Here is a 139,872-nt window from a genome sequence, read left to right on the forward strand (position 1 = left end):
GCCTAGAAGTTAGTAAATATACAGAAATAGTTTTTTGTTAGTACCTCCCTTTTATTTTAATTTGCTTGGAATAAAAACCCGGTGTCTTCACCTATCACAGGTGTAAGTGTAGTATCTTGGGTGGTGCTTCTTCCTCGGCGTGTGCATTAGCAGGCTGTAAGGTGCACAGGTACACGTTAAGAACCCACAGCTCCTACAGGAGGTGTGGGTGAGAGGTAGACTGTGTGTATTACCATGGGTGGGTGGTGCACAACTTTGTGTGGATGGTTAAAACTTTGGGAGATTAGTGAAGAAAGGTTCTTTAGAAATTTGTTAGGTGCTTATTACCATTTTGTCTATTAACCGTGCCTTGTCTGATGTATTTCTGATATGGAAGCTGAATGTATATCCCACTGATTGCCAGTTAATTATGTTCTATTAATAAATATATAAACCAGTTTGACTTTGCTTTGGTTTAAACTAAGTAAACCAGTTTGACTTTGCTTTGGTTTAAACTAAGTAAACTGTGCAGTTTACTTCACACCTTTAGATTAGATTATTGTAGATACTATGTGGTGTGAAATGCCATTAGGAGTTATAAATTATGTGACACTGGAAGAAGAGGCAAATGTTGACAATGAAAAGATAATCTCACTATTAATACAGTGGGATAGCACATTTTCATGAAAATTTTTGGGCAAAGCAGTGACTGGTTCTAGAATTTTCTGTGGGCTCTGTGGGATATCATTAAACTCAAGTGTAACAGGAAGCATGCTGTTAGAACATGCTGAAATTATACTGGTCAGAGATGCTATTTTGGCAGTGGCTAATTAAGCTTCTATTACTAGTCATCATTAGTTCCCTATGGAATACACTGACTTCTTCAGATATGTCTTCCTAACACAAAATGACTTCCAAACACTGTTCTCAAAGTTACTCAGGTTTGAACAAACACTCTGAATTTTGATGTTAAGCCTCCAGATTGAGCAGGGAATGAACAAAGACTTGAATAACTCATTCTGACCTTGCACTGATTCTACTTGCGCAGGAGTATTGGACAAGATAACTTCCTGAGGTCCCTTCTGACTTGTACTTTCCTATGATGTAATAGCTTGACATGCAGTTTTTCTCATGGTGATATTTTCTCTGGTGGTGATATTTTGGCTGTCTGGCTGTGTCTGTGGCAATATTTGAGTGTGGTGATGCCAGTTCTCAAAGCAATAGCTCTGCTTCCTTAGATAAAATCCAGCTGTCTTTGGCTGCATAACTACTTAGACATTTCTGCTTTTTTTTTTTTTTTTTTTTTTTTTTTTTTTTTTTTTTTTTTTTTTTTTTTTTTTTTTTTTTTTTTTTTTTTTTTTTTTTTTTTTTTTTTTTTTTTTTTTTTTTTTTTTTTTTTTTTTTTTTTTTTTTTTTTTTTTTTTTTTTTTTTTTTTTTTTTGTGAGTAGGAAGTAAAGGTACTCTAGCCTGCCTTAGAGGTCCTGAGGCACAGTTTGCCTGTGCACTCTGTTTTGTTAGAGGCTGGAGATGACTAAACAAAGTCAGACACAACAAAAAACATTAGTTTTAATTTGATAGCCCGTGGAAGAGGTGAGGAACGAAAGCAAGTTTAGGTTCCTGATTTTATTTACATTTGGTTAGGGTAATTTTAGTCAATGGTTTAAAATCACAAACACAAGACTGGAAGAGACTGAGTCTGGTCCCTTGCTTTGTGACTGAAGATGGTTTGTTTGTATAGGCCTCCATTATGTCCATACAAATATTAGTTCACTGTGTTAGGTGAGTCTTCTAATTTTTAGCTGAAATTTATTCATAGGAGTTCTGTATCTGTCTAGTTTTGCGTGCTGATGCTCAAAGAGTTTTAACATTGCCTGTATTTGTAGGGAGCAGTCAGGAAAGTTAAGGTACCATTTCAATTCCAGTTTTGGTTCAGCTGTGATTGAAGTTATCTTTGACTGTGTTTCAAGCGCACACTTATTTGGCAAGTGGTTTAATGACCCAAAAGCAGTTTGATAAGACCCAAAGCAGTTAGAGCTTCATGACATTAGAAGATACAACGTTTAAAATTGCAGAAATTATAGAACCCATGCCTCCTGCATGGATTTTTACAGCTAATTGGTTTGAGCCACTGTATCTGGGTTGGAATCCAAGCCTTTTAAACTCTGTCTCAGTGTTTTTCCGGTTCTCTGAGCTTCCCACAGCAGTTAAGGAATTGGAAAGCAGCAGTGTCACTGTGCTGCTGTGACAGGGAAGGTTAAACCATCCTTAGTTCCTCACCACTACAGGATGCTGCAAGATTTTGCACAGGTACAGAAGCATATGAATACAGACACCTATGGTAATGTGGTAAGATTGGTGCAGAGGGACAAGTGGGGCTGTCCTGGTGCTCTTAGAGCACGTCTGTCTGCAGCAGCACAAGCTTCTGTACCACAGAACAAAAGGAACTATAGATTTGGGCAGTGAAGTTCTATGAGGAGCTGTTTTCTTGGAGCTCGACTATGACAGGTGCAAAAAATATCTTTTCAGTGGTCAGATATTCACGAGTAACTGCAAAATGGATGCAGATCGATCATCACAGAGTCATGGAGCAGGGTGAGAGTTCATTTTCCACATATGAGTCATTTGTCTAGGGTAGGGGGAGGGAAAGGAAGAGATATTATGCTCTCTGAAGAGTTCTTGTGGGTGAAACAGCCAAATGCCAGTTTTCACTAAACCATTTCTTAGAATTGGGGACTGAATACACAGCCCAAGTTAAAAAAAAAAAAAATTCAGCTACATTTTAAGAAGACAAGAAGTTTTAACTGCTTTAAATGCTTTGGGATTCAAATTTTATTTGAGATCTGTTCTGTAGACACATTACTTTTATTCTATAGCAGTACACTAACTAAGACAGTAATTTTAAGGATGTGTTATGTGTTTTTTGGGAGCATATACAAGACTAATCTGTGTATACTCCATGCCAGTCAGACATCACTACTGTGGGGTACCTGGTCTGCACCTGTTTGTGTCCATCTCATATGAGCACCTTGTAGTGTTACATATTTTTTCCCTAATTCTCAGTCTCAAATATTTCTCTTCAAACGATCTACATTTCCAGTGGTCTGCACTTATAAAGCCAAGGCATATCCTGAAACTATTAATTAAGACTGTTGTTTACGTGAATCCGTGACAGGTTCCTCTGTTAGCCCAGTTCTTTTTGCATATAGTTCTTTTTGCATAGTCTTTATATTTCTCTGTGGAAAGTTCATTATCTATCTTACAATTTATTCACATCTTCTCAATCTTATTTCTCATGTGATACTGAAACAAGTGTTTCAGCATCACCTAGGTTTATTGAACAAGAATTTGATCAAGTACATTTCCTTTGCTCTGGGCAGTTGGTTCTCTTATATAAGAAACAGTGAGTGACCAGTAAATCACTTTATATTTTTTACTGCCTTTTATTTTGGTTGTTTTCAACATAGGTCTTGAATTATATGTGTAGAGAAGTTCGTTTTTACACACATTTAATGTGTTTTCTAACTAAGCAAACAACACACCAAGTATCACAAAATAATTTATTTGTACAACTGCTTTTAGATACTAAAAAAAGAACCTTATATGAGTATGTAGGGAATAAATCTGAAGAGAAAAAAAAATAAAAAGAAAAAACTATGATGTAAAAACAAGCAGATCATAGGAAAGGAATGTGTCAACCTAAGTTGCCAGGCTTTTATTTATTTATTCATTTAGCAAGGTTTAGAGAGAACAAAAAAAAAAAAGAAATACTTGTGTGTTGCAAGAGGTTTAGGGGAAGTGACTGCTGAAACCAGAGTATAAATGGTTTGCAAGGTCAGTCTTTGGAACAGTTAATGAGTAAAATAGGAGTGGAAATAACACAAAGTAATAAAAAAAATAGGGTGCAATACTGAATGTGTTGGATGAGTTTGAATCTCTAGAATGTTGTTCCTGGGCTACACAGCTCTGCTCTTATGTTGGATGTACTGTTCTGCAGAAAGAGGTAAGATTTCATGTAGAAAGAAAATCTAAGTCCTTTCTTAAAGTGTATGTGAAGATGGTAATTAAAGCAATATGTAAAGGCATTGTAGCCTTTTTTATGAACTTCTGACAACAGTGACTGAGATTTCTTCTGGCAGTATTTAGCACCTTTAGTGTTTGCTATCATATCATAGGTATTACTTCACCTATTTATTTATTTGGATAACTACTGCTGTTATTAGTCTGATGCCCAAATTTTAAAGGTTACTGTCAGTATAAACTAGAACCAGGTAACTAATTTTTATTAATTATATTTGTTAATTATTCTAACATCTAAAACCAGTAAACAATTAGTAGAATAAACCAGAAAATATTCCATAAGTATCCATTTATTTCTGTCTGGAATAATCTGTGAGGTGATCTGAGAAAGATGAACAATTACTAAATTGACTGAAAAGCTTATAAAATATGTCTTGACTGACAGACTGTTTTTGGTCTATGAAATGAAATGAGATAAATGTATACTAGTATACTGTGTATCTTTTCATGAGCCTCTGACACTTTCTGCTTCTCTATTGAATTTATTTTTCTTTATTTGTATTTATATTGTTGAATCTATCCTCAGTTTTTTTTTTTTGGTTGGTTTTTTTTTTGTTGGGTTTTTTTGTTTTGTTTTGTTTTTTGCTTTGCATAGACTGTTGAGGAAAGGGTGCTGTGTGGGTTTGAGCTAGTGTGTCTTTGCTTGATTCAGGTTGGTTTTAATTTTGGGTGAAGATTATGAAGACCTTATTAATCAAAACAATGCAATAGATTTTACTTTGAAAAATTAAAAAAAAATCAGGAAATTAAAGGAATATCTTATCTTAATTAAACATCCTTATAATAAATACTGCCTCAAAGCAACTAATAAAGTCTAATTTGTTTGCCAAGAAGTCCAGAAAAGTTCTGGAACTTGAACTCAAAGTTTGCCTGAATTTGCACTATGTTTTCACAGTGCTTTATTTAGGTCAGGGAGATTGCAAAAGAATGTGAATGTAGAAAAATTTGATTTGTCCAGGACAACTATTACCATGGGTCATGCAGGATTCTTAGTTCAAGCTTCATACTGGAAGTTGAGTGTGAGTTGTTCCAAGAGCTGGGTTTTTGCTCAAGGACGCAAAAACACTTCTACTTGGATTTGTAGCTTGTGCTTGACTTTGTGGAAGTTGCTACCAGCATAATGATGGCAAGAAAGCAGCTTGAGCTATTTCTAACTGAGGTCAAGTCACATGTAAATCCTGAATGAATTATTCCAGATCTCCTTGTCTTTCACCGAAGGATTTGAAGGTATGCATTTAGTGTGTGCTTTCAAATATAAAACCCTTCCAGTATTGGTGAGTACATATGGCAAGTGCATGATGTAATTCATAGAGTTTTGAAGTACATCCTGTCAGTAAATCTCTTCATCTCTAGCTACTAAGAAACTGCATTTAAAAAAATATAATAATTAACTGTAGTCATAAATAAATAAATAAAATCTGACATTTGATGGTAATGCATAACATCAATATCAGAGCAGGAGAGGGAAAGAACAGAGGGAGTTGATATAAAAGCCAGAAGGAAACATTTTTTGGTAATGATGAAGAAATTAAGATTATCTTTCATGCTTTTTTTTTTTGTTTTTTTATGTAAAGACAGAGGAACTGAGGCCCAGTCTGCACAATAGACAATAAAAATATAATACAACTCAGAAGGAGGAACAGAGTAGAGAATCTCTCCCTGTACTCAGTAACCTGTTTTTTAAATCTTAGATTTCAGTGTGCTTTCTCAGCTTGCAAACTGAAAGTGCTAATTTAAGTGAGGTTAACAAAAAGTATGTGGAATTACAAAAATTCCTTTTCTCATCATTACAAAGAATTTTCTTGGGTAAACTAACCATTTTTAACTCATTTGAAGGAGTTAGCTAGATGATTCCTGTTCATTTTGCTTATTCCTACATTTTACAAAAAGGTTGTTAGAAGGCAAATGTATCTTAATCTTGCTAAGAAAAGTGTAAGTCCCTACTACTTTTTTTATAGTAGGGTAGTACCCTCTAGTGCATAGAAGCAATAATTTTTATTCAGATGTAATTGTTCATAGGATGGAGCATACTAATTAAAGTAATGGGAAAAACCATGAACATGGGGGCAACTCTTCCTTTAGCACCTCAGCAGTATTGCCAAAACTTGTCCAATTCCTCTGGCTACTTAAAACAGCCAAACTAAAGTTATTAGACCTCACCATTAACATTATTTTCTTTATGTTTTCAGAATGTCATACCGAACACTTAAAATTATTCATGTTTTTCTTGTAACAAATCTCCTTTTTTCCTGCTTTTTAGACAATTTTATTAAATTACTCCTCTAATTTGGTAGGTACTCCACTAACTGAAATAGTGAGTGCTCAAGAGTGCGTCTTTGCACAACTCAAGTATAATTCACTTTCCACATTTTGATGTGGAAGAATGAGTATTTTTCCTGCTCATTTTGTGTTAGAAATCCAGGCTAGCTGATCCATGGTTGGAATGTCCGCAGTGTAATTCAGTAAGCTGGAACTCTGCCTCCCTCGCATGGAAAAAAATCCCTTATTATTTTTCCTGAAGTCCTGTTTTCAAGCATCACCTGGACACCCTGTAGGAAAGCTTGAGTGCGAGTACTGCTGCTTTCTCAATCCTTTAGCCTTGCAGCTAACTGGTGAGAGGACTTCTGTACTCATCAAGGAATTTCCTTCCCTGGTGGATAATTCTTCTCCCGTTTATTTTCTGTGCAGAGATTTCATTTCTTTTCCAAGGCTTCATTTCTCAGGGGTTGTTTTATTTATTCTTGATGAATTCTCACCTTTCACATTCAGATGTAAAACAGACGTCATTGTCTAATTAGCTAGACTGTTCAGACTCTGTTACGCTGAGTAAAGTTTTAGCCTTCAAAATGAGTACATTTCAGTCACCCAGGCACTGAAAATTAGTCACTGAAATTAGTTCAATAATCATAAACAACTAAAAAAATTGTTTCTTAACAAAATCATTTAGTCTTTCATTAACAGCTTCCCAGCATTTGTTTCTTTCTGCTTTAGTCTGGCTTTTCTCATTCTCAAGCTGTTGAGGAACTCCTTAATAAAATTGATTCAGGCTCATTTGTTGTAATCCATAATCTCATTGACAAGAGAAAATAAGTTTTGGAATATCAGGTGATCTGAGCCTGGAGAGAAAGTTTAGGCAATGTAAAGGTGAGAGGAGATTTCGCAGGATTTGATCAAATGACACATGAAATTAATGTCAGTAAAGATGATGGTGGCTGGAGAAGAAAACAGTTTGCACGGAAACTCTACAGAGTGCACAGAGTTTTTCTGTGTGGCAATGGAAGGACAGGCATGGAGCAGCTCCTGCAGATGGAAGGGTAGGAGGTGTCTGTGGTTAGAACCAGGGTACTAATCTCATCTCACTCTTTGTAACTAAAATCTGTTTCATGAATCATCACTGTCCCGTGTGGTTTCTTGGCGCTTCCTTGGCTGTTTTCATGTCCTTCTAAAGGTCTCTTCCAGTTCCTACAAAATGTGGATTCTTGTCAGTTTCCTATTTTGTTGATTAAGTAGAAAACCTATGTTGGTTTGGTCACAAATGTCCCCAGGATTTCGTGCTACATTTTCTATTGTAAAATTGTTTTGGTGTTTGTAACGTGTGCTTCAGTCACCATTATTTTTATTTGAAATTTTTAGCTTGTGAACAACCTCCTCCTAGGAGGGTTAAGGAAGTGCCTACTAAAGTATGGGACAAACCTCCCTATCCACATGGTACTCAAGCAACATACAATTGTCGACCTGGATATATAAAACATGGACGAATTGTGTTTCAGTGCACTGATGGAATGTGGCAGCAGCAGGCCCCAAGGATAGAATGCAGAAGTAAGTATTTATACAAAATACAAGCAAACATTTGACCTGACAGATTGCATTCCTTGCCAGTGACCTTAATGTGAAATTGCCATTGTGTCTTTACCTGTAACTTACTTATTTCTATAGTCTTTAAAATCTCATCCTAAAAAGTATGTATGCATAAGGAAACATTTTTTGAACTTCCTTTTCTCCAGATCAAAGGATTTTTCTTTTTTCTTGACAGAAGATCTTACTCTAGGCCAGCCTTATTAACCCTTAGTAACTGTTATTAAGATCAGTTATTAAGTTGTTAGAAGCTTGCTTCCTATATTTTATTAAATGTCTAATGCAGATGAAATTTACTGTCTAAGCAGAAGAAAGCACTAACCTAGCTTCTACATGCAGTCAAGAGACAGTTTATTCAACTAATTCTGTGAATGGTATAATTTCTTGGAAGTGGGGTATTATTTTTTCCTGCCTTTTCTTTTAATCTGTAATTCACGATTAGGATGAGAGCTACTATTTATTATCTCTAGTGTACTGTGTTAAGAGTTTAGAAGTATCTCACAACCTCATAGAGAATTCATTAGCAAAGAAATAGAAGTTTATTATCGTTAGTCAGCAGATACTTCTTTTCTATAATAACTGAGTTTTATACACAAAGGAATTTTCGAAACATGACAGGTTTTTCTTGCGTATCTAACATGCAAAACTTTTACTAGTAGAATAAAAATTTTTGGTTTTATAATATAAATTTAAGTTCTAAGTGTCCTTCAACCAGAGATTGATACAAATCAAGAATTAATTAAGAAAGTTGCTACTGGATTTGTTTTACATTTTTTATTTAGTCACCATCTCAGCTTTTAGATTTACTTGTTTAACTACGCAGTGAACACGAACCTATACAAAACTTGATGTAGTTTTAAGTGCCATATTTTAGCAAATACTGCCACCCAGTGAGCAGCTATCGCCACCGGCAAGGAGTGAGTGGGAAGAGAGAAGGGATGCTCTGCCACAGGCTAAGGGAACACATTCCTTTTCCAGGATAGACCACAGTAGACAGGAAAACTGATCACAAGTTTTCCATTTTCTCTGAATCCCACTGTAGTGGGTGTAGGGCCTACTCAAGCACCTCTTGACTGGAAAAAAACCAAGGATGTTGATATGCCCTAAGAAATGAAATTGCCTTGATTAACAGGGACCAGGAAAGACTTCTGAGGAGGACTGATAGGCTTTAGCTGTGCAGTTTATTTAGCAGTCCATATTGTAGCATCAAAAGAGCATGAATGACAGGGATGGTGTGTTCATCTCTGCCATTCTTTTGGGAATCCAGGGTAAAGAGTTAAGAAAGTCCTACAGGGAACTTTGAGCAAAAAGCACTAAGGACCAAAATACTCCAGTGGCTTTAGATCACCCCTCTTTCCTCAGCACATTCCCCATCAGATTTCATTTCCAATCATGGATGAATTCTCTAGTTGAAGCTTTGAACAAGTTTATGTCACAAATTGCATGAAACATTGCCATAAATTTGTCATAAAACTTAAGATGAGCGCAGCCTTTTTAAAGGAATAAACCCAGCTAATTTGGAGTTTGGGTTTTGGTTTTTTTTAAGGAGCACATGCATACTCCAATATGTTCTCATTGAAAATACTGATAAAAAAGGAGGGTGTTAATCAAACTAACGCTGAGCATTTTTAAATTTTTTGAAAGGTATGTACTCACTACTAATTACTGAGAAAATGCTGTCTTTCACATTTTCACGTTCCTATGTATGGTGTAAGTATTTTTTTCTTCTTCATCATCATTTTTTTTTCTTTTTTTTTCTTTTTTTTTTTTTTTTTTTTTTTTTTTTTTTTTTTTTTTTTTTTTTTTTTTTACCAGATAAGCCCTGTGGGCATCCTGGAGATGCTCAGTTTGGTTCCTTTGAACTTACCGTGGGACATGAATTTGTATTTGGTGCCAGAGTTGAGTACAGATGTAATGATGGGTAATACTTGTTTAATTCAATGTATGAGAATTAACATAAGGTGTTAATGATAGTGTCAGTTATATATTTATTCTCTGTAATGCAACTGTAAAGCATCTTACTGGTATTTAATTCTTGCTTATGGATGAATTTGAATTTCTGCAATTACATTAATACTAAGGATAACTCTTTCTCTTGTCTGGTGCTACTGGAGTAACTGAACTCATGCACTTGATGCTTCATCCAAAGTGTCTAAAATATGTAAGGCTTTATCTAACTTGAAATCATGGCTGTTGAGTAGAAAACAAAAATAGTGACCTGTCTGTAAAGCTGCATCATGACTCTACCAGCCAGCCAGTTCAGATGGAAGTGCAGGTCAGTATGCTGGAATCTGTGCTGCCAGTAGGCAGCCAGGATGCAGTTGTGTTAGAGAAGTCATTAGGCCATACAACAATCTCCTCTTCAGAACCACAACTCGTCGGTCCTGCTTCAATCATTTTTTGCATTATGAAGTAAAATGTATGGTAAAAAATGTTTGAAGGAAGACATTTCTGGTAGACTCACTAGTGTTTCTTCACTGAATGCTTGAAAGAAATTCTTCTCCCTTCCTCCTCTATTCATCTTCTCCAATGAAAACCCCAGCAAGTCGAATACATGGTGTTGTGCTTAGTTAAGTGTGCCTGTAATTGGATCTCCCCTCTTGAAACACAAATCAGCTCTCGGCCTGCGCTGCAGTTTAGCCATGATTTGCCATTGTTACGTTACCGGAATCTAATCCGGGTTGCACAAAGAGAGCTCAAAAATCAATATTCTCCTTAATCCCTTAACTTCCATTCATCACTGTCATTTCAGACCAGCTGTACTTCCTCTGACTGCATTTCAAACCAAGCAGAAGCCATGGCATCGTGGCCATGTTGCCCTCAGACTTAAGATGTATACTTCCTCATAAAAGCATGACACATATGTTTTGGATTAAGTCCTATGTGGATGCTGTCACAAGGCTTTCAGTTATACCAGAAGAGAAGCATCAGGAGCTTTCTTCTCCTTGCTACTGACTGTGCAAATTGCCCCTAGGTTATTTATTATGTAGCCAAAACTTGCTATCTCTGTAATGAAGAAGCCTTCTTACTAATTCCTTCCTATCTTCTGATTTTATTTTATATTTTCACATATGCAATTAAGAGAAAACAAATAGGAGACATGCAGGTCAAAAAACTACTCTGTTTTGTCACGCTTTGATTGTTCTATGCTGAAACATCTGACACCTACTTCCCTTGCTTCAAGAACAACAGCACTGTTGTTTCTGTCACATAATGAAACTGTATTTTAGCATTGTTTGCTTTTTATTTGGTAAGATACCAGATGCTCAGCCAAAGAAATTACCGTGAGTGTCAAGCAGATGGATGGAGCAACGATATCCCTTACTGTGAAGGTAAATGGGGGTTTATTTTCTATTTAATTTATTTATTTAATTATCTGTCTGAAACTACCTAGAAACTAGTCTGTGATCATTTACAGGTGTTAATTCACATATGTTTAAATTCAAGTTAGGCAGCAGTGAAACCCTTACAATGACTGCTCAGCCAGTTTAGTCCAATAAGCTTCTGTTAAAAACCACTCATGAAATGGAGTCCTGTCACTTCCAAAATGGTTTAAAGCTCTGCCTTGCCTGAAGGCCCTGACAGAGTAGCTGCCAGCAAAACATGGTTTCAAAAGGTAATTGGGACTCTGCACTTCAAAGGAGTATGAAGGCATGTGTGTTTCTAGCTGGTTTCCTCCTCCACCCTTGTGAATATCCTAACCATTCAGATTTTGTTACAAGGTCTTCTCCCTATTATTAGAATATTGTGAAAGACGTTCAGTCAGCTAGCGTGAGAGCAAGAGAGACTCAGACATCAAGACTCAATAGACTGGATGGCTCAGATGATGCTTCCCTGATCTTTGATGTTATAATTTTTAACTAGTCTATTTTTAATACATGTAGACAGCAATGACCTTTTTCTTTAGGTTAAGCATCTGATATCAAGAAAAGGTCTGTAAGTGAGGAATCCCAAAAGAAAGTAGATACTTTTCTCTTGTCTAGAGTTTGTTGTCTGTGTTTTGACATTTCCTTGGATGTAGATAACGTCACATTTATTTTATTGGATTTTAACCTCCTCAAACTTAGGTGTACAGGTCTGTCTGGATGGTGTAGAGCAAGGGTTTCCAGCTTTTTCTGTTATATGTCACCAAGATACTGCAATTCCAAAGTCCTCCTAAGATGGATATTCCTTTCATGGTTGCCTTTTCATTGAAATAAGATTGCTTGTGAAAGAAAGTTTTTTGTTCAATGTCCTAAATGTGAGGAACCTAGAAGACAGAATATGAGCTCACAAAAAAGGCAGATGACTTTTAAGATGGTGAGTGCTGTCAGAGAGAAGTTGAAACTTTGGTAGACAAAACACAAGCCACTTTTGTACCTGCGCAGGGATGTCTATGTGTGAACATTTAAGAATGAGTTTTGATAGTAATTTTCCCCCTTAATAAGAAATATTTGATGACATATGTTAATTCTTGCTTCTTTCCGCAGGTCCAAAACTGTGAGATGCTAGAGGTCTAAATTAATGGCTGACACTGTGTTTGTTTACTTTAGTAACATAATTTTGCTGATAACCTCAACTAGGATTTTAGTTAATAGCTGAACTATTGTCAGCCTATAATGCAGCACTCTTCCAGGTATCTGTCCATAGCAGATTCAGTTTGGCACAACTATAAACTAAGTCAACCAATTTTGACAAATTTTAATGGCCCTGTATGACAGTCAAGGCCTCAGGAGGCCATCTAGTTCAGTGGGTGCTCTGTCTTTAGCTTTCAAGGGCAGACAAGAGGATGATGAGAGCTGGTCTACAAGCTTCTTCCTATGTCAGTTGATCTTTTTGCTTAGGGGTTTGTGTTATATCTGCTGGAAATGGTATCTGGATACATAACTAAAGAGTATATTTTTAAAATGTGTAAGGAAATTACAGTGAGTTTTCTGTATTTTCACTTTTTTTGTGTGGCAATTTATTTTGCAGACTAGACCTCAAAATTACTTCTTTTTTTCCTTTCTTTCTGTTTTATTTTTCCAGTGGTAAAGTGTTTACCTGTAGAGGCACCAGAAAATGGAAAAATAATTATGGCTGGTGTATTTGAGCTAGACCAAGAATATTCCTTTGGCCAAGTTGTACATTTTGAATGTAATGCAAAATACAAGCTTGTTGGAGCTAAAGAAATAATTTGCTCATCTGATGGAAGATGGAGTGATGATGTGCCTCAGTGCCAAGGTAAAAAGGACATTACTTACAATGTGTAATTAAGAAGCTTTATTTTCACAGTCTCCTAAGGACTGATTACCACATGGGAAGCTACAAAGCTTTTACTTTATTTCACGGCAATTAAACATAGTTTGTCTGTAAACAATCTCCATTGTGTATATGAAGAAGAAGTAGGATAAGAAAGAGAAATGTAATAATATTAGATGCTAATATAATCATAATAGACCATCTGTTTTTTCCACATTTTTGCTACAGGCTGACTGTTTTGCCAGACTGCAGTCCAATTCTTTGAAAATAACTTTGGTACGTCTACCAGAGATTCAATCACTTCAGTGTTAATTTAACCAAAGTAACTAGAAGTGATTCTGAATCTTCGTGAACTGAAAATAAACAAGTAGGGTTTTTAATCTTAGGGTATACAGAATACCAAAAAATCCTGATGGGTTTCTCTTTCTTCTTTTTACAAGTTAGAAGGTTCATGTTTACAGAACCGCAGAATCACAAAAGAGGTGAGGTTGGAAGGGACCTCTGAAGTTCCCTCAGAGCAATTAGGTAGGACAAGTTGCTCAAGAACATGTTCTTGTTTTTTAATATCTCCAGCTTTTAAATATCTCCAGCAATGGAGACTCCACAGCCTCCCTGGGTAACCTGTTACAGTGTTTGAACTGTAGTGTTTAGTAAAAATGTTTCAGTGGTATTTCCTATATTTCAATTCATGCCCATATTTCAATTCATTGCCCATTCTCCTCGTATGGCTGGCTGCCAGTGGGAAAGGTCTGGCTCCATTTTCTTTACTTCTGCCTGCCCCACAGAATTCAGGAATTTACACATATAAAAAAGACTCTCCCTCCCCCACCCCAAGCCTTCGTTTTTTCTAGACTCTCTTAAATCTCTTTTAATCTGTCAGTTTTTCCAATTCCTTAATTATCTTCACTGGATTTGCTCCAGTATGTCCATATCTTTCCTCCATTGGAGAGTTCAAACCTGGGGAGATGTAGAGGGAAAGTATCACCTCTTTTGATCTGTTGGCAACACTCTTCCCAGTGGAGCCCAAGATGCTGTTTATTTTGTTTGCTGCAAAGGCACATTTCTGGCCGCTTTTTAACTTGTCCATCAGGATCTTTTTTTCTGCAAAACTGCTTTTCAGCCAGTGGACCCCATGCTATCAGGCATTGGAACAGCCTACCCAGAGAGGTGGTGGATTCACCATCCCTGGAGGTTTTTAAGCAGAGATTGGATGTGGCCCTTAGTGCCATGATATAGTAATTGGAGTTGGATCAGGGGTTGGACTTGATGATCTTGGAGGTCTTTTCCAACCCAATCTATTCTATGATTCTATGATTCTACCTCCCCTGCCTGCAGCTTGTACAGGTGGATTCCTCCCAGTTTGAGAACAGAGATTGTCTGGGATTGGATTATCAGTATGTAAGAATGAATCCCAGGAAGATTATGGTAACAAACACTTAAATACTCAGACCATCAAGTTTCTTATGTTATTGATATGTTATCTGATCAGGAAGTATGTGCTTAGAAGAGCAGAGTATGTGTGTCAGGATGGCAGATAAATGTATGGTTTGTTTACAATTTCAGCGCTGCATTTTGCTGCTTTGAAATCCCCATTTATTATCATTTGTAGCATAATCCCACATTATAAAGTAGAATTAAACATATGTGCTTATAACATTTGCAGAATATGGTGAATTTCATTAAACAATGACAGTTCCAAGGAGCTATATTTCATCCTAAATACAAAGTAAATTCAGCAAAGGAATCCAAGAGAACTTGGATGTTCTACTCTGTGACCTAGGAAGCAAAGCCTTGAATATTTTCTTGGTTTATGAATTCTGTTTTAGGAAACTGCAAGATCTTGGTGGTTTTATTGGGTTTAGTAAGGAGCTAGGATTGCTGATGTTCTTTTATATAATGTTAAGCATTCTAGTGTCAGTTTTCAAGATACTTTAATTCTTTTTTCCTCTTGATGTAATGATTTAACTAATAATCTACTGGCTATGAGAGTGCATTAGGTTTCCTGGAAACTACAAACAAATTAAATTATCTGAAAAAAAGAAAAATCCTAGATTTCAGTTAACCTAATTTCTGATTTTGGAATATAATCTGCATTAAATATTGATTCTGAGTTCCATTAAAATCCAAAGCAAAGCCCTGAAATCTGTCTTGTGAATCACTTTGCAACTGATGCTGTGCTACTTACTACCTGGAATCCACAATTGGGTCACTGAAGAGTTCTCAAGTTTTAAACAGTTTCCAAATGCAAAAAGTTTTTGTGAATTCAAATTTAAAAAACCCAAAAAAACAAACCAAACAAACAAACACCCCCCCCCAACTTTATTACAAGAGGATTTTATGCTTAGCAAATAAAAGTAAACAAAAACACATGGATTTTTATCTTTCTCTATTTCAGGTATTATCTGTGATGTGCCAGAAATTCTGAATGGATATGTAACTTCTCAGAAGAAGTCTTACAAGGAATTGGAAATACTGCGGTTTTCCTGTGATAAGGGATACAGATCTGGCGAAAGAGAAGATGCCCTATGCACTGAAACAGGATGGAATCCACCTCCCTATTGCACTAGTCAGTCTGGCCTAAAGTGGTTTTACACATTTGTTGGGTTTGGAAGTAATTTGAGAGATTAATAAGTTTATTCATAACAAATCCATCCACATCTAACCAATATCCATGAAGATCAGGAAGGATTAAGTGCTCACAGGACCAAGCAACTGGATAAGAGTTTTCCATGGAGAGCAGTAGCAAAAGCAGTTAATTCCTTTTTCTTTTTCTACTTGAGTGTAGATTGAGAGGTCCACAAAGCAACAATTACTCTGGTATACTACATAAACAAGATTGATGCTAAAATACTTCATGCAGCATTGGTAGCTGTAGTTATTATATCATATTTTTATATAATTCTGAATTAGTGGGAAGAGCGTATGAAAAGGATTTCTTGAGTTAGAAAAAAATACTAATTTGGACAGGTAGGAAGGATAAAGCTGAGTACCTTCTACAAAACAGAGTGAAAATGTTTTATCAAAGGAATAGAAAAAATGAGACACTAAAAAGAATATTTAAGCATGCAGGAAAAAAAAGTATTAGTACCAAAGAAATTCAAACTGCAGAAGGAATCTGAAATTTTTAATGGCATGGAAAAATTAAATATTGAAACCAGCTTCTTGGAAAAGTAATGAAAAGTCCTAGTTCTTCACATAAAATCTTGATATCTTCTTAGGGGTGTTAAACATGGACATAACTAGCACATGTCAGAGAATGTGCTGTAAGTTGGAAGACTGAGTAAAGAAATATTTGTTTGATACCTTATGAATAGCAGCAGTTTGAATAAAATTGAGAAAAGCTAATGGTCTTAGCTTGATGGCCTACTAATGAATGACAAGCAGTTCTTTGAGGTAGAGATACAGGTTAATGCATCTCCAGGTCTTCCATGTTCGGGTATTTGAGATGCTGTGTCACCATAACTGAGACTGTTCCTTGTAATCCAAGGGCTAAACATTCAGTCAAGGGCCACTCAGCATCTCACTCTCTATGAACATTTGAGACAACAGAAGTTTACTTGACCTACTGAACTGACCTCTGCATTTTTTCTGAGTGTCCTGATGAGTCTAACTCATGAGCAGACTGAGCACCTTCTTGCCAGTCATTATATCCGTTCTTTAAAATCTCAGGCTACTAGTTCTGATCAATCAGTTCCAACCAAAGAGAAGCAATTAAAAAAAGATCCCTATTACACTAATAGACCTTCAGTAAGAAAGCGTTGGTGTCCTGTGCAACGTTTCAGAAGTGACTGGCAATTAAAACAGTAAATATCTTTCAAAGTATGTTTCAAGTTAAAATCCTGAATTTTGTAAGCTGGCTTTCAAGAGCTCTTCTGACATAGTAGGAAAGTATTGTAGGAGGGACAATCTGTAGCTGATATGGCCATTTCCAAAGGAGTTAAACAAAAGTGAAGTAGTCCAATTTCAGAAGAACAAGTAGTCTACTGATGGCCATAAGTGTGGAAGCTGAAAATTACAATGCAGTTTTAATGCTGGATTACATATAAAGCTGAAAACAATAGTACTTTTTGCACAGATATTTCGTCAAGAAATGGGATGTGTGAATCCTGTCCCTGTGCATGACCCTTAGTCTAGGATGAAGGCAGCAACATGTTTAATGTCATCAGAGCTGTAACTGAACAACCACATTATCCACAGCATTCAAGCTTCACGTCATAAATTATCTGAGAATCTCTACAAATTAATATATTTACAATGCTAAAGCACCTTATTGCTTTTTAACTCTCAAATGCTTTCTGGGCAGCTTATATGACAAATCCATAATTTTTGAGGCTAGTCCTGTTTGACATTAGCCCTCTGGGTCATGGATTTTACTTTCGTTTAATTCAATTACAGCACTTACAGACTATATTTAAATCTCTAAATCCAGCAGACAGAAATATGCATGCTATGTCCCAACTGAAGCAGCTTGATGTAAATTTTGGGGAAATCATTAGTGCCTTGAATTGTCTTCAAGAAATTGCCAAACTCTTGAAACTGGAAAAAAATGTTGGCAACAGGGCAACATCGTAGGATGTTATTTACCACCTACCTTCCTGGGACCTCTTCCAGAAAGACTCCTTTAGAAATAAAGACTTGTCAGTCTTGGGGCCCACTTAGTTCTTGACCTTTCTGCTTCAAGATTAGTAATGATACTAATTAATATGCACCGCCTACAGTTGAGCAACATACTGCTTTTGAGAAGTGCCAAACAAACGTTCTTCTAGACACCAATATACTGGGCTCTGATACTTGGGACATATTCAAATAGTGGTTCTGGATCCTGCTTGACTTATCACTGAACCTAGATGATTCAGCAGTACCTGCATACAACTGAGTCACCCACCTTCACAGCAGGACCAACATGTAGTCATTCCCTCCCAGCCCTGAGGGTGCTGATGGTTTTTTCTGAATTGGAAGTAGAATACAAAAAATCTAAAGGACAGGTTCTGTTTTATAAAGAATACATTTGCCTGGTTTCTTTGAGCATAAAGATATGGGTTTTTAGAATAAGATTCTTGACCTTTTTCAGCTGTTGAAATACTTCCAGTGTCAGTGCAAGACCCTAATCTTAATCACATAGCCTTTGAGCGATCAGTTCCTATTTAAGTGTAGCTATTTCTTCATTTAGGACCTGCCACTAACACTGCCCTACTTTGGGGCAGTGTCTATAAATGAGCCCAGCATAACCCAGCTGCAAAATGACCTCCTGGAAAAAATTAGTCACATTCAGTTTGATTTCCTCCAGTTCTTCCTCCAGCCATTCCCTTTGCAATTTAGTTTTAAGCTTCTAATTAACATGACATCAGTACAGCTGTCATTCTTCTCTTACAGAACTATAAGAGTGGGAGAGGAATGTAATCTTTTCTTTGCCCTAAGAAACATCTTTTTAACAATTTTATGCAGTTATGGTCAGTATACTATGAAAACAAGAAATTAAACAGTAAATTTAAACATATTCTTCATTTTTTTCTCTTTTTGTTTAGAAGTTGTATGCTCTCCTCCAGTAATTCGCTATGGGATCTTTGGACCTAAAAAACCCAGCTACGAAGAAGATGATACAATCAATGTACAGTGTGATAATGGATATCGTTTTAAAGCACCAACTGGCGGATCCACAGCTAAATGCACCAAGAATGGCTGGGTGCCACCTCCAGATTGCGTCTGTAAGTAGTGCTCATGGATGAAAATACAAAATGTAAAGTTGTAAGAAACATCTGATAAAAAAAAAGGTGAAGAGCAAAACTCAAGGAGCATTAGACATGGGAGTCATTCATTTTTTTCTTTGTGACGTAAAGCTTAATATGATGTTTTAGAAAAATCGCCTATAATACAGTGGTTTAATCTATATTTATATTATGTTTATTAACACAGGTGTTATCTATTACTGTATTGGTGAATATGTTAAAATGTGCTATAGTCAGCTCAGTTGTGCTCTGCCCAAGGAGCATCCCAGTCAAGATAAGAGGACATTATGAGTGTTAAAGTAGCCAAAGTATAGGTAATGGTTGGAAAATGTCTTTCCTCTTAGCTATCACAGCTTTAGATTTTCACTTGGAGTTTTAAGTTGGTGTTATGAATAGTTGCATCTATTTCTATCTGTTAGAGCCTGTCAGATAAGAAAACAAGGTATTCCTGATGGTTGATGAGCTCTTTATGGGCTTAAAGTTCCCATAACTACAACTATAGTTTTGACAAGTAGGCTCAGTATAAAAAAATAAATATATAAATTAGCAATTAGTTTCATAATCTAGCACTCTTTGATTTTTGGTCACTGAAAATAAAAGAAAAACTTAGAATAGATTGTGAGAAAAACCCTGATGGAATCAGCCTTGTAAGTGAACCTTTGGATAAGATGGTTCGATCTATTTCTGAAAAGTGCGCTGTTAATATCTGTATTAATGTTTCCTCTATATTAGTATGGGTTCCAAAATTCAGGTATCATTCTGAGACCACTCATTATTGAATGGTCTGTCTGGTGGGTGATTTGCCCTGCCCCTGCAGGCAGGCTCTGGGTCAGAGCATTTCGGGAGGAACATAGGTTAACTTGAAAGCTTCTGGAAATCTCCTTCTTCTGTCCTTGACTTCTCCCTGAAAAGGGTCAGGTCTTTTGAGGAACCAAGAGAACAAAATTACAATTTTAAAATAAAATTTTAAAATAAAAATGAGAAGAGTAAGGAAGAGTTTTTGGTGCAGGATCCCAAAAGTTACAAATGGAAGCAGTAACAGAAGTCACTCAATTTTAAGAGTGTGCAGGTCAGTTTCTATATCTGAGGCAGATGTCTGGGCTCCCATCATGGTCAGCATGGTAAATTTAGTCAAGACCCTCTACAAAGGCAGTGTCATCTCACTGTAGAATAAATATTTTTTTTTACATTTAGTCTCATGAATCAGCCTTTGGAGTCTGCTGAGAATGTTTCCTGGCTTTCTGTTGGTTGCAATGGAATTGGGGGAAATGACATAGCTATAAGCACTGACAAAGACACCAGAAGCAGAGTGTGGTTGTTCCCGCGCTCCTTAAGGGTGTGCCAGGGTGTGCGGTCCTGGTTCTGCCTGTTTTTGAAAACACCCAGGTGGTGAAGCTGCATCTGAATTAATTGTGTGCTGAGCTTTTTATCATGCATGTGTTGACATTGTTGCTCTTAAATTCTAGTTCAAGCGAAACCATGTAACTACCCAAATATAGCAAACGGCAGGTTGGAGCGGTTCTCAGGGCTTTACTTTCCATTGGAAATTGGGCAGATTGTTGAGTACACCTGTTACGATGGTTATTTAACCCTCAGTGGAAATACCTGGCAACAAATTTCGTGTTCTGTGAACGGCTTGGATCCAGAGCCAAAATGCCTGAGTAAGTGTATTTCCAATATATGCTCAATTCTGTTATAATTATCAAAGGTCTGTGCAGCAGAAATTGTTCTGATGGAACACAAGACAAAATAGTTTCTTAAAGTTGGACTGCTTTAGCTGACCCCTGGAACTGCATCCAGACTGTCATCTTCTGCAGAGCTCAAAGTGTCAGCTGGGGACACTCTGACATGAGTAAGGCTGAAGTGATACTTTTGTATTTTGGAGATTTTTTTAGTCCTGAAAATATTCATGAGATTAAGAAATATATGTCTTCTCTGGCTTCTGGGTAATATGCAAGCATATACTTTCCTCTGCACACACAGCTGCATGTACAAACAGAGAGTTTCTAGTCTTTTTGAATATATTCCCCCTTCCATGGTTTGGGCACTTTGTCTAGAGGTTCCTTTCTGAGAACCGTTGCCTGGTCCCTTTGGAAAGCTTTTGGAGCTGAAAAGATGTCACACTCTTGGAATAAGCTAAAAGTGATCATGGTATCAGCAAAAGAACCAGATACACTACTTAGATTTAAAATAAATTAGACTTAAGTTTAAAACAGCAAGGTGAGGTCTCCTCTCAGACATCTTCAGTCACAGCAAAGTTCCTGCCTACTGGTAGGACTTGAAAGTGAATTTCAGAAGGTCGATCTTTCCTTGATGCCCTCAGTGGAGTGGTGTTCAGTGCAGGAAATAAATGGAGCCCTGCCTGGAGGAAAGGACCAGTTACTCAGATAACACAGTATAACACTCCTTCAGCCATCTTCCTTATGTCTGGGCTCTTGGGGCACAGGAGGCCATAGAGCCAGTGTGCTAAGCTGTTGCTAAAATCTCTAGACCTGGTTTGAGAGGCTGATACACTTCAACAGAGATTATAAAATATCCAGGAAGCAAATGCTGAAATTCACTCTGTGCAGACATCAACAGTTTAGAGACATAGCAGCCCAAACTAGAGCTGGTGCACATGAACAATAGGTAAGAGATTTCAGTTACTAGATGACCACTTTTCACTTTATGTAGTGACTTTTGCTTTATGTAGGGACTTCCACTTCTGTTAATGTGATTCATTATTCTCAGGGCAGTGAAATAAGGCATGCTTTCATTCAGGTTTGCACACAAATGTCTTTTTGGGATAGAAGGCTACAGAAATGTGCTTGGAGGCCTGTTTCTTAGTAACTGTCTTCCTAAGAATTATTTTGCCTCAGTTCTTACTGTAGAAATTACTGTGGTTAAATGTTCTTACCTTTCCTCTTTAGAAATATGTAAAACCGGACAGATACAACATGGTCGTGTGCCAAAATTCCAGACTCAGAGATATTACAAAGAAGGTGATACAACTGCATACGCCTGCCGCAGTGGCTACCAGGCTGAGCATGAAGAAGTCACGTGCACAAGGAATGGCTGGTTACCTGTTCCAAGATGTGTCCTTGAAAGTGAGTGTGCTTGTATTTCGTTGAGGTTTCTATCTAAAACCAGTAAATACATCATCACGTGACCCATCACCACTGCTTAGTAATTCTAAGTCAAGTTGCTCTACAATGGAAAGGCAGTGCTGTGATTCTCTCACTTGTCCTACGCAGCTCTTGTGTCTCTGTGTGCTGCTTAGGTCAGTCACTATAAGACAGAGTGTAACCCTGTAAAACAGCCACATGTGGCTCCTCCAGATATAGGATGTGAGCTCTGGGGTGGGAGTCCTAATCCCTTTGTCTTCCATGGTGAAATCTTGTTGTAGCATAGCTGTGCAGTCATAAATAGCAATCATTTCCCTGGCACAGACTCCCTTCAGCCTCTTGCTATGCCGCCTGATCCTTGTTCCTCTTGCCTCCTTTCCCATTGGCATCATACTGGAAGGTGGGAGTAATAGGAAGGTTACCTCTCCAATTCATTTCCAGCTTTTGTTCCTGACTTGCACCAAGCCTGAAATTGCTATAATATCTCACAGGAATTTTAAATATTTAGATAATTATTTCCCACTGACAAAGAAATAATTCAATATTTCAATAATTCAAACTTTTCTTGGACTGTAAGAATATTCTTTTTTAGGAAACAATTCCACACTGCCATATAATGTTTTGGATTGCCCCCCACTGAGATTTTGACATAGCAATGAGCAAGAAAAATAAAATTTTATGATTCCTAGTATTAGGCAGTTATGAGCATCACTGTGAAATTTAAACTTTTGAAGGTGTTGCACTAAAGTATCATTAACTCTGCTCCCAACAATAAATACATCCTCTAGTGTTCTTTAACGTGCTTTGGGTTTGGGGGTTTTTTATATCTTTGTTTACTTGGCTCTCTAATATGAAAATATTTCTATTTATTGTAGTGTTAATTTCTTAAAATGAAGACACTCCTTCACAGAATGATTAAGTAGTAAAGAATTCAATATGCATGTTTTATCTTTCAGAATACAAGAGTGAGACAGCCAACCGAGACAACTGATTTCCATCCATTTAAAGAACATACTAAACATTATATCTAAACAATGTATTAAACATTATATCTAAACAACGTATTAACAGTGTATTAAACAATATATTAAACATGAATGTTTAGTTAATATTAAATGGCTTAAACAATGTATTCCAAGTGACATGAAATCAGTTGCAACATTGGGTCTGTTTACACTAGTGTTTTATTGTGGAAGAAGGGGGCCTTTGATACAGATTTGCTGCAGTCCTGCAGTATGTGCACTCTGACTGACTTCTCCTTGGCAGTATGGACGGGAGCTGCTCTCTGTGCATGCACAGTGCTGTGCAGGCCCAACAGGAATGTAATTTCTAGTGAAGACCAGACACAGAAATACAGTTTGGGAAGCTTGCAGGATTGCTGCAAATCAAACCTCTGCCTATCCCTGTTTATGCTTCATGAGTCGGTAGCTGTGAACTCTGAATTCTTGCTTGCCAGTTGTCCCCCAAGAAGAGAGCTCAGTGCAGAAGCAAAACTTCATGTGCTCTTAAAAATGTTCTAAGTCCTAGAATGCTGCTTCTTTTGTTGTCCTTCTGCAGTTTAGCAGTATTTTACTTGGAAGAAATTTTGTCTATCTCTTTCAGAAAAATGCGAGACTAGGGTTTTTGAGAATGGTTATTTCACCTTGTCACAGCCAACATTCCGTTTAAAAGAAGTGGCCTCGTATAGGTGTCGAGATGGCTTTGCAACTGCAGAAGGACAAGACGAAGGAGAGACACAGTGCCGAGAAAATGGCTGGACTCCACCTCCAAAATGCATCAGTGAGTACCTAAACATTTCAGAGCTCTCTACCATTGTCACCATCATAGAAATGGTGTCCTGCATACCCAGAGTTTTGCCATCTAGATTAGTGGAGTTTTCTTACTGGGCAGAGACTCAAATCTCTCAGAGATTAACCATTCTCAGACTCTAGGATATACAGAGAGAAAACATAAAGGTATTGAGTAAAGTGGGGAAAAAAATCTACTGTCTTCTAGGTGACCTATCTTTTTGGATCTCTTTAGCATGAAGTAAATGGCAATCGCTGACCTCTTCAGTGATTCTTACCTGACAAAAAGTACATTTGTCCAAATCTACTCCCAGTTTATGAGAAAATGCCTGTGAACCAAGGCATTCTGCCAAGAATTTTCTTTAAATGTGATCAAACTAGAGACAAAGAGGATTCTTTATTTGGAACTTCTTTCCTCTCCTGAACAGGGGTGTAGTATAATAAAAGACTTAATTTTCCATTGTTGTGATACTGAGGCTCATAATACTGACCAACTTTAGCTGCCATTTTATCTTGTCCTTTTATTTCAGACTGTCTTTACTTAGGGTTTTGTGGCTTCTTTTCTGACCTCTCACAAATGACCATGGAACAGGAGTACAAACCATCTGCTATGACACCAAAAATAATAATAATAATAACAATAACAACAATAATAATAATAATATGTAGCAGAAGAAAATAATTGAACCTAAGGAAGAAGTATTTATGCTAAATATTACTTCTAGACATATTTCTGAAGATTAATGCAATAGATAATATGGGAACATACTGCATATTCTACATAAACTGGCAATGCAGAATTAATAATGTTTCAAATACACCTACAGGGATGATGCTTCCAAAGGGCAATGTTTTTGGATAACAAAATGCACTTTGTTTTACTCTACAGGATCATGTAAAGCACCAAAGGACATTTTGATTAACCACACAAATAAAACTGTGTTCGTTCCTGGAGATAGAATTGAGTATTCATGTTTGGAAGGATATAAAATTGCAGATTCTAAACCAACCACAATGTGTGGCATAAATGGTGAATGGAGTCCAGCACCTGTGTGTACCGGTGAATATTTTTGTGTTTCCTAATTAGTGTAACTCTGTATGCACTCTATGAACCTTTTTTCTTTAAGACTTTCTTTGGTTTTGTTCTAATCAGTAGCATTTCATGTACTGTAGGGTGTACACTATATGTTAAAATATTTTGTCTTTGTAGTAATAGAATGTGGCCTGCTGGAATTGCCCAATGGATATTTTTCTCCCAAGAAGGATAAATACTTGAATGGAGATGTTGTGACATTTTCCTGTGCAAAGAATTTTGTAAGAGTGGGATTTGCCTCTGCTCAGTGCTACTCCTCTGGATGGTTTCCATTACCACCTGTGTGTAAAGGTAATTCTTCTGTTAACTTTATCGTAGTAGGAAATAGATGAGAATGCCTTGGTTCTAAACACTTCTGCAGACACCTTCTATAAGCTAGTCTTGCTCCAAAAAACAACCATCCCATCTTCATCTCTAAAAGGCTAAGAACTAGACCTCTTTGGATCATTTCATGGTGTTTTCCTATTTTGTGTGAAAGGTTCTCAACAGTTGAACTTTCAGTGTTGGACTTTTTGCTAGCTTTGGTTATGCAATATGAAGTTATGAAGTTTTGTAGTAACTGAAAGTGAGTTGGCAAATGGCTTGCACAAAATATTAATCAGGTTATTGATTGTAATGTTTGAAAAATTATTTATTATTCAAAAATGCATAAATAATGTGCAATAGGGCAGCCAGGAGTGATTAATTTGAGCAATGCCCTCTCTTGCTGTATCCTAGATGCCCTAAGTTTTGCCATTGCCTAATGTTGATACCCCTCAGATACTGTATCCTATGTTCTTTTTTCTAATCACATGATATTGAAGGGAAAAAAAAGCTGTTTTGGAGGTAACACAGAACTGGACCCAAGCCAAAGAAACCCAGTGAAGGATTTTCCTGTGAAATTCCTTAGCTTCATCTAGTAGGATGAATAAATTAATGCAGAAGGAAAAACATATACCTCTGTCCTTATCCTTTTTAAGACAGAGCACAACTTACTGGCATCTGAAAAGCGTTTTTTGTGTTGGTGCTACAGCCTTTCATGAGGCACATGGACTTTTCTGAAGCTTGAGAGGGTGAAGGACCTCATATTTCTACCTTCCCATTCTTCCCATTCAATCAATTCCCTTAATAGGAGTTCCATTCAGTCCATCAAAAGTGAATTCAATTTATTCCTCTTTTAAATGGGAGCATGTTCTTCATTGTGGAAAGGCTCCGCACCTACAACTTTGTAAGCACTATGAGCAGGTCTGGGGAAGGAAAAAGACACTTGCATAGTCATTGAAATCAACTATTAAAAGGAATTAATGTTAATAACCACAGGCTTACCCCATCCTCATCACTTTTATGTGCATTAGTCCTTTTCACAGAATCCCAGAATGGGTCAGGTTGGAGGGGACCACAGTGGGTCATCTGGTCCAACTACCCTGCTCAAGCACCCAGAAAGTAAGGTTTTCTATCATATTCATGTGGAAGTTCCCATGCATCTTCATTAGTACACATTATATGAACTAAATCTATTTTCTCAGCTCTTTTTGTTTATTTTTTTCAGATCCATCTCCTCAGTGTGAACTTCCAGTGGATGTTGACTTAGTGAGCCCTGATCAACATCCCATGTCAGAAAGCAGGACTGAGTTTCATGAAGTTATACATTACAGATGTGCATCAACTGACAAAAACATTAAACAAGCAACTTGTGTGTCTGGAAAATGGACATCAGAGACTGAGTGTCCAGGTGTGTTTTTAGATTTGCATACCATTTCTTCTTTTTATGTAGGAATGATAAATTATCATTATTAAAGCTTCTTACTGTTGCTGTATCGCTAGTCTGAAGTAGAAATTGTTTGCATGCTTATGTATACGCTAAAGGGTAGTCACCGCCATCATCTGAGCAGTTAACTAGGTTTAGAGATGCACTACTTCAGTGAGGCAGACAATTATCTCTACTCTGACAATTGGAACAGTTGTCACTGTCACTTCTGATGTGAGAAAAGATGCAATGATAAATTTAAGCTCAGTTCTTCAAAAGGACTTTACCCTGATGCAAATTAGAGAGCACAAAGCTCAAGCTGCAGTCAGAGTTCCTTTATTTCACGTGAACACTCAAAGCTTTTCAATTCCTGATTTTCCTTTTCTTCCATTTTTTTCCAATTGCTTCCTATTGAAACAATGAGAAAAATGCTGAGTTGGGCAATTCAAAAGTACAGACCTAGAGGAGATTGCCCTCCTGTAACACATACCAGAGGGTGAATGCCTGCAGGAATGCCTTTATGCATGGCAGAGCAGGATATTGCCCACAGAAAGCATGACTGTAAAACAGTCATTGCCTCTTCACCTGCTTTGACTATACCAGATTTATGGGAAAAGATGTGAGGAAATGGGAGAAGCACACAGTCACTCTAGGGAACATTCCCTTTCAAGACCACCTGTCTCTACCTTCTCACTTTTCTGGAGCTAAGAGAAGCAACAAACCATGCTCTGGAAGTCTCCTCAGATCTCCATCCTAGATCAACCTACTTCCCTCCTTTTTTCTTTCCTGTGGCAGGAAGAGCCTTTCATTCCTTGAGTGGCAAATTTGAAGCCGACTTCTTTGTTTCCTTTTGTGATTCTCATTTAGCTCTATCAACTAAGTCTGAAGAAAAACAAAACAGGAATTCCAGAAGTTGGTTCAATTTTCCTAAAATAGTTCGCCATAGAGAGAGGAACAGGGAAAACACATAAGAGTGTGCAGCTGTGTGAAAGGGAAAGAAGCTCCAGCTTAGCTTGGTGTGGGCGACTGTGACAGTCTTTTCTATGACTCTGAAAGCATATGAGCATCTGAAGCTCTGGTGTTTCTGAAGCAAAACAAAATGGTGATTTTATTCATTAAAGCTTGAGATATAGCTATTGGAGAGTTATCCAACATCAATGTTTTCTTGGTTATTTGTGTTGTAATCTGTGATGAACTACTATATCTTATTTTCTATTATAATATGAATATATGTCCTTAGATGAGGAGGGTATGTGCCCGCCTCCACCTCCGGTGTCTGATGTTCAACAGACAACAGTTGGAAGATATTACAGGAATGGGAGTAAAATAGCTTATTCATGTCCCAGCGGATTCCAGCTCATCGGTGCAAATGAAATAACCTGTACAGAAGGGAAATGGCAATCACCACCTCACTGTGTGGGTCAGTACTGGGCTATTTTTTTCTGTTTATTTTATTATGACTTACTGTGTTATGCATTTGCAGTCATCATAGCAGGAGGGTGCTGTTCTTAAAATTATCATGAACAGGTAACTGCAGAAAAGCAATAGAACAAAAGTTGCTAAAGTTGTAGTTAAGCAGCTGCAGTCTTTTTATTTACACTGACTGGTCTAAGATGGCATATAAAACTTTCAGGAAGTCTCTCAAGAGCTGTGTGCTTGTTTGTTTTTGTAGTATATTGCATAATGGAGTCTCAGTTTTGACTGGAAGCCTTAAATAGTATCCCAAATTCTGCAAATGAGCATTATTTATTACTTAGTTGCAATTGCAATATTAATTTTCTTGCATTATTGTTTATCTTTGTTTTCTGCATTTTTTAGAAAGACCATGTTTGCCACCACAGACTGTAGAATGTGCTGATCCTCGCAGGCTGGAAAATCCAAACTTAAAAACTGAAAAGGAAGAGAAATCAATTTATCTGGCCGGTACTAAATTTAAGTATGTTCCTCGTTCTGGATACATAATAAATGGATCAACAGAGATAACTTGTACTAAGGGAGAATGGACTGCAGGTCCTGAATGCTTGGGTAATATAAAAAAATACTATTTTATTTTATTCTATTTTATTTTATTTTATTTTATTTTATTTTATTTTATTTTATTTTGATGTGCATTTAGCAATGAAATGGAAAGAATTTTAAACTGAAGCTTTATTTTGCTGTGGAATCTTATCTTCCATCATAGATGTCTCCAGAGCAATCCTGACAGGGTGCAAAACTGACTTCCTGGATTTAGCTTGGTTTTAAATATTCCTTTGTATTCTTGCAATCTTTGTTCAGTTCATATCTCTGCCAGATGAGTACTAGGCATATCCTTATAATCCAAGGACCTGTTTTCTAGAGAGTCCAGTAGTGACTAAGAGTTGCTTTGGAGTCTCAGGGATGGAAATCACTTCAGTACAGTAAGGGACAGAAGCCTTTAGTAAAATTTTCTGGCATGTTTAGAAACAGGATCTAAATATTTTGGTCACTGAAATCTGTGCCTGTTTAGGGGAATAACTTATTTAATCTTCCATATGCTATCTTTTATGTAATTATTAGTTACCTATAATTATATAATCCACTGTCAGCAGATGACTATGCTGATGTTAGAAATAGCTCACTAAAGCATCTGTTTGGTGGAAAGAGTACACTTCTTTGATGTGTATCCCATTATCACAAGCATCAGATTTCTGTTATCTTTTCAGAAATGTCATGTGGAAGTATTCCAGAAGTTGCCCATGCTCAATTTGAAGGCAGAAACACGAAAACTTATTATCCTGGAGAAACAGTTCTCTACCGGTGTGATGCAGGGTTCCAGACTGTTGGTTCCCCTGAAATTATTTGCAGAAAAGGAAATTGGACAGCGCCACCCTCCTGTGAAGGTATAGGTTCTGCTTCTAAGTAGTCCTTCTTAATATTTCATGTGATGATTTCGACTCAGGCATGCATTTGAGTCAGGCCAATAAAGCCAACAGGTGACTTGCTTTGAATGGTCTGTTAAAACACCTATTTTTCTGGCTCCTGAGAAACAAAAAGCAGGGTAGGTCAGCAAAGCAGTCATTTCCTTGTGGGCTGGAGCTAATAGCTGAAACTTAGCTGTCTGCTGAAATCAAGAAGGCAAAGGATTATGGAGGAATGCATCTTGGCTGCAAAGGAGGAGGAAACTAGTAGGGTAATGTATGTTATTTTCACATCACTAAAAATGTCAATTGCTGACAGTTACCTTCAAATAGTAAACTCTCCAGCCCGTTGGTACACAATGCTGTACAGCACCAGTCTGCACAATTGGCTGATCTCTGTGACTTCTCTCTTTTTAGTCACTTTAGGCAAAAATATTACTGGGTGGTGAAACATTACAGAATAAAGACCAAAATATCTTCTTTTTCTACTTGTAGAAAGTGATCTGCATTACACAAACCCTTTTTTGCTCATCAGGAGCTCCGGAATGCAATGTTCTGTGGTTCTTATATGGCTGGACTGTGGTCCTTACATGCACCTCTCTTTTCAGCTATTCGCTGTGGACCTCCACGTAATATCCCAAATGGTAATATTGCAAGCACTTCACAGGAGACGTATCTGTCCGGTGCCAGGGTGCATTATCAATGTGAAAGCAGTTTTCAAATGATAGGTGAAAATTTCATCACTTGTATAGAAGGTGAATGGTCACAAGCACCAGAGTGCAGAGGTAGGAATATGAGCTTTCGCCTTGCCTGTTAGCATAGAGGGGACTGTTTCTCTACCTAAACACTCTAAAGACTTCACCTTTTCTACTTCTGTTTTCTTTGGGTACCCCAGCTTTGTACTTTCTATTGCTTGCTTGCACAGCACTTTAATTTAGCTTGATGCTTCTAGAAATACTGGGAAATTTTTCATCAACAGCAAAACCATCTTGAAGTAGCAGGGCCAAAAATGTGTTGTACTGTCATTCTCCTGCATGTTATTGGTATTGCTCCAGTGTCCACCATTTCAACAGCCTTCAGTGGAAAGACACGTAAGGGCTTCTGTCTTCTGTTCAAAGCTGTCAAGAAGCATCTGAATGGAGGCAGCAGTAGGGAAGAGAAACAAATGTTCTTCCCCAGGGCTCCCCTCTGACCAGTGCAGATCCCAGCAGAGACCCAGATCTAAACCACGTAAGGTCTTCTAGGGCCATGGAACAGGAAAGATTGTTCCTGTGACAAGGAACGGCGAGTAGCTGTGGTCCTGTCCCCTGCCCAGATCTGTGGCTGCAGGGTGAACAAGTGCTACTTGGCTTTCACACACCTCCTTGGAGCTGGCTGCACTCACCCATCCCTGAGCAGCACAGGCTGACAAGCTCCTCCAGCGCTGCCAGTCCTCCAGAGCTCTGCAGTTCAGCACAGTGTCAGTTTGGCTCTTAACTCAGTGGTTTCCCGGAAAGCCAGGGCTCCCTGGGGAGAGACATGGGCATGCAGGAAGGCTGGTGTGTCTTCTGTTACATTAAGTGTAGCTACAGAAATATTGGCTTTTTCTGGAAATTCTTATTGCCCCTGCCATCTCCTGAGAGTCCCAGATAATGTTCTGCTGCCACTGTCACACCTCATTGCTTTCTCCATGGTGAACTCCTGTGACCCACAGGAGACAGAAAATCTGTACAGAAATTGTAACCAGGTTGATTCCTTTAACTTTTGGTTGTGCAGATGAGCATCTCAACAACTGCGAAGGAGACTGTAGCCATGTCTCTTCAGATACGAGATGTAAACCTCCTCCAGAAATAGCTGGTGGTAGAATTGATATGAAAAAGTCAAGGTATCTCCCTGGAGAGACTGCTAACTATGAGTGCTGGCAAGGCTTTGAGATGACTGGGACTTCCACAGTAGTGTGCCAGAATGGGATCTGGACAGAGCTGCCCAAGTGCAAAGGTAATTTTTCTCTCCCTCTCTTTCTCTCTCTCTCTCTCTCCATGCAGTCGCCTGTCAGAGATTCTGTAATGAGGCTGACTCAGTGGCATTTACTTTTCCAAATTTCAGTACCCTTATCACCCACAATTGCAAAGTATATCGCACAATCAGGAAACAGTCATTTTCCCAGGAATCTATTCAGATGAGTTTTCCAGCAGAGTGACCCAGGTGGCTTCACTCAAGAGGGCCAAATGCCACACCGTTCTGCAGGACAAGATGAAGTCCTGCAGACAGCTGCAAGCACTTCAGCGGTGGTCAAACAGGGTGAACTGGCAGTTGTGAGCCTGAGAGCTGGAGAAATGAGAAACTCTTGCTCTGTTTCACCTGCCAGGTATTTGATTTTCTCTCTGCTTTCCTCTGGTTCTGTTAGAGTAGTACCAGCATACTGTAGGATACTATTTGTGACCAGACCTCCACTGCAGTTAAACTCTCGTGGTTTTTGTCTCTGATTGGTAAATTTCTTTCAGGAAGAGGTGGGAATTGTGGCAAACCTTCAGGTATTGAAAACGGAGAGATTCTTTCCTCCCTCATGTCAGAATATGAACAAAAAGCAGTTCTGGAATACAAATGCCCAAACTTCTATGTCTTGGAAGGATCTAAATATATCACTTGTACTGATGGCAAGTGGTCAGACCCTCCTGTTTGCCTAGGTAGGTTGAACCATGTGCTGGGTGGTCAAAGGCTGTGTGACTGCTAATCTCTTCTTCTTTTCAGACCCTGAGGGCAGCACTTGCGTGGCAACACTTGTGCTGGGGCTGCGATGCTGGCAGGGCAGAACAGCAGCGAGTCCATCTTTTATCCCAAAAGAGTTTCTCTGAAAGTTAGCTTGTGTCGTCCTTTCTGCTGCCAAGAGGTCTGCAAGGAGAGGAGTTTGGCTGAACCCTCTCTGTGAGGGGATCTCCATCTCTGTGCACAGCTCCTGAGTGCCCCCAAGCTGGGGACACTGCTACAGGCAGAGGACTGTTGAACAAGGAGGAGTGGTCTGAGTGTATGACAGTTATGGGGACATCCAGGGGTGCATCTGTGCCATGGTCATGAGAAAACAAATTTAGAGAGGTATAGAGCAGAAGGGAAGGAGGGATCTCAAAAAACACATGGGCAAGTTCATGGGTGCCTGGTGCCTTCCCCACCTGTGCCTCATTCTTGCTGTGTGACAGTCAGACTGAAAAGGCTTCTCCATAGCTCTCTGTGGCATCTCAGCCATGGTCTTTTTTCCCTTTTAGGCTCGTTGTGAATGTCTTTTTTGTGGCAAGTAACAGAGGATGAGAGCAAATATCTGGAAGGATTTTTTTATACAATGAACTTCTGCAGGCTCTAGGGGCTAAACAGTTACCTGTGGTGTGTCTGTATGAAATGCTGACACTCTTCTCTTCAATTTTTCAAGTGGCTTGTACAGCATCAAAAGAAGATATGGACAGAAACAATATTGAGCTGAGATGGTCCGAAAGTACCAAGCTGTATTCCACATCAGGTGACACTATTGAATTTCAGTGTAAACCAGGATATTTGGAGGAGCAAGAGAAATCCCGCTACAGAACCAAGTGTGTGGAGGGGGTGATAGATTACCCGCGATGCAGGCCGAGAAGTAAGTCAGCTCCTCTTCAGCCGCAGCTTAGCTGCTTTGTTGTTGCATTTTCAGTGCTGAAGGGGAGCAAAAAGCCTTTCCCTTTCCTGGGGGAATGCTTGGGGATGAGCCAGAGTGCAGAAACCTGTTGTAAGCTGCAGGCAGTGAGGGGCAGTGCTCCCAAGAAGCCATTGACCAGCATTCCTGAGCTGGAAAGACTGCTGGGGAAAGGGTACGGCGGTTTCACAGCATCAATTGTCCAGTGTGAGATCTACAGGCAAATAATGAAAGTCCTTTTTTTGCAGACAACTGTATAGTGGATACGAACCATATGGAAAGCAACAATATTCAACTACAGCCAGGCCAATCAATAACTTCCACCTATCGCTCTGGGAATGAGATTTTATTTAAATGCAAAACAGGGTACCAGCGAGTTTCAAGACCCGAGAAATTTAGAGTACGGTGCCGGGATGGAGTGATTACATATCCTACATGTAGACGTAAGTGCACAGTGCTGATGACACAGGTTGCAGGAGGCAGTTTCGATGAAATTGCTTGTCCACTGCTCTGAGGAGCCTCTGTGGTGCATCAGGATTGGTATTCATGACTTTTCCCCTTTTTTGTCTTTACACTGCAGGGTCTTCTCCATAAATGAAAATGGCATGAAGGAGGCCAGCTGTGGAAATGAAAGAGCCCTCAGCCAACCCAGTGATTTGAGCTCAAGTTTTCCTGGTGTTTCCCGTTTTGCTGTGCTTTTTTTGCAGCTTAGCCAGTGTTCTGCCTTGTTATATTATTTTTATTATTGGATGATTGTGTTTGTGTTATTATCCACATTTTATCAATTTTTGTAAATGTATTTACATTTTGTCCATCCAAATGGCTGTGCTTGCATTTTATCCATTCTATCCATCCCACTATTATTTTTACTAACAATTGTGTCCTGAAATAGGCTGGCTTTGGTGACATACTGAGACAAGAATTAAAGCTCATGGGTAATTTGATTATCAGCACGTGTTTGGCCTTGTCTGTTTCTACTTCCTTCTCCATGTGCTTGCCTGGAACCTACCCTGAGGTCACAGCTGAGGTGAGTATCCTACTCACGATACTCCTAATCAGGAGGAGCAAGTAAGTGGACCCCACAACTCTATCTGCTCTCCACAAACAAGGACAAAGTGCTTGTGGTAACTGTGTACTAATGGGGTTCATGACTCAAGGGGGAGAGAGGAAAGCAAGTAACAGTACAAATCATGCACCCTAGGACTGGCTTGATGAATCAGGGACTTCACATAGATCTCTAAAGTGAAAAAGAAATCAGTGTACAGGAGCTGAAGGCAAAAACAGGCTATAGGCTGAGCTGCCCATGGCATTGACTTGGCATAACCTATGGATAACCCCCAGCTGAAGCTGACCTAGTGACACTTGCAGGGACATCAAGGGTCGCAAGAAGATATTCTATTACTACACTAAAACAATAAATACAAAAAATATGGTGTGTTTCTAAAAGGGATAGGTGACTCAGTGACAGCAGCCCCTCACAAAGCTAAAGTACTCAAAGCATTCTCTAACTTCAGCAACAAGATGCTGTCTTCATGTCTCCAGTCTGCTTCATCCTGCCCTCTGTTAACAGACGCACATCCAGCCTATTCAGAGGAAGTGGAAGGCAGGGGTAAACAATCTTCTTCCAAAAGATGTTCCAGCAACTGACTTTTAATCCCTTTCCCTCTCTTTTGCCCGGCTTGTTCTTTAAAGAGAAAGGTATTCTTACATTTGGCAAATATTTTTATGCGTCATTTAGAGCTTCTCAAAGGAAAGGAGTCTGGTCATCGGGCCCACCAACTTCATTACGTGAAATATTTTAAAGCCAGTAAAAGTTGTTGAAACTTCACTGGGACACAAGCTTACCTCGGTTAAAACATGCCAGTCTGAAGCAGCACATCCAACACTCAAAACTTGGACTGTTACAGGAATTGCTCTGATCCATGAATTTATATCAAGACCAGATTCCTCAGTTATGTACCACAGAAATGAGAACATAACTGGAAAACAGAAATTACAGTCTATACAGGGTTTTGATTAAATAAGTAGAATTTTTCTATTATTTCTCAAATGTTTTAATTTCTTTTTGTTTTATTTATTCATGTAACACTTGCAAAAACCTTGGAAACCCATACAGAACACCATTCATGCACTGATTTCACAGACAGATGGAGTTTGTCTCCATAAAAAAAATAAAATACAGAAGAAACCCTTAGAGTGGCTTATTTTATTAAAACCAATTAAAATGGGTGCAAGGCAAACATTTTCCACATTCCTGAATTTTCTTCATTTCTTCAGTCACACATGTTCATAGGCAGAGCCTTAAGGATACCCATATTTAAGTGTCATAGGAAATCATACAAAGTAGTTGGATTAGATATTTTTTCTTAATTATTATTCTTAAAACACTATTTTAACTACTCAGTAAAATTTGCATATTATTATGTTTTAAATGGCTTTAAAGATCCCTTAAAGAATTTTTTTAATACTTTCTGGTTTATCTTGTTCCTCAAGCCTTGTCCTTTAGAGGCTCCTTACCTGTGAAAGGAGACATGGGGTGCTGTTAAGATGTACAAAGTAACAAGCCTCTCCTTTCTCACTGTAAAAGTACAGATGAACATCCATTTGAAGGGCATGAAATTAAATCTTAATTTAGGCATGATCTGCAGTCAGAAAATCGCTTGTGCCATCAGTATCCTCACAAAGGGCACTGCTTTGCTCAGTGTCTTCTTATTGTGGCTCAACAGATTGTGATGCATCCCCAAGTTGAGCACTGTAGGCCTTGTAAAGTTCCTTCATCCTCAATTTTCCACATGTATGCCAATCTTGCATCCTTCCGCTGCGAGGCTAATCCTCACAGCACAAAGCACTTTCACTTCCCTCCCCCTTCACCTCAGACCCAGCAATGACACTGAACACTCATTCCTCAATGCTGACTGTAGTGATCTTGAAAATATGGGCCATCTTAATTCAGCTACTAACAGTAGAAGAAGAACATGCGCACACCTTTCCTGTAGGCTTTCCTGGAGTCCAGACTTATTTTCCTCTTTCAACGCACCTCGGATATGTCAGCTGTCCTCTCTTACACTGTACTTGAAATAAAGTTGTACCAGATTCTGCTCCAAAATGGTTCTCTTTACAGTAAAATCCAACATAATCCCCGTGGTAAAAGTAAACCTGATTTGCATAGAAGCCTTGCAGCAGCACATTATTTTTCTCCATTTCAGTTTTTGACAAAGTACATGGCTCTAAAGGAAGAGAGATGAAGACAGGACTTTTTAGTAGGGCCTGTAGCAATAAGACAGAAAGTAGTGCTTTTAAACTAAATTCAGCCTAGACATAAAGAAGGCATTTTTACAATGAAGGTGGTGAAACACTGGATCATCTTTCCCAGAGAGCTAGTTCACCATCCATGGAAACATTCAGTGTCAGGCTGGATAGGACTCTGAGCAACCTGATCCAGCTGAAGACGTCCCTCTCCTTGCAGGGGGGATGGACGAGATGGCCTTTACAGGTCACTTCTAAAATGTTCTGCCTATGAATTATATAGAGAAATAGGAGCTGATTTATCTAATCACACTTACTTACCTATACAAATTGGTGGCAAAGTCCACTGCCCTTCAGAACAGTAGATTCTCTCAGATCCTTCCAAAAAATGATAGTCAGAGCAGCTATATTGAACTGAAGAACCACTGTCATACTGGGTCAGTGGTGGGAGAGTAAGAGCTCCATTTGCAATAGATGGTGGAGAGTCACATTTTTCTGTAGGAGCTGGAATAATGCAAAAAACAATTGAGAAACATTCAGCATAAGAAACTAACAAATCACCAGCTTTATCATAAATTAGGGGCACACAAAGGATTTCTTTTTATAGCTGTCTTTCTACAAAGCTTTCAGTCCTCTCGGCTTGGAGAAGAGTTTCCCACTTCTTTCCACAGCCTTGCCCATCACAGGAATGTGTATCATTTTTCCATGTTTGGATGTATTAAACAACACAGTTGTCTTGTGCAAGATATCATCTGTGCATATCTGTGTTGTTGAAACCTAAACATTCATTTATAACAGACTGTAGGCCTGCACTGCCAAAGCAAATTGTTTCTAAACAGACTTAAGACTGATTAATTAAAAAGGAAGGCAATCAAAAATTACTGGTTTACCTTGCATAACACATTTTGGATATTTCAGTCTGCCGTGGTCACACTGTGTCCTCCCAGGAGACAGAATGGTAGTGTGGAGAAAATTATATCCCTGTTTACATTCAAACTCTATAAGATCTCCATGTAGGAAAATTAACTCTTCCTGTCTCCATTTCAACTTTATGTTATTGCTGTCCATATCAGTTACATTAAGAGTGCATGGTTCTAGGAAATAAAAGTGTATTTTAATGAAAAAAAAACCCAACCAACCAACCAACCAACCAACAAAACCCCAAACAAACATGCAAAAGGAAGTCTGAACTGGGACCAGTAAATCACGGAAAACATAAGCTTATGACAAAATTTGTATTTTACATGCCTTTGTAAAGATATGGCAGCATAGGTTTACCACTGTAAAAAAAAAAGAGCTGCTTTACTGTAACTTGAAAGGACTTTTTATATGAAAAGAGTCATCCACCAAAATTAACCTGTCATATTTGGCTGACAGGTTTGATAAGCCCTTTCAGGATAGTAGTACTTAATACACAGTAAGTTTACAATGCTACCCTAAAGAAGTGTTTTGACAATTCTCTTTTCTTTGCTTTTAATTTGTTTTGTCTCCATGAAAAGAAAGAATTCAGCAATCTTCCAAAAATATTTTGGAAGTTTTGTGTTCTGCTTTGGGCTTTTTCACATTATTCAAGGCCAATATTGTTTTGGATACTTTCTGACAGGTTTCTTAAAACTTAGTGCTAGGATCACATCAGGGAGTCCAGCTTCCCATTAGATGATTAACCTCGTTAACTTCTGAAACCAATCAAGCCTGACAGAGGGTCACTTATCAAAATAAATTTCTACAGGTTCCATGAGAATCACTGGCTGATGGAGGCTCTTACTGAGGCTTTACTGAGGAAAAGGCAGGGAGAACTCAGTTGTTGGGCAGTCTGGTGACTGCACTGAAAAAAAAAATTCGTATGGGTATTTTCCTGAACCTAACTACAGCGTGTACTCTTCCTAGTCTGATTAAGTGAGGGTTGAAAAGAAATCTCAGAAAACACAGAAAGGATGATGTGGTTATTTGGATGCTTAGGAGAAAAATAAGCCTCGTGGGATTTCATTATTTCACAGGATTTGTTAAGTTTGAGTATTCAGATCAAAACCGCTGACCTGGACCTTTCAATCTAGGCAAGGTAAATTTTATTCATTTAAAAATAAGTAATTAAAACTGAACTGGTTGTTTATTTTCATTTTCACGGTAGATTACAAATTGAAAACTGAGCCAATTTAACAAAGGATATTAGTAAAATAGAATTATTTCATTACAGGAAGGAAGGAAAGACAAACAAACGACTCTTGTATATCACCAGAAACAGTATTCCTGATAGCACTAGCAGATTTCTGGTGGGAGTTCTAGACATTGTTTTGAACAAAACTGAAAGACAGAAAGAAAGGAACTGAATGGAGAATATGGAAGAAAGAAGCTGGAGAATCCTCCAAGGTAACAGGAAGATTAGCTGTGTTCTAGAAAAAAAACAGAGGAATCTATTTTAAAGGGGGGTTTTAAGAACAGGCCAGAGGACACCTAGCAGGAGACATCTCAGTATATTTGATTTGGTTCATCCCTATATTTCTGGAATCTTTCTTAACCCAAATAAAAGAAAAAAGGCAGTAATGAAAAGATTATTTAGAGGTTCTTTCCAGTTTTCCATTTCTATATTTCTATAAGACAAAATTCTTACAAGACTCACCTAAGCAGTTTGGTTGCTCTGTCCAGTTTCCTTGATCACAGTAAACAGTCCTAGGTCCATCCAAAAAGTGGTAACGCTGACAACCATATTCTACTGAGGAACCATTTTTGTAACTTGTCAATACTGGACCAAGAACAGCACCATTTTTAATCACAGGTGGAGAGGTACAGTCTTGTTGCATTTCTGTTATGAGGTGGGAAGATAAGCAATTAGATATTGATTGGATTAGAACAGTGTTAACACTGGTAAAAGTGTTAAACCAGTACTGGACTGAGCAAAAAAATTGCACACAAGTAAAATATAAACCAACATAATTTCTTTTCCAAATTTCATTTTCAATGTCTAAACTTGTGTTACTGAATTACAGACAAGCATTTTATTTCCCTCTACATGCTTCATTTATGTCTGCTTTTGACTCTTTCTGATTTACACTCAATAGAGATCAGTTCTTTTCCTGTGATGAGACCATCTATTTGTTACTTGAAATGTTTCACCCATGTGTGGTTCAAAATGAACAAAAGAAACCTCACTGGAACTGTTAATCAAAGGAACATCAAATTTGCATGTTCAAATAATATTAATGGAAAAAAATTATTGAAAGCAAATGCTAACGTATGAAATAAAATTACAAATACAAAACAGTCTTATTGCAGTTTATAATAATTACAAACAAGCAACAAATTAGTTGAGACTGCTACACTGACATCTGTAGCACATGCAAGCATTTTCAAGAGCGAAGAATCGTCCTATAGCAAAAGAGTAGTGACAGTAGTCATAAAATGCCTATAATAGCATTGGAGAGTCCATTTTGAATAGAAAAGCAATGTTCACCTACTCATATCTTCATTGCCATATGTTTTGTTTGCCCTTATTGCTGCATCTGACTTGAGTGATGGTGGGGCCTCAGACTCCTGTTTGTCCATAGTTCCTGTAACCATAGCAGAAATATGGAACCAGTTTTCTCAGAAACAACTCATTTTCAAGTACTAAAACAGACAGACACTGATGCCTTGTAAAATGAAATAATCCAAATCTTCCAGGAAGGTTGTCAGATGAATTCATCTAGCTCATCCTTTCCCTGTAACCTGTGAACCACAGATTGACTGCAAAATATGCAGCACTTTACCTCTCAAGCCTTTTAACAGAGGAAAACAAACAGTTTTGCAGATATGGAAACCAGGGCTATCCAGAAAATTAAAACACTGTTTGAAGAATCATTTCTGTTCAGTTGTCAGTCTTTTGCAGAAACACTTACCAACACAAATAGGAGGTGGTGTCCATTTTCCTTCTTCACACTGGATTTCCTCAGATCCTCTTATTTCAAAGGTCCTTTGGCACTGTATATGAACTTTGTCTCCATTATGATATGTTCTTCTAATGGTGGTGATATGACCATGAGGAGGAAGTGGGGGTGGAGGACATTTATTTTTTATATCTGAAAATAAAAAATGCATATTCTTTTCTCACCAAAACCATATACACAATCAAGTTTACTATACACCATGCAAACCAATCACTCAAATGGCATTTTTGGCTGATCCAGAGTAATTTCTTACTCTCATTTTCTTAATAAAATGGGAGACCAGACCAAAACAGTGATTTTATCCTCAACAAATATAAAATAGAGGTACTACGCTAATGTACTGCTATAAAAAAAATTGTAATTTCTCTGCATAGACTTAATAAAACGTTCTTTAAAGGACTTCAGGAAATAGAGATTTCCCTTACTCTCCATTCATATAATATTTAAAGTAGGTTATGTATTAATTCTAATGCTACAGAAGCAGCAATAATTATAGCCCATTTCCTATCCCCAAATTAAGTTTGCAATTACTGTATCCTCAAAACTAGATTTAGGCCTTGTTTTCATCCTCCTGAGCATCCCCACCTTCTCTGCACTCACTCATGAAAAGTTCCTGCTGTGTCATCAGAATAAATACAGGGCTGGGTTCAAGCTACTCTAAATGTTGATTTGTACTGCTTTCTGCTCTATATCTCATCTGGGTCATGAGATCTTTCATTCTTTTGCAAGTTTCTTTTCTGAGACTCCATTATCCCCCAATGACTGGAGAAATGATAGCAATTGCTAAAGGTGTGTTTCTGTGCTCAGAATGGACAACCTTTTAGTCAATTCTGTTGAAAACATGCACAGTTCGATGAGGCTGTACAACTCTGAAAAGTACCACAAGCTAAGGGGGAACTTGTTATAAATTTTATTTTTAATGCCTTTTAGAGGCACATTCGTATCCCACAAGGCAGGAATAAGCATGCTTGGTTAAACCTTCATGTAATCTGAACACAGTTAAGTGAGCTTCAGGGCTAATAAATTCCCTGTAATTGTTGATTCCTGCTTCTCCAGGATATAAAAAAGAAACAACAGTGAGAGGCAGTATCTGCTGAGTTGTTAGAGTCCACTGAAAAGTAGTTCCAGTTATCATTGCCTCCCTTCCTGCTACCTTGGCTCCCTGCCTTTGGCCAACACTTGGTTTATATTTAGGCTATGAACTGGTACAAAACCCTTATTTTAATTTTGGATTCATAAAGCATTTCATGAAAGAAGGTGTTAGCTTTTCATTGTAAAACTATAAAAATAAGGTACCTTCACACACTGGAGGGTCTGGATGCCACCCGAAATAATAACATTGAATTAAGTCAGATTCAGTGACAGAATAATGTTTGTCACAGAAGAAGTGAACTACATCTCCCTCTTCATAGATTTTCTTCACAGGATAGAAACCTCCATGAGCTACTGCACTCAAAGAGGAGCACGTTATTCCTAGGAAGAAAACACAGCAGTGAAAAACAGCTCAGGAAGGCTTCCCCCTTTCCACCTCCAACGGCTGATTAAAACAAGTCTCTTTGCAGGTTTTTGTCGACTTGCAGAATAAATCACATTTCAGACCGAATTATTTTGCAGGCAGGCTGCAATTACGTACTCGTGCAGTTTGGAGTAAGGGACCACCCGTGCGTCAGACACACTGCTGCCTCTGTAGCTTTCCCTCCCGCCGTACGATACCCCTCCTCGCACCGGTACAGCAGCGTCTCGTTCACTCGAAGCTCCTTCTGGGCTGTGAAGTAGCTGCCGTGACGTAACTCGGGTACTTGACATGACTCTTAAATAAAAAAAGCGTATGCGTAATATTTCTTGCTCTCTTCGTTTGAAGTAATCAGCCTAAAGTTTTTCTGAGATTCACTTCAAAAGTGGTCATATCCCATGCAAAATCTTGGCAAATAATAACTACAAATGCAGTTGTTTACACATGTTTTCCAGTCACCATTTGGAAAGAAAGTTTGTATGGCAATGGATTTATTTGAAACAATGTGATTTCATCTATACTGATTCCTTCCATATAATAATTGTATCTGAACAAATTCACAAAACTAGTAGCATATGAAATCTGGCAGCTTCTTTCCATAAGGTACAGCTGAGAACTTGCTTTAGGAGTACTCATAAAAGAACCTGACATAGGCAGTTTGACCTTACAGATACAGCAAGGACAGTGGAACTATATGCATCTACAACTGATTACAAAAGAGAAAAAAATGCAAAATCTTACCGAATTTTTCAGTACAGCTTGGCTGGAGGGACCATCCTTCTGGCTGACACTGCACTGTATCTTCAGTACCACCACTTGGAGTGTGATAGCCTGGATTACATTTGTATTGCAATTTCTCATGGATTTTGAAGTACATTTCTGTGTCATAAAAAAAGCCATTTTCCAAAAGAGGCTTGCTACATTTTCCTGAATGAAAGAAGACAGCAGAAAGAAAGAATGGAATCTTTCTTCTCTGGTAAGCAAAAGGAGGGTTTTCTAGCTAGACTGATCTGATCTTGTTCTCTTGACCTGTTGAAGAAACTCTGATACCATCATCAAACAAAACATCAAACCAGTGGTAATAACATGCAATATGACCAAGGAATCTAGAGGTAGGAAAGCCTTGACAGGATATATATCTGAGAGAAAACTATTTATTACTTTTCCAAAACTAAGGAAACTGGGCAAGTTTCTTGATGTTCTTATAAAACACAAATGGTTAAAAGCCCTTAAAATACATATTGTTGTAAAAATATTCCATATATAACTTCTGTAGTTCGTATACATAAAGGTTTGATTTCACCTTGTCCTAGCTTTTACATTTTATCCCTTCTGGTATATGGCTTCTGTTCCTGTATTTTCCAGGAAAACCAGCATGAAAATTTTCCTGCTAGAAGCACGAGGAGATGAATAAAGCTAACTCACTGTAGCATCGTGGCACTGGAGACCATCCTTTTGCTGTACAAGTTATTCTTCCATCTTGAGTTCCAGTTTCAGTTGTATAACCAACCATACAGGAATAGGAGAGCTTTTTGTCTTTATGCATAGGGAAATAATAACTTTTGAAACTGTAATAGTACTGGGCAATCTTCCCATTTTCTATATGTGGCAAGTCACAAGGTTTACCTAAGAAAAGATAAATATATTTCTCACTCAATATTTCAGCCCAGATATTAAATAAATTAATGCAAAAACATTCATATCAGTTTGACTGATTTAGGCTTTCAAACAAGGAGAATGAAATTCTGAATACTTATAAGAATGAGGAGTCTTTTAAGACTTGATGAAATTAAGATATATTACCGTTTTATCACCTTTTGTTTTTTATGTTCACAGGAATATCAGCCTTAGATTGAAACTTCCTAATTTGAACTGGGCAGAACCGATGCAGGACACATTTATTTTACTCTTTATTTCATCCAGAAGCATGAGAATCCTTGGCTGCACAAACATACCAATGCCTACTGCAAAATCCAGTGAGAGCAGTGTCGAGACAATACAGGAGTTAAACACGCTTAAGAGAGGGAATTTAAGAACAATCAAGAGAAAAGAAAGAAGTGGAGAGTAAGCAAGGAACAAGCAAAATGGCAATTAAAAACCCCCCAAATCAGTAACAGGAGAAAACCTGTAAAAAGAATAGTGCTGAGTTACTTAAGAAAACCAAAACAATGAAACCAAAGCAACCAAACAACAAAAACTAAAACAAACAAATTAAACCTCCCACCAAGCAGAAAACAAACTGACAAACAAAAAAGAAAAAAGCAAAACTTACGGATTTCTTAAAATTTTATCCTCTGGGTCTCAAAAATTCTCTCCAAGGCAATATAGAGTTCAGTTTTAAAAACCTGATTTGCCACCTGTGAATCTCATCGTAATTGAGCAGAATTTTCCCACAAGTTCCCACTGCTGCACTCACCTGACATATTAGAACCAAAATAAAACACTACTGCTCCCTCACTCAATGCCACTAGAATTTACCACATTTACTACAATTTTCTGCAAATATAGTGATTTTAGTAAATAGAAAGTACCCAGATAATTTTTTTAATAACTATTTTCCTCACACAGCCATAGCATCACATCTAAATAAAAAAACAAAACAGAAACCTAACCTGAGGGTAACTATGATCTGCACATAATTAAGACAGACATGGCTGCTACCTCCATACCTTTTGACTTTCCAAAGGGCATCAGTGTAATTTCAACTGCTTTGCATAAGGACAAAAGTCTGGTGAAGAGAGGTAGTTGCAACGAATATGTTGCAGTCAAATATCCATTACCAGATAGAAAATGAAATGCAAAAACAAGGGATACCTTTTGAATTAATAGAGGTGTACCATCATATACAGTCCAATGCTTTGTGAGCTTGCAGTTTAAGTGGCATGTAAACTATATAAACCCAGGAACTCTAATCAATGCTGAAAATAGGGATAGGAAGTGTAGAACCACTCCAAATTAACTTCTGCATGTTCCATTTAACTTCTCTCGTTTTGCTTTGTGGGAAAGGGAAAACACTTCAATCACCCAGACACTTTAATATACAAAATGTTTTAATAGTACAGAATGCAGTTTTTGTAAGTGCCTCAGAACAGCTCAAAGACGTTTCAGAGGAAATCTCTTCTGAACTTAAGTCTGAACCTTTCAATATTACAGCTTTGAAGCTTAGATAGGAATCAGCGACAGTTGAATTGTGATCATCAGCCATCTCTCAACAGAATTATATTCACATTTAAAAAGCAGTGTTTACTCAGTAAGGAGATGAAGGATAATGCACATAAGTTACCTAGACTGCATATTCTAGATTCAATGTACTTTTAATAACAATAGAATTCAGTGTATTTACCTTCTGCAAAGAGTTTGCCTGAACACATCGTAACTAGGAAGAAAAAACAGCTTTTAAATCTCATCTTCTTTACTGTCTCTATCAACAGTTTCCACCATCTGTGAAAATTCCCTAAGTATTACTTTTGTAAATAATTAACTGGATTTTCAAAGGTATTCAGCAAATACCTTAGTGTCTATGGTATTTTGCAACAAGTTAATTAATTGAAAAAACAATTTTCACTTATTTTAGTTCTCCAAATACAGTAACACTAGACTTGCAGGATTTTACTTCCACTTGACATAGTTTACCATCAGCAAAGAGGGCAGAATTTATCATTTTACAGTGAAATCAGGCAACAAGCTTATGGAACAATTTAAACTTATTGAACACTGTTCCCCTCACAACCTTCTGAGTTTAAAGGGCATTCTGTTATCAGATTGTTTACCTTGGCTGAAATAAGAGGAATTAGACAATTTCCCCATCCTCCAGCCTACCCGCCTGATAAACCAGTCAATTGCATTCTATAGCTATTACTAATTCTGGAGTCTCTTCCATTAATAACATAGCCACTATAATATAACTCAACAAAATCTTGAGTTTTGTTGTACACAGCTAGCCTTTTTCAAGTATTTTTAAAAACAAACAAACAAAAATTTAACCTCATTTACAATGCATTATCACATGACTGATTAATGGCATCATTAGAGATACAATGCTTAAATTTGGGAGTGAGAGTGTATAATTTTACAGTTTGCATTTTCGTAGCCTTTCTCTCTAAGAAAATACAATTCCAAGGCAGAAGAGAACAGAATTAATAGGGAGCTGTGATGAACACCATCTCTTTAGCCAGATGAGATGCATGCTTGTATGTTGTGCATGATGTTCACTTGATAGGGAAGAAAGAACTCAAAAATCACCTCCCTTAAAATATCAAGTCAGAATTTCTAAATTCACCTTTATAACATCACAATCTTCCAATTTTGGGCTTTTTTTAAAAAAGAGGAATTATATTCTTTTTCCTGCTGTCATATGTGATCCCTCAAAACCTACTAGAAAGTAGACTCAAGCTCACCCAAAACAGATAGTTTTGAAATCCTGTGTCTGTGCATCCCTGCTTACCTATATATCTCTAGATCTGACAAGATATTACTGTCCCACACAAACAACTGTTTTTAATAGAATTCTACAATACTTATTCAGAGAGTGAAGAATCCCATGCTATTTGTGATATCCACAGTTGTGTAATAATGTATTATTGCACTAATGACATTTACAGTAAAATCCAGTGAAATGATTTTATTGTACAATTGTTTTTGGTAGTATAAAACAAGGTTTCAAAACTGTATACAATAAAAAGAGTTATCAAAATATGAACTGCAGTTTGAAAATACATTTTCGAGAAAATACAATTTCCAAAGACAGCTTGACACTTAAATTTGCTTTCTTTTAAAATCATTTAGCCAACTACTAACACTTACATACTGTACAAATACATCTTCCTATACATCATTTACATTTCAGTAGCAGGCAATACCAAGTGTGTCCATCACCATCAGAATTGCTTGCAGGGGATCCACAATTTCTCGCATGTTATCTTTCCTCAAGACCCAGTCCGGTTTAATTCTGTGAAAACATTAGTGGCTTTTGTCAATACAATATTACATCCCCTCGGCAGAAACAGAAGACTAAATTTTTAAGCACTTACTTTGAAACTGTTTTTATTCTTAGAGGAGTTACTGGAACAGAACAACTTCCGCCTAAGGCAGTGTTTGTTTTCTGTTTCACAAGTGTTCTCTCTGCATCCATTCTGTGTTTCCGAGCTGTAAGTTTATACAGGCTTTGAATGCAAGGAACAGTTCTTGGCATGCCTCGGATTTCCTGAGAAGAGGTGAAAACAGCACACAGTTAATACCACAAGTTCAAAAGCAGCCTAACAAATCAAGAAAATACAAGTGTTTTCATCATCTTGGAAAAGTTTTTTTGTCTTTTTTTTTTTTAATTGGAGTTTAGTCATAATAGCCCTAATAGGTATGGCAGAGAGGAAAAGAAAAACAATTACAAATACCACCAAAAATATGTAAGAAAAGTATGTTAAATCAAACCATTACACCCAAAGCATTTAAGTCTTACCAAAGCTCTTTTTGAGTCCTTTGAAAGGATGGCCAGCAAACAACAGGTCTTTGTGAAAATGCTTCCTCCTTTCTCTGAAACTTTGTCCCCAGCTTTCCTTCTGTACATTTGCAGTAGGTCTAGTAAAGTATCTATAGAATTTTCTGCTTCATAAACTGCTTGAGTAGTTCTTTCATACTGTTATATAAGAAAGAGACAAGAGAACTTCTATAGACAGACCTCTAAAACATCTTTTTAGAAGGTAATAGTTAGATATTAAAGAAAAAAGCCAAGTTCATATTCTGCCCTAGAAAAAATTTGTAGTTAATCTGGCATCCCAGCAATAAAAATTACTTCTGTGTGTTACACAATTGTAACAGGTTATAAAAAGGTACCCTTCCCAAGTACTACAATAAAGTTGCCTACTGCTTATAACCCTGCAAAAGAAAATATTAAAGTTACCTTTGAAACATTAAGTAGAACCTGAACTGAATATCTGATCACATCCATGCATGGAACGCTCCGGTTGCAACTTCGAATCAGAACAAAAATACTGAAGATTGCTCTGCTCTGGGCCATATTTTCACAACACAGAGAGGACAACCTGGTAGCCACCTCTATGGCAATTAAAGGGGAAAAAAAGCAAAGAAAAATCTGAAGTTCAAGCAATTTAATTGCAAACCAAGATTTTCTCTATTTTTAAGTAGAAGTGCAAAGAAAAAAAACCTGCAATTATTGATTTAAAGAAGTATTTCTAAACCAATAGTTTTAATGCTCCAGACTAAAAACTATGCGGACAAAATGATCCACAGAAAACATACACTGATAGTAAACATAATAATAAACTTATGTAAGGTATAGCATTACTAGGACTGACAGGAAATTAGACAATCATACAGGATTTCCTTTTCTACATAGCCATTTAAATATTGTTCCGAAATCAGTAATCTAATTTCAGTCTGGAAAAAGCCCCCATTATAGTCTTGAACATGTTCACAGTTTAGAATCATGCAGAAATATCATTATGAACTCTTCTCAGCTGAAAAGCTCTACTGCCTATCATCCTGGAAATCTATCAGTTATAATAAGACAAAATACTGACCAAGATGGTTTAATGCTGCAAGAATGTAAGAGAGATGTTTGTATTTTAGAAGGTATTCAATTGCAGTTGCAGTTCTGTTGCACAATTTGTTTTCTTCTCTGCTCTTTTCGTTAGCCTTTTCTAAACTGCGTCTCAAAGCTTTAGTTTTTGCTGTGTCATTAGTCTTTCTCCAAGAATATCCTCTCCACAATGCCTACAAAAAAGGAATTTCCCAAAAAGAAAAAAGTTATAAACAGGAGACAATACAAGAGAATTCCATTACCACTTCAAATCAGTTTTACACAAGTCTGACAAAGTATTTGAATGATCTTAGTTATTAAAATTTATGCAATTACCACTCGATCAAATACTGGACTTTCAAGACAAAAGGCAAAAAAACCCTGTTTATATACACTCAACACACATTCCCACCAAAGTCACTGCAAACTGCATCTGCTAAATATTACTTAATAATCTGTTTTACTTTAGCTTCCATGTCTAAACAGAAGCTTGCAATTTAACTGATAAATTCATCAACCAAAGTAAACATTTTTCCTCTCCCCCAAAACCCACGAGAGAAAAATTGGAAGATAAAAATAAGAATTACAAAAGTGTCGTTTTCTTACAAGAGGTATTTACCTGAAATTTAATTATTCCAACTGCAAATTTTCTCCTACGTCTGCAAGCAAGGAATCTTTGCACATTTCGCTGGATTATGGTTGCTGCATTGTGTCTGTGATTTAGCCAGCCTCGAACAGCACGTTGTAATAGAATGATTCTTCGATAATCTCTCAGAAATCTCTTCCGTTGCATTTTTGCTCGGAACCACCTCTGTTTAAAATTAAAGTACTTTTGTTTGTTTGTTTGTTTATTACTTTTCCCCTAAATTCCCTTTTCCCATTCTAAATGAGCATATAACTTATGGAGAGAGATAACAGATTTGTATATATGGAGCAGCAGTGGGGCAAAGTTTGTCATAAGATCCTAGACTAGAGAAGAGCTATTTCAGGGTTCCCATTTCAGCCTCTCCATTTAACCAATGCTAACCTTCCATCAGTGGATCTATGCTGATGGTCAGTTTGGAGACATGAAGATAATTTTTACAATTAGGTAGCACTACAATACAGAGCTGATTTTTGACCTTATTTTTAGATAAGTAAAACATGGTTATATTAAAACACTGCAACAGGCTTTGGTACCCCTAGAAGATTAGAAACATCCAGTCAAATAAATCACTGTATCCCAGGGGATTGTTCATGTAAAAAGATGCCCTATATATCCCAAACTTTACAGGTAGTTTTGTCTGATCTTTCCTATTTCCAGTAGGAAGTAAAGAAGTAGGCTAAGACAGCACTTGGATTCCTTTAGCAAGCTTCAGAGTCTGAAGGAAATAAACTTGCCCATCCATCCTCAGCTTTAAAGTGCTGCAGAACTTGCTGAGACCCACCCTATTATGCTTAGCTGGGTATAAGCAACATTATTTAATAATTATTTAATAACTCCATAATGTAGCTTTATTTTCACATGCAAAGGAACTACAGTGTCTTAGTGTTACAGCTTAGCTCACAGAAAAGAAATTAGACTACATTACACAAAATCATTTGGTCTCAGACTAACCTGTATTATAAGAACAGATGAGATCTGGTTTTGTGCAAGTTTTAAGGTGAGATGAATCCTATATGCCCTTTGAATTTTAATTGCAGAGAGATGATGATATGCAGCTGCTGTGAAATGAAGTAGTCTCTTTTTTTGTTTCTGTTCTGAAATCTGTAGAAGGAAAACAATACAAGGAACATAATTAATTTTTTGTACCCTGAGATAGCTGATTGCCTATACAAAGAACATATTACACAGTAATATATTATTAGATGCTGGAAAATTCCCTTGGAGGCCATTACCTCGGAACTAAAGCAAGCTAGCTTTCTTCAGTATAAGATTTCTAATCTAAATGATAACACAGAAGTGATTGTAAGCAATAACACTAATACATAGCAGAGAACGATGTCATTGTAAGCCTGGATGTGCAAAAGTATCAGTTACAGGTAAGCCACAAAAGATCTCAGAAGCTAAAAAAACACCCAGTAGTGAAAACCCACTTTAGTTCTAAAGGATTGTGAGAAAAGGATCAAACTGTGCTTTGATCTATTTTGATGTGTCCAATACTCAAAGCAGCCAATAAGAACTTGATTTCAACAAGAAATCAGATTTTCTTCTTCTTGCCAGTCAGAATTAATGCTGCTCTAGAGGTACTTTACATCAAAAGCACAGTTTTAATTTGAACTATACCAACCTTTTTTCTGACCAAATAACCCCGTATAAATGCTTGCAGTTTAATGACAGCTCTTCTAGTCTTATTGTATTTCATAAATTGAAGCCTGCCTTCCTGCCAAGCCCGCAGATGTTTTTGGATAATTACAGCAGCAGCTTTTCGTTGAACAAATTTCCTTCTTGCCTTGAAACCTCTATATGCTTTTTGGATCAAACATGCAGCCTGAAGCTTCTGAAAGAGATTTTAAAGAATGAGTTGATAATTAAAGTTTTGTTCAGTCTTGTCATGATCAATACATTCATATTTAGTTCTGGTTTTGGTTTTTTTTTTTCCCCATCATAAGTACAAAAATGGAATAAGAAATACCAGCAAACAAAAAAAGTACTGGTTTATATAAAAATACACTTTCACAGTTTGGAAGGTCTTTACCTAAATGGGGTAAAATATGAGCAATTGAACTTGATCCTTTGTAAGCAATAAAGCCAGCAAAAAACTTGGCATTTTATCATTTTATTTTGGTATCATTATAGTAAGGGGTAATCCAACAACTGGTACTGTTCAAAACCAGGAATAAATCCTTTCACTTAAAGCAAAAAGGATATTTAATATTTTGAAGATTGAACAGCCTTGATTTGAACAATCTTTGTTCTGGTCCCACCTTTTCTAGGATTCTGCACATCATTGCCAAAAATCACTCAAATATATGGAAAACTTTTAAAGCAACCATGACATAGAGTGCAAGTGAAAACATACCTTTTTTAGAAGTTTTCTAGCCCTGTGCTGTCTATATGCCAGCTGAATCTTAACTGCAGCATTCTTAGTTGCCAGAAAGTGATGCCGAATCACTCGTGCAGTGAGGGTCGCTCTCCACCTTCTTTGGATGGTAACTGCACAAAACTTCATTTCCAAAAACCTAACATAAAAATGCAGTTTTAAATAAGAAAACAGTGATGATTAAGATAGATATTGTGAAAGCAGAGCCTCTGTCAACCAAATCTTGGAACACCAGAAAAAGGGAATATCTAGCAATGTTGGCAGAAAGACTGATTTGGAATGAAAAATACTTTTTGTTTTACCACAGTAGGTACTTCTGTAACTTGCTGTCAAAGGAGACAGCAGTTTGAAAGGCATTGGACAGATTGACGTACTACAGGTCCTTAACAGGATAATAGGCAAGGATGTTTAACAAGCAGGGATGCTGAGGGAGGACTTGGCAAAGCAGAAAGTGGTCAGGTTAACATATCCCTGAACAGCATCCTCTACTGATACCGGCATGGGACACGGCTCAGAACGAGAAGAGCTATCAGGCTGATCTAGTAGAGCATTTATCATAAAATCATCTCATAGCAAAATAAACATAAACTAATTTAACTATTCCATTATGGAGGATAATGAAATAGCTTTTCAACCTATTAGTTTTATGCTGAAATTTTAACAACATCCTTCTTGAGAAAAACAGAAGTGAAAAAAAATTGAGGCCTACTCTTTTCTAGATCCGCAATACACAAAATTTAAGTTTGGGAGGGAGCTTCCATTCCAGAAAAATAATTAAACATAGTGAAAATCTCGCACAAGAGAATAACTCCACCTGCACCAAGAGGTGCATGTTATAGACATGATGCAGGGTCACAGTCTGAGAATCTATAGGCATTTGCCTGAGTGCAAAGCAGCACTAAATAATTATATAATAAAAGCTTTGAAAAGTAGTGAAATTTGTATCAAATCCAGTGTTACCAGGTCCGCAGCTGCTTCGTTCTGAAGTGACTCTGAATAACAAGTGTAGCTTTTACCACAGCTGCATATTCCTTTCGTGCTTTGTGACCTCGAAACCAGGCTTGAATTATTTGTGCTGCTCTCATTTTGCTAACCCATTGCCTGGCTTTGTATCCTCTATATGCTGCCTATTAAACATATAAAAAGAAAGAAAAAATCAAAACTTGAGGGTTTTATTTATTTAAGGGAACAAACAAAATTAAAAGGAAAAAAGTCATGGTAATGTGAACAGCTTTTAGGATTCTTATCTCCACAGTACTGTAAATATCTAATTTCTCACAACTAGAAGATGTCTTTAAAAGCAAGTGAAACACATTCAGGGAAAACCCACAAATGCAACTCTCTTTAATGTCTGCAAAAATAATTGTATTGTGAAGAAAGAAATACGAGAGATTTAAAAAAGAAAAACAAAAAAACCAAAAAAAACAACCAAACCAAGCCCCAACAAAATCTGCTTTTATGATTACCTGAATTTTAATGGCAGCTCTTTTCATTTGATGGTATCTCTGTTGTTCAATAAGTCGCATCCGATGGGCTCTGTAGTGCTGCTGTATTAGTACAGCAGAAAACTTGCACCGAAGGTATTTCTGTCTCTCAAGAAATCCACGGAAAAGTGCCTTAAAAGAAAAAGATATAATTCTTGGAATATTTAACCACTTGCATGGTATTGACTGGGAATGTTTCCATATTTTTAAGTATAGCTTACTTAATGACTTCTTAGAAAAGCAACAATATAATACATTTCTGATTTCACAATTAATTTTTTTTCTTTTACTTTTTAAGCAAAGTAATTATATTTACATTGTTCAAGATATAGAAGTTAACCATTCAGAAAAATAACCAAGAGGCTGCCAGCTTCCCCCAAAACATGGAGGTAAGGAAGGCATACCTGTTTTCTTATCTGTTAAGCACAGCATGTGCTTTCCAACAAGATAACAATAGCAACCTAAGAAATTCTCAGGGAATTATTTGGTTGAAAGGGAACTTTAGAGATCATCTAGTTCCAACCCACATACTGTGGGTAAGGATGCCATTAGATCAAGTTGCTCAGAGCCTCTTGTTATTGTTATCATCACCATCATTTCCCTTTCCTCCCTGATTTGAGGGAATGTCTGTGCTTAAATTCCTCTTCCAAATGTTACCTAGGCACTCAAATTAGTCTAGGGACATTTAATAAACCTAGAAGGACTAACATGACTGATTCATGTCTTCCTAAAGGGTAGACATAAAGTCTTAAAGTAGTCTAAGTCTTAAAGAATGTCTAAAGGAAATTTTTGTCATTTACTTCACCTTATACCCACTACCAGTACCCTCTCATTTCAATACATCAAGACAGCTTTCATTCCTGTTCCAATCAAATAAAACATTCCTTAAGCTATCAGTGCACTGGCAAAAGTCAGTTCTGACCTAAAGAGCCTTATCTCTGTGCACTGTGAGAGTAAGCTTTGTACATCTGCCATGTAGTACACTTCAAGATATTGATTCTTCTTGAGCTTTAAACTGCGGTTTGAAAGAGCAGTAAATGTTAAAAGCACCCACAGATTAAGAAAACCACACGCAAACCCCGTGACTATTCACTCTAAAGTACCTGAATTTTTATTGTGCTTTCTTTAACTTTCTGAAACCTCTTCTTTTCGATGAATCCTCTGACTCTAGCCTGCACAATGATAACGTTCCTCCGGGTTTGTAAGTAAGCCATTCTGTGGTGTTTCACAGTCAAGTGGGATCTGTAGCACCGCTGTAAGACAACTGCTGCTTTTTTATACCTTGTATACTGTGATTGAGTTTTACGCATTAAGTAATAGGCTTGTAATGCAATGGCTGCTGTTCTAAGTTGGACATATTTTCTACGTTGTACAGCCATCCGAAGAAAAGACTGAACCTTCCTTGCAGCTCGTATTTGCCTTGCTATTTTTCTTGCTTTCAAACCACGGAAGGCAGACTGAATAATGACTATTGCTTGCCTTTGAGCCAAATACTCTGCTCTCTGTAAACGAGCCCTGTGGCACGATCTGTACCACCTCTGAATAGCAATTGCTGAACTCCGGATCAATTTATAGCGAGTCCTTGTTCTATGGCATCGGAACATTGACTGGATCGTTATTACTGCTGATTTCTTTTCAAGAAAGCATCTCCTCTCTATGCACATTCGTAAGAATGACTGAATGCACCGTGCAGCAACATTGGCTTTATACAACTGCCTGGCTTTTTTAGCACGAAAAGCAGCTTGAAGGCAGATGACAGCCTTTTTCATTTTTGCATAGTTTTTCATGTCAGCTTCTTTTGCCATTTTGGCTCTGAACCTCTGCTGTATGACTCTGACAGCCCAGCACAACTGTTTGAAATGCCTACGCTGTACGTACATGCGATAACTAGACTGTATTACAGTTGCTGAAACATGCATGACTTTCAGTTTCTGCCGTGCCTTCATGCCTCTGTATGATGCTTGAATAACAAGAACAGAATTCTTCACTGTCAGATATTCCTTCCGTTGGTTCCTTCCTTTCACGTAGGATCGATAGTAGCTCTGTATAACAATAGCTGCAGTTCTCATATTTTGGTAGGACTTTCTATCCCTGTGCATTCTATAGGCTGACTGTATTGTACTGGCAGCTGAGTGCATGTGCTTGATGCTCTTCCGCACCCTGATGCCTCTGTACACAGCCTGTATAGAAACAGCTGCTCTGCGAAGAGAACAATATTCCAGAGTATACTGTCTTGACAGAAGCAAAGCTCTGTACCTTCTCTGAAAGACGAGCGTAGCTGCTTTAAGAGAGAGGTATCTCTGACGTTCTCTAAAAGCTTTAAAGTTTTTCTGAACCACAGTAGCAGCCCGGTGCATTTCTCGCTGTTGTTTTCTTGCTTGCATGTCTCTAAAGGCCTTCTGGATACGAGTTGCTGCTTTCTTTAATGAAGAGTAATGCTGTACTGCAATTTTCCTTAGCTTATTGGCTCTGTATCTCTTCTGCATTAGCTGGGCTGCCCACTGAAGTTTTCTGTAATGACGGTACTGCCTATACATTCGGTAGTTTCTCTGTATTGTAAGTGCTGCCTCATGTCTTCTCCTCAAGAAGCATCTTGTTTTCATTCCTCTATAGGCAGCTTGAAGAACTAAAACAGAATTGTACAGTTTTAAATACCTTTCTCTCACATGCTTCCCTTCCCTGTAAGCTCGATAACGTCGCTGTATGATTACTGAAGCATGCTTGATTTCTTGGTAAGAAGTGTAAATTTTACGCATTCTTAGCATTGCTTGAATAACTGTAGCAGCTTGATGCTTTTGGTGCATTTTTTTCCTTACCACAAATCCTCTATAAGCAGACTGTATGATAACAGTAGCATTAAGGAAAGAGAGATATTTTTGACGTTGAATTTTTGCCAGTTTTGTTGCTCTGTATTTTCTCTGAATTACAACAGCAGCTGCCTTAATGGAGAGAAAATGTTTCCTCTCAAGGAAAGTTCTAAATCTTCTTTGAATAATCACAGCTGATTCACTCATAGTTCTGATACGTCTTCTTGTTTTCATACCACGGAATGCAGCCTGGATGCGCAGTACAGCATTTTTCATCATCATATACTTGTGAACTTGTGCGTTTCTCTCCTTACATGCACGGAACCACTGCTGAATCTGCCTAGTTGCCAGCAACAATTTTCTGAAATCCCTCTGCTGTCTATACATTCGATAATAAGACTGTATTACTGCTGCTGACTGATGCATAGTTTTTAAGTCTCGCCGGACTTTCATGCCTCTGCAAGCAGCCTGAAGGATTATGACAGACTTCTTTAGTTCTAAGTACTTTTTGCGCTGTACTTTGCCTAAACAAAATGCTCTATACTGTCTTTGAATTCTAATCGCTGCCATTCTCATTGACCGGTATTTTATGTTCATCTGATGCATCTTAAATGTGGCTTGGATGCAAACAGCTGCTTGATGCATACAGCGAACTTGTCGTCTGACTCTTACACCTCTGTAAATCGCCTGCATTTTGACTGTGGCTCTTTTTAAAGACAAATATCTCTGCCTTTGACATTTAGCATGAATAACTGCACGGTAACGCCTTTGCATAGCTATAGCTGCAGATCTAAGTCTTTCATACTCCTTCTTGGTCAGGTAGGATCTGAAGGCAGCTTGTATAGTTGTAGCAGCTTTGTTTAGTTTGTTCAGTTGTTTTCTCACAGTCATTCCACGGTAAGCAGACTGCAACACTAACACAGCAGCCTTTGTTTTTAGATAAATTGCACGTTGGGATTTTTTCATACAGTAAGCTCTAAAGTATTTTTGAATCACTAGAGTGGCTTGTCTTAGTTTCTTGTATTTTTGTTGATTTATATGCATCCTGTAATAAGTCTGAATAATTGTTGCAAGACTGTGCTGCTTCTGAATTGTTTTCCTCACAGTTTTCCCCCTCCATATTGCCTGAAGACGCACCACAGAGTTACGCAGCTGAACATATTCTTGCCGTTGTTTCCGGCCCATAATGCTGGCCCTGTAATGCCTTTGAATAGTTAGCACAGCATGGCTTATCAGCCTGAACTTTCTCAGAGCCATGAACTTCCTGAAGGCAGACTGTATCACAGTAGCAGCAACGTGCTGTCTTCGAATCTGCTTTCGAACCTTCCAGCCGCGAAAAGCTGCTTGTAAAGAAAGCACTGCCGCTCTTGTCCTTAAGAAGTTCAGCCTTTGCCTGTTACCAGTCCTACAATTTCTGTACCACCTTTGAATCACAACGGAGGCTTGAACCACTGCCTTGTGTTTCCTTCGTGCAGCATGAGCTCTAAAAGCAGTCTGAATTTTAATAGCAGCTCTGTATTCAAGTTTTAGCTTTTTGCGTGTTTTATAACCCCTGTAGGCTGCCTGTAAGAGCACAGCTGCTTTTTTAACTTGCAAGAATTCCTGCCTCTGACACTGTTGTTTTTTGTGTGCACGATAATGTTGTTGAATGACAATGGCAGCCTTATAGATGCTTAAGTACCGTTGTCGGTCCCTTCTCATTCTGTAGCAGGCCTGAAGAAACACTGCAGTCTCCCTCCACCTTTGTATTTGTTTCCTGACAAGATAGCCTCGGACTACAGCTTGAATTCTTATGCAAGCTCCCTTCAATTTCCTAAAATCTTCTTTAAGTTGAAGAGCATATCTATGAGACCTATACCTTCGCTGGACATAAAGTGTTGCCTCCCTTAAAGTGCAGTAATGTTTACGTGCTTGCCACATCTTTACAAAAGCTTGAATCTTTACTGTCGCACCTTTCAAGTTTTTAAATCTCTTCCGGACGACGTAAGCACGGTAACTTGCCTGAATTTTGATCACAGCTCTCAACATGCGAGCCTCTTTCCGAGCTTCCATCCCTCTGTAGGCAGACTGGAGAACAATGGCAGCCAGGCGCATCCTCTGGAAAGAAGCAGCTGCTTTTTTAGAGGCGACATGTGCCCTATACCGAGTTTGAATTACAGAAGCAGCCTTTTTAATCTCTTTGTATCTTTTTACTTGCTGGTATTTCCTCACGTGTGACTGCAAAATAGTAACAGATTTTTTTAATTGCAGAAACCGTCGTTTCTCTTGTTTCATTCTCCACAGTGACTGAACAACACAAACTGCTTTTGTTTGTCTGTACAGCTTACGTGCCTTCATGCCTCTAAAAGCAGCCTGGAGAACTATCACTGCTGTACGCTTTTGTAAATAGTGCTCTCTCTCAGTTTTCCCTAGTTTGTAAGCTCTGTAATACTGCTGAATTATCACTATCTTTGCCCTGTGCTCCTGGTAAACATGTCTGGCCAGCTGACACCTGTACCAAGCCTGAATCTTGATAACATTTTGCTTAATACGTAAATATTGTTTCAGGTCCCTGTGCATCCTGTACCACGACTGTATGACAAGGGCAGCCCTCCTTCTCTTAGCCAGTTTGGAACATTGCCATTTTCGGAAATAGGTCTGAAGCACTAAAGTCGCTTTGATTTTCTGTTGAATTTTGTGTTTTCTCCATCTTCTGAATGCAGACTGAATAGTAAGTGCTGAAGATTTCAAGATTTTGTATCTTTGTCGATCTCTTTTTGCCAACTTAGATGCACGCAGATGACTCTGAATTGTAACAGTAGCCCAAACAATTCGTTTATATGCAGCAACAGCCTTCACCATCCTTATCCTTGCTTGTACAAAAATAACATAGTATCTTAGCTGTAAATATCGTTTTCTAGCGGAGTATCTCCTCCAATAAGCCTGTAGGGGAAAAAAAAGAGAAAATTTAGTATTTTCTTTATAGTATGTCAAGTTAAGCCCAAGTTTGAAGATAAACACCTTCAGACTTCTTAAGATTTCTTTATTCCTACTTAATCCCTAGGAAGGTAAGCCCAAAAATCTACATTAAAAAACCAAAACAAACAAAACCCAACCAAAACCACCCCAAACAAAAACAAAGACCCAAAATCAAAACCAACTAAACAAAAAAAACCAAACAAAACCCCCAATAATAATTTAAAAAACCCACACCATACCAAAACAAAAAGCAAAAGCCAAGTTCTTGAAGTGTTGCTTTTTTTAGGCATCTTAAATTCTCGGAAAAGACTAAATTTGCCCTGGCAACACCAGATTCTGTTTTAAACCATTTGATAAATTAGTGTTTCTTTTAACAACCTTTCTAAAAAGTCTTAAGAGGGTAATGTTCAGCTTTGGGTAATAGTGGCAAAAGTATCCTGAGAAACTGAATTAGCTGTCTATTTACCATTGTAACTAATGTCTGCCATTCTGAATGTGCCCACTGCAGGTAATATAACACTAGGAGAGCAATTTTTAATTTTTTGTAAAACCCTATTTAAATAATGTTCAATAGCTGCAAAGAGGAAAGCCAACACAATCTGATTATTCCATTTACACTAGTAAATTATACTAGTTTAAGGCCCAGTGTTTTAATGTTTACGGTATTGCAAAATATTCACTAAGAAGAAGCAATTTTTAATTTAATAGCACATTACTATCTCTATCTGAAGAGAGAAAGTTATTAAAACATCTCAAAAGTAGAGGGGAAAAAAAAAAGATATTACATTTCATGAGGGAATCAGTTGCCGCAAGTTGAACAAATGGTCCTCAGCAAGACTCTTTCTTAGAGGTTGCAAAGAGGTTTCCTTGCTGTGTAATCTCACTTTAGATTGTATTACCTGAATGACTGTAGCAGATTTACTTCTGGCTTCCTCCAGTTTTGCCTTTTTCAGATTGAAAAAAGTCATCCTGGCCAAGTATCCTCTCCAGTGCTTCTGGATGGAAATGGCTGCGTTCACTCTCTTCAGGATGTGTCGACGAGCCAAGAAGTTTATTGCAGATTTCTGAATTATTCGGGCAGCTCTGTCTCTTTCCTACAAAGAAACATTTCCACTGAACAGTTAGGATTGGAATTTTCACCAAAATTTCTGATGTGATTAACTATTTAGAGCAATCGCTTAGAAATTAGGCTTGTTGATACACAGCTTTTCTTCACTATAGTAAAAGAACTTTTCTGAGACAGAAATCTGAATTCTTTGTAAAAGGCTGGTATCACTTAAATTTGCATCCCCCTGTCTTCATAGTTCTTTAAAACACAATTTTTAAACATTCCTATGCAACCCATTTTTAAGCCTCAATTTCAGTTTTCATTCATAAGTTTAGCATACCCTCAGTAACAGAGCACACCGGAGTGCTCTCTAGCTATATTTAAATAATATAAAAGAGTAGAAAGATAGTCATACCAGCTCATGTCCATCTACCCCAGAGTTTTGTTTGCACAAACCATCCAGTGCTTTTGTTGCAACCCAGAGATTGTAGTAACAAACTAGTGCTCATCAAAGCAAAAGGAAGAATCAACTAACAAATGTAACACATCGATATTTAGATCATTTCACTACTAGCCTATCCTACCATGGGGCAAAGCATATATGAGCACATTGTAAAATTATTTAAAAAAATAATGCTGGCAATGCTTAAGTGGTTTTGATTTTGACTCCTTCTCTCCCTACCAGCATCTTTACTATTAGTTATTTCAAAAGAGTTGCAAAGGGAATGTTTTGTCTCATTATTAAGGTTGTGTAGATTTTAAAAAGTTAAAAAAAAAAACCTGGAGACGAAAAAGCCTACACAAATACAACCTCTGTCCCCTTCCACACCACATATTCTTAGAATATTTCACTTGAACACTGTTCCAACATCAAATAATATGTATCTCAGTAAGACACAGAGGTGGCATTTATCAATCTTAACGGTGTCATAGTTTTAAAACCCTCACAAGTTCTGATATAACTACCAGAAAAGTGAGAAACAAAATACCAGAACTCATGAAATTCAATTCAAAAGACTAGTGAAATTTAGCTCCTAAACAAATATAGTAAATCCATGCAGTAGTTTAATTACTCTTCTCATCTTGTAGACATGAACAGGAATTAAAAATTAACTGCTCCCTTTTTGTTTTAATAGATTACGCCACCAAGGCAGCCACATGTTTTGATGATAAAAATGGTACTCATTCATTTAAATGCCAATATTATTTAAATAAACCTGTACATCCCAGTGACCTTATATCATTTATTTATTATTTTTCAAAGTAGAAGGTATGAATATCACATGAGCAAAGAGTACCTGATAAAGTTTCAGTTCCCTTTTCAGCTTGTAATTCCTCCAAGCAGACTGAATTATCCGTGCAGCTCGAGTTTCGTGTCGCAGATCAAGAAGCCGTGAACACAGGAATGACAGGTAGGTAATAACAACCTTAACAGACACAGAACACAGCAAGTTAAGGGCTATACAGAAAGAGCAGAACACGTTCACAGGAGGGCAGAACATGTTTGCATCAATTCTAAAGGCATTTTACCTTCTCATCAGGAATTGTATTTGACATGTCTGAGTGATGAATCATTGCTGGTATTCCACCTAGGTCAGAAACTGCAGCATTGATCAGTTGGAAGTTTTTCTTTTCATTGTCCAAGAGCTCCTTGTATAGGACTGAGGGATTTACAGCTTTGTAAAGAGAAAACATCAGTCAAATCAAATTGAGCATAAACCAAATAGATTTAACACAAACTTCTGTGCATCAAATAACTCACTTTGGTCAAACATTTCTTCCATAACATTTAGAGAAGTATCAGACTCTGAGGAGGAGGAAGAGTTTAATCCCACTGTAACAGTTCTTGAGCATTCCACTGTTTGAGTTGTTCGTTGGCACACAGCTTCCAAAGGCACATAGCACGGATGATAATGATGAATCAAATGACATAATACTCTACCATCTGAGAAACACACCGTGAAATTTTCTACCTGTTAAAATAAAATACAGTAAGATTTTTGTTACCAGTAATTGGACATAGTTTGTTCTTTCTACCTTTGAATGTGACCAAGTGCAAATTATTGTTGAACAAAAAAAAATTTGGAACTAATGTTTCCTTTGAACATTTTCTGTACAGTGTGTACAGTGCTGTACAGTTTCTCACACCTGTGAGAAACCAGAAACAAAATAGATGTGAATCATCATATAGTGAATCTACAAGGGAAACATTTAAGAAACCAAAGAGAAACCAGTCTTTCTATGGAAGCATTCCAAATAAATTTGTGTAGATACACTAGGTTTTTAATACAGAAATAAGTTCTGAATTTGCATCAGTCCTAAGTGCTCTGTTTTACCCTTTAGAAAAGCTAGAGCTGTGACTGTATTCCCACCAGAGACACGTGTCTGACCAGGGTTTCCCTTCTTGGAGGAAGCAAACATGTCCTTTCTAAACAAGCATCTCTGAGAAGAGGAATTGACCTTATCCCTAATATCAGTTTAATTCTCATAGTTCCTATAAACAGTGAAAATTCTATGCACAAATACTTGTACAATGAATACTTAGTAAAAATACACAAACAACTCTCATTCCAGCAAAAAATGTTCTAGTTTTAAAAGGCAATTTTATGCATAAGACTAACTGGAAGGGGAAATCCTTTTGCTCAGATTTGTTTAAAAAGAGAGCTGCAGCTAAACTCATAGAATTATGGTTATTTCAAATCAGATTGAACAAAGTCCAGAAGGATATTTCAAACTAATCATTATTGGCTGCTACCATGTATTTGATAGTTTAAAGAACTCTGCTCTATAAGGAATTATGACACCACAGGATGCACTTGTTGAAGCACACACAACACTACTTACCTTGATATTGTAAAATCCACAAACAGCATTAACCCATGCCATCAGGAGCTTCACATTTTCACTGTAACTCTGAGGTGAGGAGTTATCATTGTCTTCTTGTACTCTAACACAGTTTGGAAAAGTCTTGAGAGCACTTAATTGTGCTTTTCTCTTGTGTGAGTTATTCAAAAACTCAATCTCTTCTTTCAGCTGTTCCACATTCAGAAAAACATCCACCTAACAGGAAGAAAAAAAATGACATGTCAAAAATCTGACGTCGTGCATTGCAGCTACTGGATGCAGAGCCTTCAGACATGGAGCTTTAAAGAGAAACCACACTCACTACTTACCAGTACCTACTACACTGAATCTGGATTTTCCAACATAATGGCAGTAAAAAAAACCCTAGAATCTAGCCTCCCACACTTCTGTGGGAGAACAGTTACTTCATTAGTTAATAGCTGGGAGAAACAGAGAAATTTTCCCTGAAACAGCCTGTGTAATTTCACCAGTCTCAGAGGAAACAACAATTTCAGAGTCTCGCCTGCAATTTCACTGAGCCCACGCACCACTCCTCCTCATTTAAGGGATTCTGGGAGGACTTCAGCTGTTGTTGTGAGGGTGTGAGAAGATTTGGAGAACAAGTAACATATCCACAGGGCTTGGATAAAGCCACTACTCACTGAAATTATTTCTTTAATCAAAAGCAATGTGACTCACGCATCAGGGGAACTAACTCAAGGAAGGTAACTACTCAATAGTGTAATAGTAGTTAAGAAAGAAAATCATTACATTTGATTTTTATGATGTTGTCTGGCTTACTGATAGTTCTGGGTCTATAGTCTTTCATATTCTTGCTTTACATATAATTAATTGCACTTATATTTCTGACTACTTAGTGGTGAATTTTCACCTCAACTGCTATCTTATTTTACCTTCCATAGGTCATGTTCCTTCCAGCTGGATTTGTCAGCTGCATACTTATTTTTAAAATACCATCCAACTCAAGTTTACTCTTAAAACAATTTAAGAAAACTATTTTTCATTCCTCTATTATTTTTTTCCAGTGGTTTTGAAATGCCATTACAGTAATGCCTAAGAAATCTTCATTCTTATTTAAAGAATCTTTTATCTGAAACAGTCAATTTCATGAATGACAAAAAGAAAGTACAAGAGCCATAGCTCCAGAGCTTACTCTATAACCTCAGAATGTCCTTTTCAGTTAGGAGGAATTTACCAGCAGTTTGAGATTAACATTATTTTAAGTACCAATTTTGCTAGTATACAGCATAAACTCAGAAGTTCATCTTTTTTCCAAAAACTGTATGAATGTATACAAGAAAAAACACAGATAAAATGTTATCCAAGCTGTATTTTAGGGAACAGTTAGCAGTTCAGCCAAAGTTTTCATGGAACTTTGAACATATAAAGCAAATAATTTCAGTTTAAAATTTGATTAGTAGAGGCTTTCACAGACAATAAATATTCCTAAAAGACTGGTGTTTTCATTACTGCTTGTTTGCAACTGGTAAGAAACAAACAAACAAAATAAGTAAGTGAATAGTACCTGGAAGGCAAAGACAATTTTCCACAGGAGTGCTAATGTTCGTTCTCTGTGTCTATCCACAATATCCCTGGAGTCAATTGAAGCACCTGTCAAATAAACAAAGGAATTGGAATGTGCACTAGTTACCTGATGCACTTAGAATACCCCTGATTTCTAGGCCTTACCGCTTTCATCTTTCAAGTGTATTCCTCTCTCTCTAAGGACATTAAGAACAATATCAACATTATGCATCTTCTGTAGACGACTTATTGCAGGAACTCTCAGTTGTTTTGAAAGATTCCAGTTTTTGGTCAGAAGCTCCACTGTTCTCCTAACAAAGGTAATTTCACAGTTTAATGCCTTTGCTGAGCTCACATTAGATATTATATAACAGAAAATAAGTATTTCAAAATAACTCTGCATCAACGCACACGAGACGAATGCCGCACTGCAGGTCCACAGCCAGATTTGTGACAGCAAAATCAAATTCATCAAGTGGAGTTTGAACATGGCAGACAGGTAGTCCTAGGAAACCGAGATGGCGGGAAAGGTCACCTTCACCACTCAGGAAGTCCCGGGAAAATGCAAGCAAAAGGTCTTTGCTAGCCTAAAATTAAGAAAAAAGAAAAGATAATCTTAAAACTACAATATTTTTCAAGCAGAATACATTTCTCCCAAATTGCACTTCATATTTTCTTGTCTAACACTTAAAATTATATTTTATAAAAAAATCTATTTTTGGCCAGTTCACACAGCTTTAATTGTCATCATACTTGGCTGCCATATCACTGAAAGCACCACTAAATTTAGAAATACCTTTTTCTCAGTCTGTCCGTCTACACAGTACAAATGTAAGAGATTTGTTAATTAAAGCCTTTGTATGACAGATGTCCCATAGCCTTTCTTATCACAGCAAAATCACAGAAAAAAACAAAGAGAAGAGTCCATCAGACTGACCTGCAGCTTAAGGTCAGCTGCAGCATCCTAGAGTAATATTTAAAAACAATGCAGAAGCTCAGATTTAGAGAGGGAAGTCAAATACCCCATGACTACAGAGTCCTTCCTACAGAACCAACACCTCAGAATATTCTTGGGAATTCCATTACATGACCATGAGACAGAATTTTGAGAATGTTCATGCAAAAGGCTGAACAGTCAGGACTTGTTAAAGTACATAGTCAAATTAAAAAAATACATTCTACATGGAGTCTTAATACAATATTGGAGGGAGGTAGCAAATCACAGCTCTCTTACCTTGAACTCTGCATCCTTACAAAAGAGGCAAGGGTCATGATCAATCATCCTGGACCGTTTGGCACAATCCAGAAAGCAAACTAACAACAGCAATTTTTTCAATGTGAATTTTGACAAAGCTTCCTCATGACCTAAAAAGACAGAAACCATTAAGGGATTAATGCTAAAATGTTTAAAATTAAATTAAAAATTAAATGCTAAAAATGAATTATTTTGGAAGCAGTAATTACCTTCTCTGTAAAGGTGAGGCACAGTGGGATGTCTGTATTCAGCTGCAATGTCAGGGTTCCAAAGCAGGCGATTAAGGATAAATATTGCTAAACCCATAACATCACTATTACTCTCCAAAGCTATCAGCTCTCCATAAACAGTCTAATAAGAAAGGAGAGGTAAAAAGCAGAAATGGTAAAAATCATCTTAAACACTGTGGAATTTTTTTAAATAATATACATTACTGACATTAAGAAGTAGTAAATGGAAATTAGTCTCTAAAAATCCAACAGTTTTCAAATGAGTCACTGAAGGGTAAAGCCAAAGGAAGTTTCAGAAGACCAAATCTTATTTCAAAATATGTATAATTATCTACATCTTAGGGGTCAATGAGGAACTTCTTTAGGACAACCACATTCTTCTTCAGTTTAGTAGACTGAAACTGATAGTGAAATGCTTTCCTATTATTGGTCAGGGAATTAACTTCTGCTTTCCTTGATTAAATATTTTCCTTCTTAATAAGGTAAACACTTTTTCAAAGCAAATATCTTGTAACATTTAAAAAGATACGTAAACAAGCTATAACTGAATTGAATCTACCCGAATAAGTAAGAGAGGAAATACAAGGAAATTCAAACTAACCCAAATTACTAGATGTCCCTACTTAGATTATAGACTACACACAGTGCACTGACCTCCAGACCTATACGCAGCCATAAAGGGTTGTAAGATAACAGCCAGTTGAGTATTTTCTGCCTCTCTCCTGCAAGAGAGCATCTTGGAATATTAGATCCAGCAAACATTTCATATTAATGCAAAAATTTCTATTAATCAATTTTAGTTTAAATTAATGTGCAAGTAATCCTTTTTCTACTTACAAGAGAGAATGCCAAGCTTTAGTACTCCTTACCTATATCTTTCCAGAGGTGTCTGTCTCTACGAACTAGCAAGCGCTTAGTTTCAATCTCAACTTCCAGTTTCTTAATAGCTCTGACCATTGTTTCGGAGGTAAACAAACGACAAGCTTCACGGCGCAGCTTGTTCAGCTTCCGATGAGCTGTGTACGCCTTTAGAGACGCCTCATCTTTCGTTGGTGCTTTAAGAAGGCTCATTTTATGATGGTTCTCTTCTCCCAAGATAAGAGCAGCTGCATTTACTGTTTAAACACACACAAAAAGTATGTATTTACATCTCAAATAAAGGTAGCTTTGCCCACTTCTAAGCTGACATTTTGCTGTTTTCCTTCTGACTAATGACATATCCCTCAGGAAGCTTGTCAGCTGCTGCACTAAACATATACTGCCAAGTACAAGTATACTAGTCAAGTATTTAATATAACATTGCTTATTTCATAAGTGCTAGAAATTCAGTTTCAAGATCAATGGTACACTCTTCATTTTTTTCAGTTAAAGCTAAAGGTAGAGGAAAAAGTAGTATTTTAGCAAAGTATCAGCTATAATGTTTTCCAGCAGGTGGGGATTCCTCACCCAACACCCACTGAGGAGTGCTGCAGCCACATATTCCAGTGCATTCGCGTTGCAGAGCACTCTCCCCATGCAGGTGTGTGGTGTGCTGTGCTTGCCATAAGCAAGTGTGCCATCCACGCTTATCAGAAGGGGAAAAACATGACTCTGAAAAGGTTTAGTGTTAAGTGTGTAATACTACTATTCATTAACAAAGTATGTTATATAATGCTTAAGAACATTCAAAGAAAAAATGAATATTCTTGTACCCTTACCTTGTGAGGTATTTGTTTTTACACTGAAGTCATCTGGGGTAAGTACAAAATTCAACCACCAAGTGAAACCTCGTTGCTGCTTCTCCTTCCAACGTTCATCATAAAACATGTTTTTAGCTGCAAAAGGCATTGGGTGCCTAGGGATGACTTAAAAAAAACCCCACAAACAAACTGTAAGTCTTTGCAGTTCTTGAAATGTTTGATAACCAATATACACTTCATTGTGGAAAGGATTAATGTTTGACACACCATTTAGCACTACAGTAGAGAAAAGCAAATTCTTGGAATCTTCAGTGACTTCAGCCACCATTAAATAAATTTTAGCCACAAAATGTGGATTGAGTTATTAAAGCACTAGAACTAAGACAAGATATCTAGAACCCAGGCCATTTGCAACGGGACTAATCCAAGCTGAGCTGGATTACAATCAGGAAGAACCGTTTAATAGATTAATTTTTTTCATCAAATCAACTTAGTATTCTTAACTCTGAAAATTATTATCTTGCTGGTAAGAATTTTTTTCCTCTTAGGTATTCTGCTGTTGTCTTAAAACATTGTCAGGTATGGAAGAGGCATTTAACTGATAACCATCAATAAGCTGTAATGTAGCTTTTAGACTTATAGGTAAAACTGGAAGAAAGCAATATTTACCTTCAGCTGGTTGTGTGTTGCAACAAATTTTATTATGAGTAGTCAAAACAGATCACAAAAGGTTACATATATTATTCTACTAGATATTGATTAATTTTAGGTGCAATCTTCCATTTTATCTCAACTCTAAGCAGTTAGGTGTTACCAGACATTAGCAGTACAACAACTGTGACTGTTCAGTGTGTACTGTTTTACTAAATACCAGGAGTCTGCCTACCTGTTTTCTGTGGTTTCACAAATGTCAGGTGAGACTGGGCCAATCCAGGGACCGGTTTACTAATTCTCTTGGTAGTTTTAGATGCTTTCTGAAGTGAATAACCTACAAGCATTAACACACAAATATCAACAGCCAGTATGTCAGTGAAAGTTACAATATTAGAGTTCATGTCACTTCCAAAGCACAGAACTGGAGTAATTCCCCATGAACCCATTCAAAATGCCAATAACCTCCTTTTATTGGTGGAAGGTTACACAAATCAGTTTGGCTACAATTAAAAGGGATTAACAGTTAAGAGTAAATAAATAAGTGCTCTTGTATGTTCTTCCATTTACTAAGGAAATGTACTGATTGAATTTCATTACCGTATTTAGAAAGATCTAACTCAAGGCTGACAACAAGCTAATTACAGACAGTAAAAAGCAGGCAGAGTTAAAAAGACTAGGGAACTTCCTCACTGAAAGGTCAGTCACTGGGACAGGCTGCCCAGGGAAGTGGTGCAGTCACCATCCCTTAAGTGTTCAAAAGGCATGTGGATGTGGCACCTGGGGTTATGGTTTAGTGGTGAACATGGTGGTGCCAAGACAATGGTTGGACTTGGTAATCTTAGAGGTCTTTTCTGACCTTAACAATTCTATATTTGAAAACATGTGACAACAGCAATGGAGTCAAATATTCACAATGGTAAATATACGTAAGGCATAATGTGCAGTAAGTTTCTAGTAAATTGGAATTACATAACAAGGGCTCTGCCGAAGAACTGCCAGATACTTTTCCTGTTACTGTCATTTACTTTATTCCTGTGTAAGTTTGTTAATTTGAAGCCAATGACGTAACCAAAACTCTAATCTAGTTTTCAGAGTTTTAAAATGCAGATATCTAACAAATTGCAGAGACCCACATTTCAGGGATATAAAATATTTCTGACTGCTACGAAACAGTTCAGTTTGCTAAACACATTTCATAATCAAAGGCATCTTTCAGAAAACGGTAAATGAAAGAAATACTGCTCACCTGCTTTCTTTCTCTGCCCTGTTTTCTCTCGGTTTGTGGGTTTGAAGGCTGATGGTCTCATAGTCGTATGTGTTTGATTGCCCGTGCTGGATGTAAGAGCTCTTTTTCTTTCCACTTCTTCTACATACACAGGAGCTGTAACTCTACTATTTTCTACATAGGTTTCACTTTTCCTCTTACGACACAAAGAAGTTGATCCAGTAGGAGACGAATTTACTTTGTCGTTGTGACACTTACTTTCAGCTGAAATGGGACCTGCAACTGGCAGGTGTTCAGATACTTCTGCTTCTGTACGTACGGGCACCACATTAGTACATTCTATTATTGCTTTATTAAGGCATTTTTTAGATTTCGGCTGACAGGTTTCTGCTCTTGTTTCTTCAGTAGCGCTAGGCTTACTTTTTATGACAGTGGCAGAAAGAATTGGACGTTTTTTTGTTTGTTCTCTCTGAGAAGAATTATCAATCTGAGGTTCCTCTGCAGAACAAGAACTGCAGTGATTTTCTTTGGGTTTGTCATCATAAAGTGATGTTACATTGTGCCTCTCAAAGACTTCATGTAAGTTGTGTTCTATGCAAACATGAGTTTCTGTCTCTTCATCTCCATCCTTTCTCCATTTTGAGGGTAGAAATCTCTTTACAACATAAGTCTCTGTGGTAGATGATATTAACGCTGCCTCAGGTTTAGGAGTCTTTGATTGCTTATCTGACAAACTGTCTTTCACAAATTGATCAGGTGACAGAATTGTAAAAGGCCGCTCTGTTGTGTCTATATCCACTTGATAATTGCCATTTACAAAAGCATCTGGACTTAAAATTCTCCTTGTACTTACAGCAGGTGCACATGCTGAGTGTTCTGGAGTGCAAACTGGTGAGAGTGTATAATTAAGAACTCCTCCATTGTCTGAAAGTGGTAGTTGTGCTAATCCAGCAGAACCGTAGACACTTTCAGATTGCAACTCGTTGTGCTCATTAACACATCTCTTGACATTATGGTTGTCTATCTGAGGCAATAACTCCTCATTTACAGAGGCAGCAATATCTGCAAACGTAGTAGATCTTCTCATTGCAAGGGGTGTGCTAACTGTACTGCGATGTTCCTCTGGCACTGGTGCAATAGGAGATGGAGGTGATTGATTTTCTGAGCCAAGAAGATCATTATTTCCTGGGGATGTATTATTTTGCACTGTGTTCTGATTTTCACATGCCTGAAGTGGACGTCTAAGTCTATCCACCTTCTGAGAAACTTGGAATGTTTTATCAACATTTTTTATTGTTGAAGTACTCTTTTTAACTTTTGTTGCAGCAGAGGTTTCTGAAGAATTTTTCTTTTTTAATTTATCCCAAAGACTCCTCTGAAAAAGAACATAAAAGTTAGTGTGCTGATTTTCTAAATACTTCTACGAGTAAAAGTGAACATTACTAGCATATTTATTCAAAGTTCAAAAATACTATAGAAAGAACATCTAATACAAAATTCACAATATGTTATTTCCAGGCTTCAAAGCAGTTTATTTGGTCATGTTTTAGTTTTATTCTCTAAGCTGTAATGCATCAGCACCTGCTTTCCAATCCAGTGGAGAAAACTGAGGACAACGGGCGTTTCCACAGACAGCCTTATTTATCAATTTTTAATCCTCCTTCACTGAATTTTCTAGTAATAAAAACAGTATCTGTGTCAGCTATGCCAAAGTAACAGAATTAAGACACCATAAACTCACCTTTTTCTTCGGGGGCTGCTCAGCAGCACCGAGGAGCACAGCCTGGTGTTTTACAACACCATTAACAAGAAAAGTTACCAGTTCTCTGACTTTTCCTTCTTCTAATGGTGTCCATGTCACAGAAACAAAGATTCTTTGTCCTGACTATTGGAGACAAAGAAATGTTTAATACCTAGCATTTAGGTACACTTATGTAACATTAAAGTAATCCAATGAAATGAGGAGAAGTATATAGAAGTAACATATATTCCAACAATGTGAAATGATACACAACCGTTAGATGTTTAAATGTCAGTTTTCCCCCCTTTGACATGTAAATTTAAGGAATCGCTATCAAAAATGTCATATAACTAAAAGGACATATGCCTCTTAATGAAACTACAGTGGAGAACAAGCAAGAATATACATAAATATAGCACATAAAAAGGATGAGATTTGAGTAAAGGTAAGTAGAAGAAATTACATAACTTTTTGCACATATTAACCAAATAAGTCCTCTGGAGTAATTCTGAATTATAGTGGGATGAATAATCAGAGGTTAATTTTAGGACCTTGGCTGACCCTAAATACAAGTGTCAAATTTTTTAGTCAAACAACATGAAAAGATAAGATTTGACGTACAAGTTGTTTGAATAAAAATAAATAAATAAAGACACTGCATATATATACAGACATACCTTACTATTCATTAATTAATACAGGAACCTGTTATTCAAATATTTCATACCAAGACTCTAGCTTGGTTTCATAAACCCACTATTGCAAGAGATCTCCAAAGCATTTTTTCCTCTCTCACAGACTCCGGACAGTCTAGGTGACCGTAGTTATATGTTTGTCTGTCCATTTAAGAACATTGGACTAACCGCACTTCATATTGCCTCGAGAATCATAAATATTTATTCCTAGCTTAAGCATGCTTTGCTCTCTATCATGTCATTTACTTAACGTGCAGAACAGTGAATTAGCATCCTCTTCCAAAAGCTCTCACAGCGCTTTTCCTAAACAGATATCCTCCAACTTTTTGACAGGTCACTATTTAAGCACCTCTTACTTTTCCCTATCTGTCTTTAAAACCAGATTCCCGGGGAACAATTAATTTCACTTTGTTTATTGCACCTTTCCGCACACACCCCGTCTACTGAGCCGGGATGCGACACCTTCGCAGCCTTGACAGCCCCTCGGCTCCGAGGGCTCGGACGCCCTTTGGGGCGACCCACGGGACGCGATCGCGGCATCCACACCCACCACCCACAGCGGGGGCGCAGCTTTCGGGTACCGGCTGCCCAAAAACCCGGGGGACGCGTGGCTGCCCCCGGGGGCAGGACTGCACCGCAACCGGTGCCCACCGCGCTCCTCCCTCGCTTCCCGCCCCCGCCGGGCACGGCTCGGGGTCTCCCCCTGCGTGTCCCCGCTCAGACCCCCGGCCCCGCTCCTCGCCGCACCTGCACAGCGAAGCGGCGGTGCTCGATGCTGAAGCCCTTAGCCGGGAAGCGCTCGACCACCACGTCGGTGTGCTCCTCGTTGGGGTTGTCGACGCACAGCGGGAGCGTGCGGGAAGCGCCCACCCGCAGGCGGCCGAAGCTGAGGAAGGGCGGCCGGGAGAAGTGGCTCAGGACCAGCACGGCGGGGCCCTCGTCCGCGTCCTCCTCGGCGCCCCATCGCCGCCGCCGCCCGGGGTTGGCGGCGGGGCTGCGCTCCCAGCGCGCCGCTGCCGGGACGGAGCCCGCGGCCATGGCCGGGCAGCGGAACCCGCACAGGCCGCGCTGCCCCAACGGCCTCGCCCGCCGCGCGCCCCTTCAAACCCGCGGCTCCGCCAATCGCCGCGCGGACCGCTCCTGCCGCGCCCCGCCCCCCCGGCTTCTCCACCAATCAGCGCCCGGCGCCTCATTTAAACGCCTGAGCTGGCGGAGCACGGCCCGTGAGGGCTCGGCCGGGCTGCGGGATTGAATAACAAAACAACGCGCTTGGGCCGAGGGCCGTGCCCCGGAGATCTCTGCACATTGAAAAACAAACAAACAAGCAAACTAAAAAAACCAACAAACAAAACCCACCCAGAAACAACTAATAAATCAAACGAAACCAAGCTGTAGGGTTTTTTTTCTAAATAAATTTAATTTACAAAATATTTTAAAATCAAAAGCCGAATGAGACACGCACGAATTTGATCAAAACATCGCCTCATCTGTTTCTTTTTCATGAGCTTTAAAATTAAAAGACATACAGAGTACTGTGTTTCCATGCTGTTCAAAAAGAAAAAAAAGGAGGGGGGGCAAAAATCAAAACAGCACAAGCAGCCCCGCAGTAAATCCTGTGAAGCACACAATGTTAAGACAAAAGAACTTTACTTTTCCATAGCAAACAAAATTACACATAGGACTGAGTACTTCTACATTTACAGTACACTTCCTAGCTTTCCCTTACAGCAAAGGATTTCCCCTAAAAAGACAACTTTAAAGACTCCCATCTAAAATACCAACCTGTACAGATCACATTTAAAACACATTATCCCATATACCAGTGACAAAATATTGAGTTCTTTTCACCTTAGTCTTTCATATAAAAGGACCAACATTTAAACATGATCAAAATGGCTATGGGGGTTCAAAAATTTTTTTTCCTTTAATCCATCAAATAATTTTAAACCAAAACATTTCTTATGAATCATGAAAAAGACCCTATGAGGGCTTAAGCCAAACTACTGCCCTGCATTACATTCTGCCAGTGACATTCTTCAATGCACACGATGAAACAACCAAATCACTGTGAGACCGTGTTGTAGAGAAAGATCCCATGTGACAGCAGTCACAAGGACCTACAGATAAATGCACTCTATTTCCCTTTAGCTTTAGGCATACAAGGAATATGCACTTTGTATCAGGTAGGCATGTATGTTCAATATTTCACATATTTTATACTGTTCTCAGGAAAAAAAACCCTATTCGTCTACAACAGCCCTCTCAGAATTCATTCATAATTCTACATTCATGAACTCCTACACAGGAATTATTTTAAATTAAAAAACTTGAGGGTTACTTATTTCATTTATTCCTTAGCAGTCCATAACACATTTCATGTTCAATCAAGCACATTGTGAGGGGACTCCTTGGAAGCATTCTGCAGTTCTGGATGCTCTTTGACATTCATTATTAGGGAAAGGAGCTTAGCTCTTTGATGATAGCAAATAAATCTTTTGTCATCATAGTCTGGCACGACCCATCTTTAAAAACAACTTCCCGAATTATAGTCCAGACTAAAGTAGCACTATAATTTTAAGAAAACCACAGCCTTACAGAAGATATATCATCACCATTACAAAGACTGATGTTCAGCATGAAAAGAACCCATGAGAGACATACCTTTGTAAGAAAAGTGTCAGTGCTCAAATAAATAAACTGAACATAAAATCCACTAAAAGAATTAAAGGCAGTAACCCAGAAATTTGTATAGCAAAAAACATAGAATTCAATGTTTAAACAGAATGAGTGCAATAAGTTCTCAGAACCACACGTAGTTTGGAGTACCAACAAGGACTCCACTCTTCCTTCCAAAGGTCAGCATGTGGTAAAGACCAACTTTTTGCAATGTGCCACCAATCATCCTTTAAAAATATTTTTAAGAGACACTTCCTTCTTCCTTCTTCGGCAATAAAAGCTCAGCTGAGCCAATGACTGCCAGATAAAACATAGCCTTTATTGTAAATGCACCCTCCAGATCAACAGGACATGCACTCTCCCATGAATACATACACATATTAAAATGGAAGTGCCAGACACTAAGGAGTTTCGGCCCATGCAGCTGCAAAGTGCAGATCTCTGCCCTTCAACTCAGTCCTCTTAAGAACTATCCTCCATCAAGCTGAAACAAGATACTTCCACCTACCAAATGAAGTACCAGTCCATGAAAATTTACTTTGCTCATACATGAATTTTAAATAGATGTAAAGCCATATGAATTATAGCTCATGATATTAAATAAAAATAAAAACTATGTATCTAACACATAAGCTTTCCTATTTTCTTTCACTGTCAACTGGCAATGATCCAGCCTGACCAGCAGGTAAAAACACTAACTAGTATGGTTATCTGCAAATAAAAGAACACCAAAGAACTAGTAGGTCATTTTTTCCAGGAATGACTAGTAATTCTGGTCACCCAAACAAAGAGAGCACTCGTTTTTCTGAAAAACGAGTCCTTTTATAGTCCGGTTCTTGTTGGGCACCCAAGAAAATGAAGCCCTTCGGAAGTTATTGACCTTAATGTTTTCTGAATAAACAACTGAATAGAGGAAAGCCATTATTCAGAATATATATAAAAGGCACAAATATGAGAGAATTTTCAAAAGGACATTATCAAGTAAATATGACCAAATTTCCATTTTCGTATTTTCCTGGAGTGCCTTCCAAACAGACTGGAGTTTAAAAGAAACAATCAGTTACCGACTACTACTTAAGCCACTGTTTTGTCAAATCCTACAATACTTTTTTCTACTGTAGGACAGAAAAGACAAGGAATAACAAAGAGTTAGACTTTTTAGTCTGAGCACTGCACTGACAGCATTGATGTCGGGTTATTTTTACCAGTGCAATTACAAATGCATTAGAAATCATGTTCCATGTGCACACACGATGATATGAATGCGATACACACACGTCGACTTGAAAACTTCACATGTAACAGCCATTTTCAAGCCATGGAGTGCAAAGATGACAGAAACAGTTTTATTTTGAAAGAAGATGAAGGGGGAGTTAGAAAGCAGGAAGGGTAGTACTTGATAGTGTCCTTTCAGAAGGTGGCATTCAATGGCCTTGTTATTGCTGTGTATTTGCTAGTCTTCAGCTTCTTACCAGATATATTTACAGCATGTCAGTCTGAACATTCCCAGAGCACAGCTCTAAATTTTGCTTTAGAGATACAAACATAGAACAGTTAAACATATGTAGTCCTGTTTTAGAAACTGAACTTTTAAAGTTTAGGACTTCTATTGTGCTTCTTTGGCTAAGTCCTATTTAAATATTGATAACACTCACAATTCTATAATTCTGCCACTATTTAACAGCTAACAGAAATCTTTGGTGTGTTTAGGTTAAGAATCCATTAGGGTACAAGCTTCAAAATATGAACATTCAGGCAGTTCTGGCCCCTCTCCTGCAAACTGCTCAATACTGAAGTAGATGAGGATTAACAGAATTTAACACCAAAGTATCTGAATATGATTTAAAATGATCCATGCCGCTTGAGAGTTTGTAGAACTGTGATGACAAGAGAGCTTTTCACCACAGCTCACTTGTGTTCAGGTCACTGAATAAATTTAACAGTTACAATTATACATGTAAGTCCAGTTTCCCATTTTAAAGATTATATGAGATAATAATTTATGACTAGGGAAAGCTGGGGGGAAATTTGAAGTTTAATTCTCATCTTAATGAGAATCCTATGTAATTCTTGTGAGTAATTATGAAATTACTTCAGATAATTTCTTTGGCATCATATTCACCAAAAAACCACAGAACAATTATTTTTCAAGAAGGCTTAAAATAGAAAGCTTGATGAGGTTAAATTATACTAGATTTCATGGTAACACCAAACTTGTAGTTCAAAACGGTTCTTTTGAAAAAAAAAAACCCTTATGTTTAGTAAATAAAAAGCTAAAAATAATTAGATATAAAATACTCTTAAGAGTTTGACTTTGGTTTTATAAACACAGTACAAGAAAGTGAGAAACAAAACAATTTAATTAGCAACTCACAAGATATTTGTAATTATTGATTAATTGTTTTTTCTTAAATAGAAATTGAGCACTGTTCTGGAACAGTCTTTAAATTTCTCCCCTATCAGATAACCTGAAATGTGGGACTCGGCTATGACTTATGCTCTAACAAGGATGAACCACGTCAACCCTTCATGTCTGTTCATAGATTAAAATGACCTTGCGAATACTTCCTTTTCTTTCAAAGTCAGAGTGTGGGGTGCACTTTAGAAGACAAACAAGATTGAAAAAGCAAGAAAAAAAGGCATATTAAAATTATATAGAACTAAGTGTAGAAAATTAGACAATACCATTGTCTAGATCTTCCCACATTATTCAATATTAGAGATCAAGGAAGAACTAAGAGGCCAAATTTAAGCAGCCTAACTATACTCAGGGGTTATAAACACCCTGTTTAGTGTCTTCATAAAATATCACAGAATCCCTTTTCAGAAGAACCTAGTTCCTGTATTCACTGGCTAGACTCCAGAGTCCAGGTGACTTTAAAACCCTCCAAAAATGCCTGAGGGTTCAAGTAAAATTATATATTAATTTCTGTGTGAAACATAATTCAAAGTTTGTGTTTTATAGCCCTGCCTGCCCTTACAAATTTCAATTAATTTGATATAGTCCTTATTCTTTCAGAATGCTTTCTATTACACTTAAAACATTAACTTAAAGTGAGATGCAGAAAGGCAATTTTTTTAAATTAATAGCCAGATATGTAATGACATTTCTCAGCCACTATCCTTAAAAGATATTTAAGAGCATTATTTTTAAAAGACCATCTATAAGATTCTTAAAAACTCTTAAAATCACAAGAAACACTCTTTCAGTATGCATCAAAATGTGTCTAAATGTTCAAATATTATGTAAACAAATTGTTTTTCCAAAACTATGCAGAAGACTTGTGAGTCCAAATAAAATATAAAATATAAATCTTCATTGCCATATCAGCCTTCTAGTGGCTAATGGACTAGTAAATCAGGTGGAATGTTATGGTCTGATCATGAATGTTCATTGTTTGAAATATTCTGTACAGTAGGAGTTGTATCGAGCCCCAGTAAAGTTCCAAGATATGACTGGTCTCTGGGATCCAACATTTGCTCAGGCCTTACAGGATGAACAATATTTGCAGGCTGTGGAGTAAGAGTGTATTTCTCTAGAAATGCCAGGTCTGTGGCTCGCTGATACTCTGCCTGCTCAGGCTGTGGAGGCAGGATGCTGTGTGACTGAGCAGGATGCTGCACCAGCTCTGCTTGTGGGTCAGACATGGGAACTGGTACCAGAGTTACAGGCACACACACTTCTGTGGATACATTCTGTAGCAAAGTTTTGGCTTCAGATTGATATGCTTTGGACTGTTCCACATACTGTTTAGCCTCAGTTTGGTACACTTTGTCATCAGAGGTGTACTGCACTGGTAAGGAGACCAGCTTTTCCTCTGGAGAAGATGCCATTGCCTCTTCTGCAGCCTTTGATCCGTGAACATGATCAATATGATATTTCAGCTTGTCTTTTCGTTTAAATGTTGCATTGCAGTGTTGGCAATTAAAAGGTCGAGCATCTGAATGAATAACCATGTGTTTCGTTAACGTCTTCTTAATTCTGAAAGACTGATTACAGATTTGACACTTGTAGGGTTTCTCACCTAAAAAGACAGAGAAGTAAAAATCAGTTATTCTGAGTAACACCAAATCACACACAAATATGCAAATGCCTACATGAATTATGGTATAGAGACCTAGTGTAAAACAAGTTTACTGAAAACAAAGAGTGTATGTTTAGCATCAGTTTTGGAATTAAGGGAGCCACCAGAAGTTTGTTTACAAGTTATATGGCCATACTCTTCTCCTTATATGAAATTCTCTCAATAATTCGGATTTATGTTAGAATATAAACTAAATAAAAAAGAACAGTCTTTAAACTGTTATGATACAGGTATTAAATGAGCTCAGTTTGCATTTCCATATATTTCAAAAGGACAATCATGTTCCTAAACATAAGTCAGGAAAAACAAAGTCAAAACAGAAAGGACAACCCTTTCCAAAGGGATTTCAAATCCTTGTTTAGATTACCACTTGAAACATATTAATCTCTGGACCAAGAGACATTTAGAAGATCTGGGTAAATTGTGCAAGAACACACATCAGTAAAATAAAGGAGGAGGTGCAGAGAGTGTACTACAAACCTGTGGTGAGGATTATCAGTATTTCAGCTGATACATTCAGAGAGTAGAATTCAGGAATGACCAACATATGAGAATGAATAAAGTCTTGCTGCTTCCTCCTACTCTTGCCCTGAATGCTCAACAACCACAATGAATTAAATAACCGAACCAATACTGATGCATAAAAATACATTCCTACAAGTTTTGTGGTTTAGTTGGAGTTTTATTTTTACCTGAATGTGTCCTAAAATGCATTTCCAAACTTGATTTCCCTTTAAAAACTTTCTTACAGACTTCACACTGGTGAAATGTTGCTTTATATCTTTAAAGAAGAAAAGACATTTCATGTTAGATGCTTTTTTTGGTAACCAACTAACAATAAAGCTTGTGCACAGTCCTTTCTGAAATCTTTAACTGCAAAATAGCTAAATATCAAAGTTTCAAAATTCCCTCACATACGTTCCTATTTCTTGACATCTACATACCAATAAGGTCAATTAGATACTTTTTAATATTCAATCTTATTCTCTGTGGGATGCTACTTTAGTGTTCAAAGAGCAAGAGCCACTTTTCTGGCCCCCAAAATACCTTTAAGTACCACTTTTTCCTCAACATCCACAAGAAGCTATTACTTTGGTAGATTTAGGCCATAAATAAGGTTCTAGTAATGGTAGAATTTCTAGGTAGGCTACTGCCTAGTGAGCAAAAAAAAAAAAAAAAAAGAAAACAAGGACACAATGTGTTATACTTTTTAACATAGATCCATCTACAATGGCTTCTGCTCAACACTAATGAATACTAACAGGTTTAAAACATCTAATTTGACAAACAACTAGGTCTGCTTATTTCAAATCTCTGAAAGGCTTATATTGAGAGCTCAAGAACTTCAAAACCCTATTGCATTTTCAATTTACAGTTACAACTCAGGTTTCAAACTTTTTACCTACTTTCAGAGCCACTAATCTGCTGCCATTTTCTAAAATACCTTAAGTGTGGCATAATTCTCACAGCGCTTACATGGTGACTAATAATTCAGTTTTAACTAGTCTACAGTGACAAGAGCAAGCCATCAATTTAGAACGACACCGAGACAGAAAACTGACAGATTAAAACTTGATCCTTTTTAATACTTCTATTTAGTTAATTATGCTACAAAGAAAATATCTTGCTTAAATTGTGGAGGCAATTTTCTAACATCCACTTCAAACTGTAATAGTGATATCTCTACCACAACTAAGGTAACAGGCATGACCAACACACAGACTACTAGAATTCTGCTCAAACATCCCAACAAAATCCCTTCTAGTACGGAAGTATTTATGCAGTTGTAAAAAACCCACACTTACTTCTGCCAAACTTTTTCTCCTAGATGAACACTTTTATAATGAACGGTAAGGTGATCTCTACGGCCAAAACATTTTCCACATTCCTCACACTGATGTGCTTTTTCACCTACAAGGGCAAAATTCAATAAATCTTGGTTTAATCTTTTGGAATTTATTAAATGCCTAAGAGCTACCATTATAAAATATACAAAATATTTATGTTCCCAAAGTCCAGTCAATCAAGCTCTTCCACAGCTTACTTGGAGAAAGATTCTCTGCTATCGGAAAACAAAATTCAGGAAGTATGTTGGTTCTTTTTTACCACTTGTTATATATGACTAATACATATCATATATGACCATTTGTCATTCCTAAAAAGAAATTCATGTTCGAGTCAAGAGACACGTCCCCAAACAGCCACTACGTGAGAGGTATAAGACTAGGAATGCACTCCCTTCATTATGACCTGAAATGTGGTATCTTCAATAATTCAACTGTTTTAAAAGAGAAGCTTACTGAAACATACCAATGATTTTCAGCTACTAGTTTTTGGAACTTAAAAGTACACCATAGTATTTATCTTTTTAATTATCCTGATTTAAATAGTTACCTTTTCCTTTTATGCTGCTGTTTAAAAGTATCCTGATTCTTTTGAGTCATCTTGAGATCTTCCACAAAGTGGCAGAATATTTCTTCTCATGTAAGTAGGAGGAGTGTGGACAGTCAAAGAATGTAACTTTCTAGAGGGGGAAAAGCAAATAGAGCAGAAAAGAGGATTTTTTTTTTTTTTTGGTACTTGAGAGTTTTCAAAGATTTCTTTATTTGATAGCAGACATGATTTCAAATACCAAAAAAGAAGCTGTCCTTAAAAAAAAGGCTCAGGAAGTTTAGACTCTGATCACTTTCATATTTTCATGCTGCCTCCTAGTATTTTGCCTCCTAGAAGGCCACATTCCCTCTGGAAAAGTTACTGAAAAAGTCACTGGTGAATCTTTGCTCTTCCTATACATTTGATAACCTTTCTGCTCTTAGTGCAACAGTTTTTTGTTTTTCTTTCTCCTGATCATTCCCATCTGGCTGTTCTCAGGGCTGATTTCCTCAGTCTTCCTTCCCTCTGTCCCATAACAGAGACTTTAGAAACACCTCTTTGATGTTCTTACATTAAAGTGATCAGCGTACAAACTTTGACAGAGACTCTGACAGCTTCTTCTGTGTTGTGGTTATAATGTTTCACACAATTGCTATTAAAAAAAAGAAATCTGAACTCATTAAAAAATCCTCCTTTTTCACTATTGCTTTTTTATTTATTATTTTTAAAGCAATTCACTGTTACATGTTTTTGACTGTCCCTTGGCTTTCTATGTTAACATGGAGGAAACACTTGGCTTTTAAACCTTGAAAACACATAAGAGCAACCCTACTTAGTAGTCCTTAAAAATAGTGAGAGGAACTTTCATAAGGCCTAACAAACAATGCATGTACTGAAAACAAAACCCATAATTAATTTTTATTTGGTTTTATTTCAAAACAGTAATTTTGAAGACAATTTTCAAAGAAAATACCTACCTGAATGAATTTTTTTGTGTTTTGTCAGATGGTCGTGCCGAATAAATGTTTTCCCACATTCTTCACATTCATATCTCTTGTCATCATGGTGGACTCTTAGGTGAAGTCTGCATATTTGTAGTTATAAACAAACAAAAAAATGCAATTATGTTAACATAATCTGTACCGCTAATTCAGTGCAAAATACCAGAAAAATGCTTCATATAAGTATCAGGAAATAACTTTCAGATGAGGTACACTTTAACTGCTCTTAAAAAGCAAGAGAGAACAGAGCTGAACTCTCATATGTGTCATTAATTTAGCAGGATATTTTAGTCCTCTGCTTACTTTCTCGTTGAATAACAAAGATGCAAAAGTTTACGATGTGCAAGAAACTCAAGTTTGACATAAGATTTGTAGGAGACTGTCTGTGTTTAAACCAGTAATGTATTAAAAATTAAATAACTTCTTACAGACTATTAATATATTTTCAATATTTCTATATTTCAATGTTTAATAATGCACTCAGAGTTGGAATACTCCAAAACACATACATTACAAAGAACTTTATTGATAACATGAATGCATATTTATCAGCAAATAAGGAAAACAGCTTAGCAGCTTGTTTAATAAAAATCTGTACCTGTAAGAGCTTCCATGACGAAAACTCTGCCCACAAATACTGCAAAGATGAGGCTTCTCTCCACTGTGGATTCTCAGATGTTCTTTCAAAGTTGTTCTGTTTAACAGAAAAATTTAGGTAGTAAAACTTAATTTTAGGCAATTTCCCTCCCACATCTTTCCCAAACAAATGCAAGGTGTTTTTGCACAACACAGGAATCTTAAGCGAAGTGAATGAGGGGTAAGACTTTCTTAACATAATTGCATCTCATAACTAATCACCTACAGTTGTCATCCTTAATTTTATAGGTGATCAGAAAATCATATGCTACTTATGTCAAAAACTCAAAGCTAAAACATATTCAGAATCAAAGTATGCTAAATATTCTTCTGTTCTGCTGAAGTTCAAGTAGTCACTCAACTTCTTACCGTTCCCTGACAGATTTTCCACAGATGAAACATGTCCATTTCCTCTTTCCCCCATGAGTACATTCTATATGGCGCTTCAGATTCCCTGTATCATTAAACTGGCGGCCACAAATGTCACAGGGAAAAGGCCCTAGAAGCAGACAGACACATACAGCAGTATTAACTGCCAGCAAAACTAAATAAGATGCACAACCTCGTTACTTGTGAAAACCCTGAAAAGTTTGCAAACAAAAATTCTGTCTAACAAGTTATTAAAGTTTAGTGCAGTCAGCATACTTTAATTAGAGTTTGTGTACTTTCTGCTCAGATAAGTTATTTCTAATACCTGGTACTTTGACAAATCTCATTACTGTGCAGCAAAAATTTAGAATTAATAGTCAAAAGTAATTATGCCCACTTAGATTGCTTGAAAAAAACAAATTCCCATTACTATCAGCAATCTAGTTCCTACCCATCATAAACAATTCTTAGTTATAAAAAAGTCTTCAGAATACTTCAGGAGGAAAGGAAGAGATCTTTTGAAAACTTCAGAAAGAATCTGGCTCCATAGCTAAGAACAAACCAGTTTTAAAAACAAACTAAGCTTAAGTCTTCTTCTTCCTCAAAATTTTGACTTGTTAAGGTACAATAGAATGACTCAAAATCACCACTGAACAGAAAAGTAAAACCCAACTAACAAAAAAAACCCCAAACAACTCTGCCACAAAACTAGAAGAGAGAACTGGAAAAGGAGGTGAGGTGGAAACCAGAATGATCAGAACATACAGTAGTGGGGCAAGCTTTTACTTTAAATCTATTGTTTACATGTCAGAAGGAGGTTTCTATACCGAGATGGAATTTTTCTTGATGTTTCAGTCTTGCAAACCGGGATTTAAAATGCTCTTCACAATAGGTACACTTGAAGGGTTTATCCTGAGAGTGAAGGATCATATGCTCTTCCAAATGAGGTCTTCGAGTGAAAGATTTCTTGCAAATCTAAAATGATAATACACTCTGTCAAAGATATATCAATTATAACCCGATGTTTTTACCATTCATAAACTCTTAGCAGTTAATTTCATCTGCTCTCTGCACCAACGGAAGATTAAATAGGTATTCTTCAAAACTTTACTTGTGAAGCCTTGCAGTCAACATCCAAACCAATCTGTGTTCTACATAAGCCACAGCAGATTGCCCTGTATAAATTAGGATGCAGATCTACGTCAGCGTAAATCAAACTACTGCCAACTCCTGCATGCAGTTATATGTTCCTCCCCGCTCCTTCTTTCTGACTCCAGCACTTACCAGACTCTTTTCCTAGGATATTTTAATACGGTAATTCAGCAGAAAATAAGCCAATGTAAAAAAAAAAAAAAAAAAAAAAAAAACGAATAGCTATGACTTGGTTTCAGATGCGGAAATAGCTCAGCGGTACTGCAGTAAAAACTGTTGTAGTACAGGCTACTGTAGAATCAGAGTCATACCTGCCCCTTTATTTTCTCTGGGAAATTCTCTTATGGCAGAGAAAATGCCAATAACAACAAAGAAGTATAACTCAAAATATATTTTAGAACTATAGAACTCCACAGGGCTAAAATTATGTGAGTTTCTCTGTGCTGTTTTCAGATTAACCAAAACTTAAATGTACAAGAATTGTTAGTAGTGATTGAAGTAAGTATGCAGTACAATTACAGAATTGAAGCCACAGCTCAAATTTAGGCATTTAAACCAGGTATTACAATTTATCATCAGGGTCCTATGCTGCAACATAAATCAACACAGTTCTCACTAACTTCACTGTGAAACTCTTGACATTGTTTATAAGAGCTGAATTTAGTACTACCCAAGGCGCATATATTAAATCCTGCAATCACTTTCTCAGAGGACACCTGAATAAGGAAATCAAAAGCAACTTTATTTGTTTAAAAACTCATTAATGTAAAACATAGGTGTAAGAAAATCCCATACCTGGAGAAAGTATAATAGCCTTCTTGCTTTTCTTTACTATTAATACTCTATTGTTTCTGTATTTGTTCGTATTCCTCAAGGATTAAAGTTTGGTCACCAAATCCTGGTGTTCACACATGGACTACAGCATAAACCAACAACCTGAATGAATCCTGCAGCTTACGTCTGTGGCACCTCAGCTCTCAAAATGTACCACACAACCTGAAAACAGTCACAGCACTGCACCCAAGGGTTCTGTTCAATCTCCAAATGCTATAAAAGCTAAAATTCTACCCCTGCTTTCAATTCAAGTGCATTTTCAATGCACATAACCTATACAAGAGCAGCAGCTCACTTTTTAAATTTCTGTTTACAATTGTCAGGAAAGAAAATAAACCCACAAACCACAAAGTGGAGTTTATCAAATCACTCATCTGGGAAGCATTCTTTCCCAGGATGAGCATCAACAATGTGGCATGATTGATTCCCACTATTACAATGTTTCTCATCTAGTAAAAAACAGAATCTGTAACACGTTTGCACAATACAACTTCATCTGGAAGTTGGTCAACCACGTAACACATCCAACCGCAGTCCCACCATCAAGAGACTGAACACTACAAATTTCTACAGCTGGTATCTCCCAACCTCCTACTAATGTTTATAAGTGAAAGTTCCCAAACAAAGTAATTATGTTAGGGCACCTAATATTACAGACATACAGCAGCACACAGCAGCTTGCATAAACAAAACAGCTACCCCGAAAAAGTAAATCAATTCCCTTAAAAAAACTCCTAAACAACAAACCTCCACATTTGAAATTTTAAAACATTCCGTGGCAGCATATAGATAGAGAATGGAAATTCTACAAATTCCTTTTTAGAGTAGATGTAGTTTCACACATATAAACCTCTCCTGGGGGAAATCAAGGGCGGTATTCTATGATTTTACAATTAGACATAAATTTAGTACAAATTTACAACTCTGTTGACACACATATGTAGATAAATGAGAAAGTGTTTTGTATTTTCCTCACTATTGAGAGCCTTTCTAGAACAGGATCCTTTATAGTCACTGCTTGATGCACATACTTAACAGGAGAGTAACTACTCTGTTCTAAAAGTATTCATAAAACTCAAGTCTAATCATTTGCAAACTGATATATTTGAATAACAGTAATAACGGATCACATTAAAAAATACTGCCTCTATTTGAGAATTCAAATTGGTATTATCTACCTGACCAGAGGCTGTATATGCAGATAAAGCTCAGTCTTTAAATCAGCACATAGAAGAAATTTATACCATCACTTACAAAGCCTTCTGAGATTTCACAGAAACACATATCATATTTTCACTTAAATTCACAAAACAGAGACTCTATATAAAACAAATAAAAGTACTGAAGATTACTTACATCACATTTCCAACCTTCACTCTTTGTCTTCTTGATAGAAAGAAATTCTTGTACACTCTCTGGATGAAACCTAGTAAAAAGACAGAAGCTGAAGGTAGTCATTGCTTTCTGAGATGAAAATCACATGAATACTAAATATCTATTTCTAAACTTCAGATGTCATGACAGTTCATGACACTTGACATTGAAACAATTCTGGTGCACAATTAACTGGAAAGCAGTGTTGAATACGGACTCCTGTAGCATCTCATATGACTCTTGATAAGATAGTTTCAATTATCATGCCTTATGGATATTTATAAAGACAGAAGAAAAAACCAGTATGTAAATAATACCTTATAATTAGGCCTGTCATAAACGAATTATTCACCTGAAAGAATCTGAATGGAAATGGTTTAGCCCCCTATTATCATCAACAGTAATTCACATCTAAAACCAAAGAAGATATTTTATTCTGCCTCCAAATTAAAAGCATCACAGGCAGTTATTAAGACTGACATGTTCTGATTGTGCTAGCTAATCTGAAAGATTCTAAAGTTTATAATAAAAAACCTATGGCAGAACTCTCACAGAAACCTAGGGCAGGTTAGGTGATACCGTTAATCCCCATGCCCTCTGAAAAGACACTTGTTTGAAAAAAATGCTTATAAAAATAATGCAGAATATGCTGTGTGCATACATACATTTATCTCCACTTTTAAAGTGAAATGTCAGACACATCTGCTCATACTTGCCTCTTCACATGCTTTGCTAAAGTCTTTTTGCTTGCATGCAGCTTATTGCAGTAGGGGCATTTGTGTTCCTTCTTATGAAAGTCAGTATCACTGGAGTGTTTCTTTCTGTGCACTGTCAGGTTGGACTTTGTTGAGTAGCGCTGGTGACATATATCACATTCAAAAGGCTTCTCCCCCGTGTGCACACGTGTATGGCTCTCGTATTTGCCTGTACAACAACAAAAGAAAATCTGTTAGCATGAACTGTAACAGGTATCACCAACCATACAGGTCTGGGGTTTGTTCAATAATCTCTCAAATGCAGTCAAGCTCTAAGTATCCTCCACAGGCATCTAAAGATGCCTAATGGTTATCACCAGCAGGAAAACTGTAGTTGATCCGAGGTTCTTCCATACACTTCCACCTTCATGTTAAACCTGTGTGAGGGTTACGAGCCACTCTTATTCAACCCCACAGCACAGTCTGTTCTGAAGTACTGGAAGTTATACTACTATTCTTTCATTACACTGATTGTGAAGTACCTTTGCAGAATGGGAACAGCCTGGTAACAAGCTGGTATTTTTAAGGTACTTTCAAATAGCAAAACACTGACCAAATGATGCACAACCTTGCACAGTACCTGTATTTGAGACCCCACATACTACTATAAAAAAAATACTACTCTCTCATTTTGCCAGTTTTGTCCTACTCTGCAGATCCACCTACCTCAAGTCAACAGCAGGTTCTCTGCTTTGTACTAGGTTTTATTTTTTCCTCTGCAGAATATCCATGTATTCTTTAATATATTACTATAAATCTATGAGCTTCTGTAGCTCATAAATGTAACATACAAATCAATTGTCTACTGTAATACAAGCTTATAGAAAAATACTTTATGTATCACTTGTTTTAGTGCATGCTCTCATGTAACTTTTGAGCACATTTCTAGGATTCTAAGTTATGAAAGTGGAAAGAGAAAAGGACTCCCACTGTGTGCAAAACCAAAACATACCATTACAACCCTAAATACTCACAAGACATTTATTTCTGCACAGCAGCTTTTACACCCCTTGCTAACAACGAGAATTCAGATCAGTAGAGAGAAATAAATGTAGTGTTTGCAGATTTTTCAAATAATGCACTCAGACCATTTATTGAAACTGTTTAGCACCACAAACATAACAACTTAATACACACAGAAAAATCAGCAGCACACTGGATCAGTGGGACAATTCAGAAATTCCTCTCTAGGACCAAGAAAAAGCTCAGTTTATTTCCCATACAAACAGCACCACCGTATGGTAAAGAGGAATGAGATCAACCTAACTCACTCTTACCTATTCGATCAAATTTTTTGTCACACTTGGGACATTGTAGTAGTTTTTTGCTACTGCTTTGAATGATCACTGGAGCTAAGCCTTCAGGAATATTCCCCATTGAATCAACTGCCTCAGAACCCTCTTCAGTATCATTCTGTTCCTTTTCACTCTGTTCTTCAAATTCCGAATCTTCACCTGACATTTCCTCTTCCTGTCCCTCTTCATCCACATTGCACTCACTTTCACTGTCTTCAAATTCACTTCTCTCAGATGTCTCCTTGTCAGAACTGACTTTTTCCAAATTGCTGTCAGAGGCATCAGCACTTTCATTGTCACTGATATCAAATTTAGCTGGACATTTACGGCTTCTTGTAGAGCGTCTATTGGAAAAGCTGGCCTTCTCAACCATTTTTAACCCATGTTTTCTTTCCAGTGAAAGGGATCGGTGGGCTTTAGTCAAATGATTTTCTAAGGATTTCTTGTAACAGAAACTTCGACCACAAAAAGTGCACTGATGGTTATTTAATAGTTTACCTGACAGTTCAAGGAATGTTTCTACTGGTGTAGGTGCATCAGTTACCACATCAGTCTGTACACTGGAAACACTTTCGTTATTTAGTAACTTCACTGCGTCTATGATATCTAAAAATTTTGCTGCTTCCAGCACTAATGGAATTTCATTTTTATACACAAAAAACTCAGAAGTGTAGAGAAACTCAAGCAAATGCTGAAACACAGAATGAGTTACATGATCTAATGTGACGACATCAGTGCTTGGATTTTTGCTCAAACAGGCATGAAAATAACTACTCCCAACAGCCACAACAACTTTGTGAGCGCTAAATTCTTTCCCTTCTACAATTATGAGTAAATCACAAAATGATGGATGTTTCTGTCTATCATCATTTAAGTATTTCAGTAGGTTTTTGTTATACTGCAATGAACTCAGGAGCTTCCTTTGCTCTGGTGACGGTGAAAGCTCTTGGGAAGATTCAATCTGATCTGCAGGAGCTATTTCTGCAGACTTTGAGACAATTTCTTTCGCACAGTCCACTACAAGAATCTGTTCTGAAGTATCTTTCTCATGGCCAAGATGAACTTTTTCGTTTAGACTTGCAGCGAGCCGTCTCCTTTTCTTCATTGCAAAAGTGCAGCTTCAAGATCAGGAGCTTCATAGGTGATCAGCAAAGAATTCCTGTGACGACTTGGTTCTTCTCCAGACCTTTAAGAAAACATGCAACAGTAATTTCATACTCTGCAAAAGAATTACGATAAAAAATAGCACTTAAGCATTACTTCCTTATTAATGCTTTCTGTATTTCAGTCTTAGTTTTATCTATCCTGCATAACTTAGGCTTTTATTAAATCACTAAGATCTATTCTCTTTGCGTCCCAGACCACAGCATAACCTACTCGCAGCCAGAGAGCCGGCACTGCCTATTATTAGCTCTAAGGCGGCGGCTGGAGCTGGCTCCGCTCGGCTCCCAGCCGCATTTAGCCCGTGCAGCGCTCCGGGGCGGGCGTGCACTGTTGTTATTATTACACCGAAGCTCACTCGCTTTCCGCTTAACCCCGACAGGGCAAAGCCTCCCCAGCTGCTCCTCGGGCCGGCCCGGACCCGCCCGGCGCCTGCGGGGCGGCGGGGCCCTGTGTCCCCGCCGAGTGTGCCCCGCGGCCGCGCTCCCGGCCCGGGGCCGCCGCCTTTGTCCCCGCGCCCAGGGCAGGGCCGGCCCGAGGAGACGGCGGCACAGAGCCCGGAGCGCAGAGGGCGCACCCCGCCCGCGGCGCTTAAAATGGCCGCGCCCGTCCCCGCGTCCCGTCCCCCTCCCCCGGTGCTGCTCCGCGGGCTCCCTTCACGCACCTGCGGGCTCCGGGGTCCCCCCGGGGCCGCTCGGCCGCCCGACGCCGCTGCTCCAGTCCCGCACCGAGCCCGCCGCTTCCGGGCCCCGCCGCCCGCGTCAGCGGGTCACGGCGGCGCTTCCGAGCCCCGGAGCGGGAACCGCAGCGCGGCTGCGCGGGCGGGGCCGCGGCCGCCTCAGCGCCGGGGCCGGGACGGGCACGGGGCACAGGGCCCAGCAAAAACAGCGTGTCAGAGCCAGCAGCGCTCGCTCTAACAGCCGGCCGGCGGTGGCGACTCGGGATGGCCGAGCGCTGCTCCACAGCGCTGCTTTGAATTCGCTTTCTGCTCCAAGTGTTTTGAAGCGCCTCGCATAAGGGCTTGTCAGTTTCCCTCCCAGCTGTCGTGCTTCCCGTAGCTCGTGAATGTAATATACAAGTCAAGTGTCTACTGTAATACAAGCTTGTAGAGAAATACTTTATGTATCACTTGTTTTAGGGCATGTTTCTCGTGTAACTTTAGAGCACAGAACTAGGATCCTGAGTTAGGAAAGTGGAAAGAGAAAAGGACTTCCACTGCGTGCAAAACCAAAACATACCACTACAACCCTAAATACTCACAAGCCATTTATTTCTGTGCAGTAGCTGTGCTTTTACACCCTTTGCTAACAACGAGAATCCAGAGCAGTGAAAGAGAAATAAATGTAGTGTTTGCATATTTTTCAAATAATGCACTCAGATCATTTATTGAAACTGTTTAGCACCACAAACACAACAACTTAATACACATAGAAAAAGCAGCAGCACACTGGATCGGTGGGACAATCCAAAAATTCTGATTTTCACTTTCCAGGACCGAAAAAATACTCAATACTACTGCTTTGAATTTGCCTTCTACTTGAGAGTTTTAAAGCACTTCACATAAGTTCTTATGAAGTTCCCTGTTTTCATGCTTCCCAGGAGACAAAAAGAGCAGCTCCAGGAGTGCCCCTGGCTTGGGAGGATCCACTCAGGGTGCAGATCATCAGCCTTCTGTTCTATCTCCATCCTTCCCGAGATAACCAATTGCTAGTGACAATGTGACACTGAAAATGGGTTTATTTTCCTGACAGCTTTAAAGGAGGATTAAACTTTATTCCACTGCATGTACTCTGTATTTATGACCTGTAAATTGACAGTGATTGTCACCCAGTATAACAAACACAACATGACTTGCAGGTGTTGCATTTTTCCATAAAAACACTGAAAATTGTCAAAGCATTTGTTATGTTCTGAGTGTTGCTGAACTGCCTGTACTCTCAGCACTGCATTTTCATTGAAGTCTACTATTATTTCACTTCGAGGATTTTTTAATATGTATTAGTATATTACAAATATAATATATTTTAATACTAAACTATTTCAAATAATATTTTAAGTAACATCAGTTCTTTCATTTAGTTATTATTCTTAAGTGAAACAGTGGCATCGATATAAATAGAACAATCAATATTACTATGGTTTTCTTACACTGAAGACAAATACATGCTTGTGCTTGCCCAACTTTTATTTCTGTACATAGCTAAACTGTACATAAACTTAAAAATGTTTCTCTATTTGATAAGTTTCTCCATTTTGCATGGGAAGAGCAAGTTCTGAGAGCAAGGCACTGTAAATTTTAAGCTGAGCTTTACATTTCACTCTAATCTGAATAGCAGGCTCATAAAGACATCATTAGTGGGTATTGGCTTCCTGGCTCTTGCAGTTTCCATAGCAAATAGCATCATTTGGAATGTATAAAACTATGTGCTTCATCAGTTTTCACGAATGAATTGCATAAGGAAAATGCAGCCTTGATGAGAACTATTTTGCCAGCAAGAGTAACCAAGCTAGGAAAGTGTTCCACAGAACAGCCCTGACACTTGCTTGGTTTCTTCTGTGTTGTTGGGGGGTGTAGGAAGGGGGTTTCGCTTCGTTTTGGAGTTTTTTTTCTTTATTTGTTGCTAATATTATTTACTCTGTGTTGAGTCCAATGTGGCTTTTTGGCAGTCTACAAAGCATCTATGTCTAATTGCCAAATTGTACAAGTTCAGCAGGCATTTTGACTTAGCACAAGCCTAGGTAACACTTTTTTTCTCTTGCTGTTTTATGATACACAAAGGACTTAGTTCAAAGAGAAGTCATACAGTGCTAAGTGATCCATTACCATGCCTGGCATTGCCGCAATAATTACACTCTGGAAACAAGATGTCCTTGAACTCTCAGGTCATTATGGTTCTTTCAGCATTAAGTCTTTCACAGTTAAAGTGGTACATGCAAAATGTAACTATATTAATCCTTTTTTTTTTCCTATGCTTTTTACTAAATTATCTTGCCAGTTAATAGAATATCCCACATAGATTAAAAAGCTGACTTTTATGCTAACTAGAGGCAGCATCAATCCAAGAATAAGCACTTGCTCACCTCTGCAAGACTGTACAGAATTTGCAAATGCAGCTGCTTAGATTTGTCGAAGAAAACAGCATATTTATCAAATAAAGGGCCTTGAATTTTTGGAAATTCAGAAGCAGCTTTGTGCAAGAGAGTTTGGTGTTGGAGGAGACAGTTTCATCTCGAAATGCTTGTTCTACAGCTCACTTCTGAGATACAGTGAAACTAGAAATGACAGATATTTTAATCAAATGCCATTTAAACAAAGGACAGATAGGTAATCAACTCGGAAGTTAAGCACTTAGCTGCCAACCAAACAGAAATAAAATTACATTAAAATACCATGCAAGTTTTAAGACCTGACCGAGTAATTTCAATTTATTCCCAATATATCCTTTAACAGCTGATCACTGCAAGTATCCAGTTGTAAATCTAGTAGCACAAACAAACACATCCTCTTCCAGCCACCTTTACTTTGGCCGCAACATTTTTGCTAAGGTAAATGTCTCTCTAGGAATTTTGTAGCTAATTTGCCATGGGTTCACACTGCTGAAACATGACCCATGCTGTCATTCTTCCTTTTTGTATCCCAGATGTGTCAGTGATGGGTGGGGCCTAGGGAGAAACCCACAAAGCCTATATTTCCTCCAGTCTGAGATTTTTCTGTATTTTACTGCCAATCACCACATACACACAAATGTTTCAAATTAAGCTGTGAAGTGAAAGGGTTATAAGATTGTCTAGAGACTCCAACCAGTTTTCTAGCCAACAGTGCTGAATAAAGTCCATTGCTGGAACCATTGCCAAGAAATTCTTTCACATAGGCCATGAAAAGACCACCCAGGTCTCTTGATTCAGGACTCTCTGGGGCACTAATCAGCTGGAGGCTGGTTGTACTATTTATGGATGTTTGACATGTGAATCATGTTGATCAGGCTTCTCCTCTTGTCTTTCTCTTTAAAGTGCAGCAAGTGAAATGTGGAGAGAAGGTCAGATCCACTCTGACTGTATCAGCCTGCCTCACTCCATCTGGGAAGTTTAGTGCAAGGAACCTCTGCTTGGGTTTTGTTCTCTGGAGTGTTCTGTAGGCAGACATGGGTTGAATAACAATGATCTTGGCCATTGCCATCCCTTTCTGGGGGATTAATGCAGTGTGGAAGTTGCAGAGAGCTGTATGGTCACAGATTCCACAGAGCAAATTTCCTCCTGGAATGCTAATCCAGTGCAGCCCTGAGGTGAAATTAGCAGGGGCTAGGAACAAGACAGTCAGTGCTGTCACAATACTGCAGATGTGCTAAGTCTGTGAACTCAGTACTAGGCTAGTTCTATGAGTAGATTCATAGGTGCACTGCATTGCTTTCACACTTTGAAAAATATATCCACTGGGGAAATCCTTGGGTAGAGAGAAATTGCCCATGTACTTTCCTGCCATCCGTGCCTGCTCCACCCAATCCACTAGTGCTTGGCAGTCCAGAGGAAAGCTGAATGAAAGAGAATAACACTGGAGGAAATATCTGTCTGCCCTCTACTGATGTAAGTCTTAAGCAGTGTAACAAAATTATTGTAAATCAAAGCTGTACTCCCAGCCTGAAGCTGTGTAAAGAATAAACAAGGACTTAACACATTTTTTGTTGTTGTTTTGGGTGATTCTTTCAACAGAGCACATTAAACGTTTTGCAATAATATACCACTAGCATCAAGAGGTGTTTTCCTTTAAGCAAGGCAAGAATTAGGGAGAAATGTAATATCTTTTATTAGTTCAGATGGTTCATGTCACTATTGGAAATAAAAACAGTGCCCCAGTTTTGGGCACATGACCTTGAGAAGGATTCATGTGCTCAAAATCATCTTTTATTTTTCCAGCCATAGGTACTCCCCATTGTCTCTCCCAATAAATCCTGCCTTGTTTATAGCCTTAAACCATTGTGACTGCAACAATATTATCAAATTTTCAGTAAAACAAACAAAACCAGACTTTTCTGTACATACATAATGCTGGTTTCCAAAAAGGTACTATGGCAGTGTAGAGAGTAAGCAGCTTGAAAGGGTTTCTCTGTCTTACATTGCTGCATTTCCATTGCACTGCATGATGAGGACCTGTAAAGCTGCTGGAGCACCCTGTGTGCTGAGGCCCTATTACGAGACAACAAGAATTCCAGTAATGGAGGGTAGCAGAGAGCTGATGTCACTGTCACTTTTTTCAGTCAACCAGAAACCAATTATCCCTGGCTGACAGGCCCAATTAAATCATCGGGTAGAGGGAAATGCCAGCTATCCTCCCCTAGAGTTAGGTAATTGGGGCTTTATTACAGTCAGACCTGGTGCTGTCTGTTGGGCCACAGAATACAAGTAAGAGTCATTCTAGTCTGTTTCTGTTTCTTTCTCCATCCTTTCCACAAGCATTAATCTATTTTTAATCTCTAAAAAAAGTAGTTGCATTTTATATAAAAAATAATAATATTTATATATATATTCTCTGTCATAGCGTGAACCTGAAGATCCTTCTACCTGTTCAAGTTTATAGAGAACGTGAAGTTAGGAGTTCTGCCATGGTGTGTACTGATTTATACTTAAGATCCCAGGTTTTTTATCTAGTACTCTTGCAAGGATATAGGAAGTTTTCAGCTCATACTACTTCAAAACTTAAGAGCATGTTTGACATAGTATTAGGCTGATGTACTGAGGGGTTGCCTAATTCACTGTATGGATAGTTTGGAGCTGAAGAAATAAGGCACTAAGATGTCTAAGTCCATTCTTGTTCAGGTTAACACTTTGCTGTGGCCCACCAAGGCCTTAAGGAAAGCATTGCTTGCAATGACACAAGGAAAAGCTCCTGAACTAGCTAGTTCATTTTAACTACCAAGTCTGAATACTTCTTTAATATTATAAGTAGTGCAGCTACTCTAACACCAAGGTCCAGATGAGCTAAATGCCCTGCATCTGTCACCCAGCCTAGCTCATTTAGACCACGGCACAATGCAAGCAGACTATTTATGCCTGGAGAAGAACACCTTCTTGAAGTCCATATGAAACAGAACTGTGTTCCCAAGGAAAGCCACCTCCTGTGCTTCCCACAATGCAGTTCTGACACATGCCTGTCCATCCTATTGATCGGCAATTCCTCTGCCAAGTCAGAAAAGACCTCTGCTGTACTTGCAGCATCTCTGTTGATGCTACCAGAGCCAACTTACATCTGTCTGTGCTGGATGTGGCAGATGCCATTGCATTTGAGCTATACAGTCAAGCACTTGCAGAACACTTCCATTGCCCAGTAGAAAGCAGAATTTGCTGCACAGGTTAAGCTACAACTACATGTGTGGAGAAACATATATGTACAATGTGCTCAGTGATTTGTATTTAAGAGAAAAAAACTCATTTGCTATTGAAGACTTTTCAGAAATAGAGTATAATGCATAGAAGTTTCTGAATGGGATAAAAATTAGAAGGCTGACAATGGTAATTTCTTGGAAGGCTAGCACGTGAAGCTGATAAATTACCAGCAGCTTTTAAGCTTTTGTGTCTTCAGATAATATCTGCTATGTAATTTTGAGGACAGCTAGAAACAGCCCTGTAGGCCTATCAGCTCAGTGTTTATCAAGGCTTCTCAGAGCTCTTCTCCTTCCCTTTGTGATGAGCCTGGACATGGTTACAGTTGTCAGGCAATCAAAATCCATCTCTCTGCCAGAGAGGCAGGGTGCTTCAAGGTGTAGGAGGAGATTAAGATGCCATTCTGCGTTCTCCTGAATCATTATCCATGCAATTTGTAGATGCTATTGGTTTTGAATTATAAAGTTAAAGATATGTATAATCTACAGTACATTTTCCCCCAAAGACACACAACTGCAGAAATTTGAGGATGTTGTAGGGTTAAGATGAGCATTTTAACTGTCGTTGTTCATTTGTCCGAGCTAAATTTACATATTCTATGATGCATTGACTGTTTATTCACAGTCAGGATGAAAGGCTGCAGTTACAAAGCTTACATCTTGTGTAACTCTGCTCGCTGTAAGAAACAATCATTACATAATGAAAGCATTATATCTGTTTCTGAGGCATCATTATAGTGTAGGTGAGTATTTCAGGACTCTCTTTTATTTTAGGTAACATTCAATATCTGCTTTCTTATTTACATTTGAATTATTTAATTACAACATTTTCTGAAGAAAATGTAATTGGATTCTGATATCAAGAGGCAGACTACAAGTAAATTAATTAGGCTTTGAGGCCACTATTAAAAACCTGGAGCAAGGTAGATTTGCTTCCAGTCAAAAAAGCAGTATTTAGAGTAAACACTGTACAAGCATATAAGCACAAAGAAAATGTTTAAACTAAAAAAAAAAAAAAAAGGTAATGCAGAATTAATTCTGCCTTTTTAGCAATCCAGTACATATAAACAGCCCAACTGTACAAGAAGCTTGTATGAGAAATCGCTACAGAAAAGTTATTTTTAAAGAACAGTCATTCCAAAATAAACATAACACCATGAAATAATCCTATGGCAATCACCTTGCAGTGACCTTCCCAAATGAAAAAATGAACCAAACCAACTTACTGCCTGGGGTATCACTGGATCTAAACCCATTTCCGTGAATTTCAGAACACTGTGATTGGTTGTACATCTCTTTTGGTGTAGCTGGTTGTTATCCCAAGATTAATGTTCTTTCGTCTAGAAAGAAACATGCATTTCCAATAAAAACAGTTGAGGGAAAGAACCAGTTCTAATTTTCTTTATATAGGCAAAATTGTTAGAGCACTGTAACCCTTCAAAGGGCTAGTTGCTTTCCTTCTGGAGGAGATATGGTTGCTCATATCCTTTTCTATAGTTGAATTTTATGCCACCCATCTGTTTGCTAACAGTGCAGCAGCTTTGCCAACCTCAGCCACAACAACCTGAGTGCTTTGAGACCTGTTGGGTTCAGTGGTGAAAGGGCTGACAGAAACTTGGGTGCCTTTATGTGCTAAAGATTTGCTATTGCTTTTCTTCTTCTGAGTGTTCTTTAGGTTCTGCTTCCACTACTGCATTTTATTTGAATCAAGATAGGGAGAAGAGACTTCAAAGTAAATCTGGGATTGAGAATACTTTCCTCTCCTCTGAAAATATTTTCCTTTTCCTGAACTAAACCACAGATTGGAATCTTTAATATTTGTTTACTACCTTAAAAATGTGTGATATCTGAAGTGACGTGGATTAGCTGAAAGGTTTGGTTGGAGGAATCTTAATTTCTGTTTCAAACTTTTGAAAACACTTTAAAATTATTTTATCTGTTCAAAGGAAAAAAAATACCTTTTAAGATTGCCAGAACTTTTTTTATCAGCAGTTTTCAAATAAGAGACGGTTAAAGCCCACACCCCCCCCCCCCAACAAAACATACACACACACACTCAAAACAAATTACAAACATCTATCCCCTTCCTTCTGAAAGGCTCAAAAAATTTCTGGCCAGCTCCACTTCAAAGACTAGGTGGTTAAGGGAGACCACCATCTAACTTTGAATTTCTGCCCAGTTTTTGGAAAATCTCTCTCACATTTACAGTGGCCTAAGGTACAAAGCAATTGTGCTCCACTTTTTCTCATGATAAATGTGAATGGATAAATTTATCTCATATCATGCATAGAGAACATGTCAAATTTGCATTTGTATTGTTTGGCCAAATATAAAATTTTTTCTTCCTGTCTTGAATTACAAGTATAACACCTATTTTCAGACTCAGTGTGGCTTCTGACACCTAGAGGGATATGGTCCTAAAGAAATGCCAGACTGTTAGAGAGTCACGCTGAGTGACCACAAATAGTGCAGTCTGCTAGACTAGTTATTTCCATAGCTTCTAATGAAGAGAAGAGCAAATACAGCATGTTCTGCATTCCCAGCCTCTGAAGAGTTAATTTCATTTCTTGAACAATTAGCTGATTGTGATTGCCATGTCATAATGAAATTTGGCATAATTCTTGTAGGTTATTGGTTCCTATCCTATTTAAATGCAGTGTTTTACAAGGACATGTTACATTAATCTACTTCATCAAATTGATACTGAAAGCCTGACTTTGCTGCTGCAGGAGTAGAGGGGGTCAAGGTTTATAGGGCTCATGTTTATCCATTCTTCAGTAGTCAGGTGCATCCAGAGACTATTTAATTCACTCCGATTAATCTTATTTATTTTAAAAAAGTTAGCTATAAAAAGAGTTAGCTGTGTTTTTAGGCTACAGTTCATTTAGCAACTTGCAGGGCTACAGTTTTGAAAGAGCTCAGCATTTGCTATTCTTCAGGCATGAGTTGTCCCCGTAGGTTTAGGTGAGGACTAAAAGTTTTTCAAAAGTCCCGTGGGGTATGGAATTTCTCCTTCCTCTGTCACACCAGTGCTTAACATCCTCAATTCTGATTGCAGTTGAAAACTAAGAGGAAATCTTACCCTGCCAGCATGAGGAGCTGCTGCAGCACGTACAGGATGTGCTGCTATGAGAAATCCTTGTTTCCCGCTGTGAACACATCTTTTTTAAACAACTTGCTTATAGCCAAGGTACTGAAGTTGTAGTTTCTGACAGCAAAATGGTATTTCTCTGATAATGGTAATTACATTAGAAGTGCTAATTCAGAAATTCCTGCCCGCCAGACACTCAGAGTCTCAGATTTAGAAGTCTCAGTCTCACAAAACTATGTTTGGTGAATGCTGGTGCTAAAGTCAAATCTGGGTGCTAATGCAAGACCTCTCAGCAGCTGCCTGTGCACAAAAATCATATTCACCCAGGCTTTCACTGTACTGGGAGAAGTTCCTATAAAAATGCCATATTTTACTTAAAAAAAAAAAAAAGTTAAAAAGGCTTGATACCCAGGAAAATGGAAAGCACTGTGTGAAATTCAGCATATGCAAAGATCTCAGCTTGCCCACATGCAAAAGTTAAGATGCAGTTCAGCAAAAAACCACCTGGTGATTTAAGGGGCTCTCTGGATACTGGCAGAATCTAAGTCAGTTACAGCAGTAATATCTGCTCTTTCCCCCTCTTGCATCCAACATGATGCCCAGAGATCAAATTGTGCTACCTCCATCCAGGAGGTGTTTTCCTTTCACTGGCAGGGGAACATGGTGACATCACGTACATCATCATCACTGAGGTCAGTATCACCACCCATGATTAAAATAGGTGTGAGATAATCTGAATCAACACAAGTGTGGAAGCCAGAAAATTTCATTTTACCTTGTGAACAATATAATTCAAACTGACAAACTTTCAGGATTTAGTTTGGTACAAAACTGAAGCCTTTGAGAAATGCATTGGCATTAAGATGAATGCTGTCTTAACCAATACTTAGCAGAAACTTGAAATCCCTTTGGGGCACTTACTGTTACTTATTGTTGCCATAATATTATCTAATACTTTAACACAGAGTCCAAGATTTCCAAGAGGAATTTAGTGCTTGCCAGGACCCACACTGAGACACTCCAGAGATGCCTACAGGGAAATTTTGCTTTGCACTTTCTGGAAGTCACATCCTTCAACTGAAAATCCGCAAATCTAGGAGTTCCAAACAATCAGATGCTTTTCAAAACCTTGTCACAAACAGTAAATATACAATGACTGAATACAGAAAAGTAAAAAAAAAAAAAATTAAGGGATATTAGCAATCATGAAAAATTAAGAAGTTTCTCTATTTGCCTGTTAAAAATATTACTTTTTGAGGATTACAGTGGTTTGCATTTCCATGGCAGATTTCACTGCCTTAAAATTATTTGTCACTGCGAGCACAGCAAAGTAAAATCAGGGAAATAAATGGTTTCCTGGCCCTCAGCCCAATGCTTGTCCTGTGAAACCAAATGGTTTGTCAGGTTTCTCTATTTGTGAAGACCAAAATTCAAACAACAGCTTCAGAAGCATCTCCTCCTTCCCAGCCTCTCCATATGAGTGTAATTAGCATCCTGCCCTGCCCCTAGGACAATTGCAGTATTTACCAGAAGTAAAATGTTTACATATAAAGTGTGTGTAAAAATCAAACATATTTGGCTACTAATCCTGCCTTCCTGACTCTTGCTCTTTCTCCTCCTCTACACTGTTGCCTGCTGGAATTGTTGAATCTGAATTCCTTCTGAAACCACTTAGTATTGATAGTTGCTTGACTATACAACTATCTCCTCTGCAAAAGATGGGCTTCTCAATTTAATTCATGTTAGGTCTTTCTGGTTTGTGATATGAGTTGTCTCACTCCAAAGGAAATTAAAAAACAGAATTAGAAGAGGATCTGTAAGAACATTAACATGTCCATTCCTCTGAAGTGAGAAGCACAGAGGGAAAAATAAATATACAACCCATTTGGATCTTAATATATCAGTGCTTTTGTAAAAACAGTATTTGCCTCATTTTCTCAAGCAGTCCTATAACCTTGACACTCACAGGAAGCTTATTGGTATAGACAGAAACTTCCTGATTATCCAGTTCATTAGCAGCAAGGTACAGAATACTAATTGCCAATTTTCATCTGCATTGACAAGGTCTGACCTAGCATTCATCTGACAGAGGAATTGCTTCCCTGGTGATGGTTCCTGCTTCCCTGCTTCCCAGCCACACAAAATGCAACAAAAATAGGTAATTTCACAAAAATTAATTGAAGATGAGAAGAAGTGAATCACACGCTATTGAGTTCTGCAGGTCCCGGGGGAATCCTGTCGTACCTTGCACAGCCACTTGATTTTGTCTACTTAAGTGTAAAATACTCAGGAGAGACTTCACGTGAAAACATAACAAAACAGCTTAAACTCCTTGCCAGAAATGCAATAATTTGAACACCATGCACCTTAATTAGTTCCTGACCATGAGCAAGTATGAAGTACTTCAAGCAAACACTGCTTGGAGTGTAGTTGAAAATATATTTGGCAGTGAAGGCTGGGTTATTGCTCCTACCATTTCTATCACACCCAAAATTATAGATATATGAGTGAATTAACTTGACATTCCTGTAACCTTTGGCTAAATTTATATTTTACATTAGCAGGTAGAAACCCCTCCTTACTTAGTAGGAAAGTGGCTTTGCAGAGAAGCAAAAAAGTAGTCATAATTTCAAAAAATGTACTACATTTAAGGAAGCAATGTACTTGGCAGATCCTGCAAAATAATTTTACATTTTCAGATAAAGCCTTTCTGTTTCATTAAAAAATTTATAATGTGAAAATGAGCAGAACTGGAAGCTTGTGCTCTGCTGGGTGTTCTGGAAGAGAATGTTCTGCTTTGAGGTGCTACTTAGACCGAGGAGGAAATAAAAAGAGCAAAGCAAGAGCTGAAAGGGAAAACCCCAAATATTTGCACACCCTAATAAAAAGGAAAAAGAGGCTCAAAAGAAGTAATATTTGTAGACTAATATAAGAAGTTAAATATAGTCACAAAATATTTACTTGTGGAAAAGTGTGGGCCAAGGAAGTTTCCAGTTGTCTCTCGCCCACTGTTCTTGTGGGCAAGTGTTGGGAAATCAATGCACAGAGTTGTCCTTGTTGAAGAGGCCTAGTTAAAATGCAAATAAATCTATAGCAGTTTTGATAATGAGATTAAAAACTTCCTGTTACAGTACAAGTCTCTTCTCACAAGACCTTATTGCCACCCCTTATTCACATTGATTTATCCGTTATCTTGGTTTGTCCATTTATAATTACCTAGCAAAAGATAAAAAAAGTTATCTATTTTATGAATAGGGTACAAGTACCATAAATAGGAAGATGATCTGGATGATCTGGTCAGGTTCATATTTCTACAAAATCCCATCATCCAAGTTTTAAATAATTACTTCAGAATGTATTTTAATGCCTAAACCCCATCAGAGCAGAGTGACTTTATGCTCTAATGGTCCACAGTTTTTCATAAATGAATCTCTACCAGTGGAGATCCCCAGAGAAATTCGGAATCCCAATTTCATCTGTGATAAAATTGAGCAAGAACTTAAGATGTACATAAGAAGCACCATTCAATATTAGTAAGAAAATCAAAGACCCTTGGAAAAAACAAGGACAGTTTTATAAAAAGACTTTCTGCATTAGTTATTCAAAACTGAGGACCAAGCTAATATAGGCTAGAGCTTGTGCAGGAAATCTAATGCTATGTCCAAGGAATCACAGGATCATATGGTAGGAAGGGACCACCTGCTCAAAGCAGGTCTAGTTTGAGCAGGTTGCAAAAGACCCTTGTCCAGATGAGTTTTGCATATCCCAAACCTCTCTAGGCAATGTTATCTTTAGCTCAGTCCCTCTTCCACTCTTCCGTGAAATCACCCACCTGTTCCTGACTAATTACCAGTGCCTTGCTTCCAGTGAACAAAAGGATTCAATAAAAGCTTCAGGTTAGTCAGCATCAGGCATTTTGTAAACTCACGTCTTCCACTTGCAAGGGAATTTTACACTTTATATGAATGATTTAAATATTCTAATTTCTGTTCATTTAGTAGTTCAGATTAAAACTACCAAGATATATTACAGACTGGAAAAGAAGTACCAATTACTGAAGAAAATCACCTATAAATATATTTGACCTAGAAAGCACAGGATGGTGTCAATAAAATTGCACTTTAAATTGGAACAACATTGAACAATCAGAAAGCAACATGCTCAGTAGTGAGAGGCAGAAGATACATGATTAATTAGTACTACTGTCATCTGAAGATTGAAAATAGTGCTTATGCCAGGAAACAAAAGATGTTAGATAATGAAACTTACAGGACAGAGTTGAGTAAAATATTTTATAAGAGATGACACTGACTAGTAGTCTGATATCACAACCCTCTGTAATTATTGCACAGAAGCAATGGCAAAGGCACCACTTCAGTGAAAGCAAATGGCAGCACAAAACCCTTTTTCCCTGAGAAAATGGCACAGCCTTTTACTTTTATGACTTCAGAGTCTCTTCAAAGCTAAGCTGTACTGAGAAAGCATGGAAATTGCATTTAGATGTTATGTTTCACTGTGTACAAATGATATTCATGCAGAAATTCAAATCTTATCCTGTAGGCAACTTCAAGGAATTATGGCAATTGTAAGTTAATCTAGTTTATTCCCCATTACATTCTGGGGTATGAATGCCTCATGAAGAAGAAGAAACATTTGAAAAAAGGTATTGAGAACTGCAGGGTTAAGTTTCAAAAAGTTTGAAAAAGCAGCTCTTTATTACATTATTACAATGTAATAACTTTCAAAAGATCTAGGATGTGTTCATACACTTGCTGTATGTTTTATAATTACCATGGAGTTACACGGCAGGTTATTCAATTCCAGTGTCAACACCTGTGTTAACACACTATAGGTAAGTTCTCAGCCCAGTGGCATACCTTCATGTCTTAGAACTGCTAAGTGTGCTTAGAGTGCAGATTTTACATATACTTGTACAATTTTCAGAAAAATACTCAGATTCAATAGATGTGACTGTTTCCTTGCAGTACTTACCATATATTTCTCAGAACAGAAAGCTTCATATTTGCTTAAATTTTGTGTCTGTCTTTCTGCATATTCAAAGGATTTGGTTTTTTTTAAATTGATTGGTATATGAATCTGTAGGTCTTCAGACCAAATATATTCTACCAATTGTTGGATGTATGCCTTCTTCCTTAAACTTCTAGATTAGTACACTAACATCTCTCTAGTAAAGCTGAAATTATTGTAATCTGCAGTTATAACCACAGTAAGATGACATAACAAATTCCTTTTAATGGAGACTATTTCAATAAAAACAATTCTAGAATTGTTTAAAATTTTATCAGAAAATGTTGTTGTTCTAAGTAAGTTATATAGCAACAAATTTAAATACTAATGCACTTAAAGTAGGCAATCAGCACTGACTCAGCTGCATAATTTAGCCCAACATAAGAATTCCCAGATGACAGAGTCGTATTTTCATGCTCACGTTGGAATGCTTATGTATTTTACTAGGTAATTTCAAACAGAAACTAAACAGACAGACAACAAGGAGAGGAAAATATCCAAACAACCATAAATGTAAATAGAAAACAAAGGGGATTACGAAAAGTGAAAGAGGTGAAAACTACAATTCACCATTTAATTATATTTAACTTGATAGTTATCTAATTTCCAGTAGGAACTCTGTTCCTAGCCTATGAAATTTGGCCAGGAAATCCAGCCTGGGTTGACATCAAAGAGACCAGCAAGAGTCTGGTGGATGGAGCAAGGAGGCTCAGGGGAGTGGGAGTGCGGAGGCTTCCTGGGAAGCAGAAGTGATAGAGCTGCTGGAACCAGGAGAAGGGGGTCTGGAAGGATGTTCCACAAGGCCAGCAGTGGATGAGTGCAGCTTCACAGGAATGAGATGGCAAAGAAAGAAGAGCCTTGCAGCAGGAGAAATTTGAAAATTATTCAGTTCACTGAGCTGAATGAGTGGATGTAAAAGTACCTACCAATTATAAACAGCTTTTGTGAATTCATGTTGATATCAACAGTCTGCTCCCTGCTCACCTGAGGCCCTCAGCATATGCTTGACTTTCATTCTGCTCAGTTCAGTTAAGTGCACGTGTAAAGTTAAACTCATTATCAAAGGCTTCCTGAACCAGGGGTTAAGATTTTGCTGAAGTGGGGAAGACAAAAGACAATATCAATGTATTGAGTGTTATCTGTTTTACAGTAGCATAACATAGCAATGGTCAAGCAGATTTTTCAGGCTGTTCCTGGGCTTGAGAATGCCTGGTTTCTTCCCTAAGCCAGGGAGGGCAAGTGCCAAGAGCCAGGAAGACTGGTAGGGGTGAAGGTGGTGGAAAGAGTAGATTCACTGCCAAACAGGCAGATCATCTCTGTCTTGGCCTCAGAGCTGGAATGGTGGTACAGCAATCATTGCTGTGGCACAGCTTACCCACTGGGTGTGTGAGGTGCTAGAAGGCTGGCATTTGTCCTGGATCGTCGTACTGACTGTGGCTCCTGGGGCTGTTGCTGTCCTCCCTTGTTTTCTCTTCTGATAGACCAGTCTGAGGCTTTAATACCTGTGAAGAAAGTTGTGATCAGTGGATGAGGTGCTGGACACTGAGACAACTTTGGGCAGAAAAAGGGTGAGAAGGCACCACGCTGTGCTGCCGCGGCAGCTGGGGAAGTTTTCCCCCAAGTATAGGCAGACTGATGACACTTGCACCAGTCACAGTTGCTTTAAGGCCAGCTCTGGCTAAATCTCATCCTGCTCTCATCCCCTTCTCTTATCAGTCCTGCTATGTCACCTCCTGATTCTGTAAGTGACTGGTTCCTCCATGAGCAGTTCAAGACTAAAACACAATCTGATGATGCTCAGAGGTCCCGTGCCAGCTCCCAATTATTGTGCTTTTTAGTGAATCCAGTGTAAACAATAACAACAACAACAGAAAATACTATGGAAGAGAACAGGCTAACACCTACTACTAAAAAGATTGCGAATGGGGGTGTTTCTTCTTCTCACTTCATGTGCTAATGATGTGAGACACAGAAAAAACTCAGAAAGCAGAGTGTTTGTTAACTGACTGTGCAAGAAAGCGTCAAGTGTTTGCACAATGAATCAGAAGGAGTGTCGTGTAATGGGGGTTTAGTAGCAGGTAATGAGTGATATATTTTGAGCTGCTGAGAGCGCACAGTGCCGTGTCTGCGGTGCGGTGGCAGCCAGGCAGAGTGCACCATTCCCCACCCAGATCCGCAGCAGACAGCCGGGAACAGACTCCGGTCCCGCTCGCAGACAAATCTGCACCAGGTTTGAAAAATCACTCGGACTGGCCGAAGTAAAACCTTAACAAACACAACTGCCTTTTGAATCAAAGTCTGCAGGTTTGCAGTCCGCAGGCTGATGAGGGGCACAGGCAAAGATGGCTTGTAGGGGGCTGGGTGCCTTGGGTATGCCCTTAGTTTCAGAGATGAGGAGAAAGCAGTGAGGATCAGCACCAGCCCTTTGGACAACAGGCAACTCAGCGGAGAATGTCCTATCAAGATGAATATGGCTCATTCAAGAATTAACTCTCTACTCATCTTCTACCTCAGTTTTTTGCTGCTCGTCCATTTAAAAAGTAAGATTTGCACTTTTTCTTATTGTTCTGACATGTCCTCTGGGTAGATGGTTAGACATGCACTCCTAGCAGGAAGCTTGTGTTGTCAGAAGGCTTTAAAAATTTGATGGAGATGCCAAAAAGATTTGGTCCGTGAAAGTTGTATGAACTCATTGTTTTGTAGCTTTCCCAATGCTTAAACTTTTTTTTTTTTTCCTAGAGGAGGAATGAAAGCATTTTGTTGCTTCACATATTGAATGTACAGCAATAAATTTTTCTGCTAAAACTGTACCTATAATTTAAAGTCTGCTTTTTGATACCACTCATGCAGTAAATCTAAACATTTCTGATTAAAATCTAGACTAATTTATCCTTTTCTAAAGCTGTTTATGTTATGTATTTTAGTAGTATTCCTTTATTATATATGCCTTTTTAATTACAGCCTCTACAGAAAGCAGTTATTAAACAACTGGGATATATTTGGTGTACTAAATATTTCCATTATGAAGGAGCATGAAAGTCCAACTATTTTTTTAGAGAAAATGTTCTCGGCAAACTTCCACACAAACAGAAGTGTGCAAAACAGTGGAAGTCACAATGGGTTTCCTTGATAATTGTGTCAGATGGTTGAGAGTAAATACAAGCCAAGGAGGCTAAATGGCCTCAGCTGGTGAGGCTGATATATGTGTATGAAAAGCAGTAGCTCTTGAACATGTTTAAAATGAAGATAGGCAGCCTGGGTGCCTGAGGAGGCCGTTTGATTTGTGTCTGTTGAATGTGAATAGCAATAACACAAAGCTTTGAGCAGCTGCCATTGAACAAGAAGACTTGGCATTAGTGTACAGTGTTGTGTAATCTGGGTCACCTTCTGTTGCTGCATCACTCAAATTGTTACTTGGACAGTTTACAGCCCAACAGAAATTAAAGACTAAAAAGCAAACAGATGCAGTTGGATCAACCAGCACAGGAAAAAAAAAATTAAAAAATCCCAGACTTGAAGATATAGGAAAAATACATTATATCATAGAAAGATTGTTATATTCTAGTAATTTTCTTTTTGGGGATGTACTAAGGTGAATCAGGGAAGCCAAAGTGCTCTTTATAAATTAACTCGCAACAGGACATATCCTGGGGGCAGGAGGGGAGAGAGACAGGATCTTCCACTTGCAAAAAGCAGTTTTTGAAGTCTGCATATTGTGGGATGAACAACTAGTAAGCCTCTAAGACAGAGTCTGCTATCCAAGTAAAAGAAAGTAATACGAATGCTGTTAGTAAAGAAAACTTCATTTATACATGAGGCAGGCAAATTAGAACAAAATGTAAAAACTGTGGGATACTTAAGCACTTAAAATTTTCAAAAGTAACATTAAAAACTTCATGCACATAGAAAGCATTGCTAGAATGTAAACAAGAAAAAAGTCCCCAAGAATCAGTTTAAGAAAATAAGATAAATACAAGTTTTGGCTTTCACCTTGGGTGAGCTCTGCTCAATGCAGAATGCCAAAGGAGAGAAAAGAAATTGTATGTCATTTTATGCCTTTTCCTTAGCCCAGTTAACTGGGATGACATCTCAGATGTGGCATGAGTTTTCTCTGGGCTACGGCCATATGGCCAGTCTCAAAGGAGAGGCTTTTCAGTCTTGGGGGTTTCTCTTTCTCGGGTAGTTTTGTGGCTGTTGTAAAATGTCGTGATACAAATTGATGTATCAGGATGGAGCAGCTACATCAGGAGCCAAAATCAGGCTCATATCTGTATCTATCAGTGCTCTGTATTTAATTATCTTGATAGCTATTTTCTCTTGAGAAAGTTTGTACACCATTTGAAACTGCCAACAATTTCTGTTAATAAAAACATAACGATGAACAGATAAGACAAAAACAGAAGCAGAAAAATTGACTACAATTACCTCCTTACTTAAAAATTAATGCTGAGAAAGACCAAGACAGAAAAGCTGAAGATAAAATGGAACAGAGGTGATTGCTGATATTTATAAAAGTTGTATCAGCCATTATATTTTTAAAATCAATTTACTGGACTTGTCTTCCCCCAAAGGATTCTAATATTAGAACCTGATAAAGACAGGACCTTCCTTATAGCTGTTTATTCTAAACAGCTTGGAAACTACATAGTATTTAGAAGCCATGAGCATTGTATGCAAGCATTCAATACAAGCTGGGTTTATACAGTGTTTTGTAAACATAATTTGTTTCTACAAATCATACCAAATTAACTACTCACAGAAAATTAATCTGGATGCATGCAGAGATGGTCAGCTCTGTATGAGGAAGGTCCATGAATCTTTATGTGCAACGGCTGTCAGGAAGCATGTCCAAAATCCAGAACAACATTGGTAACTAACTGCTGCCATACTATTGTCTAACAGGAATTGCAAGTATGAAACTGTGGGCAGAGAAATAGAGGAAGAGAAGTTATGATAAATATTTACACATCAGTTTGGGAAGTGATTGTCTGAAGTTAAGTTCACAATCTTTTAATTCAGCATTCAACTACTGATAATTTTTTTTTTCCATTTTTTAACAAGTTTTACAATAATTATCTATCACTACCGTGGAGTTGTCTTTCTTTTAGCAAAAATTCAGTAAAATAATATTTTAAGGTCAAAACAATTGCCCAGATAAGTTGTGGATTCCCCAAACCTAGAAGTGTTCAAGGCCTGGTCTAGCAGAAGGTGTCCCTGCCCACAGCAGGGGGTTGGAACTAGATGATTTCTAAGGTCCCTTCCAACCCAAACCATACTATGATTCCATTTTTCTCCATTTTAGTGATTTCATGACCTTTCAGCAGAGCTGAAAAAAATTATTATTTACTTTGTAATAGTTTCCCCAAGTGTTCATAAATTAAGAATAGAATCTCGTTTGTGATTGCTGTTAGTGTGGGCAAAATACCTGAGCTTTACTTTCAGCCTTTTTCCACCCCTCTGAGGTGCTGGCACTGTGCAACTTTCCCCCGTAAACAAGAACTCTTAATTTCCCGCAACTATTCCCATTTACTCACGAAACTTCTAATTACTCCTTAATTACTGTGTCAAGAATAAAGCTCTGCTTATAAAGAGATTTTGCTCATACTGCTCATGCCTCAGATGATGCAAGTAGCTTTCCAGCAAAGTACTGTTAGGATGCACGTTTGATGAGTTCATAGCCCATTCAGTTCTTCAGCAGCTCCTCATTAGCCCGTAGTGGAGCCTGTCAGAGCAGCGCTCAGCAAAGTCTGAGCACAGGCACCAGAAGCCCTGCAGCTCTCCCTCTCTCCTGCTGTCATATTTTGCATCTGTAGCACAGCAAAAAATGAAATATCTTTCATATGTTTGCCATCATCTTCAGTGAGTTAAAAAGCAACGGCTTCTAGACCCAATTATAAGGGTGCTGGGTTGTTTGTTTGTTTGTTTGTTCCTTTTTATTTATATATTATATCACGGATAACATTTCCATCTCTGGAATGAAATGAAATCTTAAGAATGAAAAGCAGTAAGCCTGTAACTTTTAAAAAAGGAAGTAGCTTCTACAAGATGGATCCATTTGTGTGAAAGGGACATTAAGGACATCCCAACCACACCTGTATTTGAGCCTTTAAATTCAAATTCTTACAAGGCATCCTTAGGGCGCTCCACCTGCCATTCCAATAGCAGAGCAAGAATGCCGGGTTACAGACCACCTCTCTGCTGTGTGCTCTGTCCAGTGGGAACTGTCAACATTGGGAACCTCTGGAGGTTAAACATTTCCCCACGTGCTGTTTAGTGATTCAGAAACTGCAATGCAAGAAATCAGCATATTTGAAAATTTAGCCCTCAAATTACATTGGTTTTGACAATGCAGGATAAGCCACTGAATGATGTATTCACAGAAAGGGAATTCTGCAGCAAGGGCACTGATCAGTCTCTGTAAACAGGTGTTGTTTGTGACTAACGACCTATTAGGAAAGAGTCTCATGGGAAAGAAAGGAGGGTTGTGCAAAAGTGTTTTATCATTCATGCTCAACCAGCAGCACAGACCTCACACAGATCTTGAAACCCTGATATATTATGCAGTATCCATGATAGTGCACTGGAGAAACCAATGATGGAATGTTAAAGCATGTCATACAAGCAGAGGATATGAACCTAATGTTTTATTATATACATAAACCTTTCAAAGGTGTCTCCACACAAAGTTTACTTCTATATCTATCTATCTAGCCACAGCTTTTTTCCCCTGTATTACTTTTGATAAACTCAAAGCACCTAGGGAGTCCTTTCCCTGTGCTAATCTCTAAACCTTTTCCTCTCTGCAAGAGGAAATTTGGAAAAAACCCCCAGTGCTGTTTAGAGAATGCTCAGATTTTTATGGCCAAATTGGGTACTTCCCTACTGAAAAGCTATAGGGAAAGGCAAATATTTTGCTGTAATGTGCTGACAGTAAAATGACATGTAAGACACGGGAGAGTAATCAACCTACTATTCAGTGCTGGCTATATCCAGTTTTGAGTGCTGCTGTGAGCAAGAGAGAGGCAATTAGGGAAAAGCTGGAAAGGGACAGCAAAAATAGGAAGACATTAGAAAGATGTGCCCTATGAGAAAGGGTCACAGGAAAAGGAGCCTGAGGGAAGACATGATTACAGTTTTACCTACACAAAAGAAAATGGCAATCAAGGATGGCAATGAGATCAGTGGCTCCCTGTGACCTCTGGATGGGCAGGCTGTGTAAAATAATAGATTCTACATGCATCAGGAAAAATTTGAGTGAACTTTCCCAACTGAAGGATGATCTATATCAGAACTTTTTAATGAATGGGTTAGACAAATATCTGCCAGAGATTGTCTAGACTGCTGTTTCACAGCTGCTGCTACACAGATAAAGGGCAGTTAGCACCACCTCGGGGTGATCTGTGAAGACCTCAGGTGACAGAGTCCCAGAGAAGCACAGCTCCCTCCTTGCCCAAAGGGCTGTGGTGGCACTGAGGCTCCAGGGCAGCTCAGGAACAGCTCTTGGGCTGAGATAGCAGATGGTTCCCTTCCCTTCTGCACCACAACAGGGGATTATCTGCTGTTCAAAACAAAGGCAGCCCTGAACTCAGCCCCGTGTGTTGCATTAGCCACAAAATTGTTGCCTTAATTTCAAATGAGAATATAGTTTACTCTCATTCTTTGAGACATCAAGTGCCTACTCTTAATTGTTTGGTATCCTAGACTTTAAATAAGCACTTTGGCTATTGAAGGCACCCATTACTGCACCAAAACTAATAGCAGTATATTCCTAGGAAACTCTTAACTGGCATTTCTGGATACAGTGCAACAAATTAACATTGTATACGGAGTCTTCCTTCTGCTTCATCTAAGAGAAGTTTAATGTTTTATTTTCATTTCATTATTTTTAATTTTCACTTATTTATAAAGCATCAAGGTTTAAAAAATATACATATATATCCAGCCAGATACCAAGCAATAAAAGGATGTGTCTTAGTCCATGTTCCATAAGTCCTGATATACAGTGCATTCTCTCTAATAACTAAATTAGAGAAATAGCAACCTAAGTGCTTTTGATCCTGCCTGCAGGGGTTTGCAGCCAAAGACCTCTCAGGGATACTTCTATTTCTACTATTGGGTTTTTTTCCTATAATCACATCTCAGTATTAAGAAAATCTTTTAGACAATGCCTCAATCTCTAGGCAACCTCGAGTACTCCCCTTGTTCTTTGTGGTGGCCCAAAAAGAAAAAAGAGATCCTGATATTTACATTTTCTAAAGGAAACCTTAAACCTAACTGAGTCAGCTAAAGTCACAGACAGTAGGCAGCAAGGAAATAAATGTTACATATTATTTTCTAGCTTGGTATTACTGATTAATTTGCTGGTTTTAGAGACTGACATGTTTCATCATTCTCACTGTACATTTGTTTCCTCAGCCATTCCCAGTGCCTTATCTTATGAGAGCCCTCTCACACCAGCAAACAGCAAATAAAAGCCCTAACCCAGATAAACATAAGAATCTCATTGGGAAAAGGTTTTACTTTGTATTGATTATATTTTACTCACCCCTAAAATGGGTCAACAGGAATCTGCTTCCATCCTTTGACAAAGACTGCAGCTGACAAGGCCTCTCGGAGGGCAGGGACACGCACCACGCAGCTGCCACTGGAGCTCTGCAGGGCTCCTCCAGGCCCAGCAAAGTGTCCCTCTCCAGGCATCAACAAACCAAGGCTGCTGCAACTTCAGGGTTAGGGCAGCTTCTGCCTGCCTGGAATCTTATCAGCGGGGACAGAGATCAGAATATTTCAAGGGCTAAATATTTCTGTGGGTAGAAAAGGGGCATGGGCTGCTAACCCATTACATGCAGTGTCCCCACTCCAGCAGCTAAGGATCAGGGCACTTGCCTGGTGCATCATTCTGTGCTGGGATGTGCTGTGCCTGAATAATTGTGGCCTGGGTGGATGCTCAAGGGACAGGGGGAGAAATTCCTTAGTTCTTTTTATTGTTCTTGCTTGCCTGCCCAAGGCTGAGCGTACTGGCATCCTGTTCCCTTAAACCTTTCCTTGAATAATGAGACAGACAGAGCATCTTTCACTGCCTTAGTCAGGGGGTTTGCAGACAGGATGCATTCCTTCAGTGTGCCCTCAATCACAGTGACTGAGATCAAGGTTGTGAGTAAACAAACCTTTTTACCCCTACCTAAGCCATGGACACAATGGCCTGAAATTTCCTTTGCTGATGGTTTCTGAGAGGTGCAACTATGTTCCAACACTTGGGGACTACTAAAGTCTGACTGCCCTCTAAAGTAAAGCCCAGAAATTTAAATTCAGCTCTAATTCAGCTCTAATTCACATTCATACTGTTGGAGAAACTATAAAGGAAGCATGAGAGGCAGCATACATTGGTCACACTCTTCCTTTGACGGTTCCTGTTCTCCCTTGTTGGCGTTTCCAACAGGGACGATACTGAGGACTTCATTAGCTCTTTCTTCCACAAGGAGGGCCCTAGCTCTGAATTTGGCTGTGACACATTTCTTTCTTTCTTTGAATGCGAGCTAGAGGACTTCGAAAACAACATAATTTGACAGGAAGCCAAAGCCAGGACTTTACGATAGAGAGTCATCAGTCTGCAAGGATCCAAGCAACTGCAATTTAAGTAACCTGCACTGACAGATTACTCACAGCAGGGAATCCAAAACTCCCAGTGTAATAATCTGGCATTGAAAAGACATCTGTGTACAGCAGCAGGTTCAGACGTGTTTAGCTAAGCTTTGTGGCAATTTGTAGTACTTTAAAAGCAGCTGTGATACTGCTCCCAGTACAGCAAACCATCCATGGATCTGAACACAGTGAATTGTCCACGCAGCTGAAAGAAGAGGCTCTGTTATCAGTCAGCAGTATAACTCACCAACCTCCTAACAGCTGGAAAGAGAGCCTCTGAGAGTGTGTCTGAACTAATACATGTCGCCTTGCTGCTGCTTGGACATCAGCCACTTCTGTCACAGGAAGGGTGGAGCTGTGTAACCCCACACTGAATCCAGGCTCATGCTGAGAGCAGAGCCCATCGGATCAGGCACTGTGCTCTGCTGATACAGCTGAATGGCACCTGGATTAGAGCGGGTTCAAAGCATGCTACGAGGAGTTCTGTCTGCACCCATCTACCTGCGCCTTGTTATTTAAACAGGCATCTTTCTAGGGTGTCTCTCTTAAATGCAAACAGACAATGCAAAATATACCACAACAATCTGCTGGTGATCCCATTTTAAGGGGGTGGAAGGGAAAACTGGAGTTGAGAATTGCATACAGAGTTCTGGAAATGTTAACTGTGGGACACATGAGATGCAACTGAATTGGAATGGCTAAGATATAGCCATATGGTATGTAGTTCACCTTTGAGTCTGCTGAGTCCAGGGGGTGTAAGAAGGGCAAAAACACTACGATGTGACACAGTGTAAAGAAATCCTAATTGTACCTGCTCTTCTCCAGTAGCCCCTTACCTTCATTTGATAGCCTCATAAATAAGATACAGAGAGAGAAGGCACTAATCTAGTAGAATAAGCAAAAAGACAATGACAGTGAGAGACAAGCCAGAGAATGACACTGATATATCAGAGATTGCATCAGAACTACTCAATGGTGTGAAAATCTGTAAGGCCCTTGTATGCTTCTCTTTTTCCTGTTCAATCTTGAAAGCAGAAGTTAAAAGAGTGTCAAGCTCCACTTATTCCTACCTTAAAATGTAGGAAAATATGAAAAATTTGTTTGTGGAAGTGATAATCCAAGCCTCTTTGATCATTATCTGTATATATTTGGAACAATATATATCATGACAGCAGAATGCAAATAGGTGCCTCTGCAATGCAACTGCAAAAAGAAAATATCTGGCTAACATTTTGTAGGATTTGCCAATTCAGACTTCCTAGCTAAACCCATCCCTTTTCTCACATTGAACACAGCTGACATTTGTAATTCTTTATTCACTACTAATGGTACTGAACATTTTGCAAGCCTCAGTCCATGTAAAAACGCCCTCTGCTTGATGTAACAAGAACTATCTGTTCTGTTTTCTCTTGAGTACATCTTAAATGTCTGATTCAATTTAGTCTAACATTTACCCATTTTGGAGCTCATGGAAAAGTGCAAGAAGAGTAAAGGGACTAAAATCAATTGCCATTTTCACATTCAAAAGGCTCTTTCCATAGAACATTGGGTTTCCAGAAAAACAAATAGGCAACTCGGAACTTCCACCATTTTCCATGGTAGTGAAGTGACAAGACTGAGAAGTGTTCAGAGCAAAAATTTAATGGAATTGAAAAGGAAAAAGAAGGATTGGCACTGAATACCTTTGAAGGATCTGGATAAAAATCTTTCCAGCAAACAGGCTAACCAAATGATTGACAAGTGATGGAAAGGAGTAAGAAAGGAAGAAAATGCATCTCTCTGCACAGAGCAGAACAAAAACAGATCTACTTCTGCTAAATTACTTCTACTACAGCCTCAAAGCCACAAACTCTCTTCAGATCTTTCATTTTGTTTGGGGAATTGCCCACCAGCTCATAGATTCATCCAGAAATCTGTTCCCACAGATCTCTGTAAGCATTCTCACTGCCCAGTGACCATCTTACAGTGGCCCTGCTTATCCCTGACTAACATCTCTGAGCTGGCAATGGTTTTGCGGCAATAAGATATGCACATATTTTAGGAACCTCTACTGTTCCATAAGTAGCATTGAGAGGAATTCTTTTCAGTTTTATTTATTTTGGTTTAACTTCTAAGTCCACTCATTTCAGTGAAGATATTATTGTGCTTTGTCCAGCGAGGACCAGCATGACTTTCCTTATGAAACCAGGAAGTCAGTGGTTGTAATTGAGTGGTTTCTTTTCAAGATGGAGAACAATGCCTTTTGAGATATTTGAGATGCATCAGAAGTAGCACTAGGTTCTTAATCTTAAATTAAGACTTGGATTGGCTAGCAACAATTACTTTGTTTGTTATATCCCAGCTCTTAAATTAAACTTTGAGGGAACTGCATTTGCCATTACTACTAAAAGCAAATGGAAACTGTTATTATACTTTACAGGGATTTTTGCTTATCAGGCAAACAGCATCAGAAATGTATTTGCACTCTGAATTGCATCATTTCTTCTTTGGGCTAACATAGAAACATGTTCTGGAGGAAACTCACACAACTGCCTGCCAACACTATAGAATTGTGCTTCAGTTTCAGACCTGCTGTGTCCACATTTCTACAGACAGAGGAACCCTTCCCTTACTTTTATTACCGTAACTACAAATACCCAGACAGCTAAGGGACTGATGTTCCTGTCTTTTAAACCTGCACATCTTTTATGCCACAGCTCTGAATCAGCCTGAAGAATTCTGTGTCTTCATGGGTGACTGCTTCTTTTCTGACTTATGAGCACCAGCTCTTCCATTAACCACAGTCATGCGGTTACACATTCTTACAGTAAATCTGGCTTTCCAAAAATAAGACATTTATATTAAATCATTAGGAAAGTTCTGAGAAGTAGACACATCGTAGACAATAGGTGCTGAGCTTTCTGCTCTAATTGATGCAGTGGGCTGGACTACATGATCACCAGAAGTCCTTTCCAACCCTGTCTATTCCATGTTAAGAATTTTCACTTTAGATGAGCCCATTACTACAATGCTGATAAAGCAGTTGTTTCCTGGCGTGTATCAGAAGTGCTGTCCCACCAATTGTGGACCATTTCTTACCATTGAGTAATAAAAGGTCATTAGAGTTAGTGACAGCTGGTTAGTGACAGGAGAAAATGAGAATTGGAAAGTATGAGGAAAGAGACAGCAATGCATGTTTCAGACTACGTTTGGAAAAAAAAAAAAAAGAAAGAAAAAAGACAAAAAACCCCAGTTAGTAGATTCATTGAAAAAAAAGTCATCACTGTTACCACTCTACTGCAGACTTGGTGAGCATGTCTTTAGGACCCCCTGCAGAGGAGCAGGAATGTGAGCATGGCCCTGAATAAGACCCCATGCTCAGAAATGTATCCTGATATCAAGGATGAAAACAGTCTTAACACAGGGGAAACTCCTACGTGCAGAACAGAGCTTGAATGTTATAATGAATGTTCAGCGACCACAGGGACATCTGTAAAACTTGTCACTTGTCTTTAAAAAAGGTGTAGTGTTTTTAAGATCTTGACCTCAATGAGAGGTCCAGTGATTCAGCCTTTCATACCTCAGTCATGCCCTATTCCAGCTATTACATGCTTCATTTCTGTTAATCTTCTCTAATTAGTTCTGCTTCTCAAGTGAAGTCTCAGAATCAAACATATTTCTGCGCTAATACTTAGGGTTCTGCTTTCATGTTCAAGGTCAGTTCAGCATTTCACCTTGTAAAACTCATTTGTCCTCCTAGCACTTGCACTTGTACATTGAGTTTGAATTTAGACATCAGCTTAGACTCTCTCAAAGACATTTACTGACTTCAAAGTTATCATTAAAGGTGTGATCATGCCCAAAGCCAGCAGAGTCATGCAAGTATGGAGGAACAAGCTTCTTTTATCTTCTTCCTCTTCCTTGCAAATGTGCAGAGAAAATTTTTCCCATGAAAATAATTTCAGCTTTTGCCTTGTGAGGTATATTGCACGTTTTACAACACATAAGCAGATTGGGCCTCAGAGTCTGCAAGTAGGCAGCATTTCAGTTTTATAGGTGAGAAAGCCGTACTGAGAAGGGCAAGGTGAATACCGTGCTTGCAGTAGAGAGCTGTGAACACAATCCAAGAGATCTCCCTCTTCAAATCACTAAATTTAGATATTGTGTTTCTCACTTCATATGTTATACACACACACAAATATGTATATGTATGTATTAGGGGGAGGATTTACATACATTTTTCCAGAGTTTTGTTGAGCCTGAGAGATCTGTAACACAAAAAGCATCTCTTTTTTAAAGATAACATTACTAAGTGTTTCTTCATTCTTACAACAAATGTAGGCAGGTTTTGTATGTGTGATTTCCACTGCTAACTGTAAGGATTTCCCTGTGTTTATCACTTCTTTTATTTTCTAACTCTTAGCTGCCTGTTTTTAAGGGATCAAGTCACTGACTTGCCATCCTATAGACTTTCCTTTGTAAGGGTTAGTGAATTCAGTGATTACTAGAGGCACATGATGGCTGAGGTGTGAACAGTAATGGGAGGAGGCATCTGAGCCCCAGGCAAGAAACACGCTCTTCCCCAGCTGATGCTCGATTCAAAATGGCAGACTATTTTTCAGGTTAAAATGACTTAACTGGGTAAGGGGAAAAAATACCTAAAGCAAAACATAGCTTAGACTACAATCAATTTAAACAGCTTTCTTCAAGCACCGTGCTCCAGGTATGGATAAAATTTGCAGTTCATCTAAAAGAGTCACCCAGATCTGATGCTTTTATATTTAATGCTGTCATGAATTGCAAATAGGTATAACACAGGAATAAGATAATGACAGAATAGCAAGAATTTTTATGTTCAGTTATTTCATATGCAACAAGTAAGAAAATCTAACTATTCAACCAACTTCCTTAAAATTAATAATATGTAAATTAAATATATAGAAAATACTTAGACTTCTCAATTTCAAATAATTAACACTTAATTCTTATATCTGAAAATACTACCTCTGAAATATTTTTAGAATTTTATGTTATGTTATTCCCCAGAAATTGTTTAGGAGTTCATTTTTCTTAAACCCCTTCAGTGGGATTCATAAAGTAATTTAAAAATCATTGACAATAAGGTATTTATTTCAAGAACTTCAATTATATTGACTAATGGCCATCTAGACCATCTTATTATCCTGATGTTCAAGAACAGCACAGAAAAGTTAGAAACCCCTTCATTATCCCCACCTCTAAGGCTGAGGAGGAAAGCACAGCACATACACAAAGACCAAATTCACAGATTTCCTGCAAGACCAGTGCTACTTTTTAAACCCTAACAATTCTTCTAAAGGTGAGTAGCACCTCACCCTGTGTGAGCCTTAAGTAGAGATGGTGTAGAGAAAGCCCACATCCAAGTTGTGCCTCTGTCCTTTATTTGCCAGTGCCAAATTGTCACCTTTCTAAGGACCTGGTAGCAGAACACTCAGCACCTTGCACTGCTGAGCTCTGGACAACATCAAATCACACTTCAGACCAATCCCACCATCAGTGGACCACAAGCAGAGGTCTTGTCTCATGACATCTAATAAAAAGTGTCTTGGAATTACATCAAGCGGGAAAACCCTTCACCCTCCTATAGGTAGGCAGTGCAATACCTTTCCATACTAAGGTGTGCTTCTTAGAAAGAGGTAATTTTTTTTTTTTAATCCCTATTCTTTGACTTTTTCAAAAAGTGTGCTTGTTACCACTTAATATGCCAGAAGATGAAATCAGAATGGTGACCTGTTAATGGGGAATTAAGGACAGGAGCATCACCTAGGAGAAGATATGGGACAAAAGTTAGGAACAAAATACATCCTTGCAAATTGCTCTTTTAAGTTCTTCTTTAACTCCAAGTTGTCATCCAGACTTGTTCATAGTGCAGTAACTTAATTACCTACGCTTTATTCTCTCTCTCTTGCTCAGTGCATGGTGACGATGGTTTTATCACTGAAATATTTTCTCTACAGAGCACTCTGAGTACTGACAGCTCTTTTCTCTTTACCTCCTTCACACTGTCACCCTTCTACATTTGCCTTGACACTGTCTTCACATTGTCTTGACATTGTTCTGACAGTTGTGAAAACTCAATCACTGCAGCAAACAGCCATGACAATGTGGAGAACAAAAACGAAAAGTGTTATGAAAATTGCTGAGGAACTCCTGAAGAATTACAGACCAGTGAAAACAATATCTTGCTTTTTCAAAACCATATTCCTATTGAGTTATTAATAAAAACTGCTTTAAAAAAGCCTTCAGCCAAGGCTGGCAAAAGCCATCTCAGAGAAGACAGCTGACGGTTACAGATTCTGTTCCTGAAATTCAGATGTTCCTAAATGAAAATCCCTCTTACTGCTGTGAGTTCAGGCACATTACAAGAACTACTTCAACCCATCTCCTGGCGAGCAGAGCATGCTGATTAATGTGAAATGCTGACTGCTGGAACTCTCCAGCTACACTTTCTCCTAAGAATGCGATTCAAACTGGGATCCCTTTGGAGGGGAACCAGGAAAGAAAGGTAGCCAAAGAAAGAAGAAATCGGGTTAGCTGGGGCTTTAGATCCCCTTGCTAATAATAAAATGAAGTTTTGTTTTTTTGGCTCACAACTTAGAAGAGAGGAGCCTGGAAAAAAAGCATCTCTCTCTTGCAATCAGTCTAACAAATGCCAAGTGCTGTAGTAACAGGTGAAAATGCCAGCATAAGTAGGATAAGTTTAGTAACTGTTTCTGTGGTTGAATTAAACTTTCGAGCAACTTCTTAACTGTTGTGGATAGTATGGGCATGCCGGAGTGCTGTTTACAAAGCTCTTTAGGAAAACAATATGCTTCCATTTATCCAGAGAGAAAATTAAGGTTTAAAAGCTTCTGCTTGAATTCACTTGATGAAGCATGGGCTGAATACTATTAAGAAAAACGGCACAAAAGAGAGGTCTCTGCATAAGTGCAGCCACTTTTAAACTATAGACGATTACATTTATTCTAAATGCTATACTGGATGGTGATACTCCAACTGCTCTGGCAAGCTGAATGACAAATATTTTGGTGCTTCCTTCCTGCGCTGTTATGTCTACAAGCATCTTTTATTATTAATGGAATAATATTCCCAATACCAAGGTGTATTGAAAAGGCATCCCAGCTGAACCCCTAATTAAGTATGATATTTTGTTCCTTTTAAATGAGACGCTGTTTGAGGAGTACAGTAATGGTGCCTTGTTCTGTTCAAGGTATCTATAATTAATAATCCCAATGATCAAAGGAAATGTAATCCTAAGAGAAAATGGCTTTTGAGGATCTCTAGGTATTAAATACTAAGAACTGCTTTTCAATCTGTTCTGCAGTCTCTCAGCACACTGTGTTGCGTGATGCCCTTTGGGATCATAAAACAAGCCCCATCATAGAGCTCTCTGCAAAAACTGCTCCCAGCAAAATAGTCACTAGATATTTATCACGTATTCACTACTGCTGTAAAATCTTTCTTAAATTTTTTTTCCTGGACAGACCTTTACTGTCACACAGATCTCATTTATTTATTTAGCAGCAGGGCAGGATGCTGCCCTGTGATGTGCTCTGCACTGATAAGTCTGAACTGGTATTGTGAGGAAGGTCCCTTTCCCCCCAGAAAGTATATTCCTTCTGTTTTTTCATCATTGTATGGAATCAAAGTTTCTTCAGATGGAGTAAGCGTCCTAATGTCAAGCTATGGAGGCTTTAGTTCTCTCCTCCTTCTTACTAATCTTATTTTCCACTCCCCAGCCACTACACCACCACCATCCCGAGCTCTCCCTGTGTATTAAGAGCAGATTTGTGTGACACGAAACTCCACTGTCACTGTAACAGGGATGGCTAAATCTTTTATCCAGGAGAATAGCAGGCCAGAACCTCATTATTGTCCTCTGGATCATTCTCTGGAGTGTGAGCACTTCAGCACAGCTCTGGAGGCATCTGTGTTACTCTGTGGAGCTGGTGGCATGAGTGACATTGTGTCCTGGGGCTACAATTACTGCAGGCTCACTTACCAGCCACACAAAGTTACTGTAACTTCCCATCACTGCCCTGTAAATCCAAGTCTGCTACGAATCAGGCCTCAGAGGAAGGAAAGAAGAAGGCAGGGAAAAAAAATCTAAGGCAGGGAAGTGAGAACTAGGAAGGGGAGACACAAGGAGTCAGACTTACCTCTTACATACATTAAATAAACAGAGGAAATAAAGGTTACTATTAATGGAGAAATAAAATTTAAAAAAAAATCAAGAAATTACATTTTTATCCTGATTGCTACTGGTTGGTTTTTATTTATTCATGGTTTTAAATTTTGTATCATTTCACTGGCAAAAGTCATACCTCTTCACTTATAGCAGATATTTAATGCCCTAGTGGCACGTGTTTTTGTTATAAAACATGCCATCCCATTAAGCTTTAACAATTTGGCTTTTAGTGACATTCCTCTAATATGAAAGGCTTATTTCTTAGTATGTTCCCCAAGAAAGGCTCCTGGGCATATCCTGATGCTGGTGAATATTCTGGTTTTGTTTTACTTCTGCAATGAAAAATCTTACTAAGGTTTAAATGAAAAGCATTCTTAATTAGAGAGTGGGTTTTCAATACCTACTCTTACTCTTCCTTTGGGTCAGTCACTCCTCTTGTGTGTTTCTAAGCTTAATCTGAAAATAAAATGTTGTAAAACCATGGAATAAATTCCCTCTTCCTCTGTTACAAGTCGGTAGATTTTTTAGGATGCTACAGTGCAGTTTGCAGGTCAGGAGAGCTACCCCAGGCATTGTGTCAGAGCCATGACTATGTTCACTGTTCACGGTTCAATGTTCAAAGACTGGCCCTCTGCAAAAGTTCTCATTACAGTCTCCTTCTGTTGGGCCTGTGATTGATTTTTATCTGTACCAAGTCAGGGAGGGCAACTTGTGCAGATCATGATGACATCACTGCTCTTCTCCAATCTCAGTGTTATGATCCTGGCCCTGCTTGGAGCTGCCCTCAGCACAGGAGCTCAGCGGGACAGCAGACGGAAACTTGGGCTGTGTCAGTTCCCTGCTAGACTCCAGCCTGTCCCAAAACAGAGGAGCTGCGACTTTTCCCAAGCAGTCTTTAAATCCCAATTGTTAATTAGTTCATGCAGAGCTAATTGTAGATGATTACTATTGAAAATAACTTAGTCCATAACAGAAAGGGCTGGAATGTGAACTCTTCTACAAAGGTCATGCTGGAAAAGCATGGCCTTGCTTCCTCTGTATTTACTGCCCATTGTAGCCACACTGAAGTTTCCTTCAGGGTCCTGTGGCATTTAAATCACAGTGCACCACATTTCCAGCTACATAATGCTAATCTACCACAGAGCTAATTACTTTTTTTAAGTCTGGGGAGACAGGAGAAGCAGCATCATGGTTTTGATATGAGAGTACTGTTACATAGTATGAAACTGAAATTCTGTAAGGAAAGGACTGTGCATTCAGCAAGTCTGGAGGGACAACATGCACTCTGGTGGCTATGGATATCAGCGTGTTCCTAGTCTAAAGCTGGAGGTGATCTTGATGTTCTGCTGCATTTTGATGGCTTCAGCAACATTTAGTTCTAAGCTGTGTTACTGAGAACCTACTGAAGGCAATCTCAACATCTGCATACACCAGAACATAACTTTGCACCCAGAGACTTTAAAACAGTTGCCCCATGTTACAGGTTGGTATAATGCATTTCTAACAATTAGGTCTTTAGGCTTATCCAACTCTGACTCACAGAAAGAAAGTGCTGCAGACATTTGAGGCTATGCTTTAAAATCACAGCACCTTTATGTGCTACTGTTTATCAGAATCACTGCTTTATGCTGGTTTTATATTAAGAAAAGGAAAGAAGTAATGAAGTGGAAAGGAGAACCACAGACAAAGGAGGCTGAAGAGGATGCCTTCTAATGGCTTTCAAAGGCAAACAACATATGGGCACAGAATTTGGACATGAAGTCAATTTTCTACTCAGTTTTTAGCTCCTCTACTCCAGGGATTTTTGGCAGCATTTCTGACTGGTTTTTCTCTCCTGTGTTAGTAGCTGAGCACAGTGGTACCACAGCTGCCTGCATGTTCTCTCAGTGCTGCAAGTCAGCAGTAGCTGGTCTGCATGAGGGCAGCATGCCCCAGCTCAGCCAAACTCAGCTTTTTGCTGAGGCTGAATTCAGCAGGAGCCAGGAGCTCAAGGGGAGTTGGAAGCCTCTGTCTTACACAAAAGCAAAGTGCCTTAAACTCTTTCCAGACTCCAGAGAAGCTGGAGAACTTGAGTCTCTCAAGAGGAGATTTGTCCTCTCCAAGAGAAAACAGATCCTTTGCTCCCTATTTTCTACTATTTGGAATTCACACAGAACCAGGAGCAACTAGATTTCACCCAAACTCACAAACTGACAGTTTTATGCTCTGTTACACCCTCTGCATTCCTGAAAATCCCCTCACTGATGCAGAGAAGGAGACCAGGTGAACATTTTAGCCTTCCTCCTTAGCATAGTTGCGAATAAAGACAGTATCTTCCCAACTGCAGCAGAAATCAGTTTCTACATCAGTATCCACATTATTTACTGTGATGGATATCAGCTGCCTTGTGGCCTGATCAGCTACTGTCCTGTATCTTATACAAACAAAAATATCTGTGTATAGTAAAAGCACAATGATCACTATGCACTACTGACTTAGACTGGAGTGCTGTAGTGCTAAACATAGAGGTAAAAAGCACTGCAACAACTCTTTCACTCACATTAGAAACCAGTGTATTTGCATTGCTAGTAGCACTGCACCTTGATGTCCAACCAAATATCATCCAAATGAAATCTATAGGAGCTCTGTTGAACTCCTTGGTCTGGTCTTCCTCCAGTTCCCACCACAGACACTAGGATATAATGCAAAATAAACTTAGAACCAAAGGATACTTACTTTTAGAAGTAAAGAACCCGTTTACCTAATTTTTGAGATGTTTGTTTTGTTTATTTGGGACAGCCAGTCCCATTGCTGTGGTGCTTAGTGCAGTCAGTATGTGCAGCTGTAAAGACTGGCACTGTAAGTACTGCTGATGCTGCTGCAGTGCTTGTGGGGTAAGAAGTCTGGGATGGCACAAAGGTTAAAAGAGAGAGAAGGACAATGACAGCCAGCAGTAACAGCCTTCATTCTGGGGGAGCAGCACCAAATCACTGTGGTCTTGCGAAAAAGTTTGGGGAATTGTGCAATGAAGGCACTGATTTAATAACCAGTTCTTGTTATTTCAAATAAAAATAGCTTTAATATTGAAGTGTTGCCTAAGGAGCAGTTTAAAATTTTAATGCTATTCAGTTGTTACTCTTACACTAATAACTCATACTTTTGCTTCAGAAATTAAGTTCTTAATTTACTTTCCTTGGTTTTGCTGATAAAAATGCGCTTACAGAAAAATTTGGCTTTTTTTATAGAAATGGAGTATTTGTGTAACTGCCCTTTTTTTTTTTTTTTCTGCCTGTGTGCAGTGGTGGTTACTATGGTAATAACTATGATTCAAGAGTTAAAGCCTGAAAGTGGTTTCTATAACAACATGCTGGGATGTTTTGGACACACAATTGAAGTTAAAGATTCAGGATTAACTCTTTATGACCACAGTATTTGTAGACACAACAACAAGTGCTGGCTTGTTTGGCAAAAGTTTGTTCATCCCTTCCCAAGGTATGCTTTTCCATTGAGCAGATTGACTAACAATAATTCCAGCTGTGGACAGAACAGGTCAGGTCCTATGGCTGGCGCTTTTCTCACAGGTGAAGCTTGCAGAGGACAAATGGCACCACAGGAGCTACAAGCTACTCATTACATTAAATAATAAGGATGGTAATACAAATGTAATGGGAGATGGGAAGGGATAAAATAGTGTTAGTGCAATATTTAGAAAGTTTGAGACTTTAGGCTGGAAATCAAAACTGTGAGCAAAAACTGAAGAGATCTATTCACAGAGAATCTCCACAGAAAAGCTATTTTCAGGGCTAAGATAGCCCCTTACCTGGCTCGTTTTTTTTTCCAGAACAGCATGGTTTCCTGTCCTTTCTTTCCTCATCTGCCAAATGCTGATCCATGAGTGGCACCTCTGCCTTTCAGTCCATGGTAAAGGTACCCGATCCCGATCTCTGTCACTGATGATTATGCATCTGTGTTCATCTCGTCCTTAGTTCTTCAAGAGATTGAGTATATATCTGCACACCCACAAATTTCTGAGGCTATCTTTGCAGGGAAGTTATTCTCATAGTGATGAACTGTATTTTTTGTGTCACGGTGCACTGCAGATAAATGGAGAAATGCTTAGTTACACCAAAGCCACGCACTCTTCAATGCAGCACTAAATGCCTTGGGCAATATTTTAATATTTCCAGTTAAATGATAATTATTTCAAGATCTCAGTAAAGTCACAGAGCTTGATATTTCAGTGACTCAGATTCGCACACTTGTTTTAAAATCCCAAGGGCAATTTTCAAACAAGTAATGAATACAAGCACTGAAGGTTCTTGTTTCTAACTCCAGACACTGGGCTATCTAAACCCTTGCTACTGTCATGTTATCCCATGACTTTTTTAGTGAGCTTATTTGATCACAATGTAAGCCTTCAGCTGTGAACAAATGCTGTATGCTGGTTTTGATTCAACAGAATACAGATTGAAGTAATAGCACTAAGCAATGGTTGCTTCATTCATCACAACGAAATTGTTATCTTTCTAGTGGCTGAGCACAACCAAGATATCAATTATATAAGCCATCCTAGCAAATTAAAACAAAAAAAACTTCCTAAAACCCAAACACACAAACCCCCAACACATAACACATATTTTACTCTGAACTGCTCTATCTGCACTAGCAGGTGTAGCTTCCTACTTTTAATTCAAATGTGTGAAGTAATAACTCTTTGTTAAAGAAAAAAGAACTCATCAAAGCACAGTAAAATCATCAATGAGGATGACTATGTGGGTTATCAAGGAGTCTCTATCTTATCATAGATTTTTTTTCCCCCTAGAAAATAGACTGGCTCTGCTAAGAAGGTCAGAAAATCTCGGTAGCATATGTAAAAGATTGCAAAGCTGCAAGTGTTGAAAGCTTCTGTGAAGCTTAGAGTCCTCCTTCAGGGGCAGAAGGCACATTTGAAGAACAGCATTGCAAATTACAAGCAGCCTCCAGGCACGATGAGATGATTAGCAAAGTGCAGGCATGGCCACAGCCAAGTGAACTCTGGTTCATAACAACGTGATTAGCAGTGATTGAAACTTAATTTCAAATGCTGCTGCTGATTATGATATTTCAGCAACTCGCAGGAAGAGTCGTGTCCCAAAAGAATAAGTCTTTGCTGAAAGACATTTCTGACACAAAGAGCCCAGCACAGTTTGATAGGTTTTGTTTGGAGGCTTTGAGTGGCTGTGATTGCTAATCTGATTCTCAGAATTAGGGATTATCAATTCACTTTAGATTTGATGTAATTAAGTTAGAAGGATATTCTGAAAAGTAGACATGAATTCTGTCTACTGATGAAGTCTCTGATTCAAAGAGGATCTAGAAAAGAAACTCTCAAAATTTTCAGCGAAGATATACAGATGAGCTCTTCTAAATTACCTGTTTTACTGAGGAAGAAGTTTCCTTGCCAGGCATCAGATGATTTGTGCCAAAATGCTTTTGCCATTTCAAAATCCCTACCCTGTTTATGTTAACTTTCCCACTAATTTAATTTTTCCCTTCTATCCTCAGTTTCTTGAATTTCTATCATAAAAATTGTTTTGTATCACTACACTGGTTTCTGATCGTTCAGAAGTCTTTGCCAGTCAAAATCATGTGTTTTTAGTGCTGATTAGCTATATAAGCTCAATTATTAATACACTAACAAGATTGCTTCAATGAATTTAAATAATCTTTTCCTAGAGGGAAAAAAATGCTGTCTTTTTCTTGGCATTTCTTATATTTAGTCGTTCGTGCCAGTTCTTGTAAAAGCTGCAGGTATTGCCCTGTTTCTGGTAGTACGGGTGATGTGCCAGTAGATGGCAAGCTTTACTGCAGACAATTTCACTGCCAAGCCTCTCATCTGCATCACAAGGATTTAACCATGGGGCAAAATGCTTGGCACTAAATCCTCTCATAATTATATTAATGTACCAGTGTTTATAAAGAGACTGATAATTACCTCAAGTGTCAGTCAGTGTAAATTCAAAGCGATCAGCATTTTGTTTCCATTTTTCTAATGTTACGTACAAGTTTTAAGACTCTGTCAGAACCAGTCACCACTGAAGTGACCTTAATTGCTTAAGAATGAAATCAACTCCTCTGCATACCCAAGATGGAGCATGAGGTCCTTCCTGGTCCTGCTGCAACCTTGCCAAAAATCAAGCTCCCCAAAACACTGAAATATTTCTGACCCTTTGAAGCTCTTTCTGCAAGTGGAGTAAAGAATATTCTTTAGGCCTCCACTTAAACTAAGCCAGACTTTACATCGATGCATCACAAAGCATGTGGGAGCTTTCACCTGCTACGCTCTTCTTCCTCTCTCATTTCCGCACAGCTCTCAGTAGTTCAATAGGTTTCCAAATCCACCCTTCCATGTCACTCCAGAGCAGCAGGGAAACTAGGGCAGGAAAGGGGGTAGTGTAAATAGCTTACCTGAAAGAGCTGGAAAGTGGGGTTTTGCTAGCAGTCTAGGATCCAGTGATTATCTGGAGCACTCACATCATTTAGGAATATGATTTTTTTTTTTTTTTTATGTCATGGACATGTTATCGTGAACTCCATACCATGATAATTAATTATGGTATGATAACTGCATACCTTTTGATGATCACCTTTTGCTGCTGAGACAAAACAGCACCCCTAACAAAAACGCTTAGTTCCAGCCTTTAAACCACAAGTAATCTAAAACTCAGCAGTGGTTACATCTCTGCTAAGACCTTCATAACTCCTGTGTTCCTCAAAAAGTATACAAATAATAAAAACACTAAATGAACAGCACATTAAAATTAAGACAGAACTCCAAAATTATTATTGCTTCACTGTAAACTTGTAGTACAAATCAGACAAAAGTATCCTCTAGGGATACTTTATTGACTTGTCTGTTGGCAATTTCTGCATAAGAAATTTGTTTTGTAAAAGCCAAAGGAGTTGAAATTAAGATACTGGTTTAAAAAAAAAAAAAAAAAAAACAGGAAAGGTTTTCTCTTTCATGTTTTTTTCCCATAGTGGTGGCACCTTGGAGACAAATTGGTTGCCTTCATTACAAACAGACAGTGCTCTTTTAGGGCTGTCTTTCCTCTTGTCTCATTTCCCATCCACTGTTACTGCCTCACAGAGCTATGAAGCTTTTTAACCAGTGCTCACAGCTAGTATGCTGCTATCAAAACTGCAAACTGGCAAACGTTTCATGCTCTCTCTCACACAGTCATTATAACAAACTGAGCTGTTGCATGCAAATTATCTCTGGAAAAGCAGTAATAATTAACTAAATTGCTTCTCATGTCACAGTGGTCCTACATAAGGAGCACTCGAATGATTGACCTCATCTCTTGTAGATTACACAGTACAATACTAGACAACATTATAACTTAATCATAGTTAATTTCTTCAAATTTGCAATGTTTCCTCAAACATGTATTTTAATGAATTTTAAGTAGCTACACAGACTAAAAGGAAAGCTCCCTAAAGTTGTGTAATCCCAAGGAAAATGAGAGGTGCAGAAGTTCCTAAGGACCATAGTTTTGTTCCTTTTAACTGTAATTAATAGATTGCAGCAAGCTCTGTATTATCCAGGCTAAAGAAAATAAGCTACATGTATGGGTAATATACAAAATTATGCAAACCAGGACATCAGAACATGAGGGTGTGCTGAGGAGGAGAAGAGACCATGTTGCTGCTGATTGTGGTGCAAGTCAGTGCACCATAACCCATGTCTTGAATTTTGATTCAGTCAGACCTGGAGGAAATAGAACTGACATCTCAGTAGGATGAAATAACTGCTCCCAGTGCAAAGCTGATAGTTAACAGGCTTGGGGATGGTCATTTTAAAATCAGGCTAAATCAGAAGTACTATTTTTGTCCTGTTTTCCTTTGAAGAACATTAGGTAATGCTCCAGTTCTCCTCTTGCAAATCAACATTTAGCTTCCTTTCTTAATTAGATCTATCAAAGCCTGCATTTACCCGGCAAAGACCATATCTTTTCTAGAAATTTCTCCACTGCATCTCTGGTATATATGAGCCTGACAACAGCTCAAAATATTTCAAAACAAAAATATTTCTCACATTTTACTTATAGAGGCAACACCTCAAAAGAAACAATCAAGAAAATATTCCTATGTAATCCTTAAGAGCACTGTTTGTTTTAAATCATGGTGTCATTGTTACTGTCAATGTTACTACATAATCTTTATTCTGCTTTTTCAAACAAGTATTAATTAGTTATTTAACTTGGTAAATGTACCCATTCATGAAAATCAAGTCCATTCAGACTCCTGCTTTAAATTCTCAGAGACACTGTTGCTCTTGTGTACACTTCAAGTCAGAAAGTACAACAGTGATGCACAGATAACTTTTCCAAGCTTTCCATTTATTATCTTGGTGTCTTATCTACACAAGCAGTCTTTCCTCAGCTAGTAAAGCCTTCTGACACTTTCTTTCTCCACTCCTCCCTCCTAGGAAAAAACAGATTAAATTATATTTTTATATATATATAATATTAAAATACACATTATAAAACACACCCTCACCTACCAGTTTGTATTCTCTGACAGTCCTCGGAGTTTGTTTTTTTTGCTGTCCTCAGGTGACCAACTCGTGCCTGTCACTTTTCCAGCCAGGGATCTGTTCCAGGCCTTTATCAGCACTGCTCTAGCTCCAGTTATTGATAAGCATCTCTACTCACTACTTCTCTTTCAGTAGCCCATCTCCATCTCTTTTGTGTCCGCTCTCCTGAATCTCGGTTCAAGAACTGAGAACTGGGAGACTGATGGTAGGCGGGTCTGAATTTCTCTAAGAAGTTCAGCTCATCCACAACACCTTGTTTGTATAAATATACCCTGCTTTGCCATTTGTTTTCAAGTAACTGCTGTAGAATACACAGACCCTTCATATATCCAAACAAGACTCAAGAATAAAAGCATAAACTGAAAAAAGGAAAAAGGGTGTTTACAGGACTCTCACATAGATTGTTTAATGCAACTTCCATTCTCCAGCTCACTAGCCTTTCCCTTCTGAATTGCTATCTTCTCTCAGAAAGCTTTATTTCATAGAGTCTTGGCCAAGATACCACTGCTTCAGTGTATGTCAGTGGTGGGTTCTCAACAATGCTGGTAACAGCTCACCGCTCCTTGACTGGGAAGTGAGAAGTAGCTTTTGCTATTGCCAGCCTTTACAGCAACAATGGAAATCCAAGTGGCCTTTAATTAATGCCAGGAGCTCAATTCCCAGAGGGTAAGGAACATGTTTACACCGTGTTCACCGAGTCCTTCCAGTCTCAGAGGCTGGAAGGCACTCAGAGGGATATTTTGCATCTCAAGTGTTTGGGAGATTCACTGTGGTGGAAATGCTGCACATCTGTCAAATTACTGTTTAGAATCAGGAAATCAGAATCAAAGTGCATGATGGTTTGAACTGCTTACTTGAGCTATAACTGCAGCTGAGTAGTTTAGCTTTGTGAAATCTAATACAGAAAAACTTCAACCACAAAAGTATTCAAAGTGGTATGGAACAGAAAATAAGGGGGTTCAACTCCTTTCTCCAGTAAAAAAAAAAAAAAAAAAAATCTTAAATATAAATGCATTCCATATTGTTGGATATCAGTTGACAACTACCAATTTTGTTGCAAGTATACTCATAGTGCTAAAAAATCCTGACACTCCAGACCATGGCGAGAACAGGAAATTACAACCTACTCGATTTTAAAAATTGTTTTCATTTGACATTTATTAGTCCACTAATGCATCTCAACAGCCAGCAATTGGAGCTGTTGGTTTTGAAGCACAGTTGTGTTAAGAACTACACTTCTTTCACTCTTGGTTACTCCCAGTGCTTTTTTGCATTTCCTTTCCAGAGTCCCTTTGCACGAGGAATGATTCCAGGTGCCTGTCAAACTCTTGCCAAAAGAACTCTACATGCATTACTGGTCATAAAGACGACCCTTGCCGTTGTGCAGAAGCATCAGTGGACAGCATGGAGGAACTCTGTAATAAAACCTCCAGTCCTTGCTCTTTAAACCCCTGTCTTCAAAATGCTACCTGTTTGGGCTCTGCTGGAAACCTCAGCTTTACCTGTGAGTGCCCCTGTGAAGCCCCTGACAGCGCATGTGACACAAATCCTTGTGAGCACGGAGGCACCTGCCAAAACGGCCTGACTGGGCCCACCTGCCTGTGTAGTGCAGGATACACAGGTACACTCTGCGAGATGGATCTGGATGAATGCGTTTCTGAACCGTGCCACAACGGAGCAGTGTGCAGGGATGGGGTCGATGAATATTCCTGCTACTGTGTCCCGGGCTACCAAGGCAAGCACTGTGACCTGGAAGTGAATGAATGTGTCTCAGATCCGTGCCTGAATGGGGCAACGTGTCTTAACCAGATAGGACACTATGACTGCGTCTGTCCGCTTGGGTACACAGGTAAGCACTATTAAAACAACTTTACCTTTGCATCATGTAGAACCCCCATAATCCGTGTTCCAAGTTCAACTCCCTCAACCACACATTTATTTAGCCATATCTGCATTACCACCTTGCCTTCAGCCTCAGCACCAGTGGCTCATGGTACATTATGGATTACTACATCGCTGCAAACTACTGGTATCAGAAAGAGAAGGATTAAAGAAATCTCATTATTTACCGAAATCTACACAGCAGTTTTGTGAACATCAAGCTATGTTACAGGGCTAGGCAAACTTTCCTTTTAAAAGAAACATTCTCAAAATGCAGGTCTTCAGGATGCTATACGTAGTTTTTGTCTGGGGATCAAAAGCTATATTTGACAGGATTAAAATTTAGATCTAATATGAAAAACTGTACTCTTAAACCTAGATGTTTCACATTTACTTCCTCTCCTCTGCCCTTCTCAGAAACAAAGGACTTATTTGCAACTAGAACACTATCTAAGTTACATAGAAAGGGAAGTGTTATGTTCCCAAACTGCCCATTTTTTGATAATCCTATTTTATGTAGCTCCATTTTTAAGGTACAGGTGTGATTTTTCTTCCCCACTTCCTCCACTGGAAAGCATATAATTCTTGTCAGAAAACAGCTCCCTTCAGATTTCAAAGCTGTATTCAGGGGTAGGACTGTGAGAGGTAGCACACTGAATCATTAAAAGGAGAAAAGGGGAGGCATTTTAGTGATAGATTGCCAGTCAGGTAAGCAAAGGAAAAAAAAAAAAAAGAGTCATACAGCAAAAAGAGGACGAAAAAACATCTATGGCTTCAAGTGATTCAAATGAATAAGACATAAGAGATGTGGTTTACAGCTCCATCCCCAAATCCCTATGCAGGAGGGGAAGTCAGAGGTAAAAAGCAGCTTTCCTGTGTCTGACACAGCACACGTTGGAAGCCAGCCCTCAGTTAATATCCCTTATGAGCATGGAGAATGTTATTTGAAGGAAGCTTGTTACCTTCCTGCCACCCCGCTGCTGCCAGCGGGTGTCGGAGCCCAGGCCAGCTGAGGAGAAAACTACACAAGTGGGGGAAAGCCGAAGAGCAGAAGGAAGGAAAAACCTATTAACAACCAGCATGGTTACTCTGCAATGATCAGACTCAGCTCAGACCTCCTGTTGTATTCAGGAAACTGTATTTGTTTAACTGGCGCTGTTAGTGGGGTCCAGGCCTGGATCCATAGCCCAGAAACTCAGTTTGAAAGAGGCAGAATATACACCTTAGAGACAAAGAAAGAGAAAATATAATGAAATAGTAAAGCCCAAACAAAAAGAAATCAAAATTTAGGTCAACACAAACTGCTGGAAGAAAGTCACTCTGCTGGAGTCGCTCCACTTTCATCATGAAATTCTGCTGTTTCCTTGGCTGATGTTCTCCACTCTCACCAAAAATCAATCAATGTCACCAAACACTCGACACTCTGCACAGCAGAATTAAGAAACGAGTAGAGAACCAAGGAAGGAGGTCTAAAATGCAGAGCAGAAGAGGCTGCAGTGTTTTGACAAACAGCTTCAACAACACTTCCAGTACCAAAGAGACTAATCATGGTAATTCTATAGAGGAGTAGCAGACCATTCCTCCAGCAGTAAAATATCAGCTTTAAAAGACTACTTAACAAAATGGTTTATCAGAAGCATTCTTTTTTGTTGGTTTCTTTGCACCTTGCTGTGAGTTGTGCTAAATGCACAAGCCAGAGGGATTACTGACTGAAAGCCCCAACGTGTCCTCCCTGGTAATAAAACCCCTCATTTGCTCTGTCAGGGGATCTTGCCAACCATTATTATCCTGGCCTGACACCATGAATTACTGTGGGAATTCATCCATCTTCATCTTATTTCCCTAAGATGTAAAAAAGTTTTATCTCCTGATTTGCAGGTAGAGAACATACGGTTATTCTACAGCAGCAATGTTAACCAAATGAATGAGTTACTGGTTGAAATTGCTACTAGTTTCACAGCCTTTGACTGCTATTTTGTATGATTGGCATGCTGCTGCACTTCTTAAAATAGCTGAGAAATGTCATACGTAATTCTTACACAAATGGAAGAGGTTAGAATGCACCAAGAGCCAAAGATTGGAAAATTTAGCATGAAATTTGCAGTTTCTATATAATGTTCTGCATGTGTGAAATTATTTACAAGACATGTGCCACACAGCTGTTAAATAATGAAGCTCAATTGGTTTGTTGAAGTTTTGCTGGCTACCTTAATCAATTGCATTTTTTCCTTCATTGCACTAATTGCACTTGCTTTTAATTCTCCCCAACAGAGCATGGTGTAAGAGCCTGTTATTATCCACAGCTAGGTACATTAATTACCTTCCTGAAGCCAATCCTTCATTGCCACTGAACGTTTCAGTGTGAACTAACAGGAGCGCGTGGCTGTTTCACAACCTAGTCTCAGCCTAAGACGGCAGCAGGAGAAAGTGTTTCAGTGGTAGACAAAATAGGTGCAATGAGCTAGATTTGTTCTTTTTGCAATACCTTTTACTATGATGTGACCACCTCTGGGATGAAGCCTGTAGAACATGAAATCATTCCTGATAGGCCTCTAAATTCTCATTCAGTATTCTCATCAATAATGTATATGCCATGCAAATATTAAAAGTAGATGCATCATAAATAAGCCTTAGGCACTTAAAGGCAAGCAGAGGCAAAGCAGCCTCTATCATGGGATGAAATACCTCAAGTACAGGTCTCACTTCCCAACAAGCTCACGTCCATATTGTTGTGGGTATCAATAGCAAATAACATGGTCTATCCAACAGCAATTGCCAGCAAAGTGAAAAGCCTGTTTCCTTCCTCAGCTTTTCAGTTTCAAACCAGCACTCCCCACCTTGTGTCCCAGCCAGCCTGAGCAGAGGATTCAGCCCAGGGTTATCAGCTCTGCTGAGATCCTCAAGCATAAGGCTGTGACATGAGAGGAGTCCAGGGGTATTTGTGACTTGTGCAGCTAAAGATCAGCAGTGGGCACATACATCCGGGGTATGTTTGTTGCAGCTCGTAACGTCACAGGACCAAAATCTCTGTTTGGCTTTAGCCTTGCGCCTCTCCTCCAATTTTGTCTGCAGAGTGCAGTGTAAAACTTGTAACAATTTACACCTGTGACTGCACACAGGTGTGGGTGCTTATCACACACCTGCATGCAAGCAGGGGTAAGCCTAGCTCCAAGAAGCTAATTTCTTCCCTCTGTCCAATTTTTGATATAACTCTCTTCCTGTCCCTTCAAAAATAGCTATGTGACACTCTCCATCCAGATGACGACATGCAAGATTACTTTATACAGGCTGAGGAATTTGGGCCTTCTGCCTCTGCTGTGCAGGAGCACAGCACTACAGTTCAGGAGAGCAGAAAGGGTGACCTGCTTACCAATCTCCAGCCATACTAAGAATGTGCAGGTCCTCCTGGAACTACACTGAGCCTGCAAATCCCTCGTATCTTTGACCAGAAGGTGTTTGTACACTGTACCTATAGGCATCAAAGTTTGAAAACACTGGCTGCAGGTCCTTCATCCCCTCCTCTTTTTACTTTTTATTGACTGGGCCTGCACAAAGAAGCACACAGTAGGACTCACTGGAAATGCAAGCAGTGTAAGAAATAATCTTAGTTCTTCACAGTAACTGCAAAAGTTATGAATATGACTTCTAAGCACCTTCCCAGTTTTTCAATTCAAACCGCTTGTGTGGTTTGGTACCTGCTGAGAGGCTCTGCCCGCACTAGGATGGGGTGCCTTAGCTCGTGATGGTGCAGCCCTGTGCAATAGCTGCGGCAGGGCTTGCTGGAGCACTCCTTCCTCTCTGGCATATGATATTTGGCACACAGCATATTTGTGACAGAATGTTAGACTGAGGTGAAGATGCAGATCTAATCTTTTCACCTCTCTTCTACACATATAAGAAAGCCTGACAGCCAATTCAGCAGAGGCTGGGAAGGAATCCCCCCCATTTGCATGGCACATCGCATTGGCTGGACGCATTATACAGAGAGAAGTTTTCTTCTGAGGCAACATTGCCGAAGGCAGGTTACTGGGCTTGATAGATTAAAGACGTGAACCAAAACAACGACGCTATGTTCTCATGTTAATTGTCAGGCTGTTCTCAGGCCTGTAGTTTCAAATTTGGCTGAGCTGAGGATCAGTCGAACAGTGCTTGTTTTGTCACATGATTTTTAGTGTTCACAGTAAGCTGTTAACAAGCTCTGGCAGATTTACGGTCACTAGACACACTTCTGCAAACACATTGTTTATAATTACAGTGAATTCACAGGGCAATGACCACAGAGGGACTGCTTACTATATCTGGATGTAATGTACATTACCATAAAGCCGTAAGGGAGCGTTGCTGTGCTGCAGTCTCGCGGCAGACTCCTGCTGAAAGTAGTGGTTGGACGATCAGTGAACCTTAAACTGGGGGCACGGAATTGGCAACTTCCCTCCTTCCAGTGTTCCCTATGTGGTCTCAAGGAACTGAAAGAATATGTTCTCTAAAATTACAGCAGTAATATTTCTTTACTACTGAAAAGATGAACTTGCACTTTAAAGCTTAAATACAATGAAAAACACTTGTGAGTCAACATCACCAAATTTTGCTTCGGCATTTTAAGATATTTCCAGGTACATATCCATTGTACAGGCATTTTTTTTCTTTAAATAACCTACATTCAAAAACATCAAAATAAATTAGTAATGGAGTAACACTATTACTCAATATTATTAATCTCAGTGTTATAAGAAAGATCCTCTGAGTTATAAGGTACAAAGTTCACAGCAGCACAGAGCTGGCAAAAACAGCATGAAGAAAGAATTAGAGGTGAGCTCCTAAATAAATTGCTAGGGTAATACCCATCATCATGTCTGTTCCCATCTTTTGAAAGTCTACCCCATCATCTTGTACTGAAAACTTCACCCTTACAAAAAAAAAAAAAAAAAATTAAAAAAGGAACCCATTCTCAAGGCTGCAGTTTTTCTTTCAAGTAGGAAATTCCCCTGCAAACTATTTACAATATACTATGCTACTTTGTAAGCCAAATAAAAGATATGCAAGTCTACTTCAAAGCAGTTTCTTTGTTATAACTTGCCATCTTGCATCTGTTTTGTGGCTGATATTGTAGCTGCTAAAACAAATTGACTTGGCAGGTATTTAAAAATATTACTCTATTGCTCAAAACTCTAAATAAGTGCATAAGCATACCTGAGATGATCCAAGAAGGAGCTGCCAGGCAGTAATCACGACATTTTCTTATTGTGTCCTGGATTGTGCTAGAGGTAAGAAAAAGGAATGTATATTTAAGCTGTCAAATATCAAAAATAAACTCACATTAGAACGGACTTAGTTACATCAAGTACCTCTGAAGAGCAGCTCCAAGATTCTGACCTGTTGCAAACATGGCACCATAGACCCATTTATTTACACATTGCTTAATCTTTAAAAAAAAAAAAAAAAAAAGGCAATAAACCACAGCTAAACAAGCCACTTCCCAATGAATTCAATTAACTGTGCAGCTTTAAATGAGCTCTTATGAGATCAATAAATTACTAGTCACTTCTGTATTGTGTAAATAGCGATAGTAGTGGTTTGAATAAACTGAAAATTAACTCGACTTGTTTCTGTGTTCAAGCTAACATTAAAAGCGAGTTTTCTACCTGTTTTTGTGAAAACAGCTGGCTTGTTCTTTTGTACCTTTTAAAAATAGGTAATTGCTTAAAAAAAAAATAAAAAAATTAAGTGACTACTGTATTTCAAAGCAGTCCTTGCTGAGATCTCCAAAACTCTCTCTCAGCTCTGGGGTTTGCTTATTTTCTTTTGTTTTGAAGGTACAAACTGTGAGCTGGAAATAGATGAGTGCTCATCCCAGCCATGCCTGAACGGTGCGACCTGCCACGATCACCTGGGGAGCTTCTCCTGCTCCTGCCCACCGGGGTTCCTCGGAGAGCTCTGCGAAACCAACATCGACGAGTGCGCCAGCCGGCCCTGCCTCCAGGGGGGACAGTGCATGGATGGTGCCAATGGGTATGTCTGCAACCCCCCAGGTAACACCAACCCGAGGTGTTGTCAGCCTCTGCGCTTGCAGGTGGGAGTGCTGAGGGAGCCTGCACTGCCAGGGAGCTCATTTCGCTGCACACTGCGGATTTCGCTCCTCCATCCTGCTCTAATTTCAGTTTAAATTTGAAAAAGGATTAAAGAGTGCCAGTCTGCTGTCAGAGCCAACAAGGCAACAAAGTGTTTATGGCAAAGACTGACCGAAACAGTGCATTTTTCATATTTGTACTTTAAAATTTCACAACGTGCTGTTTGCCTGCCCCTGAGGATTGTCATTTAGGCATGAATTCTGATGCTTATCAGACTTTAGTTTCCAAGAAAGATGTGACATTGTATAAAACTGAATTTGCCAACAGCAGCTGCCCACACCAACAGACAGAAGCATTAGAAAAGAGAGGCAGAGAAAAACTGTAATAATAGTAACCATAGTGATGGATATCATTAGGAAATATGTCAAGAACTTTACAGGCATATAGGACAACAGCTATTGTTGAAAACAACCTGCAGTGCATGAGCAAAGAAATAATAAAAAAAAAAGAGAATGCAAGGCAACAGAAAATAGAAAAGTGAGCTTCTCCACCTGCTGTTATTAAGCCCTCTGCAGAGGTCCCACTGCAGCCCAGGCAGCCAGAGCTCTGGCATTCACTCCCCAATACTGGCTTTGCTGACTCAGCATGAGATTCCCAAAATGAAAACACTTATGTATACAAGCCCAGTCTGAAAGTTCCTAAGCAGGTGCGTCTCTCACCAGTATAAGGTTTGTCCTTTATTGTGCATTTTCCAGTTTTTATAAAGCAGTTTTGAAGATTTTAGTGCCCCAAAAACCAGTCCAAAACTCACACCAGCAGAAGGTATGCTTGCCTCGAACCAAGGGGGAATTCTGGGAACGAGCTTTTGTACAGTGTGGTGACATGGCACCAACCTCGTGGAGCGCCTTTTCAGCAGTGCTGAATGGCTCTGAGCAGGACAAAGCAATTTATTATTTCCCAGTGTAGCTAAAGCATGACAGCAGGGAGAGGGAGGTCACCTTGTAGCTGAGTAGCTCACAGCAGACCCACTGCGTAACCTGTAAGCCTTTTGAGGATACACACATGAGGTGAGCAACTGGGATGCTCGTTCAGGCCAGATCTAATCCTGTTCATTTTTCTCTTTTTAAAGCTGAGGTACATGTAAAACAAATTTTAATTGGCTTGTAATACCACAGGGTATCTGGAGAATGATTGGAGCTCTTGCCATATTTGTTCTCTGATGAAAAGGGATAGACGACAAAGCAGTTCAAAACAGAAGGGTATTCAGCAATTTCCTTCCTTCCTTTTTTTTTGTGTTTTTGGGGTAAATGAAGAATTTTAGTCTTTAAATAGTAGTTTTCCTTTTCTGACTAATCTGTAGTACAGCTGAGGCTTTTGTGTCTGCCACCAGCTCTCACAGAAATGTGCAAGGCAATGGATTTAGCATTAAAAGGTGTCAATACAAACACCAAACCAAATTCTCTCCCAAATTTCAGACTGATCTTCCAGTGAGGTTTCATGAATGCAACAAAGTAGAATTTGATCTCTTAAAAAAATCACTTTCATGTAAGTGAACATTTCTTATTTAAACACAACTGCTCATTACAAAGCGAGTTGTGGGTGTTCCTCACTGCTCCATGATTCTCAACCAAAGTGAAAAAGTAGCCAGAGCACAGGCAGAAAAAAACATTTCACCACAAATCTGAACAGCACCAAACTGAAGGTACATGGAAGAAGTGTGTGAAAAACACAGCAGAAGAGAGTGACTTCTGATTTGAGAACACACCTAGAGGTGACCTCATCACTCTCTTCAACTACCTGAAGGGAGGTTATAGCCAGGTGGGGGTTGGTC

The 139,872-nt window shown here is 38.5% G+C and overlaps 5 protein-coding genes across 9 annotated transcripts in view; 2 read left to right on the forward strand and 3 right to left on the reverse strand.

Annotated features, from left to right (window-relative positions):
* Positions 1 to 3,395: 3,395 nt before the first annotated feature.
* CFH (complement factor H) lies at positions 3,396 to 34,034 on the forward strand. Its single transcript, XM_027880420.1, has 22 exons — positions 3,396 to 3,980; positions 7,691 to 7,876; positions 9,728 to 9,833; positions 11,168 to 11,244; positions 12,920 to 13,114; positions 15,528 to 15,698; positions 18,658 to 18,837; positions 20,331 to 20,519; positions 21,768 to 21,944; positions 23,565 to 23,741; positions 24,639 to 24,809; positions 24,960 to 25,133; positions 26,332 to 26,553; positions 27,809 to 27,988; positions 28,387 to 28,593; positions 29,253 to 29,429; positions 30,056 to 30,232; positions 31,251 to 31,424; positions 31,931 to 32,113; positions 32,848 to 33,048; positions 33,333 to 33,533; positions 33,665 to 34,034. Exons 1-22 carry the CDS (start codon positions 3,920 to 3,922, stop codon positions 33,676 to 33,678), a joined length of 3,600 nt encoding a protein of 1,199 aa, XP_027736221.1. The 5' UTR covers positions 3,396 to 3,919; the 3' UTR covers positions 33,679 to 34,034.
* A 1,112-nt stretch (positions 34,035 to 35,146) lies between these two features.
* Positions 35,147 to 45,233, reverse strand: F13B (coagulation factor XIII B chain). The gene is made up of 12 exons (XM_027880378.1): positions 45,107 to 45,233; positions 43,189 to 43,389; positions 42,505 to 42,690; positions 41,884 to 42,060; positions 41,547 to 41,723; positions 40,203 to 40,382; positions 39,783 to 39,875; positions 38,948 to 39,130; positions 37,221 to 37,424; positions 36,652 to 36,834; positions 36,070 to 36,311; positions 35,147 to 35,601 (listed from the first exon to the last, which is right to left on the reverse strand). Exons 1-11 carry the CDS (start codon positions 45,168 to 45,170, stop codon positions 36,100 to 36,102), a joined length of 1,860 nt encoding a protein of 619 aa, XP_027736179.1. The 5' UTR covers positions 45,171 to 45,233; the 3' UTR covers positions 35,147 to 35,601; positions 36,070 to 36,099.
* Positions 45,234 to 46,158: 925 nt separating this feature from the next.
* Positions 46,159 to 72,541, reverse strand: ASPM (abnormal spindle microtubule assembly). Its single transcript, XM_027880379.1, has 29 exons — positions 72,234 to 72,541; positions 70,792 to 70,935; positions 69,072 to 70,425; positions 68,058 to 68,159; positions 67,190 to 67,336; positions 66,362 to 66,607; positions 66,147 to 66,214; positions 65,472 to 65,613; positions 65,242 to 65,372; positions 64,419 to 64,594; positions 64,173 to 64,318; positions 64,009 to 64,094; positions 62,463 to 62,678; positions 61,381 to 61,591; positions 61,149 to 61,294; positions 60,917 to 61,045; positions 59,470 to 59,664; positions 53,909 to 58,534; positions 52,788 to 52,937; positions 52,282 to 52,448; positions 51,301 to 51,460; positions 50,569 to 50,778; positions 49,896 to 50,045; positions 48,918 to 49,109; positions 48,300 to 48,492; positions 47,660 to 47,814; positions 47,219 to 47,395; positions 46,794 to 46,966; positions 46,159 to 46,711 (listed from the first exon to the last, which is right to left on the reverse strand). Exons 1-29 carry the CDS (start codon positions 72,522 to 72,524, stop codon positions 46,606 to 46,608), a joined length of 10,389 nt encoding a protein of 3,462 aa, XP_027736180.1. The 5' UTR covers positions 72,525 to 72,541; the 3' UTR covers positions 46,159 to 46,605.
* A 335-nt stretch (positions 72,542 to 72,876) lies between these two features.
* ZBTB41 (zinc finger and BTB domain containing 41) lies at positions 72,877 to 94,615 on the reverse strand. 4 transcript variants are annotated; one of them, XM_027880386.1, is made up of 12 exons: positions 94,308 to 94,615; positions 92,279 to 92,470; positions 88,019 to 89,255; positions 86,703 to 86,910; positions 85,969 to 86,038; positions 83,454 to 83,601; positions 82,627 to 82,756; positions 82,220 to 82,315; positions 81,598 to 81,704; positions 80,053 to 80,158; positions 78,940 to 79,028; positions 72,877 to 78,187 (listed from the first exon to the last, which is right to left on the reverse strand). In XM_027880386.1, exons 3-12 carry the CDS (start codon positions 89,139 to 89,141, stop codon positions 77,544 to 77,546), a joined length of 2,721 nt encoding a protein of 906 aa, XP_027736187.1. In that variant the 5' UTR covers positions 89,142 to 89,255; positions 92,279 to 92,470; positions 94,308 to 94,615; the 3' UTR covers positions 72,877 to 77,543. The 4 variants fall into 4 exon arrangements, with proteins under 4 accessions (XP_027736187.1, XP_027736185.1, XP_027736186.1 ...); XM_027880384.1 differs by lacking the exon at positions 94,308 to 94,615 and having other exon boundaries at positions 88,019 to 89,222; positions 92,279 to 94,107; XM_027880385.1 differs by lacking the exons at positions 92,279 to 92,470; positions 94,308 to 94,615 and adding an exon at positions 89,858 to 89,935 and having other exon boundaries at positions 88,019 to 89,218.
* Positions 94,616 to 105,820: 11,205 nt separating this feature from the next.
* The window catches only part of CRB1 (crumbs cell polarity complex component 1), a 96,301-nt gene continuing 62,249 nt past the window's right edge, over positions 105,821 to 139,872 (forward strand). For both annotated transcript variants that reach the window (XM_027880381.1, XM_027880382.1), the window contains exons 1-3: positions 105,821 to 106,230; positions 131,378 to 131,941; positions 137,787 to 137,982. In XM_027880381.1, the coding sequence (XP_027736182.1) occupies positions 106,155 to 106,230; positions 131,378 to 131,941; positions 137,787 to 137,982 (836 nt within the window). In that variant the 5' untranslated portion in view covers positions 105,821 to 106,154. The remainder of the gene's footprint in view (positions 106,231 to 131,377; positions 131,942 to 137,786; positions 137,983 to 139,872) is intronic.

Source organism: Empidonax traillii, unplaced genomic scaffold, assembly GCF_003031625.1.
Source record: "Empidonax traillii isolate 1590-97213 ecotype Southwest subspecies unplaced genomic scaffold, ASM303162v1 scaffold69:size3087049, whole genome shotgun sequence".
NCBI classification, from domain to species: Eukaryota; Metazoa; Chordata; class Aves; order Passeriformes; family Tyrannidae; genus Empidonax; species Empidonax traillii.

What these genes read in the sequence shown, in the direction of transcription:
- CFH (XM_027880420.1), top strand. Translation starts at nt 3,920, where the DNA reads ATGTTGTTCCTGGGCTACACAGCTCTGCTCTTATGTTGGATGTACTGT. An exon ending in GTACTGTTCTGCAGAAAGAG is followed by an intron (nt 3,981 to 7,690) that starts GTAAGATTTCAT and finishes TGAAATTTTTAG; the next exon opens with CTTGTGAACAACCTCCTCCT. An exon ending in TCCAGCACCTGTGTGTACCG is followed by an intron (nt 24,810 to 24,959) that starts GTGAATATTTTT and finishes TTGTCTTTGTAG; the next exon opens with TAATAGAATGTGGCCTGCTG.
- F13B (XM_027880378.1), bottom strand. Translation starts at nt 45,170, where the DNA reads ATGAGATTTAAAAGCTGTTTTTTCTTCCTAGTTACGATGTGTTCAGGC. An exon ending in ACCACCTCCTATTTGTGTTG is followed by an intron (nt 39,876 to 40,202) that starts GTAAGTGTTTCT and finishes CTATGGTTACAG; the next exon opens with GAACTATGGACAAACAGGAG. An exon ending in ATATGGCAATGAAGATATGA is followed by an intron (nt 39,131 to 39,782) that starts GTAGGTGAACAT and finishes ACCTCATAACAG; the next exon opens with AAATGCAACAAGACTGTACC.
- ASPM (XM_027880379.1), bottom strand. Translation starts at nt 72,524, where the DNA reads ATGGCCGCGGGCTCCGTCCCGGCAGCGGCGCGCTGGGAGCGCAGCCCC. An exon ending in ACCGCCGCTTCGCTGTGCAG is followed by an intron (nt 70,936 to 72,233) that starts GTGCGGCGAGGA and finishes TGTCTCCAATAG; the next exon opens with TCAGGACAAAGAATCTTTGT. An exon ending in TTCTACTTAATGTTTCAAAG is followed by an intron (nt 47,396 to 47,659) that starts GTAACTTTAATA and finishes CTTATATAACAG; the next exon opens with TATGAAAGAACTACTCAAGC.
- ZBTB41 (XM_027880386.1), bottom strand. Translation starts at nt 89,141, where the DNA reads ATGAAGAAAAGGAGACGGCTCGCTGCAAGTCTAAACGAAAAAGTTCAT. An exon ending in TTAGCAAAGCATGTGAAGAG is followed by an intron (nt 86,039 to 86,702) that starts GCAAGTATGAGC and finishes TCTTTTTACTAG; the next exon opens with GTTTCATCCAGAGAGTGTAC. An exon ending in GCATTTTAGGACACATTCAG is followed by an intron (nt 78,188 to 78,939) that starts GTAAAAATAAAA and finishes CTGTCTTTTTAG; the next exon opens with GTGAGAAACCCTACAAGTGT.